Consider the following 138,622-nt stretch of genomic DNA (forward strand, 5'->3'; position numbering starts at 1 on the left):
CTAAGACCGATTCCAGTACCGAGGGCACATTTACCTAAATTGGTGGAACTATTAAAAGAAAAGATGAAGATGAAAATATTGGAACCCTCATTTGCGCCATATTCTAGTCGATGATTTATGGTACCTAAGAAGAATGGGTCACTATGTTTTATTCAAGATATGCAACCCATGAATGTAGTAACTATCAGAAATGTAAGAATTGGACCTATTATGGATGAATTTGCTGAGGCGTTTGTAGGAAGGGCGATCTATTCAATGGATGACTTGTATTCAGGTTATGATCAATTTCAACTTGTCAAAGGAAGTAGAGATATGACAACGATGAGGACACTACTTGGATTGGTTAGAATGTGCACTCTTCCTCAAGGCACGACCAACTCAGTTGCGCATATGATGAATGGAATGAATAAGATATTGAGAGATTTTATTCCGGAGAAGACTATGTCTTTTCTGGATGATGTTCCTATAAAAAGATGCAGGGAAGAGAGTGAAATTGTTTAAAAGGATATGCAGAAATAAATATAGAAGACCTTAATGAAGACATAGATATTCCCCAGTAAGAAGATAAAATTGTGTGGTTGTATTAATCTAACTGTACGGATAGAGGATATCTGCCAACAGTTTAAAGAGGTTTTGGGAGTTGGCAAATCGGGGGTTGTTTAGGGTTTCTGTCATAACTAGGGACCTACCGACATGGATAAGAGGAATATCGGTGAGCGGCCAAGGAACATCAGTGCGGATTGCAGCATAGCCTCACAATCTGTAAGCGAGGTTGAACTGGAACTTCTTGAGCATTCGAAAGGGCTTGCAGAGACACTAGCGATAGATGTTTCACAACAAGTCGGAAGGACAAATTGAGGATCACAGCTTGTCAAAGTTCAGAGTCTATGATTAAGATAATTAACGATAAAGATAAAATAAAAAATAAAAAATAAATAAAATAAAATAAAAATAACAAAAGAGATTGAAGTTATATAGGGTCTCTAGGCGTTTTATATTGGAATTAAGGTTTTACATTGCAATCTGATATAGATTGTATTTGGATAGTCAAGAACACGATAGACTGCTTGAGTACTAGCGAAACACCATACTACCTCCTACAGCCAGATGCCTGGCGTGTTCTCAAACAAGATAGCATATAATATGACAGCGTACCAATCACGCAAGCTCTAAAGGACAGAGCATAATTACTTTGCATGTAATTGAAAGCAATTAGCAATTATACATGCTATAAAAATGTGGTAATACTATATGTTGAAAAAGCCAGTGATACTTCGAATTGGCCATCGATCTCTATTATACAATTTGTATCTAGAAAATATGAAATCATAATATCATCATTGAAAAAAATAGTTATAGTTTTTTAACATTCAACTTGAATGTAAGTAAGTGGGGCAATATTTTATTATGAATAATTTATTATGAAAACTAGACTTAAAAGTCAAATTGAAGAATAAGATATAAGTTGTTATGATTAATAGTGTCATTTCAAATCTAACCAAAGAGGCAAGATGAAAAGAAGCTATACATTAAGATACTTATTTCAAGATAATTAGTAATTGGTTGAAGGTGGGCAATGTATTGTATCAATATTATAATCTTAATGATGGCTTGTTCTATTTCAAGAAGTAGATTTATATACTTGATAATGCTATATTTTAGACATGCATACTTCAAGAAAGACATAACATTCCAATATTTGGACATCTAGGGTATAAGAAGACTCTAGAGCAAATTTCAAGCACGTGATTTTGGATAGGATTGGATTGTGATGTTTAAACTTTTGTATACTCTTATAAGTCATGTCAATGTATTAAAGCATATAATTTGGCATCACTTGGACTATTGCAACCAATTCTACTATATACGACATGTTAGAAGCAAGTGACCATAGACCTCATTATGTGTTTGTTGCAAATGCCTCATAATCACACTGCAATTGCGGTCTTTTTAGACCAACTCTTGAAGCAACTTCACTTTAGCTATGATATAATCTAATATTAATGCCTTAGCATTTGTATGGTATTGTGATGTAATATAGCTAATATGTAAAAGAGTATAGAAACTATTATATTATAGAAGATCTTAATTCAAAATATTATAAGAAATTATCTTAGAAATATAGATAATAGTAAAAAAGATACTAAAATTAAAAGTACTAATATTGCCTTTTGATAAATTAACTTTTATTTATGTTGAAGGACTATAAATAAGACAAAATAAAGTAAATTAGAAAATTAAATAATAAAGACATATATAAGAGGAAATTAAGAATAGATTTTAGCAAAATTTACCTCAAGAAGTCAAGAATTGATACTTGAAGAGGACCAATTGTCAACCTAGGTTGAAATCAAATCCTAAGGCACAAAACCATTGTCGTGTTGTAACACGACTATATGGTAAAAGATAATAATATGGGTCTTATTATAGAAGAACAAAATTAAAAGATAAAATAGAAAAATATGGATAAGAGATAGGAAGATAATAAAACTTTTAATAGTAATATTGCCTTTTTTTAAAAGTGACTTCTACTTCTTTTGTAGGACCATAAATAAGACAAAATAAAGTAGATTGGAAAAATAAATAATAAAGACATCTTTATAAAGAAATTAAGAATAAATTCTAACAAAAATTACCTAAAAAAACTAGATATTGATACCCAAAGAGGGCCAGTTATGAACCAGGGTCGAAATCAATTCCTAAGGCACAAAATCAAGCCTTGACAATGATTTTGGAGATTCTTTGGCAGATCAGAGATTGGGATTAGAGAGTAAACTTAATAGAGTATGAATAAGCATTGATTTGGAGTGATTTGGATTTGTATTGACTTTGTAAGAGCTTTACAATGTCAAGGTTTGTTTTAGGTGATTCTCAATTTGTAAAATAAAATGGGAGATACTTTTTGGAGAATTTTGTAAGTTTGGCAATAGATCTATGAGTGAAATTTTGAAGATTTGTAGATTTATATGTATTTAATATATATTGTGAGTTTGAGCTTGATTGAAAGGTTGAATCGATGATTATTGAGGTTAAAGTTGGGATCTCAGAAAGTAGAATTTTAGGTTAAGTGAGGGTTTCTAAGTTTTCTTGCAATCTATCAAATGGATTGAAGTGAGAATTGTGTATGTGAGTAGTAGACTTATTTTCCTAAATTTGTAAAAAATTTGAGATTAATTGAATAATTTGATAAGGAGATATTGGGGCTGGAAATTTAACATTAAGATTGGAGAAGGAAACTGACTAACATCCGAGCAAATATTAGGGTTGATCTTTTTTTTGGTAGATTCGATCTTCTTCAAAAATTCTATGTTTGTTGTCAATTTAATTATTAAGAGATATGAAAATTTTGAGTTAAAATCAAAAGTTCATTCATTAGTTATTGAAGTTTAAATCTACTCTAGAAATTACTTAGAATTATTTAGGATTTGATTAGGATATATTTAGAAATTAATTAGGATTTGATTAAGATTTGTTTAGAATTTGGTTAAAGTTTGTTTAGGATTTGATTAAGATTTGATTAGGATTTATTTAGGATTTAATTAGGATTTATTTAGGATTTGCTTAGGATTTAATTAGGATTTGATTAGGATTTAATTAAGATTTGTAAGGATTTTATTAGGATTTATTTAGGATTTGATTAAGATTTGAGTAGTATTTGTTTAGAATTCGATTAAGATTTATTTGAAATATGATTAGGATTTGACTAGGATTTGACTAAGATTGCCTCAGATTTGGTTAGAACTTATTTAGGGTTTGTTTAGAATTTAATTAAGATTTTATTAAGGTTTATTTAGAATTTTTTTGGATTTTGATTAAAATTTGATTAGAGTTTGATTAAGATTTGGTTAGGATTTAATTAGGATTTATCTTGAATTTATTTAAAATATGATTAGGGCTTATTTAGGATTTTTTTAGATAATTACTAGGATTTTATTAGGATTTGTTTAAGATTTGTCTAAAATTTGGTTAGGACCATTTAAGGTTTGACTAAGGTTTGACTAAGGTTTGATTAGAGTTTGACCAAGGTTTGATTAAGTTTTAACTAAGATATAATTTACATGTTATTTTAATATTTTATTAAGATTCTTATTTTAGCATATTTTTTTTGAATTTCTATGTTATTTCTTTATGAATTCTTAAAAAGATTTCTAAAAATTCTTTATATTTCTTATATGATTTTTTTAAAATTTTAATTAAATTTTCTTGATATTTGATTATATTTGCTAATCTTTAATTATAATTTAATTAAATTTCTATTAGAATTGTTAGGATTTTTTGTTACAATTTTCTTCAAATCTTCCGCAACCAAGTATCTAATGCATTCTCAAGCCAAATGCCATGTAATACAACATCACATACCTATAGCAACTCTAAGGTTCTTTTGGAAATTAAAGAAAAGGAATTTGATAGTAGACTTGATAAGATTTCTATGAGCATTGGTTTTATATGATTTGGATTTGTAATGACTTTATAAGAGCTTTACAAAGTCAAGATTGTTTTGGATGACTCAAGTTTTTGGAAAATAAAATAGGATTGACGTTTTAAAAAATTTCAAGAGTTTTGCAAAAGATCTTTGAATAAAATTTTATACATTAATGGTTATAGTTGTGTTTAATATGTATTTTAAATTTTAACTTGATCTAATAATTGTATTAAAGATTGTTGAGGTTTAAGTGGATCAAGATCTCAAAAAGTAGAATTTTAGATCTAATGAGGATTTCTAATATTTTTTAGAATCTACCAATTGGATTGGAGTGAAAATTATATGTATTGGATAGTAGACTTGTTTTCTTGCATATATTAGAATTTTGAAATCAATTAAATAGTACAAAAAGGTGATGTTAGCACTGGAAGATCAGCATCAAGATTGGAGAAGAAAGTTGGCCAACATCTGAGCACATTTTAGGATTTTTCTTCTATTTGATAAATGCGATTGTCTTCAAATTCATTTTACTTATTTGTAATTAAGAGATTGAAAGGTGTATAAAATTTTAAATAAAAGCAATGGTTTAATCAAAAGATATTGAGGTTTTGTCACGGACATATGCATGTAAGCCAATAATTTTATGTATAAATAGGAAGAAGTAAGTAAAAGTAGATAAAAGTAAGTTAATTCTATAATATTTGGCATGAAAGCTTCTTAGAAGCTTTATAGACATTGCTTTGACTTTATAGGTATCTTTAATTGACTTTTTGGAATTAGAAACATCGTCAACAAGTTAGCCATGTGCCACACATGTTGTTAGCTTGAAGATCAAGCTAATTATGTGGTCCACACATAGAAAAACTTATCTTGTAAGTCAAGGCATGTATCCTATAAAGTCAATACATATTGGAGGTCTTATAGAATGTCGCCATGTAGCCCCTAATTAGATAGTATATATAGAGACAAAAGAGAAGCCTTTTTCACTCTTGTCAACTCCTTTCTTGCTTCCAGTCTAGTTTCAAGGATCTCTAGTTTTCTTGTCTTTTGGCAATAGCCATTCTAGTTTCTTTTTTAATATACATATCAAGTTATTTCTATTTTGTCATCTTTTTTTGAAAGAAGTCTCACTTGTTTATTTATCTTTATTATGTTCTTCTCCTTGATAGATTGACAAGAGTATACTTACAATATCAGAGCTTTGTCTAATCTTGATTAAAAGTGGATTACCTCTTTTTCTTGATAAGACATAAGTATACTAGAAGTTGTAGATTACCTTCTTCTAAATTGATATTGTCCTTAGTATTTTCTTTGTTCTCAAGTCCTCTCTTCTATTTGTCTTGAGCGATATTAGAAATCTTCTCTTTTCTAAGTATTATCATGGCAAAACTTGTTGAAATGAAGAGTGCAATAGTACAAATACAAGAGTAATTGAGGAAGTTAATGCTTGCGATGCATCAACTCAATTTACCACCACAAGGAGCAACAAGATTGGTAGGAAGTGAAGATATAGAAATGATTGGAGTTGCTTCAACATCTGTACCAAATCATGTCCCTTATCCTATGGTGGAACGTCCTTCCAGTGTTAGAGAACCAAGAATTGCCCTACCCAAAAAGTTTGATGGCACCAAATCAAAGTTTAGAGGATTTATCAATCAAGTACAACTTGTGATTGAACTTCAACCCCAAAGCTATCCAACTTCAAAATTGTAAGTTAGATTCATTCGTACGCTTCTTTCAAGTTCAATATTATCATGATTTTCATCTTTTCTTAATAGCAAGATCCAATATTAGATAATCTAGAGGCTTTTTTGGCAGAGTTTTGATTCATGTATGGAGAACATGATACAATTCATGTTGCAACAAATGAGATCCATATTTTACGACAAGGCAATTGATTAATGACGATGTATGCTTCACAATTTTGATAACTTGCAACTGATATCAAGTCGGATGATGTTGCACTTATTAGCCAATTTTTCTACAGATTACAATATGAGGTAAAAAAATTAATGCTCAACTTACTTGATCCTCAAACATTGAGTCAAGTAATTGACTTTGTTGTGAAGTGCTACAATTGTCTTTTTGAATTTCGATCTGAGAACCATACAAGTAGACCTCAACGTAACTATAATTCAATAGCAACACCAACATCTCTTCAACACATACATTTGGAAGTAGAGGATATGCAAATCGATGCAGTACATTTTAAACCTCTTATTGAACAACAAAAGACTCATCGTTGTCAAAAAATATTGTGCTTATATTGTGGAGAACCTAAGTACATTGCTCAACTTTGCCCAAAGAAGCGATGCAACCATAAAATGAGGAGTACGGCGATCAAAGAAGATAGCATGTCAGAAAATAAATTTGTCTAGCTATAATACAGATCGTGCAGTTGGAACTTTGTACAACGCCTAGTGAAGGTCCTATCTTCTCCTCAAAACCCTCTCCATGTTTTACGATAAATGTTATTTTAGGATCTAAATATCTCAAAGCCTCTGCCTTGCTAGATTCAGGAGCCTCGGCATGTTTCTTAGATGAAAAATTTGATAAAAGACATAGTATATTTTTAGTAAAAAAAACTAAACCTGTTCATGTAGAAGTCATAGATGGTCGTCCGTTGTCTTCAAGAGATATTATTCATGAAACCCTTCCTATAGAAATAGCAACTAATGGTCATAGTAGCTTTATAATATTTAATATCATTAGATCTTCTTCTAATCCAATCATTTTAGGTTTATCATGGTTAGAAAAATATAACCTTAAAATAGATTAGACTTCTCATAGTCTTCACTTTTCTCAAAGTATAACTAAGAGTGTAGTTAATTAAGTAGAAAGTCACAAGTCTAGTATAATTAAACTTATATTTGTAGGTGCAAGTGCTTTTTTGCATGCTGCAAAAGAAGGATCACCTTGTGTCATTTATGCCACACATGTTTCTACTGGTGGAAAGACTTCAAGTGGCATTCCAAGCCAATATCAAGATTTTCAAGATATATTTGAGAAAAAGAATGTGGATACTCTTTTAGAACATCGTTCCTATGACTGCTCAATTGACCTTCAAGAAGGAGCACAACTGCCATTTGGACCAATCTATAATTTATCTCAAAATGAGTTAGTTGAACTCAAGGAATATATTAAAGAAAATTTGGCCAAGAACTTCATACGCCATTCAAAATCTCCAGCAGGAGCTCCAATTTTATTTGTGAAGAAAAAAGATGGATCATTGCAGATGTGTGTTGATTATCAAAGACTCAACAAAAACACTATCAAAAACATGTACCCACTACCTTTGATATCTGGACTTCTTGATCAGTTAAATCAAGCTAAGATCTATACAAAAATAGATCTACTGAGAGCATACAATTTGGTATACATCAAAGAAGGAGATAAATGGAAGACTACTTTTCAAACAAGGTATGGACATTTTGAATACAACGTCATGCCTTTTGGACTTTTAATGTACCAGCAGCATTCTAACATATAATGAACGATGTCTTTCAGGAGTTTTTAGATGATTTTGTTGTCCGTTACCTAAATGATGTCTTAATCTATTCTAAGAACCCAGAAGAACATGAACTTCATGTTCACCAAGTATTACAAAAACTAAGAGATGCAGGACTCTATGCCAAGATAGAAAAGTGTGTATTTCACACTACTCAAGTCGACTTCTTAAGATACATCATTTCAAATGATGGACTTATCATGGATCCTGAGAAAGTTCAAACTACTATAGATTGAAAGATTCCAAAAACGATAAGAGATGTCCAATGTTTTTTGGAATTTGCCAACTACTATCAGATCTTCATCAAAGTCTTCTCTCAAGTTGCAGCTCTATTTACACGTTTGACTTGTAAAGACAAACTTCAATGGAATCAAAAAGTAGAAATAGCATTTGAAGCTTTAAAGACAGTCTTTGTTTTTGCACCAATCTTGTATTGCGTCGATTTTTTTAAGCCATTTTTTATGGAAACAGACGCATCAAATTTTGCTCTGGGTACTGTATTATTACAAATGTGAACAGATGATAAACTTCACCCAATAGCTTTTCATTCCAAAAAAATTTCAGTAGCAGAAATCAACTACAAGATCCACGACAAAGAACTTCTTGCAATCGTAGATTTGTTTCAAGAATGGCGCCATTATCTAGAAGGTGCTTCTAGCCCAGTCATAGTGTATATGGATCACAAGAACCTTGAATATTTTATGTCAGCACATATTTTGAATCATCGCCAAGTCCGTTGGAGTATGTCTTTCTCAAGATTCGAATTCAAGATCACTTATCGACCAGAAAAATAACAAGGTTTGTCAAAAGCACTTTTTAGACGATCTTATCTTATACCAAAGGAAAGAAATGCTGCTTTTGATCAACAATAGACAATTCTCTTGAAACCAGAGCATTTTCTTCGAGCAATGAAATCAATATTAACTGTTGATTCAACTTTCATTAAGTAAGTTTAGTCAAGTATAACTTCTGATCCTCTTATTTGTGATATTAAGAAAAATCCTTCAAAGTCTCATGATACTTTCAAGTTTAAATTCAAGAAGAATCTATTATATTTTGAGGAATGCTTATATGTTCCAGAAGGTGAAGCTTGATTACGTGTTCTTCAAGCTCGTCATGACTTTCCAGCAATAAGACATTTTGGGTACAATAAAACTTTGGAACTATTATCCAGAGACTTTTGGTAGCCCCAAATGTGGAAAGCAGTTAAAGATTTTGTACAATCTTGTGATGTTTGCTCGAGATCAAAAACTCCTCGTCATCAACCTTATGGACTTCTTCAGCCATTACACATTTCAGAATAACCATGGTCTTCTATTTCTATGGATTTCATCATGGACCTTCCAATCTCAGGTTCTTATGACTCTATATTTGTGATAGTAGATCGTTTTACCAAGATGGCACATTTTGTACTATATACAAAATCTATCACAAGTGAAGAAATAACTAAGCTCTTTCTTGACAATATCTATTGCTATCATGGATTATCCAAGGATATTATATCAAAGAGAAGAACTCAATTTGTATCAAGATTTTGGCAGACTCTTTTCAAGATTCTAAAAGTATTTATAAAACTATCTTCGGCATTCCATCCTCAAACTGATGGACAAATGGAGCGTGTTAATCAAATTTTGGAGCAGTATTTAAGACATATCATTAACTACCAACAAGATGATTGAACAACACTTTTGCCATTGACAAAATTTGCTTACAATAACACGGTACATTCTTCTACAAAACAAACACCTTTCTTTACTAATTATGGTTATCATCCACGACTTCATACTTTTGACTTTTCAAAAGTTGATAATCATGCTGCAAAAGATTTGGCAATTCATTTGTCAGAGCTACATGCAACGATGAAGGTGTAGTTAAAAGAAGCTCAAGAACAACAAAAGGTTAATGCGGATGTCTATCGAAATGAACAACCACCATTCTACATGGGTGATAAGGTATAGTTACTTCATCACAATATCAAGACCACTCATCTTTGTGAGAAGTTGGACTATCAAAGGCTTGGACCATTTTCTATTTCTACACAAATCAATCCAGTTGCATATCGTTTACATCTACCGGAGTCAATGAAAATCCATCTAGTATTCTACATATCTCTTCTTGAACCATACAAGATAGTGGACATATCAAGAAGAAGAAAAATTCCACCTCTTCTTATAGAAGTGGACAATAATGAAGAGTTTGAAGTAGAAGAAGTCTTAGATTCAAGGCGATGCCAAAATAAATTAGAATATCTTGTCCATTGATGCGGATATGATATTAGTGAATGCACATGGAAGCCAGTAAAGAATCTTACAAATATAGTAAATGTGGTGGAGGCTTTTCATTGACGACATCCATTAAAATCAAGATGAAAACCTTTTTTATAAAAGAAACAAAATCTAGGCAAGATAACATTCTACTTTCAATCCTTGTTTGTAGCTTCTTTATAGTTGTGATACTCAAGAAATAGAGAACCAATAACCAGTAGATTCGACTCAAGAGCCTTTGTTTGTTGATCTGTCGGACAAGATATTATGATTGTTACAACCTTCAAGACGACACAATCAAGATGAAGATCTTCAAGAACGACATGTTCTTCCTCGAATAGATGGCGAGATACAATGCATTTAGTATCACAACCTTGGAAGGGACTCCCAATGTTTGGTGATTTTATTAGAAGTAGGAACAACTCCTGATGGTGTTCCAAATATTTTATTCAAAAGAAGTTATGAAGGCCTCAAAAATGATCTAATAATTGGATGGTCTTCTCACCTTGGTATGGGATACTACCGATGATTGAGAGGCCCTATCAATCATCTTTGAAGAAAACAAAGATCAGAGTATGTGGCGAATACAATTCATCGCATCATAGATTTCTTCAACATAAGATTATCGCTCCTCATAGAACTCGTCCCTAGAAGGGAGGATAATGTCATAGACATATGCATGTAAGCCAATGATTTTATGTATAAATAGGAAGAAGTAAGTAAAAGTAGATAAAAGTAAGTTAATTCTATAATATTTGGCATGAAAGCTTCTTAGAAGCTTCATAGACATTGCTTTGACTTTATAGGTGTCTTTAATTGACTTTTTGGAATTAGAAACATCGTCAACAAGTTAGCCATGTGCCACACATGTTGTTAGCTTGAAGACCAAGCTAACTATGTGGCCCACACGTAGAAAAACTTATCTTGTAAGTTAAGGCATGTGTCCTATAAAGTCAACACATATTGGAGGTCCTATAGAACGTCGCCATGTAGCTCCTAGTTAGATAGTATATATAGAGACAAGAGTGAAGCCTTTTTCACTCTTGTCAATTCCTTTCTTGCTTCTAGTCTAGTTTCAAGGGTCTCTAGTTTTCTTGTCTTTTGGCAATAGCCATTCTAGTTTCTTTTTTAATATACATATCAAGTTATTTCTATTTTGTCATCTTTCTTTGAAAGAAGTCTCACTTGTTTATTTATCTTTATTATGTTCTTGTCCTTGACAGGTTCTAAAGTACTTTAGGATTTGGTTTAGAATTTAGAGTTTGTCTAGAGTTTGGTTTAGGATTTAAGATTTGATTAGGATTTGATTTAGGATTTTGAATTTGATTAGAATTTAATTTAAGATTTAGAGTTTGATTAGGATTTGATTTAAAATTTAGAATTTAGTTAGGATTTAGGATTTAGGGTTTGTCTAAGGTTTGATTTAGGATTTAAGATTTGATTAGGATTTAGTTTAGGATTTATCTAGGATTTGATTTAAGATTTAGGATTTGAATAGGATTGGATTTAGGATTTAGGTATTGTCTAGCATTTGATTTAGAATTTAGGATTTATCTAGGCTTTGATTGAAGTCCATTAGACTTTCAACTAGGATTAAATTAGAACTTGATTGAGATTTATTTAATATATATTGTGATTATTTTAATATTTTTTAGAGATTCTTAAGGATTCTTTTAAAGTTTATTTTAGATTATCTTTTAATTCCTTTAAATAAAAAAAATATTTCTTTTGTTATTTTTTTAAGATTTCTTTTGAATTTGATTAAAGCTTATTTAGCATTATTAAGATTTAATTAGAGTTTATTTAATATTCTATTAGAATTAAGATTTTATTATTATAATTTCTATTCTACCTTCCACAGTTAGGTGCCCGTTGCACTCTCAAGCAATACTTTATGTAATATAATATATTTGGTGAAACCTACATGAAAAGCTTGAAATAAAAGATATTTGGAAATTTTTCTTTGATTATTTGAATAATAGAGAAGAAAGGCAAGAGAGTTGAAGGTGAGGCTATGGGTGGTGCTTTGACTGGAGCTACAAATGGAGATACTAGTAAAAGACAAGGTATGTATTTTGATTTCAATTTTGCAAGCATGTTTGAGGCTTTTGCCTTATTTATGCAATAGCAATAGGTTAAAGAGTGCAAAGAAGGTGTAGCAAACAAAACATTAGAAGCAATTGTAGATAAGATTTATCAATTTGAAGGAACGGACATTACAAAGTATTTAAGGTTTTATGTAAAAGAAATAGAGTTGAAGCGTATTCTAGAAAGAGAGATGGTTCAATTATTTAAACTAACTATTGCACCATAGATAAGAAATCATATAAGGTCTATTATAGGATATTCTGAAGGTTTATAAGAAAAATTATCTCAAGCATTGAAGGATGAATTTTTTTTCAAAGATAGTAACTAGATTACAAAGAAATTATTTTTTAAATGAGTTGAAAGGTTAAAAAAGGATCTTTTAGCAAAAAAATTATTAAAAAAATTTAAAGTATAATATTCTTTTTTATCAAAGAAAAAAGGTAATTATTAGATCTAAGTAAAGTAGAGCTCTTTCTTCAAGCAGCTAATAGAGAATTGCAAGAGAAGTTAAAAATCTTGCTTGAAGATAAAAAAGAAGATGAAGGATTGACAACAAATTAGAAGAAAGTAGAAGAGGCCATAGGATTATTGGCAAAAAGAAAAAAGAAAAAAAATAGGATAGATATTTAAAGACTATTACAAGCATCTAAGATAAAAATGTCTACTATCCATCTAACATCTTTGATTCAACCTTCAATGGCTACATCAAAGAAAGAAAAAATAGACATTGATGAAATCATATGTGAAATGAGAGATTTACAAATAAAATTAGCAAAACTTGAAAAGAAGGGCCAATCATTAAGAGTATCAATAAGACAAAGATTAGGGCCAATGGAAGGTGTAGTACATACGTGTATGTGGTGTGATAGCACAAATCATTCAAAAAGGGAATGTGAGGATTTTACAAAGGTATTACATAAAGGAGTTATTTTTTTTAAAGATGGTATGATACACTTAAAAGAAAGTAGAGAAAAATTAGAGACAAATTTTGGTAAAGGAAGAATGAAGGTATTTGTGGAAGATGCTTTTGAAGTACATATAATCTCAAGCAATAAAGCATCAACATATTAGGTGGAAGCAAATCCTAGTACATATTTAAATATAAATCTTGAGTTTCAAAGAAAGTCTAATTCTTTGTAGACAAGTGTAATGAATTATACTCAAAGGAGAAAATTTACTAGAAATGATTTAAAACGTGTTGGTAATAACATTCAAAAAATTATTCGGTGGGATAATCGAATACATGGATTATATGTACATGCTCATATTATTAGTAGTCAACATGAAGCATTAATAGAAAAAAAAATGAAAGAAAGATGAAAATAATAAAAGGCCTTAAAAAAACTACAGGGAAAGAAAAAGCACAACAATAAAAGAATCCTATACATAAAGAGATAATAGAGAATATTTCTACCAAAGAAAGGAAAATTGAAAAAGAAAAAGTAAAGGTTCTTGCTTATAAATTACAATTAGATATTAAAGCTGCTATAGATTTGAAGAAGGTATTGAAAGAGCAGATTTTAAGTAAAAAGGTTGAATTCACATTTGATAAAATTTTAAGAATTGCAAAGCATAAATTTTGATGAAGTTATTATTGATACAATAAAGAAAAAATAGCAATCTATAGGAGACACTATGACATCAAATGCATAAAAAACAAGAGCAATGGAAAGCAAGGAAGATGAAGAAGATGAAATGAAAAATTTTGGAGATGTCTTGTAAGTAAGATTTATAAAAAGAAAAGATGTCATTCAAACTTCTAGTCATTATTGTAGAAGTCATTGGGTAAGGGTTACTATGAAAATTTTGATAAAATTGGAAGATTTAGAAGAATCAGTTGTAGCATTAATTGATCATGGTTTTGAAATCAATTTGATGTCAAAAGAATTGTATAACAAAAAAAACTGGCCTATTGGTACTGAAAATGGATGTATGATAAGAATAGCAATCAATTCAAAGAGAGATTTGTATGGAGCTTGTCCAAATATCAAGGTGATGATAAGAGATATTATTCATGAACAAAATTTCTTTATGCAAGACATATCTACATATCCTATTATATTAAGACAACTATATATTATTGCCACGTGAATGGAAACAAAGGTAGTAGATGATGGTTCAGCCTATGCAAGAATAAAAAGCCAAGATGGAATGAGAACAGTTTAATTTTTAACTGTTTGTACTAATCATGAAAGAAATTGTAATAAGTTGAAAAAGAAGCCATTATTAAATGAGAAATTTGAAGACCTTGAGGATTTTTACTACACACCATTGTAAGGCAAGATTGCAATGGGTTAAAGAGAACAATGCTCTTGCTTAGTTTAGAAAAAGGGATATTATCTACTAGAATTATTTATATGATACAAGATTGTATATTATCTTTTATGACTATTGATAAGATGAAAAAGAAGAAAAAATGTTACATTAAAAATATTGAGCAAAACTTGAAAGAAAATAGAGAATTGATTAAAAATAAATTTATCTTAGGAACATTTAAAGAAGTAGGTTTTGCAGATACTATGGAGAAATTAAATTATTTATTGCAATGTAGCTTATAAGGAGAGAATAGATTTATTAATGTATGTTTTAAAGAATTTTATGATAAAATCAAGGATTTATAAAAAAATTAAGTTGCCAAGAAGTACATGTTAAAATAAAGCATAAATCAATAGCAAAAAAAGTCAAATTAGTGGCTTTGCCATTGCCATCACATTATGAAAAAAAGATAAGTAGAGCATCTATACAACCAAATTTAAGGGATCCAAAGAACATAGGATATAAATTTATGGATGCTACATTAGATGGATTAAATGTTGGATGTGATGGATTTTTGACAAAATATGAAGAATATATTTTTAAGAATATGCTTTCACGTCATGAAAAGGCTTTTGCATTTAAAGCACATGAAATTGGATAAGTAGATTTATTCAATGAAAAGATAAAAAAGAGAATTTTGAAACCATTTATGGCACCTTATTTTAATTGATGGTTTGTAATGCCAAAGAAAAATGGAATAATGAGATTTATACAAGATATGCACCCTGTAAATAAAATAACTATTAGAAATATGGATTCAAGTCCAATTGTGGATGAATTTGCAGAAGCATTTGCTTGAAGAGCAATCTATTCAATGTATGATCTTTATTTAGGATATGGTCAGTTTCAATTGGTAATACAAAGTAGAGATTTGACAACTATAAAGATACTACTAGGATTGCTCAGAATGTATATATTACTACAAGAAGCTACAAATTTTGTAGCACATATGATGAATGGAATGCATAAGGTATTAAGAGATTTTATTTCAAAAATAACAATGCCTTTTTTAGATGATGTACCAATTAAAGGATGTGAAGAAGAAAGAAAAAATGAGACTTTGAATTCAAAAGAATGTAAGAAGTTTGTAGAAGATCATATCGATGATTGTCAGAAGATTTTGAAAAGGTTAGAAAAAATTTATTTAACCTTATTGGAGGCAAAATCAACATTTAGAATAAAAGAAGTTTTGGTGGTAAAACACATGTGTCGGTCATATGGGCGCAAGCTAAGTATAAAAAAGATTAATATTATTAAAAAGATGAAAGAATGTGTACATACAACGAAAGTGAGAAGTTTTTTAGGAGCATGTATTTTCTATCATATATGGGTACCTCATTTTGCATTTATAGCAGATCCATTGTATGAGTTGTTAAAAAAGAATCAAAAATTTTAATAGAAAGAAGAACAAAGAAAAGCTATGGAAAAATTGAAAGAACTTCTTTTTTCACATCTAACTTTAAAAAAAGTATATGGTGAATGTGGAAGGCCAGTGGTAATAACAAATGATGCAAGTCTAATTGAAATAGGTTGGACAATTGCATAAGATGATGAACAAGAGAATAGATATGTACTAAGGTTTGGAACAAAGGTTTTGAATGCTTTCAAAATAAAAGAGAATTATAGAATATAATAATAGCTATAAAAAATAAAAAAAAGAGTACTTGATTGGTACATCAATAGTTATAAAAATAGATTATCTACTTTTATTGGATATGATTACAAGTTGTTCAACTCCTGATATTACTATGTTAAGGTAGATAGCATATATCAAATCTATAAATTTAGAATTTAAACACATTGCATGGAAAGAAAATTTGGTTGTAAATATATTATTAAGAGCAAGGTATTATGATGAAGAAGATATAATTGATTTGGAAGATGATGTAGGTATAAAATTTTATACTAATATATTATCAAAGGAAGAAGATGTATGTTTGAATATACTATTGGAAATATTTTTAAGAGATTTATATAAAGATAAATAAAAAGATGTTGATGAATATTTAAGCACATTAAAGCTACAAGAAGATTGGACAGATTAAAAATTTTAAAAAATTTGTAAGAAAGCCTATGGATATTTTTTACATGATGGATATTTATGGAAGCATCCAAAGAGGAGAGAAGAAGTACCAAAAAGGATGATATGTGGTTCAAAAGTTCAACAAAAGATTATTAAAAAATTTCATGAAAGTTTATAGGTAGGGCATTGAGGTATTTGGATAATATTTACTAAGTTTAGAATAAAATATTGGTGGAAGAGTATGCACAAAGACATAGCAAATTTTATAGGATCTTATGAGACTTACCAAGTATATTCAAATATTTGGCATCAAGATGGATTATATCCAACATATCCTTTAGTTTTACATTATAAGTAGATAGTGGATTTAGTGGCAATGCCTATAGAACTTGAAAAAATAAAGTATTTGATACTTGCATAAGAAGATTTATCAAATATAATTGAAGGAAAAGCATTAAGAACAAAGAATACTGAAGATGTATGCTGATTTCTATGATAAGATATTATTTGTCACTATGGTTGTATTGAAAAAATTACAACAGATAGGGATGAATGGGATGCAAAGAAAGTACAAGAATTCTTTAATAGAATAGAAATTAAACTTTCTTTAACAATAGCATATAATCTAAAAAGTAATAGTAAGTATGAATATGGGCATTCATCTATTGTTAAGACATTAGTAAAGGCATGCAATGACAAAGTATATGAATGGCATAGACTACTACCATTTGTACTATAGATAGATTATACAACTCATATTTCAGTAAAAGATTATATGCTTTTTGAATTAATATATGGACAAAAATCAATAATGCCAATAAAAGATGTAGTACCTATATGGAGTTATTTGTCTTGGAAGAATGATCTCAACAGAGAAGAATTTTTAGCATTATGGATTCAACAATTAGAAAGAAGAGCTAATGATATTAAAAGGGCAATAAAAAGACTGAAAGAAGTAAGGAAAAAGAATAAAGAAATATTTTATAAAAAAATAATAATTATGACCTAAAGCAATTAAAAATGATGATTGAGTGTAGATAAAATTTACCTCAACAAGTCAAGAATTGATACTCGAAGAGGACCAATTATCAACTTAGATTGAAATCAAATCTTGAGGTACAAAACTACATACTTATGTCAACTTTGAAGTTCTTTTGGAAATCAAAGAATAGGAATCTGATAGCAGACTTGATAAGATTTCTATGAGCATTGGTTTTGTATGATTTGGATTTGTAATGACTTTATAAGAGCTTTATAAAGTCAAGATTGTTTTGGATGACTCAAGTTTTTGGAAAATAAAATAGGATTGACGTTTTAAACAATTTCAAGAGTTTTGCAATAGATCTTTGAGTGAAATTTTATAAATTAATGGTTATAGTTGTGTTTAATATGTATATTAAATTTGAACTTGATCTAATGATTGTATTAAGGATTTTTGAGGTTTAAGTGGATCAAGGTCTCAGAAAGTAGAATTTTAGATCTAATGAGGATTTCTAAGATTTCTTAGAATCTACCAATTGGATTGGAGTGAAAATTATATGTATTGAATAGTAGACTTATTTTCTTGTATATATTAAAATTTTGAAATCAATTGAACAGTGCAAAAAAGAGATGTTAGCACTAGAAGATCAGCATCAAGATTGGAGAAGAAGGTTGGCCAACATTTGAGCAGATTTTAAGATTTTTCTTCTATTTGATAAATGTGATTACCTTCAAATTCATTTTACTTATTTGTAATTAAGAGATTGAAAGGTGTATAAAATTTCAAATAAGAGCAATGGTTTAATCAAAAGATATTAAGGTTCTAAAGTACTTTAGGATTTGGTTTAGAATTTAGAGTTTGTCTAGAATTTGGTTTAGGATTTAGGATTTAGGATTTGTCTAAGATTTGATTTAAGATTTAAGATTTAAGATTTAGTTATGGTTTGATTTAGAATTTAGGATTTGATTAGAATTTAATTTAAGATTTAGAGTTTGGTTAGGATTTGATTTAAGATTTAGAATTTAATTAGGATTTAGGATTTATCTAGGATTTGGTTAAAGATTTAGGATTTGATTAGGATTTGATTTAGGATTTATCTAGGATTTGATTTAAGTTTTAGGATTTGATTAGGGTTGGATTTAGGATTTAGGTTTTGTCTAGAATTTGATTTAGAGTTTAAGATTTGTCTAAGCTTTGATTGAAGTCCATTAGACTTTCAATTAGGATTAAATTAGAACTTGATTGAGATTTATTTAAGATATATTGTGATTATTTTAATATTTTTTAGAGATTCTTAAGAATTCTTTTAAAGTTTATTGTGGATTGTCTTTTAACTCTTTTAAGATTTTTTTTATTTTTTTTGTAATTTCTTTAAGATTTCTTTTGAATTTGATTAAAGCTTATTTAGTATTATTAAGGTTTAATTAGAGTTTATTTAGTATTCTATTAGAATTAGAATTTTGTTATTGTAATTTCTATTCTACTTCTATAGTGAAGTACTTGGTTCACTCTCAAGCAACACTTCACGTAATATAACAATGAGTCTTCTTTGACAGTGTCTTTTCTTACCATGGATTACTTTGTATCATTGTTTCAAATCAAAATTTTCACTTTATGGGAAATTTTTAACAAGCCTTGTTTAAGCTATTAGATACATGACTTGCCATATCTACGGCTTTCTATTCTCAAATGGATGGACAAATAAAGCATATAAATTGGACCTTAGAGGATATGCTATAGACATTTGTAGTGATTCACCATAATGACTAGGATGAATATTTCATGTTCTTAGAATTTGCTTACAATAATAGTATTCAAGTAAGTACAAGTCATTCACCATTCTTCATTAATACCAGTGAGTATCTGATTATGCTTACAACTCTCTATCATCCCATTGACACCAATAACCTGATAATAGAAGAATTTATACAATGGCTTACAATTGCATTGTAAGAAGTACAACACCACTTTTTTACCACATCAAATCAACACAAGCAGTATGTAGATAATCACTGGCAACATAAGACTTTTTGAAAGGGTGACTAGATATTATTCTTTCATGCCAACTTTCAACTTGTTACATCAATCCAAATTCATAAGCTGGTACCTCAATAGATAAGATAGGTAATTGAGGCCGTTTTTGAAAAGTTTCCTGAAGTTTTTAGAATTAAGGCTAGGTTGGTGGTCTATATGGGATCCACCATAGAAAAATTTAGAAGAACTAAAGGCGATTACCAAGGTAGAGCCTACATCTAGAATCTTTTAAAAGTAGTTATTTTGATAGAATCCACCATTAGAGATATTCTAAAAAGTTCTACGATGGTTGAATAAAGTATAAATAGAATTGACTGAGGCTATTTGAAGAATTTGGTTAGGTATGGCTTTGATTCTTTTATCTCAATGAAGTTTATTTTGTATTTTTTATTTTATCCTATTCTATTTTTTTTACTCTATTTTGTCTTTTATTTTCTATTTTATTTAATACTATTCAGTTTTATTTTGGTCCATTTGTCCTACTTTGTGATGGAATTTATGTTGCTATAGACTGGAAGGATTTTAGATCTTTAAGAGAATTCATACAAAAAATACACAACTTCATACATATCAAAGTAAGATATGAATTGAAGTCTGCAATTGAAATCATGTATGGGTATATTAAATATAATGTCATGCCTTTTGGACTAATAAATGTATCAACTACTTTTTAACATCTTATTAATGATATTTTTTAATAGTTTTTAAATAAATTTATCTTTTTATTTAGATGAAATTTTATTCTATTTTAAAAATATAAAAGCATATAAACTTTATATTTGTTGTGTGTTACAAAAACTTAAATTTACAAGTTTATATCCCAAGACAAAGAAAAAGGTATTTCACACAACTTAAATTGACTTCTTAAAATAAATCATTTCAAATAATGGCCTTAAAATGGATCCTAAAAAAATTCAAACTATTATGGATTAGAAGATTTTAAGAACAATAAAAAAAATGTGTAATATTTTTTTGGAATTTATTAGTTATTATTGGATCTTTATCAAGAATTTTTTTTAAATTATACCTCCACTTACACATTTGATTTGTAAACACAAAATTAAATAAAATAAAGAAGTTAAAGTAAAATTTGAAGCTTTAAAGATAATTTTTATTTTTATATCAATCTTGTATTAAATCAACATTTTTTGTGTATTTTTTGTAAAACAAAATATATTAGATTTTTTTAGATGTAGTATTGTCACAAATGAAAAAAAATGACAAACTTCATCCAATAGCTTTTTATTTAAAAAACATTCAATAGAAAAGATCAATTATAAAATCCATAATAAGAACTTTTTACAATTGTGGATTCATTTCAACAATGGTGCCATTATTTGAAAGACACTTCTATTTCAATCACTATGTATATAGATTATAAGAACTTATAGCATTTCATATTAGCAAATACTATAAATTGTTGCCAAATCTATTAGAGCATATTTTTATTAAGATTTGAATTTAAGATGACTTATTAATCAAAAAAAAAAATAAGATTTATCAAATGTCTTTTTTAGATATTCTTATCTTCTATTAAAAGAAAGAGATGCAACTTGTGATCAATAACAAATAATTCTTTTGTAACTAAAGCAATTTTATCTTTGAGCTTTAAAATCAATATTGACTATTGATACAATTTTTTATAAGCAAATTCAATCAAATATATCCTCAAATCATCTTATTCATGATATTAAAAAAATAATAATAATAAAAAATAAAAATCCTTATAAAAATTATGATATTATTAAGTTTAGATTTAAAAATAATCTACTCTATTTTGAGAGATCCTTATATGTTCAAGAAGGTGAAGTACAACTATGTGCTCTTCAAACTTACTACAATTTTTCAATTAAAAGACATTTTTGATATAATAAGATCTTGAAATTAATATCAAGAGATTTTTAGTGGCTTTAAAATGTAAAAAAATAATTAAAAGCTTTGTACAATTGTGTAATATTTATTTTAGAGTAAAAACTCTTCATCATCAACCTTATAGATTTATGTAGCCATTATAAATATCAAAACAACTATAGTATTTTTTTTCTATAGATTGTGTCACAATTCTTTAATCTCAAGTTCATATGACTTCATATTCATGATAGTTGATTATTTCACAAAGATGGCACATTTTGTACCATATACAAAATCTATTATAAATTAAGAAACAAATAAAAAATTTCTTGACAATATTTATTATTATCATTAATTATCAAGGAATATTATATTAGATAGAAAAACTCAATTTGTATCAAGGTTTTTGATAATATTTTTTAAAAAAATATTTATTAATATATAAATTATATGATAGAAAAATATAATATATATATATATATATATATTTTATTTTAGGCCATAAAATTTTAATTTTTAACTCTCTTATATTTAATTTATTTCAACATCAAATACAAATATTAATTTTTAAAAAAATACTATAACTATATTAAAAGGGATTATTTTAAATTTTAACTATATAAAAAAATCATTAAAATTTCTTGTTAAGTTTTTTAAAAAATAATAAACTTATTTTAATTCTTAAAAATCTTCTACAAACATCTTTTTTTTAGGTTTTGGAATAATATTTTAAAATTAATTATAAAAATTATTCAACAATAATTGAAAAAATTCTAAAAATTCTATAAGAACACATTACTACTAAGATTTTGTCATCATTGTTCAAAATTCTTTATTACAATTTATACTTTAAAAAATAAATAAAAAATAATAATAGTCTATAGAAAAAAATTAAATGAAAAATAAATCATGTTAATCTGAAATTAAATATCTTTTTTAAAAAATTAAAAAATAAAATCCTATATTCTTTCTAAATTAGCAATTACACATAGCATAATCAAATACAAAATCTAATCAGAAATCTGAACTTCTTTTTTATTTTTTCTTTTTATACCAACAATCTAATTCCTAAGCAGGTAGATAATAGAATAGAACATAATTTTTCAAGCTATAGATTTTAATCATAAGAAAGACATAAATGTTTTTTGATACTTGATTGTTAAATTTAACTAGAAAAAGAAACATATACATACATACATACATACATACATACATACATACATATTTTTTAAGATCTTTGCTTCTAGTTTTAATAAAAATTATTTTGAACAATTTAATATTTCCAAATCATATATAATACATACATACATACATACATACATAATACATACAATAGCAACAATTTACTATTTCCAAATCAGTATAACTTTTTTGCATAACATATGCTGTAAAATCAGGCTTAGGATGGAAAATACTTTTGTATTATTCCATAAATCTTGCCTCACTGGTTCATTGTAAGGATATCACATTAGCAAAAAATCAAAAATTAAAAATTAAATAAATACAAAAAAAAATCAATTCAGGTACAATCACAAGAGAAGCTCATTCAAGCAACAAGAAAAACGTGAGAAAAAGCCAATTGTTTAGGGTGTGAATCCCAATACTGAAACCTCAACCACTGGATTTGGTGTATTTCTTTGGGTTGCAAGCACTGTAGTGAGATTTCTTATGGCCATGGCGTGGACAATAGTTCTCCATTTAGTTGAAGAAATCGTGAGGCTAAGTGTGTGTTTTACTAACCGTCTCAACGGTCCCGCTTCCTGCTCTCAAGAAACTCTCATCCACCGTAAAACAATCCATGGAATTCGGTACAGACGGCGACAACGCTGAGGGTGTATGAGCATTTTTAAGCCCGAAGCCCGTGGGAAATTTTGCAACATGGTATGTGTATTAACTGTTCACGCTCTGAAACCTTGTCTCATGGGTTGAGGTTTGCATGGAACAGGAAGCATCTCTCTCAAGTAGTCAGAACAATTCTGGGTACTTCGACATACTCGCTTCAGTGTCGCTTACAATGTGAGTCGACGAGACGGGGAATTGGTTACTGTTGGGTTACAGTTATAGTGGCTTATGAAGTGTGTGTGTAACGAGAGCTGAGCAGATTGAACGTGATCAGAAGAGACAATGTGCCTGTAAGCTGCGAAATCCTTTCACGTAGTAAAGATTGGTCCCCTGAGGTGCTGATGTTAAAGATCAATGTCTGGATACGGCCAGAAGAGACTAGTGAGACATTGTGAACATCAGAGAATGGCCAAAGGTGACGATTGCATGTGGAGTTTCTTGAGGATCCTTTGTGAGGCAGCTGCTCGTTAAATCTTCCAAACCCCTTTTCCTAAAGCCATGAAGACGATCAACGAGATCTGAGAATGAAAATCGGATTGCTGAAGTCGCTTTTACGGCAGATGAGCAGCAGATTTGTTACTCCATTGCTTCACTGAAATCCTCAAACTCACTCTTCTGCATTACACTCAAAGGTAGTCCCACTTACTACTCAGAAGGAATCCTTTCTTACGGGTTCCAGCAGAAAGTTTTGACCTATGGACAAATCGGAAAACCTGAAGAATGTGTCGGAACCGCAAGACCACAGTTCAGAGAATGCATTCGACGACGATCAGCGCTGGGAGGGAGCCCCTAACGCTGCAGGAGAGACTTCCACTACAGCTGACTCAGGGAACGAAGGTGATTTAAGCCTCAAAAATGATGCAGAGCCGCTCGGAATTCTGTCAGAGAGCTTGTACATCGATGGATTTAAGAGGAACTTGAAGAGGTGCGTGGAAAAGACCGCCGCCTTGCGCGCATTGGCAGAGATTGAGCCGATCGTGACAATGATAACGCCGACGGATAGACACCCCAACTCCAAGTGCTATTGCTCATCTCCTAATCACCCTACACTTAGGGACGTGGGAAACCGAGAATCAAACCACGAACCATCCACGCCGTTGTCACTAGGCCATGACGAAGACCAGACCTCGACATGGGCGGCCACAAGCCTCCAAGAAGCACAATCGGAGAATACCCAAGTGGATGCGGAGTTACAACCTGAGAAATCCCTTGTATTCGTCGTCCCGAAACTGACTCTGGAAAGGCAACCTTTGGTGGGCCTAACGCTTAAGAAAGTGTTGCCTAAGGTCATGGTGGTCGTGGAGGATCCTGTGAAGCCCCCGCCTGAAGCCGAAGTATCATATCTGAAACTCTTCTCCTTCGCTGACACCGTGGACTATTTTCTCATGTTCCTCGGGTCCTTAGGCGCGTGTGCGCATGGAGGAGCGGTACCGATCTTCTTCGTCTTCTTTGGGAGGCTCATCAATGCCTTCGGATTCAATCAACACCACCCCAACAAACTTGGACAAGAAGTCGGCAAGGTATCTGAAATTCAATTTCCATACGTTACCATCTCATTAAACTATTCAAGGTTACAGTCAAGTGAATGTGCACCTCATATAAAATTCATGGAATCTCTGTGAACCAAGGATCTCTGCGCAATTGATGGCAGGAAGCACTGAGCATGTTCTATCTAGGATTGGTGGTCATGTTCGCATCATGGCTAGGTGAGCCTTACAGAACCATTTGACCCTACTCAGTTTCAGCCTAATATTTTCTATTTCCGAGATCGAGTGGTGTGTATTCGGTTTGAGTTTCTTTCTGTGGAGATGGCGGTCTTGTGAATCTCGAAGGTCGTGGGAGATGGCTGCAGAGGTGGCCTGTTGGATTCAAACTGGAGAGCGTCAGTCAGCACGAATCCGCGTACGTTACTTGCAATCTATTCTGAGCCAGGATGTGGGCTATTTCGACACTAGCATCACTACTGCGGATGTAGTCGGACATGTTGCACAAGATATTTCCCTCGTGCAAGATGCCATCAGTGAGAAGGTACTGGAAACAGCGTCATCTTGAGTTATTCCCCACCTAAACATCGCTAAGACCCAGCCTGCATGAGAGATCACGTTGTTTCGGAGCTATGGTAAAGGTTCAATTTCCTACTTAAGTTTATGGTATGTCACCCGCTGTTTGTGCAGACGGGGAATTTCATCCACTTCATGGCCAAGTTCATAGTCGGCTTCGCTGTCGGATTCTCATCAGTGTGGCAGCTATCTCTCACCACACTAGCTGTAGTACCTGCAATAGTTTTAGCTGGTTGTGCTTATGCGATGACAATGACGGGCCACGCCACCAAAAGCCAACAAGCCTACGAGGACGCCGGCAAGAAAGCGGAGCAGGTATTGGCGACTTCCATAGTTCAGTGAATTTTCTAACGTCTGGCACTCAAATGAGATATTACCTCGGCTGCTAGGGCCGATTCTTAATTGACCACTAAGGATCGATCTGAAAAGGAGCGCTGTGGAGGAAACAGATTTGGTTCTTGATTACCAAGAAAAATTGACCTAATCCAGTTAGTTCACACTTGTATGCTTCCCTCCGCTGTAGGCCATTACGCAAGTGCGGACGGTATACGCTTATGTGGGAGAGGCAAGTGAAGTGGAAGCGTACTCCAAGGAATTGCAGAATACTTTGAACTTAGGGAAAAAGGGAGGATTAGCTAAAGGACTGGGGCTGGGATTCACATACGCACTCTGCATTGGTGCCTGGGCTCTGTTGCTGTGGTATGCGGGCAAGCTGGTGCGCCAAGGCTCTACCAACGGCGGCAAAGCCTTCACTACCATCTTGAATGTCGTCGTGGGTGGAATGTACGCTATCATAACGCTGCCACAGTTTCTCTGCATGTGTTAATGTGCTAAAGTGACAGTTCGCCCTATTGCCTTTGATGTGTTGGCTGAATCTTTATTCAATAGTTAGGTTGCATAGCATGTAAGGAGCGGCGTTGTGTTTGTTGTGCTCTGGGTTCTTAACATTAGAAGCCGAGGATGCCAATGACAACTATTTCTGGACACCGACAGGGTTGTGTATGAACTGTTGTCAGAGCATTGGGTCAGGCATCTCCAAACTTGACAGCATTCGCCAAAGGAAGAGCGGCAGCATTTAAAATCTTTGAAATGATTAAAAGACGGCCACTGCTTGGTCCGTCAAGCCAAAGGGGAAAAGGCATGCAGTTGGCTTTGGTATGAAAGAAACACAATGTTCCTCTGTGCAGAAGTGGAATTGTTCTGAAAGTTTGATTTCTTACTGGAACATCATATGCTTGGAGAGCTTCAAATTAGAGTGAAAATTCTTTGTTTTAGATCTGATACCAGCCCTGGTTTTCGTGAAGGTTGTGGGCAACATAGAGTTACGAGATGTCGGATTCAGCTACCCAACGAGGCCTGACACACCTGTGTTTCAAAACTTCAATCTAACCATCCAAGCAGCAAAATCTGTAGCCATTGTGGGCAGTAGTGGGTGCGGCAAAAGTACCCTTGTTTCCTTGATTGAGAGGTTCTACGACCCCACTTCTGGTAACTACGTAGCCACTTCTCGGTTCGTAAATTGCTGTTACTATTTTCCTACTTCTTTTCGAAGTTAGACAGCTTCTGAATGTCAATTGTGCTCACTTAACTCACTTAGACCGAAAACAGGAAAACAATTGAGTTTGATGGAATTTATGCAGGTGAGGTGCTACTGGATGGCAATAACTTAAAGATTCTGGATCTTAAATGGCTTCGGAGACAAATTGGGCTAGTTAACCAAGAGCCAGCTTTGTTTGCAACCAGCATCCGCGAGAATCTTCTATATGGGAAGGAAGATGCGACGATAGATGAAATTATTGCTGCAACTACGGCTGCTTTTGCGCACAGCTTCATCAACCGCTTCCCACACGGATACGATACGCAGGTCAACACGAACATCTGAAACGCATTCACATCTGCAAAATAAAACCATACTAGTGTCATTACACGTGCAGCCTATCCTCGAAAAAATTCTTATATAACTAGACCATGTTTTTGGGAATGTGGTTCGGTTTCAAATTATAAAAGGTTTGTCATTGGTTCAGGTAGGAGAGAGAGGTGTGCAACTCTCTGGAGGTGAGAGACAAAGGCTTGCCATAGCCCGAGCAATGCTGACGGATCCAAAAATCTTAATATTGGATGAAGCAACAAGTGCACTGGACAGCTGTTCCGAACAAATTGTCTGCAAGGCGCTCGATTCGCTCATGGTGGGAAGAACCACGGTAGTGATAGCCCATCGCTTGTCCACTGTTAGAAATGCAGACACCATTGCCGTTATGCAACATGGGCAGATTGTGGAGAGCGGTAGCCACGAAATGCTCATGGCCAAGGAGGAACCAGGGGCTTACGCCGCCTTGATACACATGCAAGCACCAAGATCACCCCCAAGTAATGATTCTACACCGAGCATGAATCCAAGGTATCTAACGCTTAATTTATTTATTCTTTTTTATCTAAATTAATTTCTTGTCCGAGGAACCACTTTATTTACCTGTCATGTGATTGAAAATAATTTGTGGTGGACAATGAATATCTCAGGCTTGTGAAAGGATCCTCTCTAAGTCGCAGCCATGCCGATTCAGAGGGCAACTTCGAGACTCATGTCGATCTGGGTACGTTCACGAGCTTACCAAAACCGTCGCCGTGGAGGTTGCTGATGTTGAATCGCCCGGAATGGCACTTTGGTTTGTTGGGGAGCTTCGGTGCAGTCATTGCTGGATGCGAGTTCCCCCTTGCTGCCTTCGTTATTGGTCAGGTTGGTTATTTGCTACAAAGTTCGATTCTTGGCAACAGATCTCTTGATCATTGTCATGTGTGCATCATATTAAAATTGATTCTCGTACACTACTGATCCTATGTTTCTCCTGGTAAAAGTGTTGATATTTCCGATCTAAATAATTTCCTTGAAATACATGTCTAGGTGTTAGTGACCTTTTACAGCCCAGACAAACATTTCATGAAGAAAGAAGTTGAAAAGTACTCGACAATCTTTGCCGGTGCAGCGATAGTTGTCCTTCTTGGGCACACTATGCAACACTATTTCATGGCTTCTATGGGAGAAAGTCTCACTAAACGAGTGCGGGAGGTCCTTCTACAAAGTACGGAAGTTTAAACTAGCATAGTGTTCACCGTGCTATGCACCTCCATATTTTCATCTTCTGACAGAAATGCTTGCGTATATTCTGAAGTGTTTCAAACAAAGCTTATTCGTAACACCAATGAAGCTGACTTCTGGTTCCATGCACTCCAGGAATACTGCAGAATGAGATTGCGTTTTTCGAAAACGAGGAAAATAACAGTAACGTCTTGGGAATGAGGCTGTCAACGGACGCAGCGTCTGTTCGTGCCGCAGTTGGGGATAGGTTGAGCACCATTGTACAAAATTTGGCGCTCATTGTGACAGCGTTGGCCATTGTCTTCGCACTGGAGTGGCGCGTTGCGTGGGTTATGATCGCCTGTTTTCCCCTCCTCATCGGTGCATTGGTGGGGGAGGTATCGCATCTCATTTGGATTACTACGCTACCATAGTCGTGTGTGTTATCCACCAATACACTTATCCGACCCTCTGAGCTTTCACTGTATTAACTGATGCCACTCCTCTAACACAAAGCAGCAACCTGCACTTAAAACACTCGTTTAAGATATCCCTCTGAGTGTACCAGTTGGGGATCTTTCACTATTTTGTGACACAGAACCTCTTCCTGAAAGGATTTAGTGGAGACTTGGATAAGTCATATCAAAGGACAAGCATGATAATCGGTGACGCTGTGTCCAACATTCGAACAGTAGCCGCCTTTTGCGCCGAGGGCAAGGTAGCAACTTACCTGTCACATTGAGTTATGAATTCATTTCGTGAACAGCGTGGGGTCTTTCAAATTAGCATGTAGCCCACAATTTCAAGTCACTGGTGTGTGTGTGCATCACTTGGCAGGTGCTAAATTTATACATAAGAGAGCTGAGAAACCCGAAGAGGAAATTGCTGTGGCGAGGACAAGTGGCAGGCGTAGGATATGGACTTTCGCAGTTCTGTATGTACAGTTCTTATGCATTAGCACTGTGGTACGCATCTACGCTTGTCAAGGCCGGTCGCGCGAGTTTTGGAAATACCATCAAAATGCTCATGGTGCTCATCTTTGCAGCATTTGGGGTGGCAGAAACGATCGCTATGGCTCCAGACTTTGTGAAGTGTTCTCAATCACTACTCTCTATCTTCCAGATTCTCGATCGCAAGACGGAAATTGATCCCGAGCAATCTATTGGGGAACAGGTGACCACCCATACATGACCCATACATGTTTCCCAAATTTAAGCGCTTTTACTGAATTGACAATCTAATCAGCAACCCTACCAAATCGCAGACCAGTGGAAATTTTTCTATGCTCCTAGATGATTCCATTTTCTAACCTTCAATAACCTACAAAAAAATCTGGATCTAATCTGGGACAGCTTCAGGAAGTTAAGGGCGAGATAGAGCTCCGTCACGTGGTTTTCAGCTATCCATCTCGAAACGAAGTGCCGATCTTTGAGGACTTCAATTTACGAGTACGAGCCGGTAGCAGCTTGGCTATAGTGGGAGCTAGCGGTGTGGGAAAATCTTCTGTGATAAGCTTGATCCTCCGTTTCTATGACCCACTTTCAGGTCGCGTTCTCATTGACGGAAAGGATATCCGAAGGCTACATCTCCGGTCACTCCGAAAGCACATGGGCTTGGTCCAACAAGAGCCTGCGCTCTTTGCAACAAGCATATACGAAAACATAAGGTACGGCAAAGAGGACGCTACTGAAAGCGAGATTATCGAAGCTGCAAAGGTTGCGAATGCGCACACATTCATCAGTGCACTTCCCAAAGGATATCGTACCCTTGTGGGGGAGCGTGGAGCTCAGCTCTCGGCGGGTCAGAAACAACGAGTAGCAATAGCAAGAGCTGTGCTGAGAAGTCCCGCCATCTTGTTGCTTGATGAGGCTACAAGCTCCCTCGATGCTCAGTCGGAGATGGTGGTGCAAGATGCGCTCGACCAGGTCATGGTGGGCCGCACCACTGTCGTGATTGCCCACCGGCTCTCGACTATCCAGAATGCGGATTCTATTGCAGTACTTCAAGACGGGATGGTGACAGAGCAAGGAAGCCACCAAGACTTAATCAACATGCCCACCAGCACCTACGCGCACCTTGTGCACCAGCAAAACCGCCATAGCAGTAGTAGATTTGAACCAAGCTAGTCGTAGTAAGCACACCACTTTTCTCAACGTACCCATGTCAAGGAATTTGGATCAGCAGCCGGAACTGGTCAGCAAGCCTGCTAAAAATCGAAGCCGCCCTTAAGAAAGGCGCAGAAAGAAACGTGTAACATTACTTGCGATGTCCACTTCCTGATTCAATCGTTTGCGGCGGCGGACTTGATCAGCGATTTAGAACGCGAATTCACACATGATTAACATTACAATGATCTCAGTTCATTTTTCAAAGACATGTTGGTACTTGCCTGAAAGGCTTAGCAGAACTTGAGTATTGGGGCAGATCAGGGATTAGGAAGCTATCTTAATAGCAGTGTGGAGAGACTGTCATGAGCAATATCCACAAGCAAACTGTGTAAGTAGAATTCGCAATTTCAACCCACCTGTTGCCAAAATGCGGATGGTATCGTTACAAATCAGGAAGCGTCGGACTGTGCTGCCAAATAGTGCTAGAGATTATCTCTGCTGTCACAGCTAGCAGTGACTTAAGAAGAAGATAAACTGTTTGAGGCATGAAGTACCTGACATTTGAATAGAACACAATCTGGTGCAGCGCACAGGCTACGACTATATTCATTAAGTTCATTGATCACGAGGAAAGAATAAACAAGAGATTAAATCTCTGTGATTCTTCTACTTATAAGGCAATGCAGCAACGTCTCTGAAATACAGTGCGGCACTAAATGCAAGGGAGAATCGCAGAGATCTACAAACAAGAGAAGAGTATCAAACCCAGTCGCCCTAGAATAATCGAAAGCTCAACTGCAACGATTTAAATGAGAAGAGACAACTCTCTGGAGCTTAATGACCCCCTCTAAGTTTCTCCAATTCTAACTGTAAATTACTAACTTCAGCTCGTAGAGATAATACCTCAGTTTCCAACTCCCTAATTCTCTCCGCACCGGTACTCTCTCTTGCCGGTTCAGGAACGTAAGGTTTCGTCAAATTCTTCGCAAAAGATTTCAAGGATTCCACACCACGTACTTCCTCTGGGAGAAGGGGCAGCTTGGTAATATTGAAATCTTCATACAATTCATGAAACTGGTCGAGATACTTCTGTTGCATTCGTACACGAGCTTGTAGTAGTTTGGAATCAGAAACATCGGGTTGAAAGAGAACTTGGTTGATGATAATGTTGTGTGTATCAATTTCGAATCTAGCAAGTTCCTGAACCAACCTCTCTGTTTCGTACAATGACAGAAACTCAGGTATGCAAACGCAAATAAATGTTGTCATATCCGGGTTTCGGAACTGATAGTTAACCTGTTGCAACAAGCACACACAAAGGCATATCTATCGTAAAAAATAAAATTCAATAACGACTCAAAGCAGAGCACTTGATCTAAAGTTGCCACCACGATTGTATTAGATTCTCCCCATCACCACGAACAAAAGTCAAGAGACCAAGTTTATTCATAACAGAGGAACGCTGAGATACTACTCCCAAAGCAGTGTCAGTATCTCCGGCTCAGGGTTTTCCAACAAAGATTCTGATGCAGAAATCGTGAAATTCATAGGAGTGCAAACGAGTGAAGTGCCTGAGGATATGAGATCACGCACCTGCTCGATCACGGCCTTGATATTCTCCACTTTCCCCAACAAGGCATCCTCTCCGAATTCATTCTCAGCTCCGAACATGCGCGACACCTGCCCAATTAGACCTCCAAACTTGCTCTTTAAGCTCATCACCTTCTCCAGGCCTTTCTCCAGGGTAGAGGGGAACTGCAACAACCGCAGTGTGTGACCCGTGGGCGCAGTATCGAATACAATCACACTATAATCCATGGTCTGAACCAGCTTCAGCATCTCGGCGAAGCTCATGGCCTCATCAATCCCCGGAATAGCATTTGCAAGCTCTGACACAAATCCTCCCATGCCCAACCCATTCGCCTGTTCCTCCAGATCCTCGCTCTCTACGGTCGGATCAACTTCCATGGCGAAGAGATTGCTAAATCCGTTCACCATGGACGGCGATTTCGTAAACTTCTGGCAGAACGCATCGCTAAGATTGTGCGCAGGATCGGTCGAAATGAGCAACACAGATTCTCGCACTTGAGACAACAGGAGGGCCAGCATGCAGCTACAAGTGGTTTTACCAACGCCCCCCTTTCCACCAACAAAGATCCATTTCAAATCTGTTTGCTCCAATACATTCTGCACGGTGGCCTCCGGCATGGGCAGATCATCCTCTGCCATAATTATTAAAACTTGCAATCCCACAAAAAACCCAACAAACCTAAATCTCTCCTTCAAGAGATCTTCAGCCACTTCCTACACCCTTTCCAAATCACACCTCCGCAACGCAACACTGCTCTGGAAGCAACAAAATTGAGATTAGGGCTGCAAACTCTACTAAGTTCTTCCTCTTCCTCGTTGGATCCCTCGCACTTGTTTTGGCAGATATCTTACTCCAGAAGTTTTCTCACACGCCTACCTTCAAGTAAAAAGATCTCTCTCAACTAGGACCATCTCCTGTGCGGTGACATTCGTGGCCCCGTAGCCGCTACAGAGCCGGGCAGTGCGGGAAGATGAGTTTTCAACTTCTCCAACGCTCACCACACCTGATGAACGTTGAAAGTTGCTTCTGCAAATTCACTTTTTCGCCCGTCAGATTTCTCAGAGATGCTGGGTTTTGGAGCAATTCTGTGGAAGAACAGGTATGACGGATCCCTGACGTCGTTACGTCGTTGTATCGTTTAAAAGATTAAGAGTAGCACATTGGAGCTGTGTTGCAAAGGATAATCTCAAGCGGATCCAGAACATTTGTTTACGATGCTGGTGCAATAGAATTCGTGCAGTCAATCAATTAATCAACACATCTTATTACTCATGATTCACGTAGAAAACTCCTATAGTTGTAAAACTCATTTTCCCGTCAACTACTGATGGTGATACGCAGGACATATCCCGATGAATGAAATGCTACCCTGCGTTCGGGAATAGTTTGAGCTGACCCGCCTAATTAAAAAAGACAAAAAGATCATGCAGAGCAAGCAGTCCTCATCGTATTCGTGTTGTTATGGCTAAGCATACGAACACATTTGTACAATCATCAACCCATCCCTAACTGCTGATCGACTAGAAGCAGGTGGATTACATGTCGTATACTACTCAACTGGACTTCTGTGTCTTCTAACCTGGCCTACGACTCTTCATTGACAACACGGTGAGTGGGTTACACATAATAACTCCATCTACATAACCAATCCTGCAAGTGCTCAGTAAGTTTCTTCAGTAAAAAATCCTCTGACATCTATCAAAAAAAGAATCCATTAAAACGATAATTGCTCAGTAGATACAAGTAACAACACAACAAAATTCACCAGCAAAATGTATGTAGCAATAGAAACATTACAGGCAGCATTTGCTGATGCTCAACAAATTGTATTGTTCACAATTTTACAGGATTATCATCCCTGCAGGATAACATATGTCCTCGATTAAAAGATAAAACTTGACTGTATAGAAGGACCAAGGAAATGAACTGGATGTGCTCTAAAACTGCAGAAATATTCACTACGAGAATACAATTAAACATTAAAAAGACAACTCTGAATAGCTTCGAACCCGAACAACCAACCCAGAAAATGAATTAAGATTTGTAAGGCAGACCATGCAAGCACACCAGGTCAGAGCATAAGAAAGCGTCAGTATTTGGCAATGCACTAAAGGATTCATCGTTATTTATGCTACAAGCCAGATTTTAGGCCAACAGACATGGATTTGCTGACAAGCTAAAAAGCTCAAAACATGCCGTCTATGAACTTGAAGCTTTTCAAATGCCTATCTCATGTGACATACTTGCCTACGATTAGAATTGCCTATGACCCCTCAAACGCTCATGTTCCACAATCCTAATCTGCAGCAACCCTTCAAGTCTGAACATCAATCGCATTGCTATCTCAGCAGTTAGATACTGTTGTTAAATCCTCGTGACATGCGAATTGAACTACTGTTATCAACGATTCTGCTGTTGCAGTCACAAGTACCCGTGAGACAAGTAGTTGGGACTTCCTCCACCACAAAGGAATGGAACATAATGTACAGAATATTGAAATCAAGAAATGCTGCTCAAAAGGAATGCGATTCGAATATCTCGGTCTCCATCCTTCGTCTCCAAGCGCAAGCCCGAGCTCATCCCACGAGCTCCGCCAATTCCGAATCTGTGTTGAATTCGTCAGGGTCGTCCCATGGCATCATTTCGTCCAACGGAAAATCAATGCTCAAACTCGGGAACCTCTCCAAAGATTGAAGCGGTTCAGGACTGAACGAGGAGCTAATTTTGTGCTTTTGATCGTCTTTGAAAAACGGATCATCGTCACGTACAAGAATATTTCGTTCTTCATTTACTTTTCCGCAAGACCACTCTGCAAATCCAACAATGTCCTTTTCCTTAAGCGGCTCCTCAGTTTTGGATGCCTCCGGAAAATCTCTCGCCAAGCTATATGCGTTTTTCTGTTGTGACCCTGGTGCTCCACTGCTTTCCGAGTGAACTTTCTTCTGTGCTCGAAGGACCTGGTACCCAAAAGCAGTATCAAGTTACGGACTCGTAACAATTTCAGTGCGAATAGACTGGCTACATCGCGCTATAAAAATCACTAAAGAGCCAACAAAATGAATGGGTTGATGCTGTTTGAGTGAGCTTACATAATTCCCCTCTTGGATCTTGTAAAGGACTAGTAGATCTCCTTCTTCCAAACGATGTGATTTGACGAACTCCCCGGTATTCTCTAGCAAATACATTCGACTCTTGTTGTTCGGCCAGAACCTAAAATGTGCAAAACGTACTTACATTAGCTTGTGAGTTGCTAAATATAAGGCAAGAAATAAACTTCGATAAGTAGTCGAAGAATGAAGATTCAGAGTGAATAAAGAGGGCACTGTCTCAAATTTAGTTGAGGTTGAAGGTGCATAGTCAGTGTTAAATGACAAAAGTAGAAATGATTCTACAAATGGATGAAACTATGACCGCAATAATGTCAATGGTGTGATGATGGAGTTGTCCTCACAACCTAAACATCATACATAGGCTTTCTAATGAAGTAAAGAAGCCCTCAATGTCACATAAACATCCACTTTGTATTACCATGCACAATTCTCAGTATAAAAATGGAAATAAATGACAATTTTACTCAGAGATGAAAAAACACCTGTATCTGATCTTCCAGCAATGTCCCGAATCGAAATCTTCCATCTGCAACAAAATGCCTTCCCTCAATGCAAGAATTGGTAAGTGCGCCTCGGCTTCTTTCTGCAAAAGCAAAACATTACGACGCTACTGTGAGATATTGAGCTGCCGAAGGAAATTCAGTTGAATGTATAACACGCTTGGAAGAGCAGGTGAAGAGAGTGAACAAAAAGAACAATTACCTTCGGGAGGATTATGCGTCCAAGGTTTCCAACATCACTCGGTCGAAGCTCTTTTTGTAGCAGAAATGTAAGCATCTTTGGGTCGCTTATGTCAGGGCCGCAGGATGGAGACTGGGTCCTAGAAAGAAAAACTCCTACGCTCATGTCCCATGCAGGAGGAGCAACTGACCACAACCCGCATTCTGAGGAAACAGCTGTAACAGTATTACTTGGTGTGAATGTAGAGTTACTTTGAAGCCCAGATTGTCTTTGTCGCGAGATTTGGTTTCTCCTAGCTGCCCTTGTGGTTGCTGTAAAAATGCGGCTCAATCCATCGTGTTCGCCTGAAAACGACAACCCGGCCTGTGCACACGGAATCAACGGTCGTTGAATATCCAACTCACAAGGCATCCCTTGAAGCATTGCAGGGCCAATATGGTTGGGACTTCTCGGGCCCATCCCGCCGCTAGGAAAGTGCAACACGTCTGGAACACTACCCCGGACGTCTACAAAGGTGCCGCTACCGGAATGAACGTCACGTGGGAAGTTGATGTCCAACCCTCCTTCCCCCATTAACCTGCGTGACTTGATGCACTGAAATAAGTGGTTCATATCCTGGAGATCCTCTGAAGACTGCACTCTCACGAATGGGCAGGGACTTTTCTCATTTCTTTGATCATACCCCTCACTAGCTAGGTTTGGATTGTACACAGTACCGCTGATACCCTTACCAGAGGCAAATTCTAAGGCGTGGTTCATCTGAGGCGGATGTAGCTTCTCTAATTTCTGTGACAAAGAAGTCTTTCCGTAATCCATCTCACCATTGTGTTGTTTGACCCACAACATAATGTGCCCAATAAGCTCTTTCAGTCCCTTTTCTCCCCCTCCCAGTGCTTGGATCGCTTGGCTGAGAGAGTCTTCGTTAACAGTGACTTTCTTCAACACAGCTCGCACATTGCCATCCATCAGGTACGAGGATATTGAGTTATCCTCTTTGCTATCGAGAATGCAAGCGGAGTTGCAATCATAAGATGTGGTGCAGGATTAAGATGGTGCCGGGGATCCAGCGTGCAGAAAGTAAACTTCACTGCCTTGATTTCCGGTGGTGATTGACGGTGGCGCGAACCCGAAGCTGGGCAAGCCGCCAAATCAAACCACTGGATGTCTTTGCTCAACACCGGACACACTTGCGCGGTTTCGTTATTTGCAGTCTTCAAACCCCGGGGTAGCTCAGTCCAGCTGCGAAGCCCGACTGTGTCACTCGAAAGGTCCGTGATACAAAACACAGAAGTTTAGCCTGCATTCGCCGGCTCACATGCCTACTTACGCCCCTCCCCACTCATATCCGCTCTCATCCTCAGAAACCCGACCGCAGTGAGCCAGCAGAAGATTTGCTATGTGAAAAATCTCGGCGTCTTTCTAAAATTTGTTACAAAAGAGCACAAGATGAAAGCTATGAGATAACTACAAAAGAACGTATTTTTTACATTGGCTTTAGAAATCTAGATAATCGCGTGCAGCGACTCTGTGAAGCTGGTTGATCGTAGGCTTACAAGCTGGTACAAAAAGACTTGAAATCCTTCACGTCAAACACCTGTAGAGGCTTCGATATCTTTAAAAATCAGAACCAAGCCATCTAATGCCTGGCATTCAAACACGTTTAGCCTTGAGTGGGTCATTCCAGGCAAAGCGTCGCTACAAGAATGGCAACGAATATGCAAGGATCGCGAAACAATTTCACTGAGGAGGGATCGCCACTACCACAGAAGCCTCAACAGAGATAGGAAGCAGTTATCCCGCCAAACTGTGATCTCATGTCCGCGTGACACAAGAACGTCGTCTTGATAGCGACCGTGAAGCTACCAACTCAACTCCCCACATCCTTCGGACACATCACTTTCCTTGACACTACTGCCCTCTCAATTATCAACCCATCGAATACCAGAAACAAGAGCCTCGAAGCCACAAACACTGTAGCTGGCCAAGTAATCTTCGGCTGTATCCTACACTACCGATTCTATGCTCCTGACAAGGCCTCAAATCACGCCAAGATACCAACAATGTCCCACTTCGTCAACCAACTTCTCCCATTTTGAGGTCTACGCTCAGGTGATGCGTCACTCGCTCACTCGCCTCTCTTTTTCTCTCCCATCTTCGCCGCCAACTCTTCTCCAAACCACACCAGCTCCTACAACAACAATAATAGCCCAAAATTATCCAAAAATTGTTCCTATTCAACCAATCCCCTGGGATCGATCAATCACGCACGAAATCTTTTTGTCCCTACACTAAACGCAAGGAAATTATTCCAAAGGCACAATTGGCCCCCTAACCAATCTCCCTATGTCCACTCTCGCTCGACTCGCACACAGCACAAGAAGAGTGCCGCTGCTCCAGTGCTGGATGAAAATCATTCAGGAAAAGAACAAAAGCACGCCGAGACGCACACGCCCTGAAATGCGAAGAAAGTAGCGGCACACATGACAAGATACTCTTTTGGCCTCCCTTTTCCTGTAAGCGCTCTTCACCCCCCAGCTGGCGCAGCTTCGGCGCATTGACCGCAAGCTCACCCACACGAGCGGTAATGCAGGAGGGAGGTGCATAAGCTGAACCCCCTCGCTCTCTCGCACTCTCTCTCGCTCATTCTTGCTGTAAGTCAGACCCTCACCCACCAAGCTACTTTTAGGCCCATGAAATGGCATTCCGTTTCAATGATTCGAAACTAGGCTGACGAGATACTTCAAGAGGTTCAAACGAACGATACTGAACAACGCCTGCCACGCACGCCGCGGAACTAGTTCCGCACCCGTCGGCGGAGATATATATTTTCGGTAAGATTATCCGGTGAATCGGACAGCATAGATCCGTTCAAATCCCATCCGTGACCTTTCATCCCTGCCTGAGAGAATCCAGCCCCAGGGTTATGTAAACCCCTATCTCCTGCTACGGAGCAAATAAAGTGAATAATAAAACGAGAAAAGGTAGTAACGTCAGCATCGCTTTTTCAATAGATTTTTGGGATCAATTTTTGGTGCTAGGAGTTGGTGGACGCACGGGGTCACGGAGGTGGCATCTGGAGACGGGGCCCATCCCCATACCTTCTGTAAAAGCTTCGTGGTCTGAATCGCGTCGCGGTCATAGGGGGATCTCTCGAGAGTGGTGTTCTGTTGGGCAAGCTTGTGGCGTTCTCATCTGGGAACGCACATTCCCAGCGCTCTTAATGGGGGGGTGGTGAACATGGTTGATTGCCTTGCAAATTTGTGCACCAAGGCTACATTTTTTTTGTCTTCAGTCCACAACTGTGATCACCCTTTCCCTGGGATTGAATATGCACATTCCTTGCCTTCTTTTGGTGAATACATTGAAGAGCAGTATAAAAGCAGTATCCATAATTTGTTTAAAGGTGTATGTACTAAGAGCTTTGCATTAAATAGTTGCTTGAAAATGATGCATTCATGCAACATACAATTAAAAGTATGTACTTAGTAAATTCAAAATTGAATATCTTCTTTCTTTTTAAAAAATGAAACTAGTGTCGTTGGTTGAAGAACAAACAGAGATACTACCAAAATAACCATATAATCAACATCACTGATAACATGTATGATTTATGGTGTTGATTTGCTTGGAAAGTTGTATTTGTAGTTCTCCAATATGTTTTGCAAAAAACATCACTCTGAGAATAGAACTGTTTAAAACATTGGACATTGAAATATATCATTTTCTTCAGTTGAAAACTATTAAATGGTTTATTTATCACTTATAAATTATAATAAAACAAAAAATATCAATGTGATAAATTTCTAAGAACATTGTCATTAAAATTTCATGACTGTATTTTAAAGTAAAAGCATTTTATCTGCATATAGTTTGAGAAGAAAGCTTCATGGAAATATTTGTAATGAGAAATTAATAAGGCGCTTTCACAAATAGAATAATCATATCACAATACTATGTGGTATTTTATGCAAAAAGTGAATCAACTAAAAGGACATGTATGAAGTAATTCTTTTTGGAAATACACAAATTATAATTTTTTAATTTTAAAAATGAAAGGCAATATTAAAAATTTATAATTGTGCACCTTATTTAAAACTCCCAGACACAATAGTATGGGCAATATATAAGTAAAAGTCTAATAAACCATTTTCATATGATTAGTCTCGTGAGAACACAATCATTTTTCGATGTTGGGTTCTAAAAACACGAGACTATGAAAAGTCAGTTTATCAACGAACAATAAATGTCCTCAAGGCCTTTGTGTTCTAGACCTTTTTGGTACCAACGACGGTAGTAGGCCCATGCACGGCCATACCCCTCCACAAACAGGAAGGACCTGAGTTGTTCTAGAAGTACCGATCGCGGTGCCAAAAACCGGGTGGAGTCATGGGGGGGGCTTCAAAACCGAGAGGACAGATGACCTTGACGTGCTGTGTGCCAAGTGGCGCGCTATCGTAGGCTCAAATCCCATCAGAGAAAAAAAAATCGATGATCTGGCACCTCGGGAAAAAAGAAGAGAAGTGCCAAATGTATCACCCAATAACTGTCAACCAAGTGTGAGCTTCGCACTTGTCAAATCGCTTTCGTATACAGACAGTGCATCAAAGTTCCTTTTTTAGATTGTGCCACGCCTTGCAATTATAAATAAACAAATATAAATAAAAAACTCCCGCCCCCCATATACTCTTCGCGAGTAAATTCCCAGACTTCGGAGCTGATGCTTTGAAGCAGTAGGGGACGTGTTCACACTGGGCATGGAGCCCATAGAGCCTCACGTGGTGGCTTTGTGCTGTTTCTCTGCAATTGCTTGGATGTACCTCCAGAAAATTCACAGTCTGCATCCAAAACTATGACCATCATGGATGTGGTGGTTCATTCTACTTCAGGAATGTTTACGGCCCGTCCGTCAGTTGTATTGTTGTTGTTTTTATGATTATTATTATTCTCAACATCGACATCATATTTTTTCTATTATTATTTTTCCGATATATATATATGCATAAAATTTGAATAGATTTATAAAATATTTAAATGAAAACAAAATTAATAAATAGTCATATTTTGTTGTTGATTATTCACTTGTAGAATATTCTATCGTTTATTTAATTTCCTATTAATAAATAATAATAATAAAAATTTGAAAATATATTTTTTAAATATTTTTATCAATTTTGGATAAATAATATTGACAAAATGTTATAAATAATGTAAATACATAATTTTCAAATAGTATTGACAGTGAAAGACATAGATATTTATTCCAATAATTACCTATATGATTAAGTAGAAGTAGATAAAAATAGATTAATTCCATAATATCTTCTAAAAAAACTTCTTAGAAGCTTCATAGACGTTGCTTTGACTTTACATGTATTTGTATTTAATTGGTATGCTAGAAATTTGGTCAACAAATTAACCATGTATCACACATGTTAGTAGTTTGTTAAATAAGCTAACTATGTGGTCCACACATAGATAATTTGCCTTGCAAGTTAAGATATGTGTTTAGCAAAGTCAACATGTGTTGAAGGTCCTGTGGCATAACACAATGTAGCTCTTAGTTAGAATATACATAGAGGCAAGAGTGAAGCTTTTTTCACTCTTATCAACATCTTCGTCAAAAAATAAGAAACGTCATTAGTCAAGAATATTAAACAAGTACATGTAAAATTCATATATGATTGTTCTTTATCTTCTAGAGGTATTATCTATGAAATTATTCTTTTAGATGTAGCAATTAAAGTTCATATTAGTATAATAATATTTAATATAATAAGATCTCTCTCTAATTTAGCTATTTTAAGATGATTTTGGTTAAAAAATATAATCTTTAATTAGATTGGATTTTTGTAATTTTAATTTGTTATCTAATTTGATTCAAAATTTTGTTAATCAAATAAAAATAAAAATAAGTCTAATATATCCAAACTCTTATTAGTAGATGTGTAAGCTTTTATGCATGCAACAAAAGAAGATTCATCTTTTGTAATATATACCTTATCTATTTTTGATAGAAAAAAGATGTCAAGTGATATTTTAAACCAATATCAAGATTTTTAAGGCATTTTTGAAAAGAAGAGTATAGATATTCTTCTAAAGCATCAACTCTATGATAGTTCAATTGATTTACAAGTAAGAGTTCAATCACCATTTAGTCTAATTTACAGCTTATTGTAAAATGAGTTGATTGCACTAAAAAAGTACCTTGACAAGAATTTGGCTAAGAATTGCATATGTCATTCAAAATTTTCAATAGAAGCTCTTATCTTATTTGTAAAGAAAAAAAAATAGATCTCTAAGAATGTGTGTATATATTATCAAGCATTGAACAAGATTACCGACAATAATAGGTATTACCAATCTCTAACTTTAGGACTTTTTGACCAACTCAATTAAATAAATATCTATACAAAAATAGATCTATGAAGAGCATAAAATCTTGTTTGCATCAAAGAAGGAGATAAATAGAAGACTACTTTTTGAATTAATTATAGATATTTTGAATATAATATCATACCTTTTGGACTCATGAATGTACCAACTGCTTTTTAACATCTTCTGAATGACATTTTTTGTAATTTTCTTGATGATTTTGTTGTTTATTATTTAAACGAAATTCTAATCTACTCTATGAACAAAGAAAAATATGAACTTTATATTTGTCATATATTACAACAACTTAGAGATGTAAGATTTCATGCTAAGATAGAAAAATGTATATTCTATACTACTCCAATTGATTTCTTAAGATACATCATTTCTAACAAAGGAATAATAATAGATCTAAAGAAGGTCTTTATTATCATGGATTGGAAGATTCTAAAAAAAATAAAAAATTTATAATATTTTTTGAGATTTGCTAATTATTACAAAATCTTCATCAAGAACTTTTTTCAAGTTGTAACTCTTTTTATACATTTGATATGTAAAAATAAATTTTAATAGAATAAAGAAGCTAAAGCATTTTTTGAAGCCTTAAAGATAATATTTAATTATGTACAATTTTTGTATTGAGTTTTCATATTATAACATGACTATATAATAAAAATACAAATAAAATTGATTTTTAATTAATATTCAACCATCTTAGTTTAATAAGAACTGAGGACAATTAAAATAAGCTTTATGAAAGACTCTTAGATTATTTACTTATTTTAATAGCTAGTAGATATAAGCTTATTATCCATTTTTTCTTCTAGGCTCTAAAAACTCTTTTATTATATTTAAAAATCCATAAATTAATAAAAATAAGATAAATAAAATAAATAATTAATATGATTGATATTAAAATAAAAGTGAAGATGGAATCATATTTAAAAATTCCTAAAATAAGTTAGATTGATACTTGAGAAAGAATTGTTTATGGATCAAGATCAAAATCAAAACTCTAGCCACTAAATGGCCAGAGAAGGCAAAGTAGAGGAAATTATAGAGATCAATAAATAGGATTAGAAAGCTGGTAGCAAGCTTAAAGCTATGAGGCTTTTTTTTCTTAGGTTGTGAAAATACTTTGTAATCATTATTCAAAGTCAAGGTTTGTATTGGTGATTTAGGATTTATGCTATAAAATTAGAGATAACATTCTTGGTTGATTTATATAATCAGTAAAATATCTATGATTCAAAATTTATGAGTATCTTGGTTTGGATCTCTTAAGAGTGTGCAAAATTTTGAGTTATTTTAATGGTGCAATTTAGAGAAATTCAATCATTAATGCAAGGAGGTACCAAAATTTGACAGTTTAAGAATAGTTAAGATTTTGCAATATCTAGAGATCTGTTAGTTAGAGCAAGGTAAAATTTAACATGATGTTAGAAGACTTGAAGAGCAAACTGCATCTAAATTTTGAATGAAAGTTAATAGTTGGAGAAGGAAAAATTCCTATTCAAAGTTTGTCATTATCTTTCAAGGTGGAAACCAAGGGATATCAACCTAGACTTATGATATTTTCTCATAATTTATAAATTAGCTTAATTTAAAAAAATTTAAGCATATAGAAGATTTGTTATGATACTAATAAGAAAGAAATTGCACCAATGGTGTCGGAGTAGAGAGAATTTGCCTCAAAAAAATATTGGACTTCTGGTTGTTACTAATTATTCAATCAAGCTTCAAAATAAGGAAAGCCCTAAGTTTATATATAAATTTTCTCTTCTTGAGCAATTATACCAACTACATAAGCCTCAAGTAACCAACAACATCCAAAATATGATAAAATCCTCTAAAACCTTGTATATCTTTATATGAAACATTTTCCAAACTTTATCGCCTCATATCTCCTAATTCAATTTTTCAAACAAACTCAAATTTTATTTGAGATATTGATGTATTTTTATTAACTTTTACAACAAATTTCAACTGCAATTTTTTTGCGGATCTTGAGATATCTTGAAAATCCTAACAGTTGCTTTAAATCCTTATCTTTATATAGGTGCATGCAATTTTCTTTATATCTCACAAAATATAAGCTCAAATGCCATGAAATTTATATGTAAAGCTTTTCAACACAAAATGTCACATTCTTCAAAAAGTTTGAGTCAAAAATTTGTTTGAAAACTCAAGTTATGGCTCCAATCATTACTATGAACAAAACCACTCACTTATTGCCTTTGATTTGAAAGTACTGTCTTCAACTCTCTATAACTCCTTCACATAACCTTGAAAAGCAACAATTCTTTTGTAGAAGATATAGGTCTTGAAATTGCCGTTCTAGCCGCTTCTTTTGATCTTCAAAAGCAGCTGTATAATTCCTTGTATCTTCAAAAGAGTAATAGTATGTCTTAAACTAATACCTTAACTTCAAACGGCTATATTTTCTTCACCTTAACTCTAAATCTTCTAATTTTTGCACAAAAATTGTAATTAAAATCCTAAAATTTACAAATTCAACTTCTTATTCCTAAATGCCTTCTTTGAAGATGCCAAAATCTTTGGTAAGGTCATGGGTAGCCTCCTCAAAGTGCATTGGGCATGGTATTTGACCAATAGGGATGAAGTTCTCCATTCCTTGCTTTCATCCAATCATGCTTTGCTTTCATCTCTTCCAATTAGCCTCATACTAGTTTAGATTTTCATCTTTAGGCTTCTACCTTCTCCCAAGGGTTGATACTAAACATTTAGGTCCTATATTTTTTTTAATGTCAAAATCAAAATAAGTAAAGAAATAATAAAGTAAAGTTTCTTATTTAAACTTCTTTTAATTTAATATATTAACCATTCTAACACACATTCTAGATTTATTAATATTTAATATGTTTTAATTAATTTCTACATACTATAAGTATTTATAGTATAAAAATGGTATAATTCAATAAAAAATTACAGCTTGTTGAAGATTATTGTATAAAATTAGGATTTGGAAAAAGAATTGAAAGTTACAATGAGGTGAAAGTAACAAAAAATTTTAGGTTTGTACTTGCTTAAAGTCAATAAGAAGAATGTTTTTGAGCACTTTGTGTTGGCTCCAAGTTTTTTGCATTGAAATTCTATATACTTTATATTTAGATGATTGAAACCTATTAGGATTTTTTGAATACTTGCAAAATATAACTTTATCTTTTATAGCCAAGTGCTTGATACATTCTTAAGTAAGACAATATGTAATACAACAATGTCAATTTTTCCAATACATTCTTCATAGAAATATATGCATCAAATTTTGCTATAGATGTTGTTTTTTTATAAATGGGAGCGAATAATAAGTGCTATCTAGTAGCTTTTTATTTGAAAAAGTTTTCAAAAGCCAAGTTTAATCATGAAATCCATGAAAAAGAACTTCTTACAATTATGGATTTATTTCAAGAATGGCATCATAGTCTAGAAGAAGCCTCAAATTCAGTCACCTTGTATACAAATCACAAGAACCTCGAGTAGTTCATGTTGATATGTATTATAAATTACTGCAAAGCCCATTAGAATATGTCTTTATTAAGATTTGATATGAAGAGCACTTATTAAATCAAAAAATAATAAAATTTATCAAACTTCCTTTCTAAATATTTTTATCTTGTATATATATATATATATATATATATATATATATATATATATAGCTTTTAATTAACAATGATTGATTTTCTTAAAGCCCGAGCATTTTTATTTTTGAGTAATAAAATCAACATTGATTGTTGATTTAATTTTTGTCAAGCAAATTTAATCAAGTATGTCCTTTGATATTTTTATTCATGGTATTAAGAATAATTCTTCTAAGTCATATAATATTTTAAAATTTAACATCAAAAATAATCTATTTTATTTTCAAGGATAATTATATATTCTAAGAAGCAAAGTATAATTACATATTTTTTTTTAAGCTTTTCATGACTTTCTAGTAGTTAGACATTTTAGATATAATAAGACTTTGGAACTACTATCAAGAGATTTTTTATGGCTTTAAATGTGTAAGGGAATTAAAGACTTTGTATAATCATGTGATATTTGTTCAAGATGAAAAACTCTATGTTATTAATCTTATGGACTTCTTCAACCATTACTTATTTTGAAACAAGCATAGTCTTTTGATTTTATAGATTTTATCATAGATCTTCTAGTCTTAAATTTGTATGATTCCATATTTGTAATAGAAGATAGTTTTATTGAGATAGCATATTTTGTACCATCTATAAAATTTATTTCAAATGAAGAAATGACTAAGTTTTTTTTTAACAAAATCTATTGCTATCATAGATTTTTAAAGATATTATAATAGATATAGGGACTCAATTTGTATCAAGATTTTGGAGAAACTTTTTAAGATTTTAAAAGTGAATATAAAAATCTCTTTGGTTCTTTATCCTCAAATTGATAGACAAATAGAATAAATAAATTAAGTTTTGGAGCGGTATTTGATGTATACCATCAACTATCATCAAGTTGATTAGATAATTTTTTTTGCATGTGGTAGAGTTTGTGTATAAAAATTTGGTACATTCTTCTATTCAACAAATACCTTTCTTTGCCAATTATGGTTATCTTCATCAATTTGATACTTTTGACTTTTTAAAAGTTGAAAAATTTGTAGCAAAAGATTTGGCAAATCGTTTGTTAGAGTTTCATACAATAGTAAAGGCCTACTTAAAGGAAGCTCAGAAACAACAAAAAATCAATGTAGATGCTTATTGCAAGGAACAACAATAATTCAATGGAAGTGACAAAGTATGGTTATTTTGTTACAATATCAAGACTATTTGTCCTTGTAACAAATTAGACTATTATAGGCTTAGAATTTTTTTTTTTTTTTTTATTTGTAAACAAATTAATCATGTTGCTTATTGATTTTATTTATCATAGTCTATAAAGCTCCATTCCATATTCTATATGGCTCTTCTTGAGCCATATAAGATAGTGAATATCTCGGGAAGAAGACAAATGCCACTTCTTCCTATAGAAGTCAATAATGATTAAGAAGTCATAGATTCAAGGCATTGCCAAAATAGATTAAAATATCTTGTTCATTAGCAAGAATATGATATTAGTGAACATTAATGGAAGTCAACTAAATGTCTTTTAAATGCTATAAAGAAAGTTGAAGCTTTGCATTAATGACATCTACCAAAATCAAGTTGAATAATAACAAGATTCATTAAAGTTGATGATTGCTCTTTATAGAACTCGTTTCTAAAATGAGAAGTAATATCACTTACATACATATTTATTTCAATAATTATCTATATGATTAAGTAGAAGTAGATAAAAATAAATTAATTTTATAATATTTTTTAGAAAAGCTTCTTAGAAGCTCTATAGACATTGCTTTGAATTTACACATGTTTGTAGTTAATTAATAGGCTAGAAATTTGGTCAACAAATTAGCTATGTATTACATATATTAGTAGCTTGTGGAACAAGCTAATTATGTGGCTCATATATAGATAATTTGCCTTGGAAATTAAGATACATTTTTAGCAAAGTCAACATGTATTGGGGGTCCTATAACATATTGTCACGTAACTCTTAGTTAGAGAGTATATATAGAGGCAAGAGTAAAGCCTTTTTCATTCTTATTAACACCTTTCAAGTCTTTAATCTTATTTCAAGAATTTTCAATCTTCTTGTCTTCTAGCTTAATATGATATTATCTTTGAGTAATTTTCTAGTCTTTTTGAGTAATACAATTGTATATTGATCTTTTTAGTTCTTTGAGGTTTATTTTCTTGATATTGAGTAGATAAGAGTAAAGACTATATTTTTCAAAGCTTCTGAATGGTTTAAATAAAAAAGTTTAAATATATTAGTTCAGATTAACTATGAGAAGAACCCAATAACTCTTATATATATATACATAATCTTGTCTCTATATATCTTATCTCTATATATATAATCTTGTCTCTAAGATAGAATTTGCACAACATCTATCTTAAGAAGAAGTTTTTTTTAAATGTTGATATGTCTCATAAAAAGCTATAGTATAAGATATTTAAAAAATCAAATTAAGTAAGATGAATAAATTTAAGGTGCCTCCAATACTACCATAGTTTTTTTCTATTGCCACATCAATTCCATAAAATATTTAGTCAAATTTTTCTTTTTGGACAATTCCATAATTGATATTTTGATTGAAAAAGTAATAACTAAAGAGATATGATAAGTAGGTGGTAGGATTGTGATAACAATAGGAAAAATTATGGTAAAATTAGCAATATCCTATATTTATGGTAACTTCTCACAATTCTCTAACAAAACTATTTTTTTTTGTTAGAAAACACATCTATGTTATATTCTATTTTTTGAACTATTATCACCAAATAATTATGATCCAATTAATATTACCTTATGTCTATTTGAGTGTAAATGCTAAAAACTAGTACAAATGGTATGTAATTTACAAAAAAATGTTGTAAAGAGGATATAAAACAAAGTTAGAATATTCAGATGATGTTTTGGTCAAACTAAATATCACTTGATAATGAAGCAATCATGTGCTATTGTGAAAAAGCTTTTGGCTTCATGTTGAAAAGAAAATAGAAAAAATAGTCAATGACATTTTTATTTATTTTTTACAGAAAAGCTAATGAATTCTTGAACAATAAACTTAGTTAGAAATGAAACCTTTTGTATGAAATTAAGAAACTATTCTTTCCTATTTTTGTAGGTTCATCAAATAAATAGCAACAGTTATATTTGTTATCAATAACCTCGACTAACATGACAACAGGAGTCGGACCTTATTATCCACATGTATCAATTTCCAAAAGCAATGTGCCATTGTCCTCCTCATGGTTGAAGAATTCCATAAGCTTTTCGTTTAGGGAATTCTTCATCCACGTCATTTTCTATCATCCGTCCCCGCTATCCTCCGAGAAGCGTTCACACTCTGACGCTCCCTAATATTACTCGCCTCACTGATATGTACCCCTTTGGACGATGCGGTAGGCAATAATTCGACCAGGCAAAGCTCAAAGTATATCACCCCACACCTATTCCCTTCTCTGTAAAAAGTCTTTTTAGCCTACGTGGACAAGCCCATCAATCCACACCAGAAAGATCCTCTTCCAAAGCCCGCCACCTGGCATCCAATTTGTCGCTCTGATCTCTGTCGTAACCGCACTCGCTATATTATTTTCCCTTGTAGGGCACTTTTCGTGCCGACAGTGTGTGTCGTGTAGTGTGAACGATCATCCCTTTCTTCGAGGAGGCCTACAACCGTCACCTAGGAGATAACGGGCCGGGTTGAGGGGAACCTGCCCACGAGGGGTTGCAAGGCTTGTTTGATGCACATTGGAGTAAGCGCTGGAGTTCACAAGATTTATTGGGTGTTGTAAAATATTTTTTACCTTTTGTATTTTTTTTTTGTTTTTTGTAATTTTTTTGAGAGTTTATCAATATGCAATAAAATTGGAAAATAAGAAAATAAATCAATGTACTTTAGGAGAACAGCTTCACAATGTGATTTGTTGATTTAAGATGCTACATTGAAGTGCGTCCTACTATCATGTTAAAATAAATATAAGAAACTCATAGGTCTGAAATCATAAAAGGGTAAAGTTCTAACTTATACAGATCTCACAAGAAGCAAGTCCTAAGTGGTAATTCCTCTCCTTACGACACACAGCAATGTGATTCAGCTTCCAAACCACCTGAGCAACATGCCTGGGTACTGTGAGTGATGGTGAAAGGATCCAAGCAAGTTCCATCGCTTTAAACCCGCAAAGCATGCGACAACCTGCACTGATTTCCCCATTTGAGTTGTACATGACTTTTTAACTTCGCACTGACAGTTGTTTATATGCACAGCCAAATTATCCTGACCAAGAGGATGAGGTAAGGAAGGATTTGGCTTTACAAATGAGAGAGGTGGTGGGGAACTACAACTGGTATTTGCTGGAATGTAAGAGTCTGCTCTAATTGCTTATTCTCCAAATCTTCCAACAAAGGCCATTGTTCATGGTGCTTCTCAATCCGTCTACGCAGCGTTATCATGAAGTAGTGTTCGTTGCACCTTCAAGCCCAACGTGGTTTGACAAGGATGAGGTGTACCTGTTAAAATCGATGATAGCAACATTTTAACAACAATGGGTAAAATACTACTCGATCTGAAATATTTCTGAATTCTCCAAACTTAGCAATGTATTTAGGGGGAAGTTTCCCACTTCTATCATCCCTGGGTGGAGAATCATCTGTGATAGAAAATTTCGCCAGGTTTAGTTTTCCAAGTGCCAGTACTTCCTCACCTTGGACAGGGACAGTGGATGTGAGAGGCGCATCTATATTTAGAGCGGCTTGAAAGTCTTTGCTGCTTTGAATCATTGCTGACGAGTCTTCAATCCTAGGATATTCATCTTTGTGGAGCACCAAATCACAATCCAGGTCAGATTCTACAAAATATCTTCCTGGTTGGTGGTTGTCAAATAACTCCTGCAGCCAGACCTTTTGCAACCTGAAACCAGACCAAGCAACGCACAGAAGCCAGATATCAGTCGTTATAAACGTTCTTCTTCTGCCCAAATCTAAAAGAGCATCTCTCGTGATCAGCACACGCAGATGTGAGCTGAAAAGATGTCTATCAATAGATCAAGCTAACTTCATCACAGAAGGTCAAAGAAACAGTATTTCACAGTTGCCTTCTTTTCCATTGGACATCCCTTCAACGAGTTTGAGTAGGAAGACAACCTCTATGCTCGAGAAAGTGCTTGCAATTCCATGGTTTGGATTCCAGTTGCCGTCAGAAGTTACTACTCTATTACCGGCAGGAAGATTTATTTTCAAAAATCTGCCTTATTCAAGGTAAGAACACGATGAACGTCGGTATTGTCCGAGTCATTCAACCCATTCACAAGTTCCTGGCGCGACTTCGCTGATTTGAGCTCGTCAAGCCTAAAACATTGACGAAAAAAAATATTCACTAAGTCATAAGAAGACTAAATAAAGCGGGCCGTTAAAAACACGTGACCCACAAGTGACAGCCATAGGTTTAGCACACAAGGTTTTCAGCTTTGAGCTACCGCAAACATGAATCCAACTGTGAAAGTAGGCTGAAAATCATAATCCTACATACCTGCACCAGTCACGAATATTTCTCCCCATTTCCTCTCCAACAATTCAAACATGGCATGTTTTCCAAGAAAGCCTCAATAAAATCGAGGATGCGCAAGGATTGAATAACTGTTTCATCATCACCGTTGTCATCATTTACACGTTTCACTCCATCAGACACTCCAGGATCAGCATGAACAACCTCAGGTACGTCATCATCAACATCCATGATAAAATTCTTGACATTGTCCTCATTACTTAACAAGATAAGCATATCTGCTGTGAAACATGAGTTACAAGAACCAAAGAAACAACTTCGGAAAGATATGTGGTCGAATAAGTATAAGAACCATATAATCCTTTACCAATTATGTTAACTCATTTCAATAGTACTGCATAACTTAGTAAAATAATGATTATAGCACAAGGGTAATGATTACCAAAGCGAACACATACTTTTGTGTAAGTATGATAAGTTTCAAAGAGATCGTTGCGGCGACCTGCAGTTCAATTATTCCGATATTAGGGGAACCATCTAATTGCAAGACCGTACAAAAGAAAGACCTTTGAAAAGGAGACAACCTTGCTGAACTCACGTACATGTATTTCGATAGCAGGTCTTCTTTCAAGACTCTCAGTTTTCCGATCCACGCAAACCAACAACTGTTCATGAAAAACATGAACTTTTTATCCTTAGATGTTGAATCTGCTCGCTGTTTGTTCTCGATATTGTGTTGGAATCTGATCATGTCAGCCACAAGAAACCAAAAGATCAGAAAAGGACACAGCATTACGTCAAAACATGAAACGCAACCAGATTGGTGTAACCATAAGCAACACTTTGTGGATATCTTAAATTTCTTTTTTGATCCCCTGTTTCAGAAAAATAGATCAGTTCAGTTTAAGTTTAAAGAACCATGAAAGTTTAAGTTCGAAGAATCTTCTTTTGCTGGAACAAAACATATTAGAAAGTTGCAATATTAGACAGGTGTAAACAAGGCAAAAACACCTTTTACAGCCAGGACCCAAAAAATTCTTCCCTAAGTGAACCATCTACATTCGATGTGAAGTCTCAAAGTAAGAGACACTAAGTTTTGCACATTATCATACAAAATGTAAATCCAGTGTGATCCATGTATAGCTGACCTGGAATAAACATTAACACCCACATAGGATGACAGAATTTGTGACAGTTTTAAGAGACACTCAAAATAGTGAACTTCAAATAGTAATCAACGAAGAAGGAATAAATTGATATATTTCCGCAATAATTCCGCAGTCATACTGCAGTAAGTATTTTGTAGGGGAGATCCAGTCTGAGCAATGCGACGATACGTTCGCACTTGTCCGCAAGCTTGTGTAGTATCAGCCTTGGGAGTTTTTAACATATGTGCCTCGTCATATACAAGGATAGCTGGTCCTCTGTAACTGTATATAAGAATATACGCACCGTTAGAAAATGTAGAATCGTTCTGCAATTGCACAGAAATATTACACTTTGAACCTCCTTACAGTATAGAGACTGCCAAGAAAGTACATTATCAAATTAATACCAATAAATTGCTTGAAGGGCATACTACGAGATGGCTAAGTGAACGAGCTGTAACAAAATTACCCGAGGGGAGGCACATACACATTCTCGCACAAATTGGTCTTTGACCGCCTTGCTTGTTGATAATTGCAAAAGGCTGCATAACCTATAAGCATCACTCCATTACACCTTTGCCATTTATCGAGCAGCCTGACTCGATTCACATCATCTCCGCAAAAAAAGACTGTTGCTTACTTCTTATTTTTCAAGTAATTTCTGCAAGGAGATCTTCAGGAGCGCTTGGTGAAATAAAATTGCCTTAAAAGGTGAAATAAATTGAAAAGCTGCTTAATAGCCAAGAGTAGTATTCTGCATCTTTCCTACCTGATCAAGACAATGAAAGCTCAAAATGTGTAATAAGCTGTGTATGGTCCAATCTTGCCACATCTTCGAGCTCGTATGCAGTAACTGTAGTCTCATGAACTGGCTGCCACTTGGGAAATTCACTTCGTTAGTTATGTAAGACATTAATTGGTACACCAATCAGCACTGTTTTAAGACCCAAGTTCACCTTCTCTAACACTGTATGCATAAAGCTAACAAACTGTGATATGATGCATTCAAGTTCCAAGGTGTCAAACCCTCATAAATATGATGCACATGTCATTATGGATTAATAAGCGGTACTTTAAAAGCAGAGCAAGATGGCAGCTTCACATATCCACGAGAGTACCATGGGCGGTCACATTTCAACAAGAACAACGTCACCACCACAACACACATCCTTGCAATGACGCTCCATGAGAAGAAGCCAAATAACCAAATCCTTTCACACTCGGAGTAAGGAGAAAGTAAGATTCACAAAGATATAACAAGGGACTACTCATGCCCTACTGTGCAGATGATGCCAATACCTACTTTATTTCTTTTAATAAACAGGCACACCAACGACGACTTAAGTCATCAGACATATATAAAATTTGCGCTTAGAGGAATTTCAAAACAATGCCTATCTAACCAACCATTGAAGGACGGAGCTCTTCAACCCACAAATCACAAATTCTTTGTTGCCTCGAAAAAAAGTTAACCTTTCACAACAAACAAGTTAGAGCTTCTCTTGAATCTCTTTAAGCTTATCTAGATCTCACTTCGAGCTGTAGAAGCTTCATACCCAAACAATGGGCAAAAGTTCAATAATCAAGTGAAGTCGAGTATGACACATGTGGTTAGGCGAAAGATAGATCAGAATTCCAGAGACAGCTCACATATATATAGATACTTGAGAGAGCTCATATCAAGATCGACATGATTGAAGTTAGTCACTTCCAACTTTATCTCTTCAATACGCTGCAAGGCCTATCGAGGAAGAAAGAAGATTCTAGCTAACAAGTACACAAGTATTACATATCATTCCAACAGGCAGCTAAAAGAAATAACTTTTTAGTGATTCAACGCAAAAATATTCCACACAGAACAAGCAGAACCGGCAATTCAAGAGTGAGTCTATATAGTTCTTAAAAAAAAAAAACTTGCAGGTTCGTTACTCAATTTCTCGGTGGTTTGTCTACTCATCCAGCTCTCTACCATGCAGCATTGATCGAATGTCTCTTCCTCCATTACTTTTCCCTCGACATTCAATCTTATATTATCCTACGAAAACAAGATCTCTATAAGCTTTTGACCTTTCTGTAGAAAACTGAAAATTTAATATCTGAGATAAACCATTATTCACATGCATTCTATACTCAAATGTTTTGGATTAGAAAATCCAATCACCCTACGGTGATTATACCATGGTCAGTGTTGCCAACTTGATCCATATGCGTGTTGTCAGATAATTGACCAACGCGCCTTCGGGTTTGAAACAAACCAATCCCCAGACTGTATAGTGTCAAACTCAAATCTTCGCGAGCGGATCTTTCTGCTATCGGGAACTGCAGTGTCTGCTAAACCTTTTGACAAATCTCTAACCTTATGTTTTTTAAGAACCTCATCCTTCAGCGACTTGTGTCTGGTTGCAGATCTCTCAACCTAGTGTTTGCCATGACTATCAATCACGATCGCTAATTTCCTACGCTGGTATCATCTGAATCTATATCGATTTCTGCAAACACCGACAAGTATTATCTACAAAATATTAGTAGAATATAAATAAACAGGATAGAAGTAATACTGTAATGCTGAATTTGAGATTGCAATTCATCTTAAGGCTGATCGAAAAGTAGGCATTTGGACATTTCTTAACTGAAGATTATGATGTCGTGATTGTTAACAAAAATATAAATCCACGTTCATGGTGGGCAACCATCAATCACTGTAATAAGTTACTCAGGACTGGACAAGGTTGAGGCCTTAAATCGTGAGCACAGGTGCAAATGATGAAAAAAAAGTTATGAAATAATTAACCTACATTTTACTAATCATCAGTAAACAAATAACGGCAAGAATAATGTTTACAAAGACTTATGGGAATCAACCATCGCTCCGACCAATTGGATGGTGCAAACGGTACAATTCCTTTCTTAAAATCAGAAGACTGGGACTCTCCAAAATGCATGGTACCCTTCCTATCCACCACCATTGTTGTTTGAGCAATTTTATCTTTCCAGCTCTCATCTTTCCCTGATAGTTGTAAAACCTTAGCCCTACCCATGTGCCTTCAACGGAGGTGAAATAGAACCTTTACCCATGGAAACCGTTTTCTGAAGCCCTGATCAAGGATCCCCGCAACGCCTGACTTGGCAATTCATCTTGTCAACGAGATGCGATGACGTCTAGGGGTGAAAAAATTGATTAAATTAGCATGAAATACTGCGTTTTCACATATAATACATGGGTATTGGTTGCGTAACAATGGTGACTTCTTTCCTATGAGGTGCTTGAGAATGAACTACATAATAAGCTTATTGAGGAGAACCTACCGGTCGAGTTGGTACTGATTGGAAGAACTAGTGAACCAAACACCTACTGTATTCGTGATTTAAAGAATCTAATACCACCTCCACAAAGATTACATATCGGGCGACTGTTGACACTAAACCTACTGCTTCTGAACCGCAAAATACATCAAGACTATTTCTTCGAGCTTCGATGCATTTAGAAATGAGATCTCTAGACGTGAATTTGAGTGGTCAGCTCACAGCTTGTGCAGTTCATAGGACATACCAACTAATTAGATGATAGACATGTACATTAGAATGTCCTGATGTGGAGGAGTTTCTTCCTCGTCCTTGGAGTTTTCGAACTGTAAGAACTCATCGACATCTGGGTCCAACCCACCCTCTTCGTCGTACCCCTTTTCAGTCGCACTGGATGCCTCAATCTTCAGCTTCACCCCTATCCGCAACGTTAACATTTGTTGTATCATTGCCATTGCAGCATTCAGTAGAGTCTTCATCAGAGCCTCCAGCAGATTACTAGTGACCCTCCATTGTTTTCATGCTATCCTTCGAAGCACCTCTATCTTCAATCTCCGACGATGAATTCGGTAAGTCCCGTTCAACCTCCTCCTTGACCTCATCTGCTGCCGCCAATACTATAAGATTTAACACTGCTGAAGTCGCATTTTGCTCCCCGAGAGCAATTTCAATTGGAGGCACTTGGTTACTTGAAACCACGTAGCCACCGGAAATACTTGAACCGACATCGGCAATCGTCGAAAAACCAATGCAGATACTTGAAAACATCGGGAACCGATATGTATCGGAAATAAATTGATGATAACGACAATATGAGCACATGAAGAAACCGACGTGAAGGGTGACCAGGATAACTCACCCTGAACCTGCAGCACTAGCAGCATCACGGATTGACGCCTTGATGATCAGATGCGAAAGAGTACCTTCTTTTGCCAGGGGTAAATGATCAGGCTCCTCCATAGTAATCCTTAGCTACAATATATATTACTCTTAACATCTTGCCCAACACCACAAATGACACATTTCCCAAAAACACTCGAGTCCAAAACTTTCGCCCTGTATGCATCTCCTGCCAACACAGTTTCACATGGCTCAAGTAAATATATCACACTCCTTACATATGAAGGGCCTAGAGTCGAAGTATGACCGAAATCAATTAGAAAAAGATGAAAAGTACATTTGCGGCAAACGCAGGTCCAATCATATCCGACATGTATAACTGCATTCCAGCTTTGTTGCAGGGCCTTGATGAGAACAGCTCGTGGCATCGTGCACATATGAAACTAACAGCTATTTCTGCACCATTGCTCATTAGAATTCAGCTTTAATTTCTTCAAGTACATTGAATCATCACCAAACATCCTACGCATTCGTACCAAGCCCTCAATTATTGACATCAACGCAACACACATCCTCCTTGTCCACACACAACCCACCAATTCCCCGCAAACGAAATTCTACGATCTTCCAACCAGATCATCACGCACACTTTCATGAAACATATTCACCCCACACTATCAACACGTGATGTAACTAACCCCTCCGATTCTTGTCCTGCACCAATCTCAACAAAACTGAAACGTCGATCACGTCGCACACCCAGCCAAGCACCGCGGCACCGAAAGTCGAACACGAAAACTCACTTTCGATCGATCAAGGGAATGTGGATCCGGCGCGGCAGAAGGAATTTAAAACCTCGCGGTAAGCTACAAATTGAGAAATCGTCACGTCGACATCTGACAGCGATGGAATCTCCACTCCGCATGAACATCAACGAAGCAACAGCTTGGGATTCAGGATTTGGCGGCATTCTAAATTAGTCTACTCTTATCGGCTTTCACATTCAAGATTTGACCCAATTTGAATGAACAGATGGATGGATGGATGAATGAATTTGAAATCCCCCATGTCTGGTTTCTTAACATGATTTTGATGTCATTTACATTGAATGGGTAATTGTTTTACATTTGCTTAGTTCAATAGCATCAAATAAAGATAATCAAAACATAGGTTAATTGATTCATCAAAATGTGAATTTTATGAATTATAGGTGTACTATTGTTCTATTTTTATAAAACTCACTACAATGATTAAAATGATTAATGGCAGTTCAAAATAACATTTTCAAGAAACTACAAAAAGTTCATTAAAAATATATTCGTTAAAAAACCTAATTACACCAAAGCTTATTAGGTATGTCATATAATCTTACCACAAACCTATTAATAAAATGCATTTCAGAATAAATTCAAATAATTCTGATAAAATTCTCAAAATATGAGTTTTTTTACAATACTATTTTAAAACATGTAATGTGGAATGAACAAAAATAGTCTTTAAATTCTTTTAAATGACCGTTTAGAGATCTCATGTTTTTTTAAAGTACCAAAATTGTATTTGAAGTGGAAACAAACATATTAAACATAAGTTCTAGTGAAACACTAATTGATTAATATACAAACAAATGTTAACATTGCATACAAAAATTTACAAAGTAAGGATCTAGAAAAGAGAATATTTTTAATATATTATAATTTATTATATATATATATATATGAAAAGCTCTTTGTGTAATCTTAAGTATATTATTTAATCATATTAAAACTTTACCCAAAACCATCAAAACTTGTCAACATAGCTAAATATTTGTCATTGAAGTTTGTATAAATTATTTAAAATCCCTTTGAATCATTTTGTAAATACAAGTTAAATTCAATAAAATAAAATAAAAAATTATTCAATTTAACTTTTATTTTATTTTATTTTATTTAAAAAAAAACATTGACAAGCATAAGGGATTGATATGGATGATGTTACTTCTTTTCTAAGTTAAGATCTCTAAAATTCTTATTTCAGAAGAATTATGTATGTACAAATACACACACACACACATGTATATAAGCATGCATGTATATTTTAAATATGTTCAACATAATGTATAGATCTTTGAACCCAACAACAGCATTCAATAATACATTTAAAAACCTCCTGTTCATTTTCTTGTGTTAATATCTGAGTAGGAATTTTCAGAGTTCTGTTATGGTATTGATTGATTTTGTTTTTCAAACTCAAGCATATATAACTATTTATAAAAATTGTGTGACTTGGTCTCATTTCATAATCTTAGTTCTTGTTATTCATTGCAAATCAGGACACCACTATGCATGATCATTTTCTCCATTGACTTTCACATTTGTAAAAACCAATGGCAATGAATTTTTAAACCACCTACACTACTCACAACATTTACTTGCTCCTTTTGGAAACTAATAGTAGTTAAAGAAGAACATAGCTTATACAACATCTTCAAATGTTCCTCCCTTTTAAAATACTATTGAAGATTTGAAAGATTTTTTTCATTAGAATGGCATTTGTCTTCTGAACATCTTTGAAGTGAAACTACCAGTAGAAAAATATTACCTTAAATTATCTCACAAAGCTGTGTGAATTTCATTTATTTGAATTTTTAAACAAATCATTTGATTGTGCAAGTAGGGAAAAAATTGAAAAAAGAATTGGCATTCATAAAGGAGCCACACTACCCTTCTTACCTTTGTCACCATCACTTTTGAATCTATAATTTTGTACATGTATTTCTAAGTAAAGCATGTCTGTGCATGTCTTCATCTATTTGCCAAATTGTTATAAGTTTCACATGTCATTTTAGAATTCCATATGTTCCTTTAGTATGTTCCTTTGGTATGTTCATTTATACCAAAGATGTGTACAAGATGCACGTCAATAATAAAAAAAAAAAAAAAAAAAAAAAAAAAATAGTTCAAGTATAGTTGTGTTTGAGAATTAAAATAAGAGACCAGAAATGTCACCTGACTACATTAAGAAATAATTAAAACAAACAAACATATTTGCATAAATTTTTTATGTGAGTAATGAATTTTTAATTAATCTTGGTTTCTTTTTAATTTTACAAAATAAATGTATATATGATGCTTGCATGCAAAGTTAAAGTTGAAAATATTAAAGAAACCATGATGCTGGGTTCAAAGCCTGGAATACACTATACTTGATACAATTCAATGGACCTGCTAGCTACCTCAAAAACACACTTCCTGGTCATCACTTGCCTACACCTTAACACAATCACACATAATGTTACCACATCCATTAAACATTCATTGGGTTCACCCCATTCTCCATTGAGGAGACGCCATTTTGGAATTATTACACATACACACATACACACATACAAAAAGAAGAAGAAGAAAGAAAAATGCATTATTCATTTCTTAATGTAGTCAGGTGACATTGTCAGCGAATCCAACTCAACCCTAAATCAGGGAGAGCTAATTGGAGGAGCGTGTGTGTGTTGGGGAGCTAGTTTTGTTTTGTATGTATACATATATTTATTTAGTGTTGTTTTTTGGTTTCTTTCTTCTCCGCGAGTGTGCTTTACATGTATTTCTTTTGTGTTTTTTGACTCAGTGTGTGCTGCAAGTCTCTCGACGCAGAGCTCTGACCAATAAGGGGGGATGAATGAATGAATGAATGAATGAATGAAAGACTGAATGCCAATAACTAAAAGCTAGAGGTTGGGGGACCTCATACTCTCGAACGCAAGGCAGTGATGCCAGTGCCCGCCGTGGTTTAAGAGCCAGCCATCAGTGTTGTAGTCTGTTCTTGAATTTCGCAGCCTCTGCTGCGGGTGCTCGGTGTCCTCGCGGGTATCGCTGCTGCCGTCGCTTTAGCCCGATTCGCATGTTGTTCTTAGGAATTAGGAGTGGCAAGAGCGGGTTCGGTTACGACGTAGGGATTGAGAGAGGGCCGTGGCCGAGGCAGATTGACAGGCATGATGTTTTTCTCCGGGGATGCCACGTCGAAGAAGAAGGTGGATCTGGGCGGCCGGAGCGGGAAGGAGCGGGACAGGCAAAAGCTGTTGCTGCAGACCAAGCTTGAGCGGGAGCAGCGTCAGCGGTTGCGGATTCAGACGCAAAGTGCGAAGCAGATACAGGTGTGTGTTCGTGTTCGTGTGTGTGTGTATAGGTCTTTCTCCCTCTCTCTGTGTGCAGGTTTTTGGTGTTAATGCTTTGTTTGAGGTGATTTGGAGGGTTTGCTAGAGCATCTTGTGTTTGTTAAACCCTATCCTGTACATCGGAATTTCCCTGGTTTGTTCCACTATTCTACTCTACCGGTGTTCAATTTCGCGAGAGAAGTCGAAGAGAAGTGTTTGACGTCGGTTGAGCACTTCAACTGATGTGGATTACGATTGCCGGAGCGTTCTCTACTTGCGGTATATATTGCGTGTAGCTGTAATACAAGTGCAAATTGGCTTGCCGTTTCGGTTGTGTGCGTCCGAGCCTCACTTCTGCACTTTTAGCAGGAAGGTCATGAGTGGATATGGCAATTAACATTCCGTTACTGTTAGGATTTGACTATTTCTGTGTAGTGAAACGTTTTCTGCTCGTTTAATCATGTAAACGAGCTGAATGAATTAATTGAAATTTTGGAGGTTAGAGACAAATGATCTGCAATTATTTCCGCTGAATAGCTCTTCTATGGTAACTCGATCAGAATGTAGTGGTTTAACGGGGTGCATTTCGGTATGGAGAACGAATCGTATTCTTCTACTCGTAAATATTCTGGTGCAAGTTTTTTGATTGAAGATTTTGACGTATTTTTGTATGCGTAAGTTGTCTAATTTCGATATTTCAGTTGGGATCCATTTGATAAGCAGCTCAGACTAAATGTATATTAGTCTGCAAAATTTGAATTGAGAACTGGCATGACGCTTTTTATAATTTACTACTCGATCATAGGGGGTGCTGAGTCGGGAAGAGTTACGTACTATTGATCACTTGCTATCGCAAAAAAATTCGATTTGAGTGTATGTACTATTTAAGTTTAAAAAAATGTGTTATTAACGCTTGTGCACTGACATTATTGGTTAAACAAGAGGTTTTCACGACCGTCGCGAAATGTTTTAAGATTCGTTTGCTTTTTATTGTTTACAGAAATTTGTAAGGGGAAGGAGAGAGGTGGCTGCCGTACGCCCAATAATTCGAAGCGAATTTTGTGCTATTTATGGGGAATTCAGTGAAAGGGCAGACAGGTAAGATTTCTTGTGTTCCAGGCCTCCACAGCAGTTCCAAGTCTCTGAGATTACCTTTTCTGAAATGTGTATTTTCGAGCTCCTTATAATGGAAAGTGGTTGTTGGGTTACTCTAATCTTCAAAAGATATGCCCCATACATCTAATGTACTTTCATATGCATACCTTAGTTTATATATATAATTTATATGTTTCGAGCTTCATTAAAGCTTTGGTGAGCTGGATTTGTTAGTATGAAGATGCTTAGTTTTTTTGCTCCTGTATCGACAATGAACGAAGCTCCATCCAAGGGTATGATCCTTCCGAAGTTTAGGTTGCTTTATTATCATTTCTACACCTTATTTGGCTGATAGGTGGATTAATACCTATGCACTGGAGAACTTTGCACAATTTTAGTTACGAAATCATAAATCATACTATCTTTTTGTTTGCTCTTTGGAGATCTTTGTCCTATCTCTTTTTTTTAATCATCGCTTTTTCGTACATGACACCGTTGAAGATATCAAGGGTACATTTATTTTCATAAGAATCACCAACAAGTCACGTACAAAGTTTAAAATATGTTCATTTGTGTTGTGAGTCTTTCTAAGGTTGTTTCAGGGAAGGCACTAACGCGATCTGTATTTGAAACGGCACATATTATTGATGTGTTATAATCTTCGAGCAAACTTCATCAACTCCGTTCTCAAGTGTTTGTTACTTGGCAATGCATGTAGTTAATTCAAACTTGATAGCTTTAATTGTTGGATTATGTCTAACACTGCGTGTAACTATTCTGTGTATGAAATCCAGAAATGCATTTTTACCATCGTCCAAATTTCTTTCTCTACTTTTTTTCTTCTTTCAATCATCGAATGATGGGGACGTGCAGCGCCTTGTTGGAGCATGTCGGCTTTTGAAGCAAAGTCTTTCCCAAAGTGAGTTCTTTTGCTGGAAAGCATGTTGAAACTTGTGCACTGTACTTGATTGTTGAGTTGGAAATAGTATCTGCGTTCGGAAGAAACTTGATGAAGAATATAATATATCTGCATTCAAAGAGCCTATCCTCGTTTAAGGAGAATAATAGTTAAATAGTTGTCTAGTCTTTTATTTCTTATGCAAAAGTGGATATCTAAGTGCATCCCTACAAACATCAAAAAATAATGAATCTAATTGAATTCTTTTGATCGTCTTTGCGCAGGCAAAATTTCGGAATTGTTTACAGTAGAACGTACTATTTCTGAATTGGCACTTGCAAGTCACAGGCAAAAGCGCCTGGCATCCTTGTGTGTGCATTCGTTGTTTATCAATTGGTAAGGAGGGACTCGTTTTTAGTTAACACCTTGGAAGCAACACTTGAAATGTATTTAATTTAGTGATTTTGATAGGATGGATACATGACAATTGTTTATTGAAGTTATAGCTTTAATGACGTGTGTTAGTTTTGTCAACTTTGGAGAATCACCATAGATTGTACAAATAAATGGTCTCTAATTACAGCTTATTTTGCGTTTACAGCATGTCAATGAAAATGGAGCTATTAAAAGATGTCCATCCATCTGCTATCTCACAAGATTCCTCTGTTCTGTTGGAGACACTGTTGCTATTGACAAGCGACGATTCGTTATGGGGAAATGATGTCATGGAACATCTAATGAGAAACAAGTTGTTTTATTTCTTCCGTTATATTTTACTCCAGTTGGTATGACTCATAATAATCATGTTCGAGCAATTCCAGTACCTTCGTACGGATAGAGTGATTTGAGATCTTTCTGCTTATTATAAATTCTAGAAAGGAAGCCATTTAAAATATCATATTTGTAAAGTGTTTATTTTTTTATGATTTTTAACTATGCCTGCGGTTCCTTCCTTATGTGAACAGAAACCAGATGCAAAGCAATCTACGAGAGAAAAAACCTATTTAGAGTACGTTGTTTGTTGCCTCGCCAAAAGATATGTCCAAACAATGAGTGCAGCAAACATTCTGCCGATAGAGTGGGGTTTTCCGTGTCAAGTTTTGTCCATACCTTTGCTGTGGCAGAGGTATCCATCATTGAAGCAGGTGAGTGTTGCAAATCGGTGCGTGCTTTAGGTCTCCTTGGAAACAAACGTGAATCGTGTAGTAGTGTTTTGTGCTTTAATGAATTTGAGAATCCTTAACGCGTGAGAAAGACTATCCTTGTAGCTATTGCAGGTGAATACCTTGTGTCATGCTTCAGTTGTATACAGTATCATCTGTCTAAGTCAGTTTTTGATGTTATTTGGTGGTTTTCAGGTTTTCGTTTATGAGGGTTTATGGGGACACTCCATCCACCTGATTGCATCAAATCTTTCCAAGTTTATATCTCTCTTGCCTTCAGATACAACACCAGAGTTTCCTTCCTGTATCTGCCTTCTGGGTAACCTGCTTGAGGTAGCTGCGGAGGGTCTGTGTTCATCAGATTGTACTTTACAACTGGTAAGGCTATTTTTTTAATTTATAAAATGTGTGTGTGTGTGTGTGTTGACCGTTTTCATCACTAGCATTTTACTTTTTTTCTTTTGTTCTGTGTTTGCGTATGTTACTGGTAAAACCTCTTGAATTCTGCATTACATAATTCGTCTCATATGTCGTGGACTGGATGATGTGTACTTTCATGTTACCTACCACTGTTTTCAGTATGGTAAATTGAATAGATGCTTCTCTGCATCATTGTGTACTTTCCACAGGTTGTAAATATTCTTTGAAAGGTATAACGTAATCTTCAAATTGTACAGATGATTTTGTTACGAGGATCTCTGATTTTATTTCATCATGTGTATGTTAAACTTATCATTTTACTTTTATATTTATTGTTGTTGCAGGCAACAGATTTTGCAGTAGTATGTACATACTTGCTGGAGGATCTTCCTTCGTCCTTCTTTAGGAGTTCAAGGGACAGGAATTACGATGGTACGATACCTGGTTTTCTTATACTCAATACCCGTTAGTTCACGTACTTAGTCGGAATCATGAACTTTGGTATGTTTATTGATAATTGATATTGGTGCTTTATTATACAGTGATAATATGTATATTGGAGAGTTCTTCTAGGAAAAGAAGTAATATGCAACCACAAATCTGGTACTTGAAGACTTTAATCGTGTGAATGATGTTATTTATTTCTTCTTTATTATCTGGAGAGGCATTCTAGTATATTATGCGCCTTCCCTTGGTTAATGACTTGCTTGTATAATACTATCTGACTGAATCCAATTTATGGTCGAAAGGGCCAGTTTCGTATAACGAAACGGAGTAGCTTTTTATTTAAGGGGTTTGGATGGTTTCGTGAACATACTTCCCTGCTTAACGTCCGGCTCAATCAGATAACCTGTCAAGTCAAGAGTCTGATCTTGATAGGATTTTTCTGACAGTCCCCAGCGTGCTTGTTTAATGTTTTCTTAGTTGAAGTGAAGTGATTTAGTATATGGTTTTTTTATTTTATTTTTATTTTTAATTTCCGGTTATTGTAGTGTCTGATGATCCAGGTCCTGACGAAGACATGGACATTGATGGGCCTGAAACAACACTCTCTGAACCCGCACTTGAGCAACAAATACTGCATGCCGCGGATCCAGAGTTACTCAAAAACTTGGTAATGAATTTTGACCGCTTTATTGAATTTCGCTGCGACTGATAACGCAATATTTATAATGTGTAGATTGTATTTGATTTTTATCTTGAAGTGAATAAGTTGAATCCTTTTGTCTTACATGAGGATGTTCTGCAATAGTTTAATGCTACAGTAAGACATTTGAGAAGAAAAGGAAGTAGGCCTAGAGAAGCTTGATACCTGGAGTCTAAATGAATGAGACTATGTGACACCTGCAATCAGGTCAGAGTAGCGTTTCTTCAATCCGCAACAAATGGACCTTGTACAGAAGCTGAAGCCGAGGCAGTGGGGGCCACTTGTGCTTTTCTATATTCCATCTTCATGACTTTGCCTACATCACGTGTTATAACTGGCCTGGCATACAAGGCTCAGCTTGTACCTCAGCTATGGACTCACATAAAACGACATCACCGTCTTCAATCCTGGCCTTCTATTGAGTTTAAGGGAAGGAATGTTTTAGAAATGCTGGTTTCCAGGCTGCCTGGTTGGGTGTTACCACTTGCCGTGTTTTGTCCTGTGTACAGGTGAGTTCTCACTCCTGATGTTTGGGGACTTTCGTGTACGATTCATAATCCATTTTTTATGACAACTTCTTACAAGATTTCTTCAAACTTTCTTGCTTTCTAATATCAAAGCGGCATTTGTTGAAGTGTGGCCTATATCTATATGTTTCAGACCCGCTGCGTCCAAAATTATTGCATCTGACCCCTACTCCGAACTCTTACAGTTATTTGTTAATGAGCATAGACAACGAGGAGTTTTATGAACAACAACGGCCTCTCTCTATTCCTGATATTATCCGACTAGTGTCTGTATTGAAGGAGGTTGGTGCAGTATGCTAAATTTGAGAGACCTTTGATTACTTTTACGGTGTTGAATTGGCATGTCTTGGTATTGTGAGCTTATCGATGATCCGATTCTAATTTGCCAGAGGTTGTCAAATTTGATCGATGACCTTGCCACGCTGCCTGGGGACAACCACAAATGCACTGTTAACCGCTTTCTTTTTCGATTTCGTGTATATGCAGGCTTTATGGCAACTATTATGGGTTTTGACAAATAAGCAATCTTCAAGTTCTGCTCATAAGCCTGGTTCAGACGCTTTTGGATCCCGAAGGATGTTTTCTTATCATGTGTTTCAGCAATTCGTTAGCAAATCTGCATCTCGCCTTTTAGCAGAGGTGTGTAGTTATTCTATTGACACAGATTGAAATAGTCACTGTCTTTTGCTTGTTCTGGGTTGAGTTCCTTACACTTTGCAGGTAAAAATATGATTGTTTTCAGCTATGTTTGACTTTGTTATGCCAAATGTGAAAATGTGTCTATTACCTTCGCGTTTGCTGCAGTTGCATGACCGTAATAGCAGGCGGCAATTTACGCCTCCCGAAGATTTTCACGCCCGTCAAGGTGTTGACGACTATTTTGTCGCACAGGTTTGTACAAGAGCGTCCTTGGAACTTAACTTTATGCTTCGCTGTTGTGTATGAAAGTCGAGTGTGAATTGTCATTCAGGTACTCAAATGGTTGTGGGCACTAGTTTTAATGCATGAATAGTATTGCTTCTTCTTCTTCTTCTTCTTCTTCTTCTTCTCTTTTCTTTCTTTCTTTCTTTCTTTCTTTCTTTCTTTCTTTCTTTCTTTCTTCTTCTTCTTCTTCTTCTTCTTCTTCTTTTTTTTTTCTTTTTTTTTTTTTTTTTTTCACTATTGTTTTTTCTGACCTTTACGATGGTCATTATCATCATTTATCATGGCATTTCAGGTCTAGGTGATGCGCCAGTATTATTGTGGTTATGTCTCAGATAACTTCAATTTCCTTAGTTTTTTTCATATACTTTCGGGCATTTCTCAATTCCATGAATAAGCATCGGTAGGATTCTTGATTGTTCACATGTTCTAAGATGTCGGACGTCTATGCTGACCAAATGGTACGTATAACGAACTCTGATGTGTGCTCTTGCAGGCTGAAGGGGAACATACAAGGGCGCGAGATCTTCTGAGACAAGCTCCCTTTCTTGTTCCATTCAAGGACCGAGTGCGCATCTTTACGGTAGTCAAGATTTTGAAGCTCCACCATCATTTTTCAGACTACCGTTTTTAACAGTAAATGTCTATATAGCTGTCTTGTTTTGGAGTTCTATAAGCATCTTTTTTAAGTTGTTTTTGTGGGTGTGAGCAGTCGCACATAGCTGCAGCCAGAGCAGAAAATGGCCCGCAAAATCCCATGGGAAGGACTCGAATTAAAATCAGAAGAGATCATATTACAGAGGATGCATTTGCTCAGCTTAATGGAATCAGCGCCGAAGCTTTGAAAGGCACGGTAATGAAGTCGACTAGCCTGGATTCTGAATGTTTAATATATATATATATATATATATATATATCTTATTTAATTTTTTTTAACCCAGATGCTGTAAATGATCAGCTACCTCAAAACCTATTATACTGTTACGTCCTTTTTCCTTTTCTTCCTTTTCTTTTATTTTTTCTAGCGATTTTTTAGGTACCTTTACTTTATATGTGAAAATAACCCGACTTTTTGTTCAGATACGGGTCATGTTTGTAAATGAGCTGGGCGTCGAGGAAGCAGGTGTGGATGGAGGAGGGATTTTTAAAGATTTCATGGAGGGCATAACTAAAACGGGCTTTGATGTTCAATATGGGCTCTTCAAGGTATGCTCTGTGCTGTCTACCTTGGTATATCTACCAGCCAATTTTTTAATGATCTTGAAGTATCACATCATCCAAAACACTCTCATCTACTAGTCATCAAAGGCGGCACATTTGTGTCATCCTTGTGTAGGGAATATTGGTCTTTAAACTCAGACATAGATTGTAAACGATGTAATTACAAAGTTGCTAGGACAAAACTTGTACTGATTTGAATTAAGTTTTTTTTGGCAGGAAACTTCTGATCACTTGCTATATCCCAATCCAGCATCTCAGATGGTATCTGATGAGCATCTTCAGTATTTCGAGTTTTTTGGAAAAATGTTGGGGAAGGTAAATATGTCGGGTTGAATCATGTTTTAAATTTGATTATCTTCCACCTAATATATTAGACCATGAAGTTTCTAAAGATATCATTTATCATATACCAGAATGCCTGTTTAACTTAACCGTCTAGAAACATCAACTCTGGGTTTTGTGTATTCTAAAATTAGTAAATTCTAGTGAAATCGATTATATTGTCTTTGTGCGTTTGCAAGCTTTTAATTTCATATTCCATATTTTATTTAGTATGTAGTGTTACTATGCAGGCAATGTTTGAAGGAATCCTTGTAGACATTCCATTTGCTACCTTTTTCTTGAGCAAGCTCCGAAAGAAGTACGTCGCTGAACTTTCAAAAATGGCATCGCAGCGTCGTTAATAGAAAGCTGATATATAGTGCTCGAGATCTTTGATAACAAATAATTTGGATTTTTTTTCCATTCAACCGTTTGGGGGCTGTATGCTGATGTCTATTTGCCAATCAGTAGCCTGCTTCGAGATTGTCTTGGGATGTCGTCTGTACTGTAATTACAGATACTTCAAATATACAGTTCTTGACGAAATTTTATTGCTTGGTTGTCAGGCACAGTTACTTGCATGACCTGCCATCTTTGGATCCTGAGCTGTATCAAAGCATGCTATTTCTGAAGGTAAGATACACGGTGCCTATTGCAATATTCTACTGTATTATTATGAGTATTTCTATATCCAGTTTGTCTAACCATGTTTTAAGACATGTAAAGCTCTGGTTGTCGCTACAAATTATCACCCTGCTAGAACTAGACCATTGGTGCTTCCTGAAAGAAGCATATAATGTGGCTTTGCAACCAGTTGACAGTCCATCACTTATATTTATGAGCATACAAGGCCGCACTGGGGGGACTGCTCTTGATATTCTCCTCGCTGGCTGCTCTCTATTACAGCACTATGACGGAGATTGGTCGCAACTAGCTGCGTATTTCGTAGTTACGCACAATGAATATGGTGAGCAAACGGAAGTGGAACTTATTCCAGGAGGAAGAGATATTCAAGTCACTGGTGACAATGTTATTAAATACATACACCTAGTCGCACATCATCGTTTAAATACTCAGGTAATATTGTTACATAAATCGTCTTGTTTCATGGTCTTGATCCATCAAAGAGTGGTTTCCTCGATTAAGTCGAGTTTTTTTGTTCATCAGTGTTTTGTTCTACAAGATTTATAATGAGGATTAGTTATGTCTGCGCTGTCTATTTCCATTAGTGTATTGCCGCTGATATCATGACTTTTGAAAACTCAGTCACGTGTTGTAATGCACGGCCCCGTTATTTGTTCATATCGCCTGTTCTGGATGACAATGTGATTGCTGAAATAATCACAAGTGTTTCGTTAATCTACAGCTTACACCTTTAGCAACTTATAGCTTGATTTCCCTTGGTGAGTACAGATTTACCAGCAAAGTCTTCATTTCCTTCGCGGTTTTCAGCAAGTTATCCATTCAGAGTGGATTGACATGTTTAACGAGCATGAGATACAGGTGTGACCCTTGCCTGAACCAAGTATTACCGTCCTATAGCTATGTGATGTTTTAAGCAGTTTTGTTAAATCGTTCACCATGAATCAGAAATCCTATCAAACAGGGTTGTTTGCCTATAATTTGAACACAAGGATTTGAATTGGTTAGCGTTCATGCCGAAATACTTTGTGTTCACATAGCTGGAAATTAAACCAAGGATACGAGTTATTGATGCGATCATGCTTGGTAACTATAACTACCGCTCTATTGTACGTAGCTTGATATACTAATATATATATATATATATATTACTTTATGCATGTAGACGATTATTTCAGGTTCGCATGAAGGTATGGATGTGGATGATTTGCGTAAGAATGCCAATTATGCTGGTGGCTACGATGAGGTTAGTTCTATTTAAGATGCATATTTGAGAACATGAGAGCTTAATATATTCTCGTTTTCCAACAAGCGTCATTCTTCAATTTTTGAGTGCTGTTGCCCATTTTTTCGAGACTTGCCCGAGAAAGATGCAGTTTAATTTGTGAACGATCAGTGGCATATATTATGCTGAAGCAACGCTCCACGTTATTTGGCCCGCGTAAGTCAAGTTTTAGTATTATTTCCTTATTCTTTTTGCGATTCTGATAGTCGATGTACGTAATATGAATATTGCAGCATCACCCTGTCATCGAGATGTTCTGGGAGGTCGTGCAGAAGTTGGATTTGGGACTGCAGCAAAAGTTTCTGAAGTGAGTACACTAGCTCCCTGAAACCAGGATATTTTTGGGTTTTGTAAGCTCGACTTGCATCTTGAGTTGCTCATGATTCTTTGTGTTGCATGTTAGACCAGCTTTGACATGTGTATCAAATAATTTGATATGACCCGTTCTGCCTTTTAATGTGAAAATCCCGTAGCGAGAGTGTTATTTTTTGAATGGTGGCAAAGACATTCGTAAGTCGAGGGTTCATGATGATTTATGAAGTGTTTTTTGGATTTCCAACTCTGCAGATTTGTCACAGGTTGTTCACGCGGCCCACTTCTTGGATTCAAGCATTTGGAACCGCAATTTTGTATACAAAGGTACTTGTTCGCATTAAAAGCGGTAGAAAATGTGTTTGAATTTAAACACGTTTCTGCGGCATCCAACCTGCAACGTATGCAGCAAGTCTAAATTTTGAGGAAAGAGTTTGAGGTTTCCAGCTTATCGGACTTTCTATTCAGTTATGGACTATGATAATCAACTTAATTTAACGTCTTTCTCTTTTGAAAGATTGTGAGATTTGGTGGCTTCGAGGTTCTCAGATATGTGAAACTATTTTGCAAGTGTAGAACTGACACAGGTGCCTACTTGTGTGCAGGGCTGGCCTTGATGACGGATCCCAAGAAGCCCTAGATCGCTTACCAACATCAGCAACCTGTATGAACCTTCTCAAGCTTCCTCCTTACAGAAGGTATTATTGAGGCTCTTTCTTGTTGAATTATGATCTAAAATATTTTTAGTCAAATTTTATTGACGAGTATGGCATTGAAAGGGTAGCTTCTGTCTCTTAACTTGTATCATCTTTCTCTACGCAGTAAGGAGATCATCCACGAAAAACTTCTGTACGCCATTACTGCTGGAGCCGGTTTTGATCTCAGTTAGGCCAGAACTTGGCCAATGTTTAACTGTGCTGGATTGCTCCTCTACGTTTTCCTGCTTGCGAAGTTCACCGTGGTGCGCGACTCGAATTTAAAGATTAATAGTGTTAATACCTTCTCAGACAGCTATAAAGTGCGCTGTGTCTCTTGGTATCCAAGGCATACATCAAATTTACTCAGCGTTAGTATTAGTCCATTAGATTCATAGAAAGTGCGTTGGCCAATCAAATTTTACTTTTGCATCAACGACCAGGCACATGTCCAACAGACTCTCCACTGTAGAAAAACATGTTTCACTGAGCGTGAGACAAGGTGTGAAAGTTGTCACCAGCATTTTGTGAAAACCATCATAATGTTCATTTCGCTATGTACATAACCTTTCAAATTCATCGTGATTCAATCCATTGCTATCAAATTAGCTAATCCTACCTAACTTTTGTCGAGTTTCTAAACTTATATTGTAGATAAGCACTGTGATATGTCTGAAGCTGAGCTGTACGCACAATTTACACATTGTGGAAAGTCCCTTGTAAAATTGTTGAAGAGACCGGCTTACAATGTTTTCCCTTTGGAGTGTCACATCTCCTGCGTCGAAGTGCGCATCAAACCAACCTCTTATTCATGAATTATTGCAGGTACATTATAAGACCTCAATCCAATTACCAGCCACCAAAATGGTAAGTCCAAGGGACCCTTCAGCAGATAGGTTATTAATTCAGTTCTGTCACATCCACAATACCATACTGATTTATTTTTATTTTTAGTTTGTGTCTGTTTCTTTCTCTTTTTCCAGTAATGAACAGTGTCAACTTTATATTACACATAACATGAAATAATTGAAATCTTAGTCAGTTTTTTTCAGTTTTGTGATCGCAGAATGTATCCTATTCACCTGCTTAGATAAAATCCTCATAATTTGGTTAAAGTTTGTACTTGTGATTCATTGCAGAAACTACATGCTTCATATTATCCAAATAATAAATATTGAAATGAGCATCTACCATGTTTGTGTGTTATCAGTAACAAAAGAACCAAAAAAACAAAAAATAAATAAAAAATAAAAAATACCCCATTCGTTGAGCATAGTGTGGAAGTAGAAGAAGACAAAGGTGAGTAAGCTATTTTGAGTACAGAATTGTGTTGTTCCAAGCAGTCCTGAATAAGGTGGTCATCTGAAAAGCAGGTCCATAAGTTAAGTTGTATACAATGAATGAGAATAAGAAAAGTAATAAAGTATGATGAGTGGCAGTGTACCTCACCACAACCACTGTTTCCAATTATCTGGAAGCCAGAACTTAAGGCTTCCATTCCATTTGCCCCTCCTATTTCCTTGCCTATTGAGATAACATGTTGAATATGTCAAGAGCATTGAAGAATGGTTCCTCCTTGGCTCCTGAAACAAATTCCTATAAATATATTTGAATATTTATTTTTGAGTTGAGGATTACATCATTACTTGCATGCATCTCTTCCAACCCTAATTCACCTTCTAAAATATTTCCACATGTACTGCACCAACAAGTGTGGATGCCATGGGTGGTTCCCAAGATTTTGTCTTGTTGGATTTTTCAAGGCCCAATTTTGTAGCATGACTCAAAGACAAATAGTTGCCCTTGGTTGAATACCAGTGCACAAAGAGCCAAATCTTATGGGATAGGAAAATTAAAACAGGTCAAATAGGTCCATGGCTTGTGGTACCAAGGTATAGCTTGGGTTGCCTAGCTTGTCAAAAATGCAAGGAAATGCCAATATGTAAGCTTTGCATCAAATGTGGACATTGATGGGGCATTAGTGCACAACCATTTTCAATCATAATGAGTTACCATATAAAATCTGGTTCCTCAACACAATCTAATTGAAATGATCCCAGCTGTTTAACTGAATTTATTGAAATAAGTAAATGAAAATGGGTACGTGTGCTTAAAAAATAATAACAATCATACTTTCAAAATTTTATTAAATCACTTTTATAGATGAAACATGATTATAAAACTGTGCATTCTTGAAATGATTTTTTAATAATTTTTAAACACACACACACAGACACACACATATATATATATATATATATATATATACTTAAATTTCTTAAAATGTTAAGTGAAAATAGTTTATACACTTTCATTTTCTTTTTGTTTGTTCATTTGTTTAAGTGCTTGGTTAACAACAATACAAATTTAGAAAAAAAATGCAAAATGTAAAATATATATATACATATATATATATACATATATATATATATATATATATATATATATCAATGGAAAACTTAAATATTGGTTGAGCACATTGTTCTGCAAATATGAAGGATTTGAGTATTTAAGAAAATCCAACGCTAATCATAAATGCCAAAATTGATCCAAATAGCATTTAAAATTAATATATCATTGTTCAAATTAGTGTAGATACTATTCAATATTAAAAAAGATAGAAGATATTTTCATTGGATTTTATTCAAACCTTCCAACACAAAATTTCAACAATAATACTTATTTTACAAACAACGTCCTTTACCTATCGGGGGCAAAATCATATTAAAGGTAATAATTCTTGAAAAGTAAGATAGTTCTAACAATAAAGTTAAGACGCAATGCATTAAATATTCATGAATAGAATGTAAAATAATGTTGGGGACAGAAACCCACAATTAAAAAACATTATACAAATGCTGTGTACACGAAATAGACGCCATGAACACATGGAGCCTTTTTAAATATCTTTGACCAAGTGTCATCAAAACTCGCAAGACCACCACAAAGAAAGCTTTGAATGGGAGGGAGCTTCCAAACATGACAAGATAATGGCCTGGAAGACAAACCCAGAAAAGCAAAATAAAGTAAATTAAAGATTTAATTAAAAAGGATACAAGCCCATAATCTCTGCATCCTGGACCCGTGACATGCTTACCCGTCCCCGCCCGGCCCGGCCCGGCCCGGCGCCGGACGAGCACGATGCGCGCCTTCATTGCTCATTTCCTGTTAATTGTTTTTTCCCACTCGCGGACGAATTTAGAGTTTGCGTCGGGATAATTCGGAGCTCTGCCTCTGAGCTGCGGAGATGGTGTGCGGGCTTTTAGAAGGGAAGCGCAGCTTGGTCATTGTAGTGTAGAGTCGAGACCGTGGAATTGCCCTGATCCATCTGGAAGCGAGGGCGTGCGGAGGCGGCGAGCTTCGGTGAGTTGTGTGCAGTGTTTCGTATTTGTTTGGCATGGTTCCGTTTGTGGTTTGGTAGTGTAATTTGTTTCTTCTTGTCCTTCCGAGGCGCTAGGGGCACTAGTGTGATGTGACGGTCGTGCCTCTGAATGTGGTTGGGGTTTGAGAACGTCGATATTTCCCTCTGAGGTTTTACGCGCAGGATGCGGTGAACCTTCATGGAACGCTGTCGAGAGTGGACCAGGGTCACGAGGGAATTGTTCGGCGATTTAATTAGGTTTCTGTGATGAGCGGTTCCAATTCCTGCGAAGGTCTTCGCCGTTGTGATGAATGCTTTGGTGTTTCTGTTTTCTGGATTCTGTGAAAAGACCAACGGGTATCGTTCCGATTCATTTTTTTGCGCATTTCGCGGAGATCTTGTTCGTACACAAGACTTGAGTCATGTATTTTGGTCGCTTATGTTTCATGTCTTCTTTTCTGTTTAGTCGCGCGAGCGTTCGAGTATGCTTGAAAATCGAAATCTTTTCCCCGTTTTTTCCAGTTTGGTATTTTTGTTTTCCTGGTTGCATGTACTTTCTGCCTCTCGAAGGAACTCGTTAGTAATGGTGTGGTGCAATACGTGGAGTAGTAATCACTCTGCCGACATTTAGGCGCCCATTTTGTAGCATGAGATCTGTATATATTTTGCTCGTTTAGAGTTTTGACGTTTGTCTGACGCTTACTTTGCTATAAATATCAGCAAAATACATGCAGCGCTTGTGCAGATTCTGTTTCATCATAACGAATCGAATAATTATTATTCTCTGTTTCCTTGGTTGCGTCAACACTCTCACCAGTCTGAACCTGAGACTAAGCCGTCGAATGCTTTCACCTTGTTGTGCGACATTGTTAGATCGATCTGTCTTTTAAAGTTTTTTTTTTTTTTTTTTTTTTTTTTTTTTTTTTTTTTGGTCAAAATGCCTTGATTATTATATCGACTGCTCTCTAAAGTTTTTACTTGTCAATGCAGGTGTGACTGCGTCTGCCCAATCCATCGGAGGGGCTTGAGCAGTGTTTTGCAGCTCAAAGGATGTGTGAGCTGCTTGGAGTTATGGAGCTTTTGCCTCTTGTTACCTGGTCTATAATATATATTACCGCCGATTCAGTGGCACTGGAATTTTTTATGACTCAACAGCCTGCTCCAGTAATGGACTTGGAAGCGGTGCCGCCGCTGCGCCCCAAGTGCTCGGATTGCATCTAGCTTTCACCTTTGACGTAATCACTCTCTTCGGAGATGAACGGCGAATACTCACACGGATGTCAAATAGAATATGGATGGTTCCTTGTCGAAGCAGATACTGGAAGCAGTCAGGTTTAAGGAAATTTACGAGAGGGATATGCCGCAGCATTGCTTTTTGTGTACATCACACGGATTGGAAATTATTGGTTAACAATTCACTATTTATGTGAAAGGTTTTCCCTATTACATACCACCAGCAAAGTATGGAGCGGTACGTAGCTTGTCTTCTATCACACTGTCTGTTTTCTTTTATCAGTCATGCGTGAACGGCATAGTATTAGCAAGTTCAATTCATTGAATTGAAGCTGGTGTCCGTGTAGCCGTGACCTTCTGTAGTTAAGTTAAGATTTTTGTTGAGTCGCACTGAGGCTTTATCACACGTTGTCTATATTTCAGGTACAAGGTTATGAGGCAGTTGGGCGATGGGACGTATGGAAGTGTCTGGAAAGCAGTTAATAATGCCACTAACGAGGTCGTGGCGATCAAGAAGATGAAGAGGAAATTTTACTCATGGGATGAATGCATGAATCTAAGAGAAGTGAAGGTATGAATCCGGCATATTCGTACACAATTTGATCCTGTATAAAATTCTGGTGGGAGGTATTCTTTGTGGTTGCTTGGCCGGTCATTTGTGGGCAGGTGCTCCAAGTGCTAAAACAGCAATTGTGGTTTTAACAGTCTTTGCGGAAGCTGAATCATCCTAACATCGTGAAGCTGAAGGAGGTTATCCGTGAAAACGATGAACTGTTTTTCGTTTTTGAGTATATGGTGAGGTTTTAGCTTTTCACGGCTCTAGAAATGGTACAGCAATTATTTGATGGTTTGTTTCTTCTGGGATTAAATGATGGACATTGGTGTAATATTCCTTTCAATATTGTTTGCATTTAATCGTGCAGGAATACAATCTTTACCAGCTTATTAAAGATAATGATAAGCCTTTTTCCGAAGCCAAAGTACGAAATTGGGCTTTTCAAATTTTGTATGCTTTAGAGTACATGCACAAGCATGGATATTTTCACAGGGACCTGAAACCAGGTACCCAACTGTCGTAATGACTACATGACTTTCATAGATACCTGAGTGACTTGCATAGTTGCATTTATATCCTGAACGGTCAGCATCTAATTGTGAGGGTCGATTTATGATCATGTAGTTACATTGAAAGACGATTTCTTCTAATCTCGGTTTTTACTCTTTTCTCTTTTGAAGAAAATCTCCTGGTCACGAACGATGTGATCAAGGTAGCTGATTTTGGCCTCGCGAGGGAAGTGCTTTCGTGTCCACCGTATACCGATTACGTCTCTACTCGTTGGTATGACCCATTTGTTTGTAAATTCACACATATTAGCTTTGTGACATATTGGTGCTTGTTTTATCATCGTATCTCCCATTGCTGTCTTACCTCCATGTCATTGGATTGTACGCAGGTATCGGGCACCTGAAGTGCTCTTGCAGTCGCCGACTTATTGTGCGGCTATAGGTACTAAATTCACTGTGATGTCAGTTGTTTAAATGTTGAGGTCAGCTTCTGCATGCTGTAATTTTTCAATAATCTTATACAACTATGCCGCAGTCATTATCTTGAGGGTGGATTATATCATATGGCGTGTGTATTCTGTATTTGTGCTTTCGCAGCAGCAGTTAGTCGTTGTATCTGTTATATACTCATTCTGTGCCTCTCTTCTGGAAGTACTTAAGTAAAAATTTTCATTTCAGATGTGTGGGCAGTGGGAGCAATAATGGCTGAACTTTTCACCCTTCGTCCACTTTTCCCTGGTGCAAGGTAGGAATGTCAATATGTAACTTCGTTTAAATTATCTCTCTCTCTCTCTCTCTCTCTCTCTCTCTCTCTCTCTCTCTCTCTCTCTCTCTCTCTCACATTGGGATGATGCACATTTTAGTGTTCTTACTTGGTTTACTCGAAAATATTTTTATAACATCTTTACATGGTTGAATATTTTCAAATTGCTGACGTTTTCTGGTTGATTTCATATGGGAATCATAACTATTGTCATTGTTGGTTACAGTGAGGTAGACGAAATATATAGAATCTGTGCCGTTATTGGGTCTCCTAGCCACTATACATGGTCGGATGGAATGAAGCTAGCAGCTTCTTTGAACTTTCAGTTTCCTCAGGTATTTATTTGATCGTCTGATGTGATACTTTACTGTACTTTGAACCTTGCTGTCATTTAGTTTAGTTTTTTTAATTAAATGTTTGCAGAAATGAACTACTGTTATCGCGCAGTGAATTCAGTCCTGCGTTGCACGGAGTACAAAGATGTTACTGGAACTTTTAGCCTTTAGTTCTATATTTAGTCGATGTAGGGATAACTGAACATTGCAATGTTCAGTAAAAACCTGAGAACTCATATCATGGTGGTTGCATTTCTTATGTATTGAAAGTAATGACATGATTTGTGTGGTGGTGTTGAAGCTCTCATCAACGCAGTTATCTCAACTGATTCCGACTGCCAGCTCAGAAGCCATCAACTTGATATCTGTAGGTTTTTTTTTTTTTTTTTTTTTTTTTTTTTTTCTGAATGATTTTTTGGTTAATTTTTCTAAATGGGCATGTATTTTAGCTTTTTTGTCGCAAGTCAGTGCGCTTCGAAATAATTCTTGTTTGGGAAGACCTACTCGAAAGGTTTTTTCAATTAGCTTTCTCAAGTTCTTGACGCCTTTGTGCTGCTTCACTTATCATAAATACTCACATGTCATACTCCACTGCAATCGGCATGAGCACTATGGTGTCATGGTGTTTAATGAAATATGTATGGCACTTCGCTTCAGGCCATGTGCGTCTGGGATCCCCATAAAAGACCGACGGCTTCTCAGGCATTGCAGCATCCATTCTTTCAAGTAAAATTTCTTGTACTTGTACTCACACGTTATTGTTCCTTCTGTAGTTAATGCCGTTTTTCTGTTTTATGATTATGGTGACTAACACGCTGGTCCAGACGTTGTTCAGTGTGCTGGAGTGGATTTCTATGTCTCCTTTGGATGCGCACATTCTAAGCAAATGTTGCATCAGACTCATTATATACTTGACTGGGTGCATGTAAGTGATACATTCTTTTAATTGTGACAGGTTCATAAGCGTATACCGTCATCAATCCCTGGATGCGAATTTGTGCAACCAAGAGCCTTCGTGCCTACTGGTTAGTCTTAGTTTTCAGTGATTTGCTTGTGGAGGTCTGCAGAAATCTTTTGCCATACTTGTTGTCCAATTCTGATTTATTGATTTATTTCGTTTGATAATTGGTGATGTAAGGCGTTACAACAACTTTTCCAACTGGTTAAGGATGTTGTATTTTAATTAGAATTTTAGGGTTTGTGGACGTGAACGTGTACTGCAATGGGCGAACATATTTGTTATTGACTAGTTGTATACAGCATAGATCATCTTTCTGGCTTTTTAATGAACTGGTTTTAAAGTATGATTACTATTGCATGAATCAGTAGGTATTGACTTCTTTTTCTCATTGCAGTGGTCAAGGCAAACTATTTGGTGAATAAGGAAATAGAGGGCCGAGCAAGTAAGTGTCTGTTTAAAGCATGCTTGCATCGTTTACATCGAAGCTGCATGAAAGTTGAGCTGAGTCGTATTGCTTCGCAACAATCGCTTTCTTATATTTTAGTAACAGGAAAGGAATTAATATTAATCGAGTTCTTACGTTTAAATCACTCTGATATATGTTTACAGGAGTAAAGCGTGAAAATTCTGTCTGGACAAAGCAGGTATCTATGTTTCAGAGTTGGTTCTTTTCTGTGATATAAATTGTCTTTTCAGATACTACGATTTTTTTCAATACGAGGATTCAACGACATTTTTTGTTTATTTATTTATTGATTTTTATTTTATTTTTATTTTTCCAGCATGGGAATCCTATCTCAATGGGTAAAGTGAGGCCAGGTGTTAATCGATCGTCTATCAGTCCAGGTACGAGGCGTCCTCTTTATTGCATACTTTTTCTGTAAAACTTGTCTGCCGGTTTATTATTCTTCTACTATCAGGAATATATTGTAATAAAATATTTACTATCTTTTTTTCTTTTTTTTTTTCCCTTTTTTTTCGCAGCTGTCCCGCCATTAAATCATGGCCGAGATTCAGTGATACCTGCTACAAACCCTTCCATACCAGGTCTTCCATCTCGGTGTGTACCTGTACCACTTTGCTAGCAGTTACTTGAAACAAGTGTCCAAATCACTTTGAATATGGGTTCAAATATTCTGTAGTTTCTACTAGCTCTGTTTGCCACAAATGATTACATATAGTCTTACGATGGGTAACTCTGTAACTTTGTGAACAGGTCTCACATGAAAACTTCTGTCGTACCCTCCATTCCCACTTATACCAGATCTCAGATGTCGACTGGAGAAACCTACCCGCAGGCTTTTCATGCATACCCTGCTGTATCTGCAAACCACAGACGAGGTTATAATATCCGAAATTCCTACAAAATGACAGTTGCGTAACGCTGAAATCCCCGAAGATTCATAGACTTCCTTACTGCGAGATTGTCACTATTAGAGTATTGTCAGTCTGCAGTTGGTTTACGTGGATCAGGCGTACTATGGATAAGAAGGTTGTAGAATGGTTTTGAAGAGTTGGATAAATATTTGACCTCACCTCAAAATCCTTGAATATTGAACCGAGCGACTTAGTGTTGAATGTAGTACTTTCAGATTTGAGTTACATGACATCAGTTGAGTGCTAGTAGACGAGGTACTATGTTATAATTATCAGTTGGCAGGCTTGTAGCTTGTTGATTTCGTGGGGTACAATGTTGGAAGCTATAGAATGCCGGAAGGATTTTGAAGGTTCTTTTCCCATGCTGTCTTATACTGCGAATACTTTGTTCTTCACAAATTTGACTAGAGCTATCCACGTCTTGATTTTCTTAGGTCGATAGGGATGTCCAAGAAATCATTGTAATGTTAAGCATGCCTCAGTAAGCGAGAATACTTGAGTCTACAGCTGTATACAGTCAATAAGTTGTTTTAACTGATTTGACTGGCGTGCATGTCTTCTACAGCGGAAATGCACGTGCACCATTAGACCTGCTGATTGTGTCATGGCGAATAGTAAACCGCTATTTAGCGTCTCTTGTGTCATGATATACATGATGTTAATAATGTTCCTTCTTTTGGTTTGTAGTCTTGCAAATGAGTTGTTATATGATGATTTAGTCATGATTGAACCACTATCTACAGCTGTCTGCATTAGAATCGTAGCACCATTTTTGACTGGTGCTTGTAATCTTTATCGTGCATTGAAGAATTTGGCTTTGTTAAAGTAGCTGCGTGTTTAGGATAGAAGTGAAAGCAGGTGTAATGGATGTACAATACATCACTGGGGCTGAAGTCCATGCTCTATCCTGCTATTCTGCCCGAGACGTCGACTGACGATATCTCTCTAACATCGACAACTCATCTTCCATGCAAGTTACCTTGTTTTGAATGTTACCAAATTTGAATTATACCTTTTCCACCACTCATTGATTATATTCTTTGGAGTGTTTCCTCTGTTTGAAATTTAAACGTAATACGAAGTACGCCAATTCATGGCTTTTCAATTCGAGTGAAGTATTTCTATTTGCTTCTTCGAGATGAAAAAGTAGTGTGTCAAAATGTTGGTCTACCTCACAAGTAGTTCGTAATTCTATAATTTTTCTTAACACAAGGTTTAAAATCCCTTGGAACATAAGAATTTGGAGGTTCATTTTATCTGCTTTGGAAGAGTCGATGGGATATATTGATGGATAAACTATAAAAAGAAAAGAAAGAGCGACAATTTGATACTTGTATACACTCCAAGGTGCGTTCACAAGTCTAATCACATGTCACTAATTTTCGTTACTTCCCTTTCTGAATTTTAAAGTAGGACACAAATAATTCTGTATCCACAAAACAGAGAATTAATATAAACTATTCTGTCTCATGTCTAAGAGATAGTGCCAGTTCCTAGCCTTCAAGGAGAAATCCCGACCGACCATGTCAACCTCAATATGATCAGCCCAGGGCAGGTGATGGCTAAATTCTTCCGGCCAAAATGGGCAGCGGGTAGGGGGAAGCTGGGTTCTCCAGTCAAGCGGAGGCGGGAAACGAAGGCAGAAAAAGGAGGGAGGAGGAGAAAGTGGGGGCTGAGGTGGACATTCAGTAAATGCCGCCATCAGTCACACGTGGCAGATTAGGGAGGGCAGTCCACCTCGGAAGAAGAGCAAGAGGACAAGTAGCAGCAACTGCAAGAGAGCAGGGAGCAGAAATAGCAGCAGAAATAGCAGCAGCCCCAGCAGGGAGGAAAAGAGTAGGAGAGGGGAAGAGGCTGGAGCTGCAACAAAACTGTAGCAGCAGCCGTTACACGAAGAGGATAAAATACTACTGCAGCCGGATGGACCAAGTGAGGCCGTAGGGGAGCCTATCAGGCGGAGATCTCATCATCACGCCTATACTGCATGACTGCGGCGCGAGGATGGACCATCCGACGACACGATCATCGCCTCGCTCCTGCTGCTGGTGACGACTCATCATTTACACTACTACATCACCACACTCTCTCTCTCTCTGTCTCTGTCTCTCTTCCCCCGCCCTCTCTCTCTCCCCCTCCCTCCCTTTCTTTCTCTGCCATGTCTCTCTCGTAGGTTCCGCGGCCTGTTTCTCCCTATCGCCCCGCGCCTTTCAGATTCTCCTCTATTCCATCGCCCCGTTTCCTCGTCTTGACAGCATTTGGACGTATGTATACTGGCTTTGTTTCCTTGGCCATGTCAGCATGTGAGCCTCACCTTGCCTCCCGATTATCTCTTGTGGTTTCGGTGCATTATTTAATCATGCAATGTAGGTGGTGTCCTTTGACGATTGCTTCGGGCGAGGTTCGGCCGGTTGAATCTGCGAGGGAGGAGAGGATTTGAGGAGGGGGTGGGAGGAGTGTTGATCACGCTGGCGCAATTGTGAGGCGCGATTTCTGAGGTTTGCTGTGTGCGTGCTTGTTTTTATTGTCGAGTGAAATTGTCTTTCGGAAGAGTGGGAGCCACGGTGGTTTTTGTATTGCTGTTGGTTGTTCAGGGCGGACCGAACAGAGAGCAATTGAGGTCTGTGTGTGTTAGTGAGCGGCTGGGCGGTCTTTGTTTGTTAGGTAGTCAGTTTGTGTTAGAGTATGGTTGTGGTGTCTGTCGGGAAGCTATTATCAACGGTGTTCACGTCTTACCAAGGCAGTTCTTCATGCAATTGCGTGGTTCTGGGGGAGGCAGTGCGGTAGATACTAGAATTAGCGAGAATGGCAATTATCAGAGGGGAGACCTTGACTGCCTGTTTTAGGGTGAGAGGATAGGGTCTGTAGTCGTACTGTACTCAAATATCAAATCGTAGAGCTGTGAGTTAGTGTGGTTATTCGGAAGACCCGGACCTAGTTGGTGCAAGTTCGTGTGGCGTGCATAACTATTCTATCATTCTGGTTTTGACTTAAAGCTTAGGACGTTGAGGTATTATGCACGAGGGCTGTTTGTATCGTTCTGCTCGGGACCTTCTCTATGCTGCACAGAATATTTTTTGCGATCCTGTCTTTTTTATCACCAATTTATAATTCTGGTTTCTATCTCTTTACTTATTTTCTCTCTTTTTATTGTTGCGGTTTTTTACTATTACTATTATTTCTATTATATTTAAGATAACTTTGAGCAGGAACTGGCTCTGTGATTGTTTCTTAAGTCTCAGTTTCAAGCACTTCAGATATACAGATGTTGCATTCGCGTCATTATGAACTGAACCAGGGAATGGTCCATTTCTTTGCACGTATGCTGATTTTCTACTCTAATCGGCCGTGTAATTGAAGTCCTAGAAATTTTCGTCATAATTTAATGTACATTTACGAGCATATTTTAATTTCACAATATTACTTCTTGAAAGGTGAATATCCTGGATCGCCTCAGTAGCGAAGGATACAAATGCATCAGGTGTATCGTTTGTCCGAAGTTCAGGGCTGTTGTTATTCCTTTATTCCCTCTGTTGATCTTGATTTCTGTTCGTCACATGCTTGTTGGCAGGAATCGATTACGAGTATTAAAATTTGCGAGGGAAAGTTGTGGGAGGTGAGAGGGCAGAAGTTAGAATAAACAGGTGTTATCCGTTCCTTCGCGTGATATTGGATTCTGCCGTCTTTAATCGCTTTCGGTTTTAATGTGACGTGTCCTCGGGATCGTGCGAGTGTCTAGGACTCTACCAAGTAACTTATCTTTCAAATTGACCGCAGCTGAAGAAGATTTCTGTTAAACAGAAACTTCCGGGCATGATGTCTAACTTGCTGTTGCTGTTGAACTCCAGGCAGTGACTGAGCTCTAAGAGCAGTTTTTAGTAAACCTGGAAGTCGATATCATCTAGGTTTGTGAACTCCTTCCCTCTTAAAATCATGCCGCGGAGACGGAAAACCCCAAAGGAGCCTGAGGAGGGTTCCCGAGTGGATACTTCAACTGAGGGTCAGGCAGCACAGCCAGGTCCTTCAGCTCCGGCAGTGCATCCGTCACCGGCACTGCCATCTGGTACCTCAGCCCCTTCACCAGCATCGGATCGGACCTCAGTTCCTCCTGCAGCTGTATCCCCTGCACCATCACCCATACAGCATCCCTCTCCTCGGCGTATTGGAGGTGGAGTACAAGGTCAAGGACCTGGTCAAGCCTTTGCTCAAGGGCAGGGTCAAGGGAGCAATGAAGTGAGCAGCGATGTATCTCTTGGACGAGGCAGGGGAATGGGAGGGGGCGACCGTGGTTCCGGCAGGAGGGGTGGTAGGGGCCGTTTCAACAATCAGGGACTACCGCTCAACGCCCCAGTCTATAATGCTCCTGGCACTTTTAGTCCACATCCAGAACAGTTCCAGGGTCCAGGGGGACAGGAGTTTCACGAAGCGCAACCTCAGAGCTATGGACCCCCGCCCCCGATGTATGTGAGGCCGTCTACTAGAGCCCCCCAGCAGACGATGCCTCTAGCAGCCAGGCCAATGCAACCAGCGGGGAGGGGGCCTTCGTATTTAGGGCCGTCGCATGGCGGAAGTCCTTCTGTGCAAGTTGCGAGTCCATCTTCAAGTTATGGACCAGGTGTGACTCCAGTTGAGTATCAATTTGGGACAATGGTGTTGGGGGCTCCGGGAGCTCCGGGGCCTCCTCCTATGTTGGGACCTTTGCATGACCCCCTTACTCCTAGACAGGAACTACCTCCGACGCCGCCGCCACTATCCAGCAAAGGTGTGAGGTTCCCTTTGCGTCCTTCAAAAGGGAGTAATGGTCTGAGATGTATTGTCATAGCCAATCATTTCTATGCTGAGCTGCCCGATAAGGATCTGCATCATTACGACGTAAGTTTTCCTTCATCTTTAAAGGTTTTCGTAATAACATTTATAGGGTCACCTGGCGTGGGTAACACTTTTTTGTTTACCGTTTATTTTTTTTATTCAACTTCGTAATTTTCTGTTCACTGAGCATCATGCTTTTGTTGGCTGATTCAAATGCATTTATAGGTTCGTTGTCTGTACGTTATTCTTACGGCCTTTCAAAGTGATCTGGGACTGTTCGTTTGTTTGATCCTCGTAGAGAGTTTGTCTATATGTCGATCATTTGAGGATGTTTCAATCATTATCGTGGTGTTCATATAGGTGTAGACTAGCTGATTTGGTGAAAGAGCGTCGGACAGACCAAACCAGTTACACAGAAGTCAGGTTGTTTTAATCCACAATTTTTTTGAATTGGACATTTTTGGATTTTGCAGGTTGCCATCAATCCAGAGCTCCCATCTAAGGGAATCAACAGGGCTGTTATGGAGCAGCTCGTGAAGCTCTACAGAGAATCTCATTTAGGCACTAGGCTACCTGCTTATGACGGTCGAAAAAGTCTTTACACCGCCGGACCGCTTCCGTTTCAGAGCAGGGAGTTCGAAATTAGTCTTACGGACGAGGAGGACGGAAGCAATCAGCTTAGGTGTGACTTGTGGTCAAATGTGATTTGCCTATCATTTGAGTGTGGGATCATGTCAGTGTGCATATATTAGTTAGGATTGCTGACATGTTTCGTTGTAGGAGAGCGAGGCACTTCAAGGTGGTTATAAAATTTGCTGCCCGGGCAGATTTGCACCATCTTGGAGAATTTCTTGCTGGACGCCAAGCTGATGCTCCTCAAGAAGCTCTGCAAGTTCTGGACATTGTTTTGAGAGAGCTCCCTACCCACCGGTGAGTTCTTGTCTTAAAGTGTCTGTATTGTTTGAAGCATTTCCATGTAACTGTGATTCATGCGTGGTCTGCTCTTGCATGCAATAGTCCTTTGTCTATCTACTACGAGGCACGCTTACGGCATAGCTTTTCATGTTTACACATCTCAACTTGCCACTTTCATACGAACATTGGATTCGGTGAGGACACAATTGCAACTGGCATGCATGCGACCTGAAGTCATTTGAATACTCTGATATGTTCATTCTTCGTCTGTACTGATTGGCTGAAACTACTCGAAAGGTGGCAATGTGCTCGTAAATTCTATGTGAAGGTCAACGCATCATAAGCTTGGTGTACGCAGGTATTCTCCCGTTGGGCGCTATTTCTATTCACCCGATCTGGGCACGCGACGGCCATTAGGAGATGGTCTTGAAAGCTGGCGGGGCTTTTATCAGAGTATTCGACCAACTCAAATGGGGTTGTCCCTAAACATTGGTAATCTCTCTCTCTCTCTCTCTCTCTCTCTCTCTCTCTCTCTCTCTCTTCCCCTCTCGAACTCGTCGTTGTATTCATGAAATGTCCGTACTTACAATGTTTCATGTCCTTTTGCTTCTGTTACAGACATGTCTTCCACAGCGTTCATTGAACCTAAAACTGTTATAGAGTTTGTAAAGGATCTCCTGAGGAAGGATTTAAACCGTAGTCTGACCGATGCTGATCGCATTAAGGTATGCTTCGTTTACACTTGTATCTGTTGGCATCGCTCTTTCGAACTGTATAATTTTAGCCGTGTCTTGTGTCCATCTGCGTCGAAACGATATACCTTTGTGGAGGGTGATTTGTGCGGAACAACACGGTTCTTTTGCAGATCAAGAAAGCCCTCCGTGGGGTGAAGGTGGAAGTCACTCATCGCGGAAGTATGCGGCGCAAGTATCGCATATCTGGGCTCACTAATCAGGCCACCAGTGAATTGCAGTATGTGTAGAAATTTGAGAATGCTGTTTTCTCTTTTCGTAAGTTTAGTTCACATGCTTCTTTGAGCTATGAATCGGAAGTTATTGGGTATGTAATATCTTGGTTTCAATTTATGCAGATTCCCTGTGGACGATAATGGGACTATGAAGTCTGTTACTGACTACTTTCGCGAGACTTATAGCTACACAATTCGACATCCAGCTTTACCCTGTCTCCAAGTGGGAAATACTCAGCGTCCCAATTATCTTCCAATGGAAGTCTGCAAAATTGTTGAGGGCCAGCGATATTCCAAACGGCTGAATGAGCGCCAAATTGCTGCACTTCTACAAGTCACTTGTCAGCGACCCAGAGACAGAGAGAGAGATATTATGCAGGTATAACGCACTCCTGAGGATTAACTAATATTTATTTTCAGTTTTGTTTTTTACTAGGTAATGCTACCGATCGTTTGAAAACCAAAACCTAGCGAGTAGTCATGGTTCACAATTCGACGAGGACAATAATTGTAGAGTGTGTTTGTGAGAGTTATTTATTGAATGTTATCTGTTTACTAGTTGAATATTTTTTGGAATGTTTGGTCTGTTTGGCAGACTGTTCATCACAATGCGTATCATCAAGACCCATATGCCCAGGAGTTTGGAATCAGGATCAGCAATGAATTAGCGCAAGTGGAGGCTCGAATCCTACCAGCCCCACGAGTAAGTCTCTCTCTCTTCTTCTTCTTCTTCTTTTTTTTTTTTTTTTTTTTTTTTTTTTTTTTTTTTGTTGTGTTGAGTGGCTTACGAAGTGGCACGTACTTGCATGGGCATATTTGTTCGATTCTTAGCCGCACTATATTTTGTTGGGTTCTGTCTTGTTGATGCAGCTGAAGTACCATGATACCGGAAGGGAAAAAGAGTGCCTTCCACAAGTTGGGCAGTGGAACATGATGAACAAGGTGTGTGTTGGCATTTCTTACATAATTGTTATCGTTTCTGAAGGTGTTTTTGTCTCTGCCCTAGTCTCTTGTTGAACTGTTCCAGATCAATCATATTGACAACACAGATCTATGAATATATTTACAGATAAGTCCTTGCATCTGCTAATAGAGCTTACCTGGGTTTGAATGCATTGCTCTGTTGGTACGATTTAGGGTTTACGTATTCTTGATCTAGTTGAGGACCTTGTGGTACTGCAGAAAATGGTGAATGGAGGTATAGTTCAGCACTGGGCTTGTGTCAATTTCTCATCAAATGTTCAAGAGAAAATTGCTCGCGACTTCTGCTTAGAGCTGGCTCAGATGTGTCAAACATCTGGCATGGTATGTTATATTATCTACATGTGATACGCTCTATTAGATTCATACACTCCACATAGTAAATGCTGATTGTTGAGAAGGGGTTCGGGTTATGTTTATGAAGTCCTGTGCCACAAAAGTGCCTCAGTTCAAATGCCTATGAAATTTAATTTTCGGGGCGGTATATTTTGCAGGAATACTTTTATTCGTCAAGAGCTTTTCAGATTGGTATCCGTTGTTATATTCAGAGGAAATTTGAGCAATATGATGGATTGTGGCTATTATTTTGCAGCAATTTGCTCGAGATCCCATTGTGCCGGTGAAAACTGTCCGTCCTGATAATTCAGAAAAAGCTTTGTATCAACTCTGTGAAGATGTGAATAGAAGGACAAAGGGGAAGGGCTTGGATCTGCTTATTGCAATTCTTCCCGACAACAACGGGTCTTTGTATGGTATGTTCTCCTTCAAATTACGAACCATAAATTTAATTCCCCAGGAAAGTGTGCAGGACTTTCATAATGTGTTGGATTTTCAATGGTGGTTATTAATGTATGAAACGTCATCGCGTTGCATGTGTGTGCAGGCGATCTTAAGAAACAGTGTGAGACTGTCCTGGGGGTCGTGTCTCAATGTTGTTTGACGAAACATGTATTTAAGATGAGCAAACAGTACTTGGCAAATGTTGCCCTGAAAATCAATGTCAAGGTCATGCTCTTGAATACTTCCATTTCTCCTGATATGGCTTGATTGATCTCAAGAATGTTCTAGAAAGAGTTTCCTAGGAGCTGATTTAAAACTGTTCAAAACTTGGAATAGATGATTGTTCAAGTGCAGATGACTATTTCTTTTTCTTTACGTTCACTCTGTATTTGACAGGTTGGAGGCCGAAATACTGTTCTGGTGGACGCTCTTTCTAGAAGAATTCCTCTTGTCAGTGACAAACCCACCATTATATTCGGTGCAGATGTCACTCATCCGCACCCCGGAGAAGATTCGAGCCCTTCTATTGCGGCTGTAAGTCTTCCTTACCTTTGTTAGTGCTATTTTGTTTGAACGAGACATGGTTCAAATCAATAACGAGTTTCCATGTCACAGTTTAATATGATACTATTATCTTCTTTGGTTGACTTCCGCATTTGTTTGCAGGTTGTGGCATCGCAGGATTGGCCTGAGGTCACCAAGTACGCTGGTTTAGTGTGCGCTCAAACTCACCGTCAAGAGTTGATTGCGGACCTATTCAAAGAATACACTGACCCAATGAAGGGGAAAATGTTTGGAGGGATGATTAGGTGAGCTCATTTACGTTAATACGTTTATCTATCGCTGTGCTATAATTTTTTTACCTGGAGTACCATCTGATCTTGGGGATCTGAGTAGCGGCTCAACAGTGCATGTTTATGACTTGTATTCGAATTTTAACCGCACTAATGTGTTTCTTCATGTCATATTGTCATCATGTTAATGTTCATGTTCCGATCCTTTATCTCTCGTTGAGCAATCGCTTCCATAACTTTTGTGCTTTTTAATAGGGAACTTCTCATCTCTTTCCGGAGCGCAACTGGTCAAAAGCCTCTCCGTATCATCTTTTACAGGTGTTCATCTGTCAAACATTCTGAAGCTTCTGCGTCTTTCTGTAGAATGCTCGCACCTGTGTAACTATATGGCACACCTGTAAAAGTAAACTTCCCAGGTCTACATCATAAGTTGAGAAGTTTCATTGTTGGCTACAGAGATGGAGTAAGCGAGGGCCAGTTTTCACAGGTTCTTCTTCATGAGCTAGACGCAATCAGGCGAGCCTGTGCTTCGCTTGAAGAAGGATACCAACCTCCAGTCACGTTTGTAGTGGTTCAGAAAAGGCACCACACTCGTTTGTTTGCCAGTGATCGTCGCAATACTGATAGGAGTGGCAACATTCTACCAGGTGCATTTCTTCTCATCTTGCAGTATGGATTCTTTCTATACTAAAGTTTTATCAATTGTAGTTTACTGTAAATATGCTTTATGAACTTCAATTTAAATAATCACTTAAAATTTATGCACTTCGCGACAAACCAGGAATTATTTCTTTAATGTGGGGTGCAGTTTTTTTTTTTCAACATTCTAATCTTATGCATTTAATCTAAATGTATGTGACAAACTTTGCATACTAGGTACGGTTGTGGACTCTACAATCTGTCACCCTACGGAATTCGACTTCTATCTTTGCAGTCACGCTGGAATTCAGGTCTGAAACCCTTCCTACCACTTTTAGCATTTACCAACGTTGTGATGGTATCCAGGTGCGATGCTGGCGTCTTGTTTCCTTGCATTATAAACCTTGTTTAATGTGTTGTGGGCACAACTAATTTGTTTAGTCTTGTTCATGTTGTATGGGTGACTCCAGGGTACCAGTCGACCTGCACATTACCATGTATTGTGGGACGAGAATAGTTTTTCTGCTGACAGTTTGCAGTCATTGACAAACAACCTATGCTATACGTAAGTGGTACTCGTGATCTAAAACAGAATTGCTTGTTATGGGCTTGTACACAACATTTCATCAGCCGTCAAAATTCATGAGTTTTAATTGTGCATGGTTTGAAAGAGTTGGGAAATATTCAAGATGGGAAGGAAGAGAATGAATGACCGTATTACAAACTGGAATGCAGACTTGTTCAGTTACCAACTATTGAGGAAAGTTTAGATCGTTTTTCAGACCTTCACGTTTGTGTCGTTGTACATCAAAAAGCTTGCGTGTGCAGCTATGTCCGACTAGATTGTCTAATTATTGTATTTGTATTCTCACTTTCTTAAGGTTTAAAAGTAGAGTTCTTCACTCGTGCTCTATCTTAACTTCTTTTAAAATGGTGGTTGGAGTGTACTTTGCTTGTCCTTTCTGATTTGGCGTTAGCTGTGGTCGCAGGTATGCACGGTGCACACGGTCAGTGTCAATCGGTATGTTAGTGGAACTTCTACATTCTCTTTGGCTGCTAGATCAATTGCATTCTGTTATTATGAAAGTAAGATCAATTACTGGTGTTCATTTAGTGTGTTAATAGCTCCATACATTTCTTACGTTCGAGTGATTGATGAACTGCAGTCCCCCCCGCATATTATGCTCATTTGGCCGCTTTCCGAGCGAGATTCTACATGGATCTAGAATCTTCGGATACTGGATCTGCAACCAGTGGAATAGGGGCAAATCGTACACAGGTCACCGGATCAACTGCCGCTCGCACTAATCGGGTGGCAGGAAATACTGCCGTGCGTCCACTTCCTCCTTTGAAGGAAAACGTCAAAAGGGTAATGTTCTACTGTTAGTTCGTTATAATCAAGGATATCGACGTGTGGCGGTATCCTGGAATATGCACGCAATTTTTACATCTATCCTTTTACGCGATTCAGTGGGTACACTGTGATATCTTGACTTGAGAAGTTCTGATTGGCATCATGCTTCAATGAAGCAGTTGAGAATAGACTTCACTAAGAGATAGCTGATGGTGCTGGATATTGTTAGTCAATAGTGTTAGCTTGATCATAACTGTTGCATGTTGTAAATACGTAGATTGGTTCATCTCCTTTTCAGATATTATGTTGATGCTTCAAGCCGCTTTAGTATCAAAAATGATAGGCCGGTAGTGCTGCATTTTGAAGTCATATTCAGCAATCATCCTTGGGCCTTCGATTGCGGAGAGCAGATGGCTGACCTGTGTAATATAAACGTTTCGTAGTAAATATTACATAGGTAGTTGAAGTGTACATGTGGTAGAATCCAGGAGTTTTACCCACATGCATTTCAAAGGCTTTCTTCTTGGATTATTAGAGTCTTCCTGGGATGACATCTCTTGCATTTTGAAATTGTGATTGTCTGTTAGTTTTTTGATGATCTCTTGTCTGTTTTCAGAGAGGTATTTTGCAGTTGCCATTCACAACTCTTTTTGATTGTCTAATGCTTTTTAAAGAATCGCTTTGCGTTTCTCTCAAACCCATTACCGAGTTTGAAGTATTGGCTATATGATTATTGAGAATTCACCTTCACAAGTTTATTTGTACTTGTTTGAACAGTTCTTGAAATTGAATAAGTATTAATGATGCCTTGAAATAAACTTAGTGTTCTAGTATTAAAAGAACAAAGAACAAAGAACAAAGAAAGATATATTATTTTTAATATGTGTACAAATAATTTATAATCAAGCTTCTGAACTATTTCAGACTTAAATTTCACTTAAAAAATTACGGATAAAACATGAAACATTTGTTAATTTATAGCTTGATTTTAGACGACAATGGTTAATAATGTTTTCCACAAAGATAATTGTTAATGCAATATTTGTTTAAATGCATTTAATCATTACTATTTCAGCATTTAACATTCATTAACTACTGGTCATTCAAGTTTAAATTGATCATGCATACATATAGTTCGTCAAATCTCACTTAGAATTTTAAAATTTTATTTTATTTTTTATTACAGGAATATGTTTTTCGAATTTTAACTGGATGTCATCTAGATTTAACTGATCTACAAGTTACATCAAACATGGACTTTGAAGCATAAGAAATCATTGTTGTTCATTTCCACTCATATAAACAAGCTCAATTCTACAGCAAGGTGTTTTGTCTACAACTTGCCTCAACCAATAAAATTGTAGCATACAACTCATCTAATAGTTAATGATGCTACAACCAAATAAGTTTTATTAGGAGATATTTCTCCTTGTAATCAAATGTAATTTCTACCAATGCATCATAAATAGTGGATTTATTAGAAATAATATACTAATATTGTTAAGACAAAAAATTGTGAATTCATGACATTTATATAATTATTCATGATTTTTTTAATCTATAAACCCCTTATCAATAAAAGTTTAGAAGATTATTTATGTGATAAGAGGTTTATAGATAAAAAAAATCTTTAAAATAGAATCTTAGTAAGTTTTGGAAGAAATAATTTAGTTGATATAGTATTTTATTTTATTTTTCTATTTTTATAATATTTTTTCTTAAGTTTTGAAGTCTAATGTATAAAATAGTCTTTATATTTATATTTTATGTGTCAAAAACTTATACATGATAATTATTGGGTAGAAGAATTGTAAGAAAGAAAATCATGATCGTTTTAATGATTTAAAATCAAAAGAATTCTTTGTTAATTTAAATTAATTTCATGTCTATAAGCAATTATCAAGGGGTGATAAAATTGTCTTATGTTGATATTAGGTTCTTAAAAATAATATAATATTTTTTAGAAATTTTTAGTAGTTTTTAGTAATTTTTAAAATATATTTTTATAATAATAATTAAAAATAATTTTACCAAATTATGAAGGTTATTACTTTGAAGAAATAAAGTAAGATTTGAAGGCTCATATAGTTCTCTACGCTAATTAGGTACTTTAAATACCATGAAGTAGTGAAATTTATAAAAAATGAACTTTTACTTGAAAAAAAACTATTGTAACTAAGAATTGGTAGAAAATTAGATGCATTAGTCTTAAATAGATTGTAGTGTCTTTGAAGTAGGCAAAATGATAAGAATAAGGCTTCATAGGCCCTCTAGAGCATTTTTTATAGTACTTGTGATTCGTTGTTAGACTCAAATCCTAAACATCATATACAAGTTATTTTTAAAGAAAATTATAATTATCTCCATTTTTTTAATCTTTTATTTTTTAATTTATTATAAATTCTTTATAGTAACTTCAATTTATATTCTTTTTATGTTATTTAAAAGATGAAATAGCTAATTGTATAATTTATTGTTTATTACATATGAATTAAAATCTACTAAAAGGTATTAAATAAACTTATTTGGATGCCATCCATATTCAACTCATAGACATCTTTGTGAGTAATGTCATCTACCAAGGTGGCTAGGACAACCACTACATCATTATCTTGTCATATGGCAAAGCCTTCTATAAAATTGATTGATATAACCTCATCAATATTTAAATTATTATTGTCAATTGATTATTAAGCAAACTCTCTATTGTCCTTTCAATTACATAAATTAAGGTCCATGTAATCTAATGAAATTACATTAGTTGTAATTGTTTGTGCTATAGCTATAGTCTTAGGATTTGTAAATCTAACTATTTTTTAGAATCTATCTTTGCTAATGAAGTTGGCAGCTCTTTTTCAAAAGAATATCTTGAATTTTGACCAAAATTCACCAATTGTGGCTAAATATAAATCAAATAAGATTTTTTGGTAGACCATAAGTAATGAGGCTTATTGCAACTTCAATCAACTTTAGTATTTGCAACTTTCAACCAATGATGTCTTAATAATAAGGAATAAGAATCCTTGTTGGTTTGTATCAAAATGACAAGGAAGATAAAAGAATATTTGTGACTATAAATTACTATTATGAAACAACTAATTTTTTCCAATGGTATTTTTTAGCTTTTATTAGTTATTTTGATTATAAATATAAGAGATCTAATAATATTTAGTTTTAGTTTTTCTATATTTTAGACTTGTATAATGTTCAAGCTAATACTACTATCTACTACTATATACGGTAGAATTTTATTAACTATAGAAACCTCAATGTCAACTATCTTGACTTTATTTAATCTTTGAAAAACTTTGATAGAATCCAATAGTCTAATTTTAGACTTTTGATACCTTTTGATAAAGATTTCTATCTTAAGAGCCTTTCTAATTATTGATAAAACCTCTAATAATTGAAAAATTGTAATGTATATCACAAATCTATTCAAATTGGTTCGTAAGTCATGAAACTTTGCTATTACTTTGCACTTAGATTGCAATAATGGTTTAATTCTAATTATATAATTTTAGATTTTTCTTATTTTTTTTAGATACTTCTATTTAAAACTTAATACATCTACTTACATAAATTGGTAAAACCTTTATTATAGATTTTGGCTCTTGAGGTATATTATTGGTGCTTTTGGTGTTTAATACTGCATATTTAATAGCCTCATTGAGATTTGAAAAGTCAAAAGAATCATTTGATATGCTTTTATTTTGAATTAAGATAACAAAAATAAAGCTTGAATATTTTGACTAACTTATGACTACCAAAGTTAGAATGTTGACTTATTCAACTTTCTTATAAAAAGACACTTCATAAAAAATATAACTAGAATAAGAAGATGAAGGTTGATGCATTACAGGTTGTACATTATATAGTCACTAGATATTGCTATATACATTATGTCTTATGAGCCTTGGTCTTGTTTCAATTGGTTTTGTGGATTTGACCTTGGTTAAAGAAAATATATCTTCTATTGGTATTTAGACCAAATAGATTATTATAATCATAGATAAGATTGTGTGGCTTCAAATGTTGTTAAAGGTGGAATTTCTTGTCTCCCATGTTACTATATGCTTGTTGTAGATAAAATTTGTATAAGAATTTTAAAAGAATTATCTTACTAGATAGTCTACAAACATTTGTGGAGTGATTATGTCCACAATTATTACATACTACTTGGTTTTCTATTCAACAATTGCTAAGTCTATGTTTTTTATTATAAAAGTGGTTTATTTTTATATTTTTGCTTTGTTTCATTTCTAAAACATTGGTTAGAGAATTTATAGTCTTTTTTTTGGAATTTGGGTCTTATATTGGCTTTATTCCTTTTTAGAAGAATATGAGATTGTTGTCTTACAGGATTTTATTCCTACACAAGCAACATCATGCATGATAAGGTCTTATTGGTGTCACAGACATACCTAGGTATTTTAGTAAATAGTTATATGATTAGGTAGGAATAGGTAAAAATAGATAAAAATAAGTTAATTTCATAAGACCTTTTAGAAAAGCTTCTTAGAAGCTTCATAGATGCTCCTTGACTATACATGTATTTGTAGTTGATTAATAGGTTAGAAACTTATTCAACAAGTTAATCATGTATTGATAGCTTGCGAAAGAAGCTAATTATGTGGCACACATATAGAAAACTTGCCTTATAAATTAAGATATGTGACTTGTAAAGTCAACGTGTTTTGGAGGTCCTATAAGACATCACCACGTAGCTCTTAGTTCAGAGTATATATAGAGGCAAGTGTGAGGCCTTCTTCACTCTTGTCAATGCCTTTTTGGTCATTAGTCTTGTTTCAAGACTTTCTAGTCTTCTTGTTTTTAGCAATAGCTATTTTAGTTCAATATTATATCATCTTTAAGTGACTTTCTAGTTCCTTTCAATGATATGAGAGTGTGTTGAGGATTTTCTTTCTTTAAGATTCATGTCCTTAACAATTTGATAAGAATGCTAACATATTATTTCTAGCTTGTTTTAGAAGTGAGTGGATTACTCCACTTCTATTGTTGTATTTTGAAGGTTACAAATTACCTATCTTTTAAAAAAAATCTTATTTTTTAACATTGATCTTTTCCTTAAAGAGAGTGGATTAACCTTCTTTCTAGAAAATTTTATTAGAGGTTGCAGATTATACTCTTCTAATTTAACCTTTTGAATTTGTTTGAGTTATCTATGGAAGGAAAGATTATGGATGCTACTCTTAGCAGAAGTATGAATAGATTTTCAACTATTGTAGATCTTCATGAGCTTGTCAATACTCTAAGAGTGAAAATTTCATATATTTTTAATATAAATCATGGAGGTACAATGCCTACGCCTATGGAAAAAGTTTAGAGTCTGTGGCAAGAAGTTGTATTGTTAAAAGAAGCTAGTAGATCAACTTCACAACCAAATTCAGGGAGTTTTGTTTGTATAAGTATGATCAAGACTAGGATTAGTATGCTTGAGAAGTATGATGGAACAAAATCAAAATTTTGAAGATTTTTGCAATAAGTCAAGCTCTATCTAAGATTGGATCTTTTCTAATATTCCAATGGATTTACTCAAGTTGGATTTATAAGCACACTTCTATTAGGAAGTGTTCCCTCTTGGTTTGCACCTTTAATAGAAAAAGATTTATGACTCATTCATGTTTTGAATTCATTCCTAGATGTGTTTACAGCCACATTCAAAGAAAGTCATCTAAAAAGAGCTGCAAAGACCAAACTCTTATCTTTACGGTAAAGATCACGGTCAGCCACCATATATGCTGCTAAATTCCAAAACCTCACTTGCAACATAGACTGGAATGTCAAAACCTTTATGAATCAATTTTGACATGGATTGAAAGATAATGTCAAAGACTTATTATTGAAAATATCAAAGACAAAAAAATTCAAATAATTTATTGTTAAAGCTATTGCATGTCACAATAAATTATTTGAAATATATGAAGAATAAATCAAATAATGATGGCAATTTCAAAGTTTTTAAAAACTTATTTATCAAAGCCAGAACCAATGCAAATTAATAAGGTATGTTTTAAATTCTTTACAGAGTAGGAAAAGAATTGACGACATTAAGAAGGCTTATGCTTATATTATGGAGAAGCTAAACATACTACTCAATATTATGCAAAAAAACAACGCAATTCCAAAATGAAAAGCACAATTGCTGAAGAATATAATGTGTCAAAAAATGAGTTGTTCCAACTGCTATAGGGACCATGCAACTGGAATCATGTGTAATATCTAGCAAAGGTCCTATTTTCTCCTCTGATTCCTCACCTTGTTTTACAATAGAAGTCTTTTTAGGATCAAAAAATCACAAAGTCTTAGCCTTGTTGGATTCAAGAGCCTCAATTTGTTTTATAGATGAAGACTTTGTCAAAAAATAAGATATATCTTTAATTAAAAAAATCAAACATGTGCATATATAAATAATAGATGGACATTCATTGTCTTTTGGAAATGCTACATATGAAACTATTCTTGTAGAAGTAGCAATTAGTGGTCATTATAGTTTAGTAATATTTAATATCATTAAATTTCTTTTTAAAGTAATCATTTTAGGATTATTATGGTGTCACAGACATACACATGTAAGCCAATAATTATATATATAAATAGATAAAAGTAAGTTAATTCTATAGTATTTGGTATGGAAGCTCTCTAGAAGCTTCATAGACACTGCTTTGACTTTATAGGTATCTTTAATTGACTTTTTGGATTAGAAACATGGTCAACAAGTTGGCCATGTGCCACACATGTTGTTAGCTTGAAGACCAAGCTAATTATGTGGCCCACACATAGAAAAACTTGCCTTGTAAGTCAAGGCATGTGTCCTACAAAGTCAATTCATATTGGAGGTCCTATAGAACATCGCCACGTAGCCCCTACTTAGATAATATATATAGAGACAAGAATGAAGCCCTCTTCACTCTTATCAACTCCTTTCTTACTTCAAGTCTAGTTTCAAGGGTCTCTAGTTTGCTTAGCTTTTGGCAATAGCCATTTCAATTTTTTTCTTAATATATATATTAAGTTATTTCTATTTTAGCATCTTTCTTTGAGAGAAGTCTCACTTGTTATTTATTTTTATCATGTTCTTGTCCTTGACACATGGTTAGAAAAATATAACTCTTAGATAGATTAGATTTCTTGTAATTTTTATTTCTCCCATAGTTTAGTCCAACATCTTGCTAGGGAAGTAGAAATCCATAAGTCTAATATATCCAAATCCTTATTAGTAGATACGAGAGCTTTCATGCATGCCACAAATGAAGGGCCGTCTTTTGTTATATATACCACATCTATTGTTGATGGTGAGAAGATATCAAGTGGTATTCCTAGCTAATATCAAGATTTCTAGGATGTTTTGAAAAAAAAATACATTTATTCTTCTGAAACATCGTCTTTATGATTGTACCATCGATCTTCAAGAAAGAACTCAACCACCATTTGGACCAATTTATAATATATCACAAAATGAATTGGCTACACTCAAAGAATATATTAATGAAAACTTGGCTAAGAACTTTATACACCATTCTAAATCTCCAACCGAGGCTCCTATCTTATTTGTGAAGAAAAAAGATAAATCTCTATGGATGTGTGTGGATTATTAAAGACTTAACAAGATCACTATCAAGAATAATTATACTCTATCTTTGATTTCAAGACTTTTTAATCAACTAAATCAAGCAAAGATCCATACAAAAATAGATGTACAAGGAGCATATAATATGGTCCACATTAAAGAAGGAGATGAATAGAAGATTGCTTTTTCGAACTAGATATGTATATTTTGAATATCATGTCATGCCTTTTGGACTCACAAATGCTCTAGCTACTTTCTAACATCTAATAAATGATGAATTTTATAAATTTCTTACTGATTTTTTTATTTATTATTTGGACAAAATTTTAATCTATTCTAAGAATATAAAAGAGCATGAAATTTATGTTTATTATGTTTTATAAAAATTAAGAGATGCACAATTATACATGAAGATAAAAAATTATATATTCTATACTACTCAAGTTGACTTTTTGGGATACATCATTTCCAATGAAGGCCTTATGGTGGATCTAGACAAGGTCCAAACTATTATAGATTGGAAGATTCCAAAAACAATAAGAGATGTGCAATGCTTTTTATGCTTTTGCCAATTATTAGCAAATCTTTATCAATTTTTTTTCTTAAGTTGCAAATCTTCTTACATGTTTGACTTGCAAAGACAAACTTGAATGGAATAAAGAAGCCAAAGCATCATTTGTTACCTTGAAGAAAGAATTTACTTCCGTACCAACTTTGTATTGTGTCGAATTTTTTAAAGCATTCTTTGTGAAAATAGATGTATTTGATTTTGCCTTAGATGTAATATTGTCACAAATAGAAGTAGATGACAAATTCTATCTAGTAGCTTTTTATTCTAAGAAATTTTCAAGAGTCGAGATTAACTATGAGATCTACAATCAAGAACTTCTTACAATTATAGATTTATTTCAAAAATGGCATTATTATCTTAAAGGCGCTTTAAGTCCAATCAAAATATATACAGATGACAAGAACCTTGAATATTTCATGTTGGTATATGTTTTGAATTGTAGCAAAGTTTGTTGAAGCATGTCAATATTAAGATTTGATTTCAAGATCACATATCGACTTAAAAAAAAACAAGATTTATTTGATGCTCTTTTGAGATGCTCTTATCTTGTACTAAGAAAAAGAGACGTATCTTTTAATCAATAATGTATAATCATCTTAAAGTCAGAGCATTTTCGTCTTTGAGAAATAAAATCAATATTGATTGTTGATTTGACCTTTGTCAAATAAATTCAATCAAGTATATCCTTTGATCTTCTTATTCATGATATCAAGAATCTTTTTTTTAAGTCTTATGATATTTCAAAGTTCAAGTTCAAGAACAACCTTTTCTATTTTGAAGGATGCTTATATATTCCAGAAGAAGAAGTACGTTTACATATTCTTCAAGCATATCATACCTTTCAAGTAGTAGAACATTTAGATACAACAAGTCTTTAGAGCTTATATCTAAATATTCTTAGTAGTTATAAATGAAGGAGGTTGTAAAAGACTTTAATTAGTCATGTGATGTTTGTTGAAGATTAAAAATTCCTTGTCATCTATCTTATGGACTTCTCCAACCATTGCCTATACCCAAAAAACCATGGTCTTCTATTTCTATGGATTTTATTATAGATCTTTCAAGTTTAGATTCATATGACTTTATATTTGTAATTGTGGATTTCTTCATCAAAATAGTACATTTTTTACTATATATAAAATCTATTTTAGATAAAGAAACAACTAAGCTTTTCATTGATAATATCTATCGCTATCATAGATTGCCAAAGGATATTATATCAGATAGGAAGACTCAATTTATATCAAGATTTTAAAAAATCCTATTTAAGATTCTAAAGGTGGATATAAAGCTCTTTTCAACTTTTCATCCTCAAATTGATGCGCAAACGGAATAGATGAATCAAGTTCTAGAGCAGTATTTGAGGTGTACTATCAACTAGCATCAAGATGATTAGACAACTCTTTTACCATTGGTAAAGTTTGCATATAATAATTTGGTACATTTTTCTACTCAAAAAATATCTTTCTTTGCCAATTATGGTTATCATCCATAACTTGATACTTTTGACTTTTCAAAAGTTGATAATCTTGCAGTAGAAGATTTAGCAAATTATTTGTTAAAGCTACATATAACAATGAAGACAAAATTAAAGGAAGCTCAAGAACAACAAAAGACCATTACAAATGCCTATTGTAAGGAAGAACCACAATTCAACATAGGTGACAAGATATAGTTACTTCATCGCAATATCAAGACTACTTGTCTTTCTAATAAGTTGGACTATCATAGACTAGAGTCTTTTCCTATTTGTGAAAAAATCAATCGTATTGCTTATTGTTTACATCTACAAGAATCTATAAAGATTCACCTTATATTCTATTTATTCCTTCATGAGCTGAATAAGACAATGAATATCTCAAGAAAAAGACAAATACAACCTCCTTTTATATAAGTGGATAATAATTAAGAGTTCAAAGTGGAAGAAGTCTTAGACTCAAGGTAGTACTAAAATAGGTTGGAATATCTTGTTCATTGGTGTGGATATGATATTAGTGAATGCACATGGAAGCCATAAAAAATTCTTGCAAATGCAGCAAAAAAAGTTAAGCCTTTCATCAACAACATCTATCAAAATCAAGATGAAGAATAAAAAATCTTTACTGTAAAAGAAAGAAGACCAAAGGAAGATAACATTCTATTTTCTATCCTTCTTTGTAGCTTGTGTGTAATTAAAGAGATGGATAATCAACAACCATCAAATTCAATTCAAGAGCTTTTACTTGCGGACTTACCAAACAAAATATTGTGATTGTCACAACCTTCAAGATGAAAAAATAGAGATAAAGATCTTCAAGAATGACATATCTTTCTTTGAATAAATGGCAAGATACAATGTATTTGGTATCACAACCTTAGAAGAGACTCCCAATATTTGGTGATTTTATTAGAGGTAGGAACAACTCCTCACAAGTTTTTTAATATTTTATTTGAAAGAAGTTACAAAGGCTTCAATAATGAACAAATAATACGATGGTCTTCTCGCCTTGGTATGAAACACTATCAATGGCTGAGAGGGCATATCAATCAACTTTGTATCAAAGATATGAACTCCAAAGAAAGATAATCTCAATACACTCTTGTGTCACTCAAAAATACTTAGAAATCACTCAAAGGTGATAATATATTGAACTAGAATGGCTATTGCCAAAGACTAGAAAACATGTCGACTCTTGAAACTAGACTGGAAATAAGAAAGGAGTTGACAAGAGTGAAGAAGGCTTCATTCTAGCCTTTATATATATTATCTAACTAGGGACTACATGGCGACATTCTATAGGACCTTCAATATGTGTTGACTTTGTAGGATATTTGCCTTGACTTGCAAGGCAAGTTTTTCTATGTGTGGACCACATAGTTAACTTGGTCTTCAAGCTAACAACATGTGTGGCACATGGCCAACTTATTGACCATGTTTCTAATCCAAAAAGTCAATTAAAGACACCTATGAAGCTTCTAGAAAGCTTCTATATCAAATACTATAGAATTATCTTACTTTTATCTACTTTTACTTACTTCTACTTATTTATATATGTAATTACTAGCTTACATGAGTATGTCCATGACATTACCCCTCCTTCTAGGGACCAGTTTCACAAGGAGCAATCATCATATGTTAAAGAAATCAATGATGCGATGAATTGTATTTGCCACATACTCTGATCTATGTTCTCTTCGAAGATGATTGATAGGACCTCTCAACCATCAATAGTATTTCATACCAGGGCGAAAAGACCACCTAGTTTTTTTGTCATTGTTGAGGCCTTCATAACTTCCTTCAAATAAAACATTTGGAACACCATCAATAGGTTGTTTCTACCTCTAGTAAAATCACCAAACATTGGGAGTCCCTTCTAAGGTCATGATATCAAATGCGTTGTATCTCGCCATCTATTTGAGGAAGAACATGTCATTATTGAAGATCTTCATCTCGATTGCGTTGTCTTGAAGGTTGTGACAATCGTAATGTCTTGTTCGACAGGTCAGCAAATGAAGGCTCTTCAGTCAAATCCGTTGGTTGTTAGTTCTCCATCTCTTTAGCGTCACAACTACAAAGAAGCTACAAACAAGGATTGAAAGTAGAATGTTATCTTGTCTAGATCTTATTTCTTTTATGAAGAAGATTTTTATCTTGGTTTTGATGGATGTCGTCGATGAAAAGCCTCCATCGCCTTTGCTGTATTTACAAGATTCTTTACTGGCTTCCATGTGCGTTCACTAATATCATATCCGTGCCAATGGATAAGATATTCTATTTTATTTTGATCCAGCCTAGAATCTAAGACTTCTTCCACTTCAAACTCTTCATTATTTTCCACTTCTATAGGAGGAGGTAGAGCTTGTCTTCTTCTTGGTATGTCCACTATCTTGTATGGTTCAAGAAGAGACACGTGGAATACTCGATGGATTTTTATTGACTTCGGTAGATGTAAACGATATGCAACTGGATTGATTTGCATAGAAATAGAAAATGGTCCAAGCCTTCGATAGTCCAACTTATCACAAGGATGAGTGGTCTTGATATTATGACAAAGTAACCATACCTTATCACCTATGTGGAATGGTGGTTGTTCCTTTTGATAGACATCTGTATTTATCTTTTGTCGTTCTTGAGCTTCTTTTAATTGTGCCTTCATTGTTGCATGTAACTCTGACAATCGATTTGCCATATTTTTTGCTGCACGATTATCAACTTTTGAGAAATCAAATGTGTCAAGTCATGGATGATAACCATAATTGGCTAAGAAAGGTATTTATTGCGTAGAAGAATGCACTGTATTATTATAAGCAAACTCTATCAATGACAGAAAAGTTGTCTAATAATCTTATTGATAGTTGATGGTACATCTTAAGTATTGCTCCAAGACTTGGTTTATGCACTCTGTCTGTCCATTAGTTTGAGGATGAAAAGCCGAAGATAGTTTTATATCTACTTATAAAATCTTAAAAAGGATTCTTCAAAATCTTGATACAAATTGAGTTTCCCTATCCGATATAATATCCTTTGATAATCTATGATAGCGATAGATATTGTCAATAAAAAGCTTAGCTGTTTCTTCACCTATGATGAATTTTGTACATAGCACAAAATGTGCCATCTTGGTGAAGCAATCTACTATCACAAATATAGAGTCATAAGAATCTGAGCTTGGAAGATCTGTGATAAAGTCCATAGAAACAGAAGACTATGGTTGTTCTGGAATAGGTAATGGCTGAAAAAGTCCAAAAAGTTGATGATGAGGAGTTTTTGATCTTGAGCAAATATCACATGATTGTACAAAATCTTTGACTACCTTCCACATTTGAGGCCACCAAAAATCTCTAGATATCAGCTCCAAAGTCTTATTGTATCTAAAATGTCCTGCTACTGGAAAGTTGTGACGAGCTTGAAGAACACGTAAACAATCTTCTCTTTTTGGAACATTTAGGCGTCCTTCAAAATAGAGTAGGTTGTTATTGAACTCAAATTTAGAAGGATCATGAGATTTAGAAGAATTATTCTTGATATCGTGAACAACAGGGTCTGAAGACATACTTAACTAGACTTACTTGAGAAAAGTTAAATCAACAGTCAATGTTGATTTTATTGCTTGAAGATGAAATTGCTTAGGCTTCAAGAGAACCGTCCTTTATTACTCAAAAGTAACATCTCCTTCTTTTGGTGCAAGTTAAGAACATTTACACAAGGCATCGGATAAACCTTGTTGTTTTTCTGATCGATAAGTGATGATGAACTCGAATCTTGATAAAGACATAGTCCAATAAGCTTGATGACGATTTAATATGAGTACTGACATGAAATACTCGAGGTTTTTATGATCCGTATATATGGTGATTGGACTTGAGGTACCTTCTAGATAATGATGCCATTCTTGAAATGAATCCACAATTGCAAGAAGCTCTTTATCGTGGATTTCATAATTAATCTCACCTGCTGAAAATTTCTTGAAATGGAAAGCTATTGAATGGAGCTTGTTATCTGCTCCCATTTGTGACAAAACGACACCCAAGGCAAAGTCTGATGCATCTGTTTCTATAAAAAATGCCTTAGAGAAGTCGACGTGATACAAGATTAGTGCAAAAGTAAATTTCTTTTTTAAAGCATCAAACGCTACTTCAGCTTCTTTACTCCACTCGAATTTGTCTTTACAAGTGAAACACGTAAGTAGAGCTGCAACTAGAAAAAAGTTCTTGATGAAGATTTGATAGTAATTTGTAAAGTCCAAAAAACATTGCACATCTCATACTGTTCTTGAAGTCTTCCAATCTATGATAGTTTGGACCTTCTTGGGATCCATCATCAGGCCTTTGTTGGAAATAATATATCCTAAAAAGTCAACTTGAGTAGTGTGGAATACACAATTTTCTAACTTGGCATATAATCCTGTATCTCTTAGTTTTTGTAACACATGACAAAGAAGGAGTTCATGTTCTTCTGTGTTCTTAGAGAAGATTACAATGTTGTCTAAATAACAAACAATAAAATCATCTAAAAACTCACAAAATATATCATTCATAAGATGTTGAAAAGTAGTTGGTGCGTTTGTGAGTCCAAAAGGCATGACATTATATTCAAAATGTCCATACCTAGTTCGAAAAGTAGTCTTCCATTCATCTCTTTCTTTGATACGGACCAAGTTATATGCTCTTCGTAGATCTATTTTTGTGTAGATCTTTACTTGATTGAGTTGATCAAGAAGTCCTGAAATCAAAGATAAAAGATACATGGTTTTGATGGTGATCTTGTTAAGGCTCCGATAGTCTACGCACATCGGTAGAGATCCATCTTTTTTCTTTACAAATAAGGTCGGTGCTCCTGCTGGAGATTTTGAATGGCATATGAAGTTTTTAGCCAAGTTCTCGTCAATATACTCTTTTAGTGCAGCCAACTCGTTTTGTAATAAGCTATAGATTGGTCCAAATGGTGGTTGAGCTCCTTCTTCAAGATCAATTGAACAATCATAAGGTCGATGTTCTGAAAGAATATCTCTATTCTTCTTCTCAAAAACATCTTGAAATTCTTGATATTGACTAGGAATACCACTTGACATCTTTTCACTATCTGAAATGGACATGGCATATATAGCAAAAGATGACCCCTCTTTGGCTGCATGCATGAAAGCTCTTGCCCCTACTAGTAAGAGCTTAGATGCACTACACTTATGTATTTTTTCTTAATTAATAGAATTTCGAAATAAACTACTAGAAAAGTTAAGGTTACGAGAAATCCAATTTATTTGAGGGTTGTATTTTTTTAACCAGGATAGTCCTAAAATGACTGGATTCAAAGGAGATCATATCACATTAAATATTACTGCACTATTATGATCTTTTATTACTACATATGAAAGAACAGTCTCATGGGTAACATCACCAAAAGACAACAAACGACCATCTATGACTTCTACATGTATGGATTTCATTTTCTTGATTAATGATATTTCTTGCTTTTTGACAAAGTCTTCATCTATGAAACAAGCTGAGGCTCTTGAATCTAATAATGCAAAGACTTTATGATTTTTGAGTCCTAAACATACATCTATTATAAAATAAGGTGAGGGATCTGAGGAGAGAATAAGACCTTGACTAGGTGTTGCACATGGTTCCAGCCGCACGATTCTTATTATAGCTAGAAGAACTCGTTTTCTGACACATTATCTTCTTTTGCAATCGTACTCTTCATTTTGTGATTGCATTACTTCCTTGGACAATGTTGAGCAGTGTGTTTAGCTTCTCCGCAATATAGACATAAGCCCTCTTGACGTCATCGAGTCTTTTCCTGCTCCGTGAGGGGTTTAAAATGTATCGTATCAATTTGCATTGGCTCTGGCCTTGATGGAAAGGTTTCCAAAAACTTAGAAGGTGTTGCCATGACTTGACTTGTTCCTCTCTAGCGATATCTTTGTTCTTGATGTCTTTCAAATAAATGATTATCACATGCAATAGCTTGAGCAATGAATTATTCTAAAGAATCTATTTTTGGTATTTTCAATAATAAATCTTTGACATTATCCTTTAATCCATAGCGAAATTGATTGATAAAGGCTTTATCATTCCAGTCCACATCACAAGCAAGACTTTAGAATTGAGTGGCATATATAGTGGCTGAACGTGATCCTTGTCGTAGTGATACAAGCTTGGTTTTTGCTACCCTTTCTCAATCACTTTTTCCAAATGTAGCCATAAATACTTCCAAGAATGAGTTCAAATCATAGAGTAGTCGTGAATCTTTTTCCATCAAAGGTGCAAACCAAGAGAGAGCACTTCCTGATAGAAGTGCGCCTATAAATCCAACTTGAGTAAATCCATCAAGATATTGAAAAAGATGCAATCTTAAGTAGAGTTTAACTTGTTCCAAAAACCTCGAAATCTTGATCTTGTTCCCTCAAACTGTTCAGGCATACTAATCCTTACCTCCCTCGAGTTTGTAGAAGCAAAATTCTCAGAATTTGGTTGCGAGGCTAATCGATTTGTTTCCTTCAACTGCACAATTTCTTGGCTTAGACTCTGAACTTCTTCCATAGTAGTAGGAATAGTGCTTCCATGATTGGTGTTGGTGATGCATGAAATTTCGGTCCTAAGAGTATTGACAAGCTCATGAAGATCAGCAATAGTTGCAAATCTATTTTCACTTCTATTAAGTATAGCATCCATGATTTTTCCTTCCATAGACAACTCAAACGAATTCAAAAGTTAAATAAGAGGAGGGTAATCTGTAACCTCTAAAAACAAATTCCACAAAGAGGGATAATCCACTCTCTTTAAGGAAAAGATCAATGTTAGAAAATAAGATTTTTTGTTTAAAGATGGATAGTCCGCAACCTTCAAAATACAATAATAGAAGTGGGATAATCCACACACTTCTAAAAAAAGATAGAAATAATATATTAGCACTCTTGTCAAACTATCAAGGACATGAACTCCAAAGAAAGATAATCTCAATACACTCTTGTGTCACTCAAAAATACTTAGAAATCACTCAAAGGTGATAATATATTGAACTAGAATGGCTATTACCAAAGACTAGAAAACATGATGACTCTTGAAACTAGACTGAAAATAAGAAAGGAGTTGACAAGAGTGAAGAAGGCTTCACTCTTGCCTCTATATATACTATCTAACTAGGGGCTATGTGGTGACGTTCTATAGGACCTTCAATATGTGTTGACTTTGTAGGATACTTGCCTTGACTTACAAGGCAAGTTTTTTTACGTGTGGGCCACATAGTTAGCTTGGTCTTCAAGCTAACAACATGTGTGGCACATGGCCAACTTGTTGACTATGTTTCTAATCCAAAAAGTCAATTAAAGACACCTATGAAGTCAAAGCAGTATCTATGAAGCTTTTAAAAAGCTTCCATACCAAATACTATAGAATTAACTTAATTTTATCTACTTTTACTTACTTCTACTTATTTATATATGTAATTACTAGCTTACATGAGTATGTCTATGACACTTTGATGAAAACAAAGATTGGAGTATGTCGCAAATATAATTTGCTTCATCTTCAATTTCATCAACGTATGAAGACTGCTCTTTGGAGAACTTGTCCCTAAAAGGCAAGATAATGTCACAGACATACATAAGTATTTTAGTAAATAATTATATGATTAGATAGGAATAGGTAAAAGTAGATAAAAGTAGGTTAATTTCATAAGACCTTTTAAGAGACGCTTTCTAGAAGCCTTATAGATGCTGCTTGACTTTACATGCATTTGTAGTTGATTGGTAGATTAGAAACTTAGTCAATAAATTAATCACGTGTTGGTAGCTTGTGGAACAAGCTAATTATGTGGTGCACATATGAAAAACTTGCCTTGTAAGTTAAGATTTGTGACTTGCAAAGTCAACACATTTTGAAGGTCCTATAGGACATCACCACATAGCTTTTAGTTAAGAATATATATGGAGGCAAGTGTGAAGTCTTCTTCACTCTTGTCAATGCCTTTTTGGTCCTTAGTCTTATTTCAAGACTTTCTAGTCTTCTTGTTTTTAGCAATAGTTATTCTAGTTGAATATTATATCATCTTTGAATGATTTTTTAGTTCCTTTCAATAATACAAGAATGTGTTAAGGATTTTCTTTCTTCGAGATTCATGTCCTTGAAAATTGATCATACTTAAGATATCATAATCACAAAGTATATATATCCAATTCTATAAGTGATGGTGCTTAATTGGAATTTTAGTTTTTGGTTAATAGAATCATTTGCTTTTACATCACCTTGATTTGTTATGCAAGATAATTTTAAAACTCTTATTGATTTTTAAAGATTTTGTTTTTTATTTCTTCCTTTCAGCTATTTTTGTCTTTAAGATATGTAATCTTTAAAAAAGTAGGTGACATTCTTATCAATAAAGATAATAGATAATGCTTCATTGTATAGAAGTAAGTGCTAATAAAACTATATGGTGGTTATTGGAGATTTTTTATATTTTTAGCATAAATTTGTATGAGTTAGGAGTTTCATGATCTTCCTTCTTTTACAGTTTTTCATGCTTTTGATTAATTTTTTCTATCACCTTGATTTTTTTTTTTTTTTTTTTTTTTTTTTTTTTTTTGCATCAATTAGGTTTATAGAACATCTATTTAAGATTTTTTTTATTAATGCCTTTCTTATTTAGTTTTCGGATAAAGAAATTTTAACTATATAATATAAGCAATGATTTCTTTATCTTTTTCTTGCTTCAATATATAAAAAGTGGTAAGGACATTCATTTGTATCACTTAATTCAATCTATATGCACAATATAATTATTCTTACCTTAACATCTAGACCACTTACAGAAATACACCTTGCAACAAGAAGAAAAAACAAAATAAAAAAAAATAATGCAAAAGAATGATTGTATTGGCATCACCATATACAATACTATTCTTTTACTTTATACTATATAAAACAACTGAATGTGAATATGATCCTAATTAATATATTGTGAAGAAAATTATATCACAAAGTCAGTAATAGATTATATTTCTTTCTTCTTTATTCGTGGATGTGTAGTTAAAAAATTACCTACTACAATAATTAATGACAAACTTTATAATATATTAAAAAAATCTTATATGCAATTTTATACCATTGCAATGAAGAATCCATGTTGTTGTATTAAATGTTGTCTTACGTGAAAATATATTTTAGACTTGGCTGCAAAAAAATACTTGACTTTTACAACAAACAAAGATCCTAAAAACACTAATAAAATCTTTAAAATAAATTTTCATTGAGCCTTTATAATCCTAATCAAAACTTAATCAAATATTTAAAAGACTTTCAAAAAACCTAAAAGAATCAAATACAAATTATAAAAAAATTCTAAAAATATTATAAAGAACTTTAAAGAAATCTTAAAGAAATTTTTAAAAAATTATAATTTTTTTTTAATAAATCCTTTAAAATACCATAAAAAACCATAAAAAATCCTAAAAGAATCTTAAATAAATCTTAAAAATATCTTTTATATCCTAATTAAATTTAATAAATTTCAATAGAAATCTTAAAATATCAATAATTATTAATTTAATCATGGATCTTACTTAAAATTTTGTACATATTTTAATCTATAAATAATCAATAAGTATACAAAATATGAAGAAATTTAAACTTATTGATTGAAATAAAAAGCTCTTAATATGCTTATATATTAGCCATCTTTCTTCTTCAATCTTAATGTCAATCTACTAATAGCAATAGCTCTTTATTGAACTATTTAGTTGCTTTCAAAATTAAGAAAGATGTTGCAAACTAAATTAAATAATTTTTCATAGTCTTTTTTATTACAACTAGAAAATTACTCAAGATCAAAGAAATCCTCATAGATCCTTGAAATAAATACTCTAAGACTTAAACCTATTTAAATTTTAATAATCTAAAATTTAATTGTTTGATTGATTTTAAAATTTATTGAACATATTTACAACAAGTAGATCCACAAATTCCTAAGTTAATTTTTGTCAATCCGCCACCATGCTCACAAAAGTTTGAAAATTATTAATCATTTTTTTGTTTCAATATTGTTATTTTTTAAGTAAATAATTCTATATCTATTGCTCTTAACTGAAAAAAAACTTAAAGACATATGAAATAATTAATCTACAAATTACTTTAGACTTTCAAATTTTGGAAATCCTATAAATTTTTATGTCTAATTAAAAAAAAGATTAAAATATGTTCTTTTGTGTTGGATTTTAAGAATAAATAGTGTAAACTTTAAGAATATAGAAAATTCTAAAAAAAGTAGAATGTAGAATCTAATACAAATAAGATAATAATAAGCAAAGATGTAAAATTTAATGATAAAATTACATTAAAAGATAGTAAATTATATAAGAAAAATTAAATTATATTTAATATTCTTAAGTAAGATGTTAATTCTTCTAAATCTTTATATATAACTAAAAATATTTTAGATCCTATTACATTAGAGGTAGATGATGATAAAGAAAGACCAATATAAGTATTATAGAACTCAAAAAGCAAGGAAAACATCTTTATTTATTTGGCTATCTAAGTATGATAGATTTTTTTTTAATAATAAAAATAGTAATTTCTTTATTTTTTGAGAAGATATAGAAGATTAAATCCAACATAATTAAAATAAAATAATAGATAAAAAGATACACTATTTTTTTATAGAAATCAGATATAAGATCTAAAATAACTATTTAAAGAAAAATAATTATAAATGTTTTAAATTTAAAAAGTGAAAAATAAAAATTCTTAAAAAAATTTTAAAAAATAATACTTAATTAGTATATATATATATATATATATATATATATATATAAAGAAAGAAGATATTGATTTTAATTTTTATTAAGTAAAGACTATTTTTATTTGTGTATTATTTGTAATTATTATACACTATAATTTGAAATTAAAATATAAATATAATTAGTTTAATGTTATTTTTTATATAAAAAATTAGAAAAAAAAAAATTATATGCATTACATTGAAAGAGTTAAAAGACCTAAAAAATAAAACTTTGTAGGTTGAAAAAAATCACTTGATAGATTGAAACAAAATTCTAGGAAATTGTCACAGACACAAAATACAGACTTGAAATCTAACAAGTTCAAGAAGAAGTGGCAGAACTAGATTAAACAGATGAGTACAAGAACAACACCAGAAAGGTGAGCTAGAACTCCAAGAGATGTGTTGTCGAGACTGAAGAACTCTTCAGCCTTGATCCCTATATATAATCCTACTTAGGAAGCTTCTCGAGTTACTTCTATTAACTAGAAAGCTTCTAGAAGGTTCCAGAGGCTTCCTTTCTGGAAGGTTCTAGAAACTTCTCGAGCTGCTTCTATTAACTAAGAAGCTTCTAGAAAGTTCCAGGGGATTCCTTTCTAGAAGCTTCTAGAAACTTCTCTTCTAGAAGGTTCCAGAGACTTCCTTTCTAGAAGCTTCTAGAAACTTCTCTCTAAAAGGTTCCAGAGGCTTCTCTTCTAAAAGGTTCCAGAGGCTTGTTTTCTAGAAGGTTCTAGAAACTTCTCTCTAGAAAGTTCTAAGGAATATGTCCCTAACATCACCCCATCCTTTAGCTTCGAGGTCAGTGAGAAGCAATGTTGTTGATCAGTACTAACGCAAAAAAATGAAGATCTGTCGCATAACTTCTGCAATGAACTCCAACTGTTGTTCACGAGGCAAGTGGTTCATCGACCCTTGAAGCCAACGGTAGTAGCCCACGCCTTCGACTTCTGACCAAGCATGAACTTCCGTGTCCTCATTGTGAAATTATCCTACAAACACGCCTTCTGGTTGACCATCGTAAGCAGACTCGATCTCAAATACGATCACCAGTGATCCGTTACTCGGTATCCTCCGTTGTCGTCGTGGTACATGTAGTTCTTCATCTCGGGGTCGCCTTCGTGAGCTACTCGGTTGCGATACTCTGATTGGCATAGTATCTATCTCTTGGCTATCCATATCAAAAGACCAAACTACGATCTATCTTGGAGAAAATAACTACATCAACTATGAATTTTGCTGATGCTCTCCCCTTTTCTTATATTGTTGGGAGAATAAGCTTCAGAAAGAAGCTATCATCGAATTGATTAAGGTTTATCGGGATGTCGTTGATGAAACTCCTGTACCTTTTATGGAGCATTCGCAAGATTTTCAGCTGGCTCCCACGTTCGCTCATTAATGTCATAGCCGCACCAATGAACAAGATATTCTAACTTTCCCCACCTTCGCCATGAATCCAATACCTTTTCAACCTCGTATTCTTCGTGGTTCTCGATTTCAATACTAGGTGGCGGACATTGCACTCTTCCAAGAAAAGATGACTCTCGATAAGGTTCCAACAGAGAAACATGAAAGACTGGATGTACCTTCATAGAAGCCGGTAACTCCAGCCGGTATGCCACTGGATTAATTTGCTTCTGGATGATAAATGGTCCCAATCTTCGATAGTTCAACTTATCACATGGTCGCTTGGTCTTGATATTTCATCGAAGAAGCTAGGCTTTGTCTCCAACTTTGAAAGTAGGTGCTAGATTCCGAAATCTATCTGCAGACGTCTTATAGGATTCTTGAGCGGATTGTAATTGAAGCTTCAACATAGTTTGAAGCTCTGATAGTTGCTTCGCAAATCCTTCAGCTGCTGGATTGTTATTTGTTGACGGACTCAATAAATCAAGCTTCGGATGATACCCATAGTTGGTGAAGAATGGTGTTTGTTGAGTCGACGCATGGAGGGTGTTGTTATATGCAAACTTGGCTAGCGGTAGATATGCAGTCTAATCGTCTTGCTGATAGTAGATGCTGCATCGTAAGTACTGCTCCAAGACTTGGTTCACCCATTCCGTTTGGCCATCAGTTTGAGGATGGAAAGCTGAAGAAAGCTTGATATCCACCTTCAATATCCCAAAGAGAGATCTCCAAAACTTTGACACGAACTGGGTACCTCGATCTGATATGATATCATCTGGTAGTCTATGATATCGATACACATTATCGAGAAAGAGTCTTGCTGTGACTTCACTGGACGATGTCTTTTTACAAGGAACAAAGTGTGCTATCTTCGTAAGCCGATCTACCACGACAAAGATGCTGTCAAATGAGTTTGATGATGGCAAGTCCGTAATGAAGTCCATAGAAATTGAAGACCATGGTCGACATGGAATTGGTAATGGCTGTAGAAGTCCATAAGGGCAATGTCGAGGATTCTTAGATGTTGAACAGATGTGACAAGAGAGGACAAAATCTTTCACATCCTTCCACATTTGGGGCCACCAAAAATCTCGGGAAATAAGCTACAAGGTCTTGTTGAATCCAAAATGTCCCGCAGCTGGAAAATCATGGCGAGATTGAAGAACTCGGAATCGTGCTAGTCCTTTTGGAATGTACAATCGCTCTTCAAAGTATAAAAAATCTCCCTCCACCTTGAACTTGTCGTCATTGGTACGTTGCTTGATATCAATGGCTACTGAATCTTTAATGGTCATAGCACGTACCTGGTTTAGGAAGTCAGCATCAAATGATACAATAGTAGCACAAAGTTGAAATATCCCTGGCTTCAATAATGTTGTACATTGTTGATCAAACGCTGCTTCTCCAGCCTTTGGTGCAAGATACGATCTCCTTGATAAAGCATCGAATAGTCCTTGCTGCCTTCCAGGTCGATAAGTGATAACAAAATCGAATCTAGATAGCGACATATTCCACCGAGCTTGACGCCGATTTAAAACTCGAGCCGTCATGAAATACTCCAAATTCTTGTGATCCATATATACGGTTACTGGATGTGCAGCTCCTTCAAGAAAGTGACGCCATTCTTCGAAAGAATCCACTATAGCAAGAAGTTCCTTATCGTGGATCTCATAATTGATTTCAGCAGCAAAGAACTTCCGAGAATAGAATACAACTGGATGGAGCTTCTTATCTTCACTCATTTGTGAAAGCACAGCTCCCAAAGCAAAATCTGAAGCATCAGTTTCTAAATAGAAGGCCTTTGTAAAGTCTGGATGTACCAAAATTGGAGCTGTAGTAAATGCTGTCTTCAAATCTTGAAACGCCTTCTCCGCCAAAGGTCCCCATTCCAACTTATCTTTGCATGTTAATCGAGTGAGAGGAGCAGCAACTTGAGAATAATTCTTGATGAAGATCCGATAGAAGTTAGCAAAACCAAGAAAGTATTGTACGTCTCTAACCGTCTTTGGAACCTCCCAAGACATGATTGCTTCTACTTTTTTGGGGTCCATCTTCAAACCTTCTGTAGTCGCAATGAACCCCAAAAATTCCATCTCCGTCTGGTGAAATAAACACTTTTCTAATTTGGCATATAGTCGTCGCTTGCGTAGTTTCTCCAAGACCAAACGAACATGCTCCTCATGCTCTTCCTCGTTTTTAGAGAATATTAGAATATCGTCCAAGTAGATGACAACAAAATCATCGAGGTGTTCTCGAAAGATGTCATTCATCATATGTTGGAAAACCGCTGGAGCATTGGTAAGACCAAAAGGCATGACATTATATTCGAAATGACCATACCTTGTACGGAATGCTGTCTTCCACTCATCTCCTTCCTTGATTCGTACGAGATTATAAGCTCCCCTTAGATCAATTTTTGTAAAGATCTTCGCATGTCCAAGTTGTTCTAAGAGACTAGAAATCAAGGGTAATGGGTAACGATTTTTCTTTGTTACCTTGTTGAGGCCTCGATAGTCCACACACATCCGTAATGATCCATCTTTCTTCTTCACAAATAAGATGGGTGCTCCAGCTGATGATTTTGAATGACGAATGAAGTTCTTGGCTAGATTCTCGTCGATGTACTTTCGTAACTCTGCCAACTCCGTTTGTGATAGATTGTAGATTGGGCCAAAAGGTGGTTGTGCTCCTTCTTGCAAGTCTATGGCACAATCATATGGTCGATGTTCCGGTAGTATGTCGGCGTTCTTCTTTTGAAACACGTCTTCAAAATCTTTATATTGCTCCGGTATACTTGCTGTTGAGATCTTCTCCTCGATAGTTGGAGCCGTATAAATGACAAATGGAGTGCCTTCCTTAGATGATCTTATAAACGCTCTTGCTCCAATGAATAAGGATTTCTTTTTTCGAGGTTTTTTACTAGGTTTTTTCTTGGGTGGTTTTGTGGAAAAAGTCATTTTCCGCTGTCGTGTTGTAACACGAGTATACAGTGAAAATAAAAAGAAAGGGGAATTTTATTAATATTCAGTTACCTCGAATATTGGGAGCATCGACCAACTCCAGTACAAATACTGAGTGGTCAGGTTCAGTGACTCCGTTACAGTCAGCCGGGGCATACTGAAATGCCCCGTTCGATTCCAATAACGGGAGTCAGCAGGAAGAGAAGGACCAATTCACACGACGGGTTCGAGGAGCCAATTGGATCCAATTTCGATAATCCAATCCGCGTCCTCTTACTCAATATGAGACTTGTATTGGTGGGGCAACCCAATGCAGTCTAGTTACGGGAAATCCAGGTCTTACTACGGGTCTTAGCCAATCTGATGCGAGGACCAATTTGACCCAGTTACGGGAAATCCAGGTCTTACTACGGGTCTTAGCCAATCTGACGCGAGGACCAATTTGACCCAATTACGGGAACATCCAGGTTACTACGGGCATCTTTCCCAATATAGGACCTGAATTGGTCGGGCGACTCAATGTGGTCCCGATTACGGGGTTCGATTCTGTTTCAGGTTGTCCTGTTCTCTGTGCCGTCTTAGGGAACGTTGTTTTCGGTAAATGGATTTCTTAAAGGCAAAAACGGAGGAGAAAGCTTGACGGCGAGAGCCAATTTCGGATCCAAGCTTGAGGTGGGAGCCAATTCCGGATCTAAGACGGAAGATTGAAGAAATTCAGAGGATAAGGTTAGGTGGGATATAGTTTTGGGGGTGGTTTTTTTTTTGAGAAAAATCGGGGGGGGGGGGGGGGGGGAAGGATTTTTCAAGCTTCTGCAAGGTTACCAGTTCGGTTTTTTTTATTGGAGGTTTTGGAAGATGAAGGGAATTAGAGAGAGGAGCTTCATGCTTCGGGTCGGGGAAGGAAAGACATAGAATTTGGATTTTTCTTCTTCGTAGAGTTTTGGGGAAGACTGAGGCAATCGCTGCTGAAGTCAGTGTTGTAATGGTGAATTGGGATTTTTAAATGAAGTGGGTTTGAATACTCTTGACTGTTTTGTGAAATCGAGTTACGTCTGTGATTGAAGGATTAAAAGGGTGTCTATAGGATTGAGTATGCGGAGTGAATGAAATTTATTGGGTTAATCTAACAAAACAGTCAGTGGATACAAGATCGTAAGTACAAAGCAGTATTGAAGGTTAACAGTTTGGGTTGTACGGGGTTCTCTGTAACGTCTAGAGACCTACCGGCTGGGCAAAAAGGACTTTGACAAGCAATCGAAGAGCACCTGTATAGATTTACGGTACATTGTTGCAGTCGTTTATATTCCAGCAGTCAAAAACTGATAGACTGCTTGACTATCGGCGAATCTCCATACTACCTTCTACAGCCAGACGCCCGGCGCGTTCTCGAGCAGGAAAGCACGTAATCTGACACCGCAACCTCTAATCTATCAATGGATTATGTTTTTCCAACCAAGAAAGACCAAGAATAATAGGATTTGATGGGGTTCTAATAATATTAAAAATAATATGACTACTATGGTCTTTAAACGTTACTTCTATAGGTTTTGATTCATGGGTGATGCTACCAGACAATAAAGGTCGCCCATCTATGACCTCAACATGAACAGGTTTTGATTTTTGTACTAAAGGGATCTTATGACGCTTTGCAAATTCTTCGTCTAAAAAATAAGCAGATGCTCTTGAGTCTAGTAGTGCTAAGGTTCTCAATTTTTGAGGGCCGATAAACAGAGGGATTGTAAAACAAAGTGCAGGTTGGACAGAAAGAAAGGAACCTGATTGTTGTTGGGATATTTCATTGTCCAGCCGCACGGTTCCTACTATGGCTGGGCATCCTCGTTTTCCTGAACAAATACTCTCCTACTCTTGACTATGCCTCGATTTTGCTTTTTGGGGCAGTTTTTGACTTTGTGGCCTTCTCCACCACAATACAAGCATAAATTTTCCTCCATACGTCGCTTTTTTTCTTCTATAGTAAGAGATTTGATACGTACCGCATCAATTTATATGTCTTCCACCTTTGAATGCGAATTCACACCGCTTGCCGACATAGTTGGAGCATGGCGAATTGTATGTTGTCTTGAGCGTTGGTCTTCGCGACGTTGGAATAGGCGATTATCGCACTTCACAGCTTGGCTAATGGCTTCATTGAGCGTTCGTGGATCAGGAAGAGTTAACAGCAAATCCTTCACATCATCTCTTAAACCCCAATAGAATTGACTCATCAACGCTTCTTCATCCCAATTGATGTCGCATACTAATTGCCTGAAATCCGAAGCATAGATTGATGTAGAACGCATCCCTTGTCGTAGCGACCGGATCTTTGTTGTAGCCCATGGAACCTTATCGTGTTCACCAAATGCTTCCGCAAATGCTTCCAAAAAGGTTTCGAAGTTGTTTAATATGGATGATCGTTTCTCTAACAAAGGAGCAAACCATGATAGAACTTGTCCCGTAAGTAAGGTTCCAACAAGTCCAACACGTGACTCCTCCGTTGGATATCGTTCGGGCTGTAAAACTGTTATCAACCTGATTTGATTGACGAATCCTCGAAACTTGGAACGTGTTCCATCAAACTTATCTGGAAGGCTAACTCGAGGCTCCTTATGTTGTAGAACTAGTAGTTCTTGTCGAACCTGAGGTAAAGTTGTTTCTCCAAGTGCCGAAATTTGAGGCTGGTGTAGTTTAGATTGTGCTATCCCACATACTCCATCATTATGAAGCCTTGCCACCACTCCTTCAATCTCTGCAGTTCTTTGTGATAACGTAGCGAGGGCATTCATAATAGCATCTAACTTAGACTCCGAACTTTCTGTCATACTAATGTCTTAACCTCCGGCCATTCTAAAAGAAGGACAAAAATGACCCTATAAGAGGCAATATTGGTTTATAGGAGGGTAATCCACAACCTATAAAACGCCTTAAGAATTTCAAGAAGAGGGGTAATCCACTCTCTCCAAGAAGAATAAGACTCCAATATTGTAACAAAAGAAGTATCAGTTTAGAAGAGGGTAATCCGCAACCTCTAAAAAATGCTAGTATAGCTTCAAGTAGAGGGGTAATCCACACTCTACTAAGAAAGAACTAGCTCTGATATCTCAAGTTAGTGTAGTCTCGACAAAATGTCACGGACACAAAATACAGACTTGAAATCTAACAAGAAGTTCAAGAAGAAGTGGCAGAACTAGATTAAACAGATGAGTACAAAAACAACACCAAAAAGGTGAACTAGAACTCCAAGAGATGTGTTGTCGAGACTGAAGAACTCTTCAGCCTCGATCCCTATATATACTCCTACTTAGGAAGCTTCTCGAGCTACTTCTATTAACTAGGAAGCTTCTAAAAGGTTCCAGAGGCTTCCTTTCTAGAAGGTTCTAGAAACTTCTCGAGCTACTTCTATTAACTAGGAAGCTTCTAGAAAGTTCCAGGGGATTCCTTTCTAGAAGCTTCTAGAAACTTCTCTTCTAGAAGGTTCCAGAGGCTTGTTTTCTAGAAGGTTCTAGAAACTTCTCTCTAGAAAGTTCTAAGGAATATATCCCTAACAGAAATAACATAAGAAATTTGATTCTTTTATAATGAAAAAAGGACACATTTGTAGTTATTATGATTATTTTATATATAATAAATAACTACAAAAGACTAGCTTGTATAATTATGTCCGACTTATGTTATATATTGATAACATGTTGATTGCAATAAAAATAAAAATAAAATGATACAAATAAGATCCAAATATCTTTAGAACCAAGTAAAAAATATAATATAAAATATTCAAGACATGTCAAAAAAAATTAATTTTTAATATTTGAAGAAATTTTAAAAAATCTATATATTCTAAAAATTTCAAAAGAAATACATTCAAAAATTATTGATACATTTTGGTATAAAGAAAGAAAAATCAGTAAGTATCTTTTAGCATCTTATTTAATATTATCTTTAATATAATCTTCTAATATTAAAGATTAAATAAATAAAAATTCAATATTCTATGTCCAAGTATAGTAGGCAATCTCATGAATGTAATTATATATATATATATATATATATATATTGGATTGTATATCTTATATGTCATAAGTGTAATTAACAAAGATTTAGAAAATCTAGAGAACATACATTAAAATGCAATAAAATATATATTTTATTGTTTAAAATATACTATAAATATTTTTATCGTATTTGATGTAGAATATGAGAGAAAAAAGTATTAAAATATTTTTTGATATTTATTTTATTAGAGACTTGGAAAAAAAATATCTATTACATGTTATGGTTTTATGATGATTGGTAGGCTTTAAGTTGAAAGTTTCTTTTGTAATTTAATATAGTTCTTTTAAAAATTGAATTAAAAATATTAATTTTAATTTAAGTAATGAGAGAAAAAATAGTTAAAAAGACTTGTTAATAAATTTTTTTTGGTGTAAGATTTAATTCTATCATATTATAATAAATTAAATACTATCTATTTAGAAAAAAAATAAAATATATTACTTTAGAATATAATATAAAAATATTAATGATTATTTTATTTTATTTTATTAAGAAAAATTAGAAATAAATAAGAATATAATATATATGTTGAAAAAACCAATAATGTCAAAGACATGAATCACAAACAATCTAAAAGTTAATATTCTTGTATAACTAGAAAAGAATGGATATTCATTCAAAGATACTATGGCCAAAATAACTACTGCCAAAGACAATGAAACTTAAGACTCTAAAACTAAGATTAAGAATAATAAATATGTTGACAAGAGAGAAAAAGACTTCACTCTTATTTCTATACATATATATACATCTAATTAGGAGCTATGTAGCAATGTCCTATAGGATCTCTTATACATTTCCAACTTCTAAACTACATGTCTAACTTGCAAAAGAAATTTCTATATGTGTGCCACATGGCCAACTTATATCACAAGCCACCAATATGCACAATACGTGGCCAACTTTTTGGCCTAGTTTTTAATTTACCAATTACTTATAGAAATATATAGAACCAAATCCGCTTCTATAAAACTTCTAGAAAACTTTTTTACATGATATATTTTATTTAATTTCCATATTTTTATCTACTTCTACTTAATCTTTTTTATTTAATTAATCACAAGTATTGATTATATCCATAATACTATTCTTTTTTTTATAGATAAGTTCCATGAAGAGTAGTGATCACATGTTGAACAAGTCTAAGATGCAAAAAATTGTATTTGCATTATATTCTAATCTTTATTTTTATAAAGATAATTCATAGATTCTTTCAACCATTATTAGTATCTTATACTAGAACAAAAAGTCCAACTTGATATTTGATCATTGTTGAAGCCTTCATAAATTTCTTCAAATAAAACATTTAAAACACCATTAATGGTGGATCTTACAAACAAGGTTACATAAAACATGGGATAGATCTTCATAATTTTTTATATGTTTAATCATTACATAATTAAATTGATATATTTACAAATAAGAAATGGTTCAAGTTTTTGATAATCTAACTTGTCAAAAAAGTAATTAGTCTTAATATTATGGCAAAATAACTATAGCTTGTTGCTAATGTAAAATTGAGGTTCTTCTTTGTATTGAATATTAACATTGATTTTTTGACGTTCTTGAGCTTTCTTTAATTATGTCTTCATTGTTGTATGCAACTTTGATAAATGATTTTCCAAATCTTTTGCAATTAAATTATCAACTTTTGCAAAGTCAAAAATATTAAATTATAGATGATAACCATAGCTAAGATAGAAACATATTTATTGAATAGAAAAAGATATTATATTATTATAAAAAAACTCTATTAGTGACAAAAGAATTGTCTAATTATTTTAATAGTAGTTGATGGTATATCTCAAATATTGCTCTAAAACTTGATTTATCATTTTTTTTTATCCATCAGTTTGAAGATGAAAAGGTAGAAATAGTTTTGTATCCATCTTTAATATTTTGAAAAAAAAATCTTCAAAATATTAGTACAAATTAAGTTTTTTTATTTAATATAATATTTTTTGAAAATCCATGATAGAAATAAATATTATTAAGGCATAATTTAATTATTTCTTTATAGATGATAGTTTTTATACATGATACAAAATATACCATTTGGATGAAACATTCTACTATTACAAATTTAGAAATATCATAAAATTGAAAAGAGATATTTTTTAATATTATGAACTAAAAAATCTAAAGACATATTTTAATTGAAATAGATTAAAAAATATTGATTTCATTGTCGAAAGATAATTTTTCTTTTGCTTCAAAATACTTGTTTTTTTTATTGATCTAAAGTTGCATCTCCTTGGTGTAAGATTTGAATGTTTAAACAAGGCAATTGACAAAGGTTTTCTTCACTAAGCAAGGGACCTTAGTAACCATGGTCTTATAAAAAAAATTACAATAAATAAAGTATTCCAAATTAGAACAAAATTTTTAAAAATAAATAAATAAATAAATAATGACAAATACTATTTGAATGGGACTCCACTCTCTAATAAGTTTATAAAACTATGGATTTAGAAAAAAAATGTTAGAGACACGATGTGGCTTTGGAGCCTTGCCACGCTCGGGTGCAACAAGCTTTTGTAAGCTTGTGTGATCACATATGGTGTCCTTAGGTGAAACCTTTTACGTTCAATCACTACAGGGGGAGTATTTTATTACTTTTACACACTTGGTTAACACATATGAACAACTGAGGTCTTTGAGAGATGGAACGAGTTAAAATTAGGATTCAAAAATTAGTTCTAGTAACAATGGCGCGAGTAGTCAGAGACCGTACATGTTGTGGATCGAGAAGGCCCGTCACGAAGACCAGGTAGAATCTGAACTTGTTGTGGCAGTAATTAACCTGGGCAGGTATGTTAAATTTCACCTCACGAAAGTAGTTCCAGGGAAAAAAACTCCCGCCTGATTTGTATCGCAGCTGCACGAGGTTCCTTTTGAAGTTTTTTTGTGTTTTCCTACGGCGTGCGAGCTTCCAATTGTTTTAGATGTGGCAGCGTGGAAGCTGGTTGTTGTTTCGTTGAGGCGCGGCGGAAGCATATTCTTCCGATTTTTTCTTCATGCGATTATTCCGTTTTCCTGGTGCGACGGTGTAAGGGCGGATCGTTTTTCTTCTGGTTTTATTTTTTCCTTTGTTCTACGGGTTCGAGTTTCAGCGGTGGCTGTTAGCACTAGTGCTGTGGCGATCAACCACTCTCTTCATATTATTTTTCTTCCTTCCGCACTGTTGGAGAGCTCCGACGTAGGCGGGTTGTGGGCGGCTGTGAAGAAGGCCACATTGCGTTGTTTTTATTTTTTGGTGTTGATTATTTTTATTTTTTGTAGATGGCAGCGCTAATCTCTGCGGTGTCCGGCAGTTTTTTTTGCGTTGTGGAGCTAGAGGTGGCTCAATGTTTTCTTCCTTGTATTGAGATTAACCGCTGGTGTTAAAGTCCTGTCGACATCAGCTCGTGTGGAGGTCCTGTCGTAAAAAGAACGGAGGCGGAGGACTTCGCAACAGTAGGAACTCCTTCTTGCTGCAGCTGTTTTCGCCACTAGTCCTGCTGGCGGCTCGCGGATTGTGCGTCGGCGAAGGCATTGGCCTGTCTTGCTCCCTGTCTGGTGGATCTAGTGTTATCGACATTGGCGGGTGCTGCAATAATTCCTAATTCAATCTAGCTCCGAGTTTGGCGGAAATGTTGCATGTTGTTTGGCTTGGCCAGCGAGGAGTGGCTTAATCCGTATCGACATGTTCAGGGCATCTTGCGGGACTGCTACAAAATCATTGTGGCGACACACATAGACTTGTCCATTTGCCAGGTTGTTAGTGTTGGAACAGGGGCTCTGGTGCGGCGAAGTGTACATTGAATTGTAGTGCAAGGTTGGTTGACATTTAGTCGAAGAGAGGTCGAAGAAGTGGAGGATGTCCTAATCTACTTGGTGGTGAGTGTCAAGAGTTCAACTCCCGGAGGTTAGTAACGGCTCGATTGGCATTGTGGTGAGCATTGCTAGAATGGAGCTATGTTGGCTGGCATTTAACTTTAATCAAGCGCTCTTTTGTCGTCTTGGCCACAATTTTCTCAAGCAGTGAGAGCAATGACAATTGTATTGCGTTGTTTTACTTATCGCATTTCTTTATGCTCTTACAAGCATTATTGCTGAGCTCGTGTTAGTGAACTTCAATTGTAGTGGTTATCCGGGAATAGTCGCGCTAATCCAGTCTTGATCAAGGCACCAAGTCATCATGTTGTTGAGAGATTCTTGTACCGTGATCTCTTATTCCGTGAGGGTTGCTGCAGTGGATGCCAGTTGTGTTCTAGTTCTATTGCAGGTTGTGGTAGCACCGTCAATTGTTAATCCTTCGGTTTCTTCTTCAATTGCTCTAAGGGGGTTAAAATTATGGTGGTTGTCAGCGTTGACTGTGCCAGCCTACGTGAGCGATGCAGGTTGCTACTGAAGTTGCTGTGGAATTCTAGAAGTGATCGTTGTGCTGCGAAGTGCAATTCGACTATATTGTCGTGCTCCTTGGTTTTTTTTATTTTTCCTTCAGTAAAGTGTTCGTAGTGACTGATGTACTTAGCGGTGTACTTGAGACGGATCGTGTTGGGTCGAAGACGCACATCACGGTGAAGCAGCGGAACCAGGTAGTGGTAAGTGGATCGGAAGTGTTCACCGACGCCAACGGCTGTTTTGTTTCCAGCCTGTGTGGGAAGCGCTCCTATAGCGGAACAGACTGCAACGTAGGGACCAAGCTGCCTTCAAGGAGCGTACTTCGTGGATGAAGAAGGTGGACGAACAAGTGAACTTCTACACTAGGTGAATTAGGTTAGATTCAATTGGATTTAGGTTAAAAGAATTTTAGGTTAAAACGGATGATTTTGTATATGGATGAAAATATTAATGCATTATATGAATAGCTTAAATATGGACGAATGTTGAGTTTGGATGAATTTAAGTTGGATGATAAGTTATTCATAGATGAAATTTATTTGTGGATGATAACTTGGATGATTTTTTATCAATGGATGAATTTTAATTAAATAGAAAATAAAATTCAATAAAAATTTAAATTTAGGGTTTAAAAAGGAGATTTTTGTGAATGCATTTTGTGAAGGAATTATTATTATAAGTATGAATTAATGGTAGAAAGTGGCTTAATTACATGGGTATTAAAGATGATTTAAGAATAATTAAATTAGGATTTAAAGAAGAGCTATAACTTATTTGCTTGTTAAGAATTAGATAAATGTCCATGTATGAGAGGTTTGTTCATCTCACTCTTGGGTGATTTAAAGAGGTTAAGAGTGGATTGATTAAAATTTAAACAAGAGCTAGAATTTCTAAGATTTCCATAACTAATTCACTTGTTGTGAATTAGAATAAACTTCTAGTTAGTGGAGGTTCATTTTAGTTCACACAAATTATGCAAAGACAATATTCCTTTAATTGTGCACTTAATTGAAGGGGTGTGAGCAAGTGGTTTTATTGGCTCTGAATCTTATTATCATATATGCTCAATATAACAAAAAAGACTCTTGAGGTCGAATGTGGTATAAATTTAGAATTTATACCAAAGTAATTAAGGTGTGATTAGCAAGGACACCACAAGGAAGGTAATTTTGTCATGTAGCTCATGAAGGGAATAACTCTATAGAATAACTTGTGTATATAAGAATAGTATTTTTTTATTTTTATTTTATTTTATTTTATTTAGGTGGTAATTAAGAGTGAAATAAAAATGCAAAAACTACTTATGTGGACCTTGCACATCTTATTGTAACGGACCTACATCTTCAAGCCATAGATGGTAGGATTCAACTCTAGCCAATTCATTAGCAAGAAGATGCTAATATGGATGACATTGAAGATGGTTCCAAATGAACTCCTAAGCAATGTTTGCAACATCATTCAAGGTCTTAATCCTATGTTGGATTGGAATAGAAAAAACAAATTTGGGATAGACCAAATTTTTTGTATTACTCTCATAAATAGTAATTCCTATTGTTTAACTATTAGAGCCTTCAATCCAATCTTGGAAAATGTTCAAACATTATAGTAGACTACAACAATCTGTCAATTTGGTGCATGTACTATTTGTCCACTTGTTACTTGATACAAGAGTGTAATTCAACTCAAAACTAAAAGATCCAACGGAATATTGGCTTGTAATTATAAGCCATGTCAAGACAAAATCAATAGCAAGGCAATGCATCTAGTAGGCAATAAGAAGAGAATAACATAGTATTAGTAATTCTTTCTATGCAAATTGTAAAGGGAGCGATTGCATCTCTACTAGAGACTTGGACAACCGACATTGTTGTTAGCTAAGGTAATTCAATAAAGAGTGGAATTCTGATCCAATGAAAAATAAAATACAATTATTATAAAAGAGCAAACAATAGGGTTAATACCATTTAATACCATTTATTTGCATCAAAAGTGCCTTCAATGGGCAATGTGGAAAACAAGGGAGGAAAATTGTGGATGGGAGTCTTCTCTTAATATAAGTGAATTTATACATATCAATAAACTCAACAAAGCGCATAACAAGTAGTTCAATTAAAAAGATAATATTATATAAGGATCACAATCAGCAAAGCGTTTGTTTATTCTTTATGAAGAATAAGTTGCCAATGAAACAATGAAGGTGGGATATTGAAAACCACTAAATCCAATGGAAGAAAGAAGATATGAAGTAATAACAATGGCATAATTCAAAATCAAAAAGGAGGTGACAATGGAAATGCACTCTCGAAGATAGCAATAAATAAATCCAATCTGTTGGATGTACAAACAATCTCTACTTAGATGGAATGGGTAGAAGAAGAGCTAGGGTTAGAAGAAATTGGGAGATATAAAAATGTTGCAACCTTAACAGAAGCACAACCACATAGAATAGTGGAAGTTCTTTTTGGATTCAAAGCCAAATGTCTAGTATTTAATTTGAACAAAGAATATAATTTTTAGTGTGTTTCTATGGAATTGCATTGCATTAGAGAGCATAACAATGTAGATACATTAAGAATGTGTTAATAAAAAAACATTAAAACTAGGTCTAATGTCATACTTCAGTTGCTCGGACCATGTATGAGAAAATTTAGGAAGTCAATTATGTTTTATTAGATTAGTTGTCTTTTTGTTCAATGAATGGTTAAAAAATTAAGGGCTTACCATTAAAAAATTAAAAAATAATGAATTAAATTGACTATTGAGCAAGTTGATATTAAAGAGCAACCAACGCTTATCATCCTTGAGACATCAATGATTTTTCTAACTCATGTAGTAACAAAAAGATGGTCAATCATCCTTGTGAGCATTAGAGGCGTCTAATAGATATCAAGATGTCTTTATCTCCTATACTAGATCATGAATATTACTATTCTTATTTAAAATCTACAAGGAATGAATAATCCTAAAAAACTTAAGATAGTTTAAAATTATTAATGCAAGTATCTATCAAGAATAGATATTATGTATATACAAGAACACAAGCTAAGAGGAATGTCTAAGTTTAGGGTTTTGAATTTAGGATTTAAAATGAGTTTAAGAGAGATGGAGGCACACATTTCCAAGGCTATCTCAAGATGGTCAAAATTACTTCAATTTTAAAAGGGCAAAGTTAATAATTAATCTTCCTCTATTATGAGAAGATAGATCAATTAGTATAGAATCCTAGATGGTATAAGTAGCCTAGCCACATACCATTTATGTAGTATATAGCTCTCTTAGGCGCTCTTTGGTCAAAAAATAAACATGTACTACCTAACATTATTAAACAAAAGTAAGGTGGAATTTTACTACAAAGTTTTAAGCTCAGATGAGTGAATATTTGGAACATAGAGAGAGTACAAAAAGAAGGTGGTTTTTTGTGGCAAATATGGCATAGAAGAGTTGCAACGAATGCCTAGCAACGGTACATCCACGGAGTTACAGAACAATGTTATCATGTGTGTATGAATAGCTTAAAGGAGATGGTACTGTATCAATTCTAGGAATGTGATTTTGCATCCAAAGCATGGAAGTGGAGGACCCACTTCATCCAACTTCTTATCTCAACAACCATTCCTTCAATGATCCTTAAACATAGAGATAATGGTGACAAAATTATGAGTACGTTGGATCTTAGGACAAATGAACAAAAACAATGAGGTAATGAAATAGGAGGTAATATACTTGGAATGCAATACCTTCAATTTTCACCATTGTGAATATACTGGGTATTTTTGTATCAAATTTCTAAGCGCTATAAAAAGATAAGTTGAATATGATTATTACTATAAAGATTGTGATAAGAATCATTTGGATCAAACAAAATGATGCAATATTTAACAAAGTCTTTTGGATGAGTGAACAAGTTTGTCATTGAATATGACTGCAATTAATAGATTATGGAAGGAATGCTTGGATCCAAACACATGAGAATATGAAAAGTAAATTGCTCCTCAAAGCCAAACTCGTTTAGTAGTTCCATCAATCATGGTGCATGAACCAAGTATTGGCTAGATGGATAACAAACAAACCACTATGGAAGCTATCATGGCAAGTAAAGTAGAAATAGATAGTTGTCCATTTTTGTTTTTATTGTAAACTAACACCCTGGCTGGCTGGCGACATGTAACTTACCCCTCTGCAACAGAGAAAGTCCTCTATTTGTGTCAAAAAATAAAAATAAAAACAAAAATAAAAACAACAACACAACTCACAAATCTCAGTTCTACTCATTCATTTTGACCTCATTTGTGTTTTTGTCCGCAAATTTCTGCGACAGCTACCCCCTTGCACAAAAGTTAATGCCAACCGATACTATCTAAATAAATCGAAGCCGTGTGAAGAATCACACGACAAGGTGATTTTTTCCTTCATATTCTTTTTTGGTTGTAATCATTCGACAAGTTGAAGTGACAACTGGTAAGCATGATGAGAAGGATGGTGAGGATGGTGAGGCAGCGGGTGACAAAAAGTGGCGTTCACCGCGACAGAATTGGAGCTCAACAGTCCAGGTTTGGAGATCCTCAGTCAACTGTCACATCGGCATGTGGCGTTGACAAGCAAGCAAGGAAGTTGGGCACCTTCATCGTTGACTTTTGTTTCCAAAGTATCTACAACGATGGCCCTTCACTATCCAAAAACCCACCTACTAACTCACCGAGCACTCCTCTTGCGGGTCGACCGAGTCAAGCCACGGATGGAAACTTGAAGCCGGTGTCGAGGTGCATGCTCGCAGGATGGGCTGTAACCTTCCCGGAAGCTGGCTTCTGATTCAAGTAGCAGCTGCGTGCAGCGAGTTTGCAAGTGCAGCTTGCCGATTGAGTTGCCAGTTGCCCACAATGGTATACAAAGAGCTTAGGATGAGCTCTCAGTCTGTGGTTTAGTTTAATTCGATAAGGTTGAGTAGATCATTCAAATAATCAGCTAATTCAAAAAGTCCCTGGGTAAAACCATAACCTATTATTAGTCAAATTTTCAATTTTTTCAATTCGAATCATTGCTACTGTGTACACAGAATCACTTTTTAGATCGGAAAGAAATACAACTTTCCTTGCCAGGGCTGTGCTGTCTGTTCTGCTGAGTAAAGCAATCGACTTCCTTGACAGGTTCTCAGGTACACGTAAAACTCAGTTGAAATATGTACGTACACACAAAACTTAGCTGATGTGATGATTGATTTTCTCTGCTGATGCATGAATTATCCATGTTTTTCTGATATGAAGCACCATCTACTGGAATATATGAGCATTGATCTTTGTCCACCATGAATTTAGAGCACTTTTGTTGCTTGTGCCAGTTTTACCTCCTTTGTGCCTCATAGATTCATTTCGGGTATAAAAGAACTACTCCTGGAGGTAAAAGGTGATGGAGGTTCAAGTAATCGAAGAGGAAAATCCAAATAATGCACTAGAGTTTGATTCAGCAGGCCATTTGGAAGCTTAATGGAAAAAGTAGTGACGTCGCTTTTTATTATTACGAACTCAGTATGGGAAGAAGTTTTGTGGCTTCAGTGGAGGGATTTGATTGGTGGTGCTTTACCATCCTTTCAGGAGCAGAAGGTTCGACGCCCAAATGCAGTTCAGTGGCAAAGCTTTTATTTAGTTTGTTGCTGGCTTTGGATTGTCGTGTAGCACCAGGCGAGAATATATGTAGTGTGTACTTCCAGCTAACAAGCTGAAGTGATCATAGGTCCAGTGAATGGACTATTGTTGCGCGTCTAGAAGGTCTGACGTGGTATGACAATGCGACCGCATTTGCATATTTGGGTAAAACGTGGACGAGACAAATCCACCGCGCACTTGGGATCGTTGTTTTCCAAAACTAGCATTGCGGAAGCTGGATGGCTTTTGAAAAGTCCCTTGATCACTACTTTGAGGGTTACGAACGGAGGAAGGTGTCGCCCAGGCAAAAGTTCAAATGGATTCCGTTCGATCACATGCAACTCTTCACTCCACAATTCATATCCCCCCCCCCAAGAAAAAAAAAAAAAAAAAAAAAAAAAAAAACTTCAAACATCACGCTAATCATATTCAAGTACCTCGAACCATAATGAACTGTCAGAGTTGCAGCAATTCGACGAAATTGCTGATCACATCTGTAGGAGGGAAGTCGAAAACCAGGATCCAACATCTTCCACTAATGCGCGTGGGTAGCGCGAAGATTTAAAAATATGACTACAACCAAAATTGAATGCTGATTCAGAAATCCGTGCTCCAGAAAGACGCTACAGTGGCACTCGGACCTTCGGGTCGGCTTACAGAAATTGTCTTCCCTTCAAGTAGCAAGTATAAAGCGTTGCCCTCCGTCCGTCGTCCGCTATCCGCCGAGTACAGCAAGTCAGAGAACGCCGAATTGTGGAAAACAATATTAAAAAAAAGAAAAAAGAAAAAAGAAAAAAAGGCAAATCAGTTATACCAATGTCTCATTCTTTTGAACAGAATATTTAAATTCTCAAATTTTATGAAAGTGAAACCCAAACAAAAATGACTTCTGCTGCGAAGGGACAAGAATTCGAGTTTAGTGTGAGGCACTCAAGGATATCTTGTGCATTATTCTTATAGCGATTGATGTCATTCTCGTATTATCTGCCACTGCTATGAAACTGCCTGATTACAAACTTTGACAGTTGCATCCTCTTAGCCATTCTCCCCCAAACTTTAAAAACCTCTCACGTAGGGAAAACCCAAGAATTTCCTTGGTTCAAACAGCATAAAATCTACCAGAAAAATCCAGTGGATAACTTCGTGTGATAAAAACTATTCGAATAAACACACACGATTTTAATGAGGTTGAGCTGGCACATTTCTCACCACTCTGAAGGTGTTAGGTTTCGAAGCGGCAAGTATTATGTGATGTGGAAAGGATGTTGGAATCACCATTGTTTAGTTTCAAACTTTCTATTTTAGTGTTCACATATTCTAGTCCGCTGTCATAGGGTTGTGAAGTGAAAAAGTAACAGTGCAAACGTGAATTGTCATCCAGAAACCAGGGTAAAGTTATTTGTGCAACCACACACACTGCCTGACCGAATTAGGCATAAATTTAGAGAAAATGAAATGTCCTAAATGAAGGGTCGGCGGGCAGTGTGGCTTTTGCGCAAAGTTCGGAATGCAGTGATCGAATATATTTAGGTCAAAATTAGAACTTTCCGAGAAAGTATAAACAGTGTTACATTTGATTAGTGTGTGATGTAACACAGCAACGTCAGCCATGATTTGTGCAAACCCGACAATTGTTATGTTGCTGGAATAAATGTTACTCAAATAGCCATCACTCAAAACTCCTAATACGCAGAGAGCTAGACTGCCATGTTTCTACAAAACAAAGGTGTTATTCCCGAAGAGCCTGACCAACTAAATGTGTCTGGATATCTCCTGCTCGCCCACGTGAAGTCCACTTCATCTATGTGCAACACTTGGTGTTATTCACAAAGCAGGTGAGAGTTTCAGTGGATCCAGTGGTGATAAATCTATGGCATCCGTTCAATTTACGGAGCGCCGCAATGTAGGAATTGAAATCTCTAATAAAAAAAACGCCCAACTAAAGAAGTTAAGCACAGTGTGCACTCAATCAAATACGAGTAACGATGTACATCTAGGCCACCCTAACCCATCTAGAAGTTCCAGGGATGCCATTCTGGACACAGAACAGCATGTAGTGCTGTTGAGGAGCGACGTTGGCACTGGGCGGGCCTGTTACGATGGTGGACCAACCAGTTCCAGACCGAACTGGAGCTACAACTGCCAGCTTGATGGCCCTCTGCCCTTGAGAAAATGAGTGAGTTGAGTAAGGAGCACTCAGGATGTTAACCTCAAAGCCTCCGGTCCGAGCTCCGATATTGAATGTAACAGTAAACGCCGTCTTGTATTTTATCACTCCTGGAACTCCAGTGATTTGGGGACGGACATTGTTGAAGCTGCACAAGTAGAGAATTAGAATTCACGAGCAAACAACAAAATCAATACTAGTTTACATTGATCATTAAATTACATATCTCATGCAAGCTAGTCAACCCAGTTCAGCTCCAAATACTGCTTTCAGAGATATGAATCCGTCCAAGAAAGTTCCTGTGTCCTCGATTCAATTCACTCAAACAGAAATGGGATATTGGATAAAAGAATAAAGCAAAACAGGCAGGACATATAATACGTACTTTGAACCCAAGTAAGCTGGCGAGTATGCTTCCACGCGAAGCTCGGTGGGGAACTCGCCGGAATATGTGTAAAATTGGTGAGTGTTGCTTCCCGCCACAAGCACACGTCCGTCCGGCAGCAGATTTGCAGTGCTGTGATACACCCTGGGGATGGCGGTGCCCGTCAGAGTCTGGAACCTGGTTCCTGCTCTAAAATCGCCGTTGTACTTGACGGGCCGCAGGGCCGGATTGCTTGCCGTTCCCCATCCTTGGTATCCATTCTGGGCGCCGTTGATAATCAGGATTTCTCCTGTCGGCAGGTTAATCATGTCACCCATTACACGACGAACAGGCATGTCCTCCATTGCCCATCCGGGGGCTCCAGCTGTGGGGTTGATTCTCCCACAACTGGCTGAAGCGGCTGCTCCCTTGTCCCCAGTTCTAGACGCACCTGTTGCAGCTCCTCCGCAAACCAGAATCTCTACAGAGTTGTGTGGCGCCTTAATGGGAAGCATGGCAGCAGAGCCTCCGGATGGGTAGTTCCGGGGGTTTCCAGGAATCTTTGGAAGCGCCTTCACCACCTTGCCGGAAGCGACGTTCATCACCACGGAGTCTTGATTGGCGAAAACGAAGAGATCACCATTGGGCAACATGAACACGAAAGGATAGAGATTGTCGCAGCATGCCCCCAACACACTCAAAGCGAACACTCCCTCACCGGCTGTCCTCTTCGGCACAAACTCATATGTGGGCTCATTACGACCTCCCATGACGATCTGACGGTTTCCACCAGGAAGAATATGGTTGGTTGAGTACCACCGTCCCCTACTCAGCTCCGTACCAGTCTCCGTCCAGTCACAGTTTCCACTAGCGGGGCAAGGGGTAAGTGTTCGGATCTTCTTGTTGCCTTCAAAATCTCCTCCCGTTTGGACCATCTGTCCATCCCACATAAACTGACCGGACGAGCACCAGGTGTCTGTGAAGATGAATAAAGCTCGAACAGCACCATTGGCAGGATTGAACATGACGGAATGGGCATAGCAGTCAGACTTAGAAATGCGCTCCGCAGGCTGCTGGCGGCATCGTCCATCAGGCAATTTGATCTGGGAGGGACCAATGTTGGTCCGATCAAGAAAGATGACGGTATTGAAGCGCGTTACGGCTGAATGCATAGAGGAGATACCAGCATTGTTTTGCAACAACTGCCACGAACCCTGACCGGCAACAAAGAGAGGACTTGATATTAACCATTGCAAAATCGTAAGCAAAACTAATAGAGGTGAGGCTAATCTAATCGCCATTACGAGTGAGCCTCGAAAATGCCTCCTTCAACAGTCCCGACACTCTCTCGATCCTCTTGTCTCGAAATTCCAACCTTCACTAGCACCTCAAAGGTTCTGAGCAAACTTCGTTCCTGCACCCTGCAAGGTTGCAGAGATCCAGAAGTGAGTTTGCGAGGTTGAGAACCTTGGAGAAGAACTTCGGCTTTATGCAATTGACCGCCCTCCTAATGTTCAAGCCCACAGCTCACTTCACCGCTGTCGTGAGATCTCGGTCTGGCGCTTAGTGGCAGACTGCAACTAGTCAACGCCCACAAATCGATGAGAGTTGAACCCATGTCAATCTGTAAAGTGTTACTGAACAGTTTATGACCCAGTCGAAGCTTGCTGAATTCATTTGTGGTTACCACACCCTAGTCATAGCTATCACCGGATTCCCAAATTCCTCCTCACACTTGAGGCTCTTTACTGGGCGAGCAACGAATGAAACGACTTTTCACTTCGTCTTGTAAAAACTGATTCCACTTTTGAACTCCGTCAAAACTCGATTCTACCATCCCGTGTGTTTAAAGTCTTCGACGACAATTGTCTAGTGGATGTGAATGTTTTAAAAAGTTGGTGAAGCTGTCACAGGATGGTAATTTCTCTGGCATTGCCAACTTTTAGTGCTTAAAAATTGAGGTTGGGATTCAAACACCATGTGAAGCGGATCCTTAGCAGCAATGTACAAGAGCTCATGTAATCCTACTTTTTTTCATTTTTGTTTTCCTTGGACAGATTTGGAATTCTCATGATTTTTCACTTGAGCATGAGCATCGCAACGATTCAACGGGCGCTTAATTTATTTCTTTCATTCTGTGTGTGTGTCGATCAACATCACTGTCCACTATCAAGCGATTATTATATTCTATACATCGCCATTTGCTCAACATTTCCTATTTGACATGTTTTTAGTGGGTTTATAGATAGGTATACAAATTTTTATAGAATAAGAAGTTTTAATTTGTGAAATATTGAGATTAAAAAAAAATCAAGACCCAACACAAGAATAAGTTCCGAAGTCACTTTGAAGTTTCTACCGTAAATGATATATTCGCCAATTCTATACAGTAGGGCTTCAATCAGTTACCGTTCAACGATGCGGCGGGGACTTTAATCCGTAGATACTCGAGGACGGCAGCTACCCAAGCTACCACAAGACCCGTTTAGCTCATTATAATATATTGATAAATTTAACCCTGGCCTTAATAACCCAGGACCCAAATTAATCTCGGCAGTAACTAAAAGGACGCACGTACACAAAAATTCTGGCCGGTTTTTCTCCTCCCACCTGTAATTTGTGTCATTCATGAGGTCAGATCCCAGGATAACTGGGCTCGCCGTGCTCATTCATGCAGTTGTGAAGAAAAATGGCACTGGGTGTGAATTGCATCTTCGCTGGTGGGTTCACCCGCAACGACGATAGCCGATGGAGTTTTTGGTGCCTCGATCCGCCCTCCGATCATAGATCACCCACACCCCCAAAATTGTAGACCACCAGCCCCCGCTTGTAGCTAGCCGTTTCATACTGTTGCTGTTGATACTGTATTCAGCCACCCGGGAAAGGGAATCTCTTCATCAAGTTGGGACACGAAAGATCACTTCCCTGGATAGAACCGCGCACCATTTACTGTCGATCCCATATTTATACACCACACCTGCAAATGGAAATTGACGATCTCTTCCCGGTTGTTGTTGACATTGCCCCTGCAAGTACCGAGGGTCAACCAGCAGGACAAAAGAGCGGTATAAATGAAGTAACAAATATATTCAAGCCATATTTGCATGCACCCAGATTTCAGAGATGTGTTCCTTCTGACGCTGAAGCTGCTCGATTCCCATCTGTGAAAATTTACCGATGGACCTGATTCAGGTGGCGAGTACAGACTGGCTGGAATGAGGGGATGCTTTGATGAGCTTCCCCTCCATGCACCTGTGGACTCTGATCCGGCTTACGAGGATTGACGTGTTGTGATGTGGAGATCACATTTCATGAGACCACAATAAGTATCATTCCTGATTCTAATGTTTCTTTGCACGAGATGCTTGATTTTTTACATAAAATTGTATGAATCTATGTATATATATATATATATATATATATATAAACGTATATATATGCATACATTTATTGGAACTTAGGAGTTGATCATTTGATCATTGGATATTAGTGTTGGTAAAACATTTTGTGTGTTTTTAAAGAGAACTTTCAAGGAGTATGGATAAGATAAGAGATATGTATCTTAGGAAATGGCCTATTGTTTTACCATGCAGAAGTATTTGTTGTCATTGCTTTATAATTTATAAGTCTTTATAAAATTTTACAAGCATCATAAACTTAGTTAGAATGTCTATGTATTTGATGTAACATTATGTGCTAACTAGATTTCTTGTATTCAATTAATTAAGTCTGATAGAATTTTGTATTTTATAAACCTTAGAATTATGATCATCTATAAAGTTAAAAGTAAGTAATTATAATAAGTAGTCATAAGATTTTTAAGTCTTATAATTGATTAATATATATAGATATATAGATATATATATATATATATATATATATATTTAGACTAACCATAGATATCATTATATATGTATATAGTGATTAGTTATCTATTTTAGTATTTATAAATATCTATAAATAATATTCATATAGAAAATATATAAATGACAAACAACATATTTGTTATTGATTTTATTGTTCACCAAGTAAAAAATTACAAATCTAATACAATCAAATCTTTTTTTGTAGGTGTAAGAGCTTTCATGCATGTTGCAAAAGAAGGATCATTTTTTATTATTTATACCACATTCATTTATAATGGTAAAAAGACTTTAAGCTATAATTTAATCCAATATAAAAATTATTAATACATTTTTTTAGAAGAAAAATATAAATATTTCTTTAAAAAAATTTCTTTATTATTGCTCAATCAATCTTTAAAAAAGAGCTCAACCACTATTTAGACCAATGTATAACTTCTTACAAAATGAATTGGCTTCATTCAAAGAATACATTGCTCAAAACTTGGCCAAAAGCTTTGGATATCATTCAAAATCTCTAACATGAGTTTCTTATCTTGATTGTAAAGAAAAAAGATTAATCATTACAAACCTATGTAGATTATTGATGATTCAATAAGATTACCATCAAGAATAGATATCTCCTATTTAAGATATCATGACTCTTTGATCAATTAAATCAATTAAAGATCTGTATAAAAATATATCTAGAAATGACATACAACTTGGTATGCACTTAAAAAAAGAGATGAATAAAAGATCATATTTTGAAAAAAATATAGATATTTTGAATATGATATCATGTCTTTTAGATTGGCAAATAAATTAATTATTTTTTAATATTTAATAAAAAATATTATTTAAATTTTTTTAGATGATTTGGTTATTTTGTATCTATAATTTTTTTAATTTACTTTAAAAACATAATAAAGCATGAATTTTATGTTTGTTGTATATTACAAAAACTTAAAGATACAATATTGTATGCTAAGATGGAAAACTATGTATTTTAAAAAATTAAGTTAATTTTTAGAATACATCATTTAAAAAATGATCTTATAATAAATTTTTAAAAAATTGAATTTACTATAGATTAAAAGATTCCAAAAAAAATAAAAAAATTTCTAATGATTGTTAGAATTTTTTAATAATTATTAAATCTTTATCAAGAATTTTATTCAAACTACAACTTTACTTACATATTTGACTTGTAAAGATAAATTTGAGTAGAATAAAGAAGCTAAAAAAAAATTTCAATCTTTAAAGTTAAATTTTTATATAAGATTAAGATATATTGCAATAAATTTTTTAAAGCACTTTTTATAAAAACACATGCATTGATTTTTTTTTTTAGTATAATGTTATCACAAATTTTCAAGAATATCAATCTTAAAAAATCAAAAATTCAATATATTCTTATGTAACTCAAAAAGAATAGATATTCATTCAAAACTAATATAGTAATAAAATTAGAATGACTATTACCAAAGACAAGAAGACTAAAAAGTCTTGAAACAAGATTAAAGATTAGAAAGGTCTTAACAAGAGTGAAGAAGGCTTTACTTTGGCCT

At 35.5% G+C, this 138,622-nt stretch overlaps 7 protein-coding genes and 4 long non-coding RNA genes across 17 annotated transcripts; 5 read left to right on the top strand and 6 right to left on the bottom strand.

Annotated features, from left to right (window-relative positions):
* Positions 1 to 23,199: 23,199 nt before the first annotated feature.
* Positions 23,200 to 31,000, top strand: LOC112294831 (ABC transporter B family member 19). 2 transcript variants are annotated; one of them, XM_024545724.3, is made up of 15 exons: positions 23,200 to 24,851; positions 24,983 to 25,037; positions 25,184 to 25,359; positions 25,506 to 25,706; positions 25,915 to 26,174; positions 26,408 to 26,546; positions 26,696 to 26,879; positions 27,032 to 27,255; positions 27,416 to 27,789; positions 27,909 to 28,125; positions 28,291 to 28,468; positions 28,621 to 28,862; positions 29,063 to 29,182; positions 29,302 to 29,637; positions 29,823 to 31,000. In XM_024545724.3, exons 1-15 carry the CDS (start codon positions 24,027 to 24,029, stop codon positions 30,588 to 30,590), a joined length of 4,299 nt encoding a protein of 1,432 aa, XP_024401492.1. In that variant the 5' UTR covers positions 23,200 to 24,026; the 3' UTR covers positions 30,591 to 31,000. The 2 variants fall into 2 exon arrangements, with proteins under 2 accessions (XP_024401492.1, XP_024401491.1); XM_024545723.3 differs by having other exon boundaries at positions 23,202 to 24,851; positions 29,817 to 31,000.
* Positions 31,001 to 31,132: 132 nt separating this feature from the next.
* Positions 31,133 to 33,469, bottom strand: LOC112294833 (ATPase GET3A). Its single transcript, XM_024545726.3, has 2 exons — positions 32,166 to 33,469; positions 31,133 to 31,868 (listed from the first exon to the last, which is right to left on the bottom strand). The coding sequence occupies exons 1-2, from the start codon at positions 32,799 to 32,801 to the stop codon at positions 31,407 to 31,409; spliced, it is 1,098 nt and encodes a 365-aa protein (XP_024401494.1). The 5' UTR covers positions 32,802 to 33,469; the 3' UTR covers positions 31,133 to 31,406.
* A 787-nt stretch (positions 33,470 to 34,256) lies between these two features.
* Positions 34,257 to 38,643, bottom strand: LOC112294832 (B3 domain-containing protein VP1). Its single transcript, XM_024545725.3, has 4 exons — positions 35,976 to 38,643; positions 35,756 to 35,856; positions 35,253 to 35,373; positions 34,257 to 35,120 (listed from the first exon to the last, which is right to left on the bottom strand). Exons 1-4 carry the CDS (start codon positions 36,918 to 36,920, stop codon positions 34,740 to 34,742), a joined length of 1,548 nt encoding a protein of 515 aa, XP_024401493.1. The 5' UTR covers positions 36,921 to 38,643; the 3' UTR covers positions 34,257 to 34,739.
* Positions 38,644 to 49,816: 11,173 nt separating this feature from the next.
* On the bottom strand, positions 49,817 to 53,841 carry LOC141046456 (uncharacterized). Of its 2 annotated transcripts, XR_012219460.2 has the most exons (5): positions 52,026 to 53,841; positions 51,448 to 51,925; positions 51,063 to 51,266; positions 50,624 to 50,829; positions 49,817 to 50,429 (listed from the first exon to the last, which is right to left on the bottom strand). It is a non-coding gene; the product is annotated as an uncharacterized LOC141046456 (long non-coding RNA). The 2 variants fall into 2 exon arrangements; XR_012219459.2 differs by lacking the exons at positions 51,448 to 51,925; positions 52,026 to 53,841 and having other exon boundaries at positions 51,063 to 51,429.
* A 1,888-nt stretch (positions 53,842 to 55,729) lies between these two features.
* Positions 55,730 to 57,657, bottom strand: LOC112294376 (uncharacterized). Its single transcript, XR_002973333.3, has 3 exons — positions 57,413 to 57,657; positions 56,734 to 56,943; positions 55,730 to 56,476 (listed from the first exon to the last, which is right to left on the bottom strand). It is a non-coding gene; the product is annotated as an uncharacterized LOC112294376 (long non-coding RNA).
* Positions 57,658 to 60,447: 2,790 nt separating this feature from the next.
* Positions 60,448 to 72,069, top strand: LOC112294593 (E3 ubiquitin-protein ligase UPL6). Of its 2 annotated transcripts, none has more exons than XM_024545232.3 (26): positions 60,448 to 60,843; positions 61,844 to 61,941; positions 62,733 to 62,857; positions 63,121 to 63,232; positions 63,438 to 63,621; positions 63,802 to 63,981; positions 64,195 to 64,377; positions 64,764 to 64,851; positions 65,412 to 65,533; positions 65,774 to 66,075; positions 66,279 to 66,375; positions 66,580 to 66,732; positions 66,898 to 66,984; positions 67,511 to 67,597; positions 67,727 to 67,867; positions 68,095 to 68,220; positions 68,452 to 68,550; positions 68,808 to 68,875; positions 69,123 to 69,189; positions 69,463 to 69,633; positions 69,970 to 70,059; positions 70,364 to 70,444; positions 70,717 to 70,790; positions 71,051 to 71,122; positions 71,401 to 71,493; positions 71,618 to 72,069. In XM_024545232.3, exons 1-26 carry the CDS (start codon positions 60,682 to 60,684, stop codon positions 71,682 to 71,684), a joined length of 3,129 nt encoding a protein of 1,042 aa, XP_024401000.1. In that variant the 5' UTR covers positions 60,448 to 60,681; the 3' UTR covers positions 71,685 to 72,069. The 2 variants fall into 2 exon arrangements, 1 of the variants encoding a protein (XP_024401000.1); XR_002973397.3 differs by having other exon boundaries at positions 60,451 to 60,843; positions 70,377 to 70,444.
* A 196-nt stretch (positions 72,070 to 72,265) lies between these two features.
* On the bottom strand, positions 72,266 to 73,003 carry LOC149987555 (uncharacterized). Its single transcript, XR_016497966.1, has 3 exons — positions 72,940 to 73,003; positions 72,749 to 72,852; positions 72,266 to 72,401 (listed from the first exon to the last, which is right to left on the bottom strand). It is a non-coding gene; the product is annotated as an uncharacterized LOC149987555 (long non-coding RNA).
* Positions 73,004 to 74,702: 1,699 nt separating this feature from the next.
* Positions 74,703 to 81,089, top strand: LOC112294873 (cyclin-dependent kinase F-4). Its single transcript, XM_024545828.3, has 17 exons — positions 74,703 to 74,853; positions 75,842 to 76,322; positions 76,508 to 76,655; positions 76,790 to 76,879; positions 77,008 to 77,146; positions 77,321 to 77,423; positions 77,539 to 77,591; positions 77,828 to 77,894; positions 78,139 to 78,247; positions 78,549 to 78,614; positions 78,905 to 78,973; positions 79,203 to 79,272; positions 79,603 to 79,650; positions 79,818 to 79,852; positions 79,991 to 80,054; positions 80,193 to 80,268; positions 80,425 to 81,089. The coding sequence occupies exons 2-17, from the start codon at positions 76,315 to 76,317 to the stop codon at positions 80,588 to 80,590; spliced, it is 1,311 nt and encodes a 436-aa protein (XP_024401596.1). The 5' UTR covers positions 74,703 to 74,853; positions 75,842 to 76,314; the 3' UTR covers positions 80,591 to 81,089.
* A 1,485-nt stretch (positions 81,090 to 82,574) lies between these two features.
* LOC112294871 (protein argonaute PNH1) lies at positions 82,575 to 92,352 on the top strand. Of its 4 annotated transcripts, none has more exons than XM_024545823.3 (22): positions 82,692 to 82,885; positions 84,154 to 84,226; positions 84,431 to 85,454; positions 85,865 to 86,073; positions 86,172 to 86,321; positions 86,665 to 86,798; positions 86,925 to 87,031; positions 87,172 to 87,278; positions 87,397 to 87,652; positions 87,869 to 87,976; positions 88,144 to 88,215; positions 88,456 to 88,578; positions 88,847 to 89,006; positions 89,138 to 89,259; positions 89,431 to 89,568; positions 89,701 to 89,843; positions 90,084 to 90,146; positions 90,285 to 90,475; positions 90,705 to 90,778; positions 90,938 to 91,032; positions 91,457 to 91,488; positions 91,634 to 92,352. In XM_024545823.3, exons 3-22 carry the CDS (start codon positions 84,516 to 84,518, stop codon positions 91,852 to 91,854), a joined length of 3,444 nt encoding a protein of 1,147 aa, XP_024401591.1. In that variant the 5' UTR covers positions 82,692 to 82,885; positions 84,154 to 84,226; positions 84,431 to 84,515; the 3' UTR covers positions 91,855 to 92,352. The 4 variants fall into 4 exon arrangements, with proteins under 4 accessions (XP_024401592.1, XP_024401591.1, XP_024401593.1 ...); XM_024545825.3 differs by having other exon boundaries at positions 82,698 to 83,080; XM_090243772.1 differs by having other exon boundaries at positions 82,737 to 83,089.
* Positions 92,353 to 122,904: 30,552 nt separating this feature from the next.
* LOC112294200 (uncharacterized) lies at positions 122,905 to 125,512 on the top strand. Its single transcript, XR_012219369.2, has 2 exons — positions 122,905 to 123,702; positions 123,936 to 125,512. It is a non-coding gene; the product is annotated as an uncharacterized LOC112294200 (long non-coding RNA).
* Positions 125,513 to 132,186: 6,674 nt separating this feature from the next.
* On the bottom strand, positions 132,187 to 134,653 carry LOC112294628 (aldehyde oxidase GLOX). The gene is made up of 2 exons (XM_024545303.3): positions 133,231 to 134,653; positions 132,187 to 132,993 (listed from the first exon to the last, which is right to left on the bottom strand). The coding sequence occupies exons 1-2, from the start codon at positions 134,508 to 134,510 to the stop codon at positions 132,672 to 132,674; spliced, it is 1,602 nt and encodes a 533-aa protein (XP_024401071.1). The 5' UTR covers positions 134,511 to 134,653; the 3' UTR covers positions 132,187 to 132,671.
* Positions 134,654 to 138,622: the final 3,969 nt, after the last annotated feature.

Source organism: Physcomitrium patens, chromosome 17, assembly GCF_059467195.1.
Source record: "Physcomitrium patens ecotype Gransden chromosome 17, ASM5946719v1, whole genome shotgun sequence".
In the NCBI taxonomy this organism is placed as follows: domain Eukaryota; kingdom Viridiplantae; phylum Streptophyta; class Bryopsida; order Funariales; family Funariaceae; genus Physcomitrium; species Physcomitrium patens.

Coding starts and splice junctions, on each gene's coding strand:
- LOC112294628 (XM_024545303.3), bottom strand. CDS start 134,510: ATGGCGATTAGATTAGCCTCACCTCTATTAGTTTTGCTTACGATTTTG. Junction 132,994..133,230: donor CCAGCTTACTTGGGTTCAAA/GTACGTATTATA, acceptor CTACTTGTGCAG/CTTCAACAATGTCCGTCCCC.
- LOC112294593 (XM_024545232.3), top strand. CDS start 60,682: ATGATGTTTTTCTCCGGGGATGCCACGTCGAAGAAGAAGGTGGATCTG. Junction 61,942..62,732: donor TTCAGTGAAAGGGCAGACAG/GTAAGATTTCTT, acceptor TATGAAATCCAG/AAATGCATTTTTACCATCGT. Junction 70,791..71,050: donor CTGCAGCAAAAGTTTCTGAA/GTGAGTACACTA, acceptor CCAACTCTGCAG/ATTTGTCACAGGTTGTTCAC.
- LOC112294832 (XM_024545725.3), bottom strand. CDS start 36,920: ATGGATGGCAATGTGCGAGCTGTGTTGAAGAAAGTCACTGTTAACGAA. Junction 35,857..35,975: donor GACGCATAATCCTCCCGAAG/GTAATTGTTCTT, acceptor TTGCTTTTGCAG/AAAGAAGCCGAGGCGCACTT. Junction 35,121..35,252: donor AGATCCAAGAGGGGAATTAT/GTAAGCTCACTC, acceptor TTTGGGTACCAG/GTCCTTCGAGCACAGAAGAA.
- LOC112294831 (XM_024545723.3), top strand. CDS start 24,027: ATGGACAAATCGGAAAACCTGAAGAATGTGTCGGAACCGCAAGACCAC. Junction 26,880..27,031: donor GTTCTACGACCCCACTTCTG/GTAACTACGTAG, acceptor GAATTTATGCAG/GTGAGGTGCTACTGGATGGC. Junction 29,638..29,816: donor AGCAATCTATTGGGGAACAG/GTGACCACCCAT, acceptor AATCTGGGACAG/CTTCAGGAAGTTAAGGGCGA.
- LOC112294871 (XM_024545824.3), top strand. CDS start 84,516: ATGCCGCGGAGACGGAAAACCCCAAAGGAGCCTGAGGAGGGTTCCCGA. Junction 85,455..85,864: donor AGGATCTGCATCATTACGAC/GTAAGTTTTCCT, acceptor TGGATTTTGCAG/GTTGCCATCAATCCAGAGCT. Junction 86,322..86,664: donor AGAGAGCTCCCTACCCACCG/GTGAGTTCTTGT, acceptor TGGTGTACGCAG/GTATTCTCCCGTTGGGCGCT.
- LOC112294873 (XM_024545828.3), top strand. Junction 79,853..79,990: donor ATTCTGTCTGGACAAAGCAG/GTATCTATGTTT, acceptor TTATTTTTCCAG/CATGGGAATCCTATCTCAAT. Junction 80,055..80,192: donor TCGATCGTCTATCAGTCCAG/GTACGAGGCGTC, acceptor TTTTTTTCGCAG/CTGTCCCGCCATTAAATCAT.
- LOC112294833 (XM_024545726.3), bottom strand. CDS start 32,801: ATGGCAGAGGATGATCTGCCCATGCCGGAGGCCACCGTGCAGAATGTA. Junction 31,869..32,165: donor TCAAGGCCGTGATCGAGCAG/GTGCGTGATCTC, acceptor TTGTTGCAACAG/GTTAACTATCAGTTCCGAAA.